At 37.7% G+C, this 144,179-nt stretch overlaps 3 protein-coding genes and 1 long non-coding RNA gene across 12 annotated transcripts; 2 read left to right on the plus strand and 2 right to left on the minus strand.

The window, feature by feature from the left end:
• The first annotated feature begins 1,021 nt into the window (after positions 1-1,021).
• On the plus strand, positions 1,022-10,927 carry LOC129723513 (uncharacterized). Its single transcript, XM_055677779.1, has 2 exons — positions 1,022-1,541; positions 10,567-10,927. Exons 1-2 carry the CDS (start codon positions 1,263-1,265, stop codon positions 10,642-10,644), a joined length of 357 nt encoding a protein of 118 aa, XP_055533754.1. The 5' UTR covers positions 1,022-1,262; the 3' UTR covers positions 10,645-10,927.
• On the minus strand, positions 7,757-8,870 carry LOC129723517 (uncharacterized). Its single transcript, XR_008727770.1, has 3 exons — positions 8,670-8,870; positions 8,496-8,609; positions 7,757-8,431 (listed from the first exon to the last, which is right to left on the minus strand). It is a non-coding gene; the product is annotated as an uncharacterized LOC129723517 (long non-coding RNA).
• Positions 10,928-14,328: 3,401 nt separating the features above from the next.
• LOC129723512 (uncharacterized) lies at positions 14,329-20,094 on the minus strand. 2 transcript variants are annotated; one of them, XM_055677778.1, is made up of 2 exons: positions 19,612-20,094; positions 14,329-15,804 (listed from the first exon to the last, which is right to left on the minus strand). In XM_055677778.1, the coding sequence occupies exons 1-2, from the start codon at positions 19,674-19,676 to the stop codon at positions 15,378-15,380; spliced, it is 492 nt and encodes a 163-aa protein (XP_055533753.1). In that variant the 5' UTR covers positions 19,677-20,094; the 3' UTR covers positions 14,329-15,377. The 2 variants fall into 2 exon arrangements, 1 of the variants encoding a protein (XP_055533753.1); XR_008727769.1 differs by lacking the exon at positions 14,329-15,804 and adding an exon at positions 19,109-19,312.
• On the plus strand, positions 19,870-90,314 carry LOC129723506 (venom dipeptidyl peptidase 4). 8 transcript variants are annotated; one of them, XM_055677764.1, is made up of 7 exons: positions 19,870-20,129; positions 41,716-42,057; positions 87,215-87,697; positions 87,756-88,752; positions 88,814-89,362; positions 89,421-89,626; positions 89,689-90,314. In XM_055677764.1, exons 2-7 carry the CDS (start codon positions 41,842-41,844, stop codon positions 89,785-89,787), a joined length of 2,550 nt encoding a protein of 849 aa, XP_055533739.1. In that variant the 5' UTR covers positions 19,870-20,129; positions 41,716-41,841; the 3' UTR covers positions 89,788-90,314. The 8 variants fall into 8 exon arrangements, with proteins under 8 accessions (XP_055533739.1, XP_055533746.1, XP_055533743.1 ...); XM_055677771.1 differs by lacking the exons at positions 19,870-20,129; positions 41,716-42,057 and adding exons at positions 58,969-59,163; positions 72,544-72,792; XM_055677768.1 differs by lacking the exons at positions 19,870-20,129; positions 41,716-42,057 and adding exons at positions 58,969-59,122; positions 72,466-72,792.
• The last annotated feature ends 53,865 nt before the right edge of the window (positions 90,315-144,179 follow it).

The following is a 144,179-nucleotide window of genomic DNA, read 5'->3' on the forward strand; positions in this document are numbered from 1 at the left end:
TGTTTGTATACCGTCAATTTATTCACGACGGATAATTTCGATTTTCGGTTGAATAGCGGGTACAACTTCTTCATTAGCACTAAACTTTTCGTTACTGTTTGTTCAATGTGGGGGCGATAAAGTAGCTTATGATCATAGGTCAAACCAAGGTAGCGAACATTTGACGACCAGGGAATATCCACATTGTTCAACCGAATCTTTGTTGTCGGCACCAAACGTTGACTATTCCGATGAGGAAAGACTATGGTCTGAGTTTTTGCTGCATTCACACAAATTTTCCATGAGGTGAGGTAATTCACAAAGACGTTAAGCCCAGTTTGCAGCTTTTTAACTATTTGGTTGATCTGTCTGCCCTCGTACATAATGGCGGTATCATCAGCAAACAGCGACAGGATGCCTCCATTGGGTAGTTCAGGAATATCTGATGTAAATAAGTTGTACAGAACGGGACCAAGGATGCTGCCCTGTGGAACACCAGCTCCTACGTCGTATGGGTCAGACAGGCCACCCAGCACACAGACCTGAGATTTGCGCAGCGTAAGATAGTTTTGCACAATTTTCACTAGATTAACGGGATAGTTGTAGCGCTGTAGCTTGTAGATAAGCCCGTCGTGCCACACGTTGTCGAATGCTTTTTCTATGTCCAGGTAGGCCATGGCAGTTGTTTTATGTCGTTTTCGTTTTTGCGGTGTAGCTACCCCGCGGACTACACTTTGTCCTATCACTGTTTTTATTACATTTTCCGGACTATCCCGGACTACCCTTTTTTTCGTCCCGGACAGTCCGCGAAAGAAACAGAGTGCAGTTTTGAAAACACAAACACATTCACATGTTTGTGTCAGAATAAAAAAAAAATGTGTCAAAATCGGTTTGCTTTGATTATCGTTCTTCGCGAGTCAAACATCTGGTTGAATTTTGTTGCGGTAGTTGCACACCCCTTGTCATTAGATGACCCTGTATTGATACCGACACTTTGTTCTAATTTTCATTCGCTATTAGTACGTGCTTCTAGACGGTTCAATAAATGAATTTGGTTTAATTATATCGCGTGTATTACTCAAATAGAACATGGTGTCAGAAGTAAAAAAGTAAAGTTTGTTTGTGAAAATAGTGTTTTCTGCGTCATTGACATCGCGAAAAAAAAAAACAAATAATCGAGACTTTCAAAAAGCGTCACGGGAATAGTGATTGTGGGAAAACGCAAAGTCGCAATTAGTTCGCGACCATTTTGTTTTCAGCAGTTATTACGCATCCTCATTGAAATGGATAATCAGCAGTTCCAACAACTTTTGGATCATCAAACCAGAATGTTTGAAGAGCTTTTCCGTGGAATAACAGCGACAGTGAATCAACAATCAATAGCCGCTACCGTATCGGCTAGTCGCCAGCCATGCACTGCAAGCGTTTCGGTACCTCAGCCATCGCCGCTTGCATTAGAAGGAGATATGGAAGCCAATTTCGAATTTTTTGAAAAGAGTTGGAGAGACTACGAAAAAGCCATTGGAATGGACCGGTGGTCAGCTACAGATGATCCTCAAAAGGTTAGTTTTCTCCTGGCGGTGATCGGAGAGCCAGCAAGAAAAAAAGTAGGAGGGTGGTATTCAAGACACGACCGCATGACGTTGACTACCGTATTCTTTAAAAAAAAATATTCCATTGAAGCAAATAGTAGAGGGAATTGCAACGCTTCTTTTACAAAACTTCTGTAACAAAATTTCGAGGCTCCAAAAGGTACCAGTTTCTGATTATTCTCGTCCAGAATTCCAGCCATTTTAGTATTTTGCAGTAGCCATTTATTACTAACAGCCACCAGCATAACGGGTGAAACCGGCACGAGATGACCGGTACTATTTTGTCTTTCCTCCTTTCAGCTGCTAACACCTAGCGCTGTCGTGAAATTAACATCAACATAAACATGCATTTTTGCAAGGTTTTTTCCGCTAGCAACAGCAGTTGTAAAACATAAAATTCAACTAACCGCTTCTATTATAAAACTGTGAGGCATCAAAAGGTGCCAGTTGCCGATTTCTTGTTTACTGGTTTCCGTCCAGAATTCCAGCCATTTTAGTATTTTGCAGTAGCCACCAGCATCACGGGTCAAACCGGCACGAGATGACCGGTACTATTTTGTTTTTCCTCCTTTTAGCTGCTAACACCGAGCGTCCGTATGTATCCGGTACGGTTTAATAATGAAACTGATGGGGTGAAATGTTCGAACGATACGTTTTATACCAAGGCTTCGTCAGATAAATAGAAAGAGGGATGGGCTACATAGCTGATGGAATGGTAGAGACAAATGTTTCTTGAAAGCTGCGCCGGCCGCTGTCATAATATTAACACCAACACAAACATGCATTTTTGCAAGGTTTTTTCCGCTAGCAGCAGCATTTGGTAAAACAGAAAATTCAATTTGCCGCTTCTGTAACAAAATTTAGAGGCACCAAAAGGTGCCAGTTGCCGATTACATTGTTGTTTTCTGGTTAATCTACTAAGAGCCACCAGCATAACGGGTGAAACCGGCACGAGATGACCAGTACTATTTTGTCTTTCCTCCTTTCAGTTGCTAACACCTAGCGCTGTCGTGAAATTAACATCAACATAAACATGCATTTTTGCAAGGTTTTTTTTCCGCTAGTAACAGCAATTGTAAAACATAAAATTCAACTAACCGCTTCTATTATAAAACTGCGAGGCACCAAAAGGTGCCAGTTGCCGATTTCTCGTTTACTGGTTTCCGTCCAGAATTCCAGCCATTTTAGTACTTTGCAGTAGCCACCAGCATCACGGGTCAAACCGGAACGAGATGACCGGTACTATTTTGTTTTTCCTCCTTTTAGCTGCTAACACCGAGCGTCCGTATGTATCCGGTACGGTTTAATAATGAAACTGATGGGGTGAAATGTTCGAACGATACGTTTTATACCAAGGCTTCGTCAGATAAATAGAAAGTGGGATGGGCTACATAGCTGATGGAATGGTAGAGACAAATGTTTCTTGAAAGCTGCGCCGGCCGCTGTCATAATATTAACACCAACACAAACATGCATTTTTGCAAGGTTTTTTCCGCTAGCAGCAGCATTTGGTAAAACAGAAAATTCAATTTGCCGCTTCTGTAACAAAATTTAGAGGCACCAAAAGGTGCCAGTTGCCGATTATAGTTTCCTGGTTAGTCCGTCCAGAATTCCAGCCATTTAAGTGTTTTGCAGTAGCCATTTACTACTAAAGCCACCAGCATTACGGGTGAAACCGGCACGAGATGACCGGTACTGTTTTGTCTTTCCTCCTTTCAGCTGCTATCACCTAGCGTCCGCATGTCACTGGTGCGGTTTTGGAATCAGAATGATGGGGCGCCGGCCGCTGTCGTAAAATTAACACCAACAAAAAGATGCATATTTGCAAGGTTTTTTCCGCTAGCAGCAGCATTTTGTAATAAAACAGAAAATTCAATTAGCCGCTTCTGTAACAAAATTTCGAGGCACCAAAAGGGGCCAGGTGCCGAATATATCCATGTTTTTGGTCAGTCCGTCCAGAATTCTTTCAAGATAGCGTCCGTATGTAGCCGGTACGGTTTAGTAATGAAACTGATGGGGTGAAATGTTCGAACGGTACGTTTTATACCAAGGCTTCGTCAGATAAATTAAAAGAGGGATGGGCTACGCAAATTATGGAATGGAAGAGACAAATGATTCTTGAAAGCTGCGCCGGCCGCTGTCATAATATTAACACCAACACAAACATGCATTTTTGCAAGGTTTTTTCCGCTAGCAGCATCATTTGGTAAAACAGAAAATTCAATTTGCCGCTTCTGTAACAAAATTTAGAGGCACCAAAAGGTGCCAGTTGCCGATTATAGTTTCCTGGTTAGTCCGTCCAGAATTCCAGCCATTTAAGTGTTTTGCAGTAGCCATTTACTACTAAAGCCACCAGCATTACGGGTGAAACCGGCACGAGATGACCGGTACTATTTTGTATTTCCTCCTTTCAGCTGCTATCACCTAGCGTCCGCATGTCACTGGTGCGGTTTTGGAATCAGAATGATGGGGCGCCGGCCGCTGTCGTAAAATTAACACCAACAAAAAGATGCATATTTGCAAGGTTTTTTCCGCTAGCAGCAGCATTTTGTAATAAAACAGAAAATTCAATTAGCCGCTTCTGTAACAAAATTTCGAGGCACCAAAAGGGGCCAGGTGCCGAATATATCCATGTTTTTGGTCAGTCCGTCCAGAATTCTTTCAAGATAGCGTCCGTATGTAGCCGGTACGGTTTAGTAATGAAACTGATGGGGTGAAATGTTCGAACGGTACGTTTTATACCAAGGCTTCGTCAGATAAATTAAAAGAGGGATGGGCTACGCAAATTATGGAATGGAAGAGACAAATGTTTCTTGAAAGCTGCGCCGGCCGCTGTCATAATATTAACACCAACACAAACATGCATTTTTGCAAGGTTTTTTCCGCTAGCAGCATCATTTGGTAAAACAGAAAATTCAATTTGCCGCTTCTGTAACAAAATTTAGAGGCACCAAAAGGTGCCAGTTGCCGATTATAGTTTCCTGGTTAGTCCGTCCAGAATTCCAGCCATTTAAGTGTTTTGCAGTAGCCATTTACTACTAAAGCCACCAGCATTACGGGTGAAACCGGCACGAGATGACCGGTACTATTTTGTATTTCCTCCTTTCAGCTGCTATCACCTAGCGTCCGCATGTCACTGGTGCGGTTTTGGAATCAGAATGATGGGGCGCCGGCCGCTGTCGTAAAATTAACACCAACAAAAAGATGCATATTTGCAAGGTTTTTTCCGCTAGCAGCAGCATAAACATCGGAAACAGAAAGTGACAACAACAATAACAACAAAGTCAGATCGATTGTATCCGTTAGTGTCGACTGTGCTTGGGAAGAGAGGTAGTGATTGGCTGCGCGGTATGATTTAGACAATCGATATTAATTACCAATTTTTCAATAGTGTATCTCAAACAATAGTTTGTTTTTGTTACATAAATTTAACCGTAAAAGAATTTCTGATCGATTGATGACAAAACCTCGAAAACCTGATTATAGATGACTGCAAAATAAGCGCTCAAAACCTGACCACTTTTCTCTGGTTTTCCCTGGTTGAATTACTAGATTTTTAAATTCAGGGGCCTAACTTCGATATAGACGTTAGTCAACGTCAAAAATATTTTAATTTTGAGCTCACCACGAACGAACAAGCCAACCTTGAAGCAGCCTTGCTTGCTATCAAACAGAAGGTTGTAGCTAAGTGAAACATAATCATAGATCGACTAGATTTCTTCTCGGCTGCACAGCTTTCAAGAGAGACTATTGATGATTTTGTTTCACGTCTCAAGACTTTAGCTAAAATAGCTAAATTGGGTGCATTAGAAACCGAACTAATAACGTTCAAACTAGTCACTGCAAATAAATGGCTCCATCTTCGCACTAAGATGCTCACAATATATGATATTGACTCCTCGAAAGCAGTTGACATGTGTAGAGCAGAAGAGATAGCAGCCAATCGATCTTTAGAGCTAGGAATGCCGAATGCTGATGCGGAGGTTAAAAAGATACAGAAGGCCAAAACAAAGTTACCTCGCTGTAAGTTCTGTGGTGATCAACATGAGTTTGCAAAAGGTGTCTGCCCAGCGTTTGGAAAACGTTGTCATCGGTGCAATGGTAAAAACCATTTCGAAAAGGTATGTAAAATAAATAAAAAGTCTCGCAAACAGAAGCCACGACGAGTTAAAAAAATCAACGAGAAAACAAGCGAGTCAGAGGAAGATTCTTCCGTTGGTGATGAATCGGAGGAGGATTCAGATCACGAATACGAAATCGGAAAATTTTTCGATAGTACATCCAAAGGAGGAGGTGTATCAGCTCAGTTAGACCTCATATTTGCTGGTGCTTGGCAATCAGTAGTATGCGAACTCGACACAGGAGCGAACACGAGCCTGATTAGTCTTGCTTGCTTGTCGAAACTTATTGGGAACGGAAATCCACCACTATTGCCTTCCGAGTTCCGTCTACAAAGCTTCGGGGGAAATCCCATCAAAGTTTTGGGACAAGTTAAGATTCCATGTCGTCGGATGGGAAAAGAATATAGTTTGGTCCTACAAGTAGGCGACGTAGATCATCGTCCCTTACTATCTGCAAAAGTGTGTCGTGTGCTAGGCTAAGTTAAATTCTGCAAAGCAGTTTCTCTGAGCGAACCTAAATCGTCAACATCATATAGCAATTTACTCAACGTTTATCGCATCGAAGCTCAACAAATTGTCGAAGCACACAAAGGACTCTTTGTCGGATATGGAAAACTAGCTGGAAAGGTATCACTAGAATGCGATAAAAGCATTTCTCCACTAATTCAACAGCCACGTCGAGTACCTATCGCTTTGCGAGGTAAGTTAAAACAAGAATTGTTTTCTCTCGAAAAAGATGGAATAATTGTAAAAGAACCACAACATACCGATTGGGTTAGCAATTTGGTTTTGGTTCAGCGTGGAAACGCGCAATCAAAAAGCATCCGAATTTGCCTAGACCCCGTTCCTCTCAACAAGGCAATCAAGAGACCCCATTTGCAGTTCATAACTCTTGACGAAATTCTCCCATAGCTAGGTAAAGCAAAAGTGTTTTCGACAGTGGACACAAAAAAAGGATTTTGGCATGTCGTTCTGGATGAACCTAGCAGCAAGCTAACGACATTTTGGACTCCCTATGGACGGTATAGATGGACACGGCTTCCATTTGGCATTTCTTCCGCTCCTGAGATTTTCCAAATGAAGTTGCTGGAAGTAATCCAAGGACTTGACGGAGTAGAGTGTATCGCAGACGACCTGCTCGTGTATGGGAAAGGGAACACGTATGTAGAAGCATTGATCGATCACAACAAAAACTTGAGAAACCTTATGTCCTGACTTGAGCAACGTAATGTTAGACTAAACCATTCGAAACTAAAATTATGCCAGACTTCAGTACCTTTTTACGGACACGTGCTTACCGACCAAGGTTTAAAGCCTGATGAAAGCAAGATCTCAACTATTCGAAACTTTCCTACTCCTTTAAATCGAAAAGAAGTTCATCGCTTCATCGGTATGATAAATTATTTGAGCCGTTTTATCCCGAATCTTAGCATGCATATTACAAACATGCGGAAACTGATATCTAATTCCGTTAGCTGGCAATGGACTGCAGTTGAGGAAGGAGAATTTAAAAGCGTGAAAGAGTTGGTATCGGATATTGGAACACTACGCTACTACAACATGAACCTGCCGATAACCATCGAATGTGACGCGAGTTGCTTCGGTTTAGGAGCTGCCGTATATCAACAGGATGGAGTTATTGGATACGCTTCCCGAACGTTAACTGCCACAGAGAAATCGTATGCTCAAATAGAGAAAGAACTACTGGCCATTTTGTTTGCTTGCATCCGTTTCGATCAATTGGTTGTGGGAAATCCTAAAGTCACTATTAAGACGGATCATCGGCCACTCATAAACATTTTTCAGAAGCCACTGTTATCAGCCCCGCGTCGACTTCAGCACATGCTGTTGAATCTTCAGCGGTATACATTAACGTTGGAATATGTGACTGGCAAAGATAATGTGGTTGCCGATGCTCTATCGAGGGCCCCGCTTCACGACGATATAACTGTAGACGCATATAAGAAGAGCAACATATACAAGGTCTTCGAGGATTTGGGAAATGTCAAGATGAGCAATTGCCTAAGTATTTCGGATACTCGCTTAAGCGAAATAATGCAAGCAACAGCAAAAGACTCGACGATGCAGCTCATCATCGAATACATCCTGAATGGTTGGCCAACAACGGCTGACCAAGTGCCCGATAGTGTGAAGATTTATATTCGTTACTCGCAAGAGCTGTCCACCCAAGACGGACTTATTTTCCGGAACGATAGAATCCTGGTACCGCAACCTTTGCGCAGGAAGCTCATTGATATTTGTCACGCAAGTCATAACGGAATTGAAGCTACGTTGAAGCTGGCTCGAGCGAATGTCTTTTGGCCAGGAATGAGTGCTCAGATAAAAGAAGCTATCCAGTCGTGTGCAACATGTGCTAAATTTGCTGCATCTCAATCCAATCCGCCTATGATGACTCACGGCATTCCAGTGTACCCTTTTCAATTTGTTTCCATGGATGTGTTTTTCTCTGATTACCAAGGAACTAAGAGAGCATTTCTTGTGACAGTTGACCATTACTCGGATTACTTTGAAGTTAATATCTTGAAAGATTTGAAACCTGAATCAGTTATAGCCGCCTGCAAGGAGAACTTCGCCTGTCACGGAAAGCCACAAATTATACTAACATAACGGTACGAAGAATTCGCCATCGAATGGGATTTTCAGCACACTACATCATCTCCTCATCACCAGCAATCTAACGGGAAAGCGGAGGCAGCCGTGAAGATCGCTAAACGTTTACTGAAAAAGTCAGAAGAGTCGGGAATAGATTTTTGGTATGCTCTTTTGCATTGGCGGAACATACCCAATAAAATAGGTTCCAGTCCAGCGGCCCGTTTTTTTTCGAGATCCACGAAGTGCGGTATACCGACATCGGCGAAAAATCTATTCCCAAAGGTTGTCGAAGGTGTTCCGAATTCTATCGAGGCAAACCGGAAGAAAATTAAAGTTCGCTATGCCAACTCAAGTAAACATCTACCTGATCTTTAAGTTGGATCGCCAGTATATGTGCGTTAAATCCAGAAATTTCAAAAGAATGGTCTCGTGGCACTGTGTCGAATCGCTTAAGTGAACGTTCTTTCCAGGTGGAGGTAAATGGTGCAGGTTATCGCCGTAGCTTGGTCCACATTAAACCCTGCAAAGATCCTACCACAATTCCAAATTATAGTATTTCAACGAAGTCGTCTCAGCAAGAAACTATTTCTGATTCGCCTGTTCCGAATGATACATTTTTCGCGAATGACTGTCATGCGTCGAATCAGTCAGCACCTGCTGCGATTGATGCAGCATCGACCTCGCTCCCCGATATGCCTTCTGCGACACAACGTCGTTCATTTTTCAGTAAATTGGCAAATTTTTCGTACAGTAGCACAAATGCGATAAAAGACAATGGCGATAATGACCAAAACAAAAGTGACACCTACCTCTGGTATTACGCACACCATTGCAACTACTCGGAAAGTGTTTTTTTTTTCAGCTGCAAAGCGTAGTCCGGGACGGGATAGTCCTGCCGTTAAAAACGAATTCGACATTAGATAGCTCCTTGTTCCGATTGATGCGTTTTGTTACTCTCTGCTGTTGATATGTTGTTGAATGGTCTCTGCGAAAACCGAACTGCTCGTCCAGGAATATGTTGTTCACTTCTGCGTGGCACACAATACGGCTGTAGATGCATCGTTCGAATACCTTGCTAAGGGCAGAAAGCAGACTGATGGGACGGTAGCTTTTGGGGCATGTGGGATCCTTTCCTGGTTTCAAAATGGGAATCACTTCCACTTGCTGGAAAGTACGCCAATTCAAGGCTTCGGTTGAACACTTTTTCCACCACAGACAAGGCTGTTGGTCCAAGGTTTTTGAGCACAAGGTTGAACACTCCGTCAAATCCGGGAGCCTTCATGTTCCGAGAGAATTTGATGTTGTTCTGTACCTCGTCCACTGTTATCCGCTGATCAGGTGGCAAGAGATTCGGTGTGTGCGCCAGAATTACTATCGATTCTTTGACAACTGGTTCGATTCGACTCACAATATCACGACCAAGATTGTGGGAAGCGGCAAAATGCTGAGAGATAGCACAAGCCTTTTCGCGGGAAGTTGGCAGAGTTTCACTATTCACTATTAACGGCGGGATGGGTTTTGGTTTGTTCTTTGGCCACACGCCACACTTTGGCCACACGCCAAAATGGTCGTGAGCAGTTGGGCAAATTACGTAATTCGGTTGCAAACTGTCTGTTTTTCACTTTCTCCAGACGTTCTTGAACAATTTTTGTCAGCTGTCTAGCGTAGAATCGGTGCCTAGGGTTGCGGGTACGTTGATATTGCCTTCTGAGCGAGTTTCGCAAGGAAATTATGCGCTTAGTGTTTTCGGCACTCTACTTTCTGGATGACGTCTACATTGAGAACAAGTCTGCGGTCAGAAATACTATACTGCAGGGTTGATTTAAATACCTAACGCCAATTGATTTGTGCAGACTACAGTTGATATTTGTTCTAAAGAGAAAAGTCGTTGATTTTACTATAAGACCCATATCAGAGTTTAGTAGTAATAAATACCATATTTCATAGTACTTTCAGCAATTATACCAGGTGTATTTCAACAATATTTAGCACTTGAATATAGCGCATTTAGCAGTAAAACCAACTGTGTGATATAGCATTTTTAAAAACAAAGAATGATATGGTTGAGCACATCGTGGTAAAATTTACGGTTTTTATTTGTTTTTTTTTTTTTCAATAATAAACGTTCGATTTCAATACATTTTATTTACATGTTCCATTTAGTGTTTATTAAAAGTATTTCTTTAATCGAAAGTAACCTTCTCACCTGTTTGGTTTTGCCTATCACATAGATACGAAAATAAAATATTTTTCTCTTTAAGTTCCAGACGCAAAGGCTCTACTACTCGGAATTCAATCTCTGTTTTGCATGCGTAACACATATCAGTTTGCGCTCGTAGAAACGATGACAGCTCACTTGATGACGTATGAACCGGCTTGACCCCATGGAAAATGGAACAACAGATGAAATCTCGATGCATTGTTTTACCTTTAGCAACAGATGTTTCCTCTAGATGGTTAAACAATTGTCGAGAATAATCTTCCTTCAATCCATTTTGATCTACATATAATAAGAATTGTTGAATAAATCTTTCCCGTGTCGATCTAAGCTCAGAGAAAAATTAATATGGCTCATTAAATATGCTTTTTTCATGAAACAGCTTACCAAAAGGTATACAGTCCAGAGACAGTCTTGATCACACGGCCAGTATATTCATTTTGCCAGCATCTGTGTCTTTTAGGATGGTTTGTATGTGTAGCAAAAACGAGTCGTTTCAAAGATTAAAGAATTTATCAGCCAGTTGTTGATAGTTTCGAAGCCAAATTTTGAAAGAATTCTGCTTTTCGATTCTGAAAGATACAATGTGTATAAGCATAAAGCCAGATAAATTTATCTGATACGACATTTCCTTCGCCAGTTAATCCTAGCGTCTTCTTTTTAACAACTTTCCAATAATTGGTATCAGTTTGTTGAAATTGTCTTAACAACAGAGATTGCTTCTTCCGATTGTGGTAGCGATCGCGTACGAGTCCAGAGGGATGCGTTTTTCCAATCGTGCAGTCTCGAAAAATATAACAGAATTCCTGTAATAAAAAGTAACAATAAAAACAGAACGATTATGTTAAGAATCTTTTTACTGCTAGTTCTAGAAGGAACAGTGATACACTGCCAAAATTTGAGCGTTCGTTAGCAAAGTAATAGTCCACCATTATGTGGGTCAGAAATTTCCTGTGCTGCGAGTCTAATCTGTCCTCAATAATATTTTGGGTAACCGATGTTGACGGTCTTCGAGAATAAAGCGCTTCCAGGCCAATTTTGTAATTTTCACTTGATGGCATACTTCTGACCCACAGAAAAAAACTCTTCCAACTCAGCTTGATCGACATATTTTAGGTTACACCATGTCCCAAATAAAAAATCACAGGAGGGTTGTGTGCAAAGCCACGACCGCAAGGACGAAGTAGAATACTTTTACAAGAAAGAAAACCCGGCTGCTTGCGTGTCAGTCATTTTTTAATTTGTTGTTCAATTCAATACCAGATAAGATAACGATCACATCTTGGCGTTATCACTGACGGTGCGAATAAAGTATTCCTTGTGATAAAATAAACAGTGAAAAGCTGATTTAACACTCAAAACTAGACGGCTTATGTGTTGTCAAAATGAATCAACATTTTTGATTGAATGCATCTACTAGTGCCCGCTATCGCACAGAGACTGCATTTCACTAAAGTGCCTCACTGCATCAGCTGCTATCGATGCTAAACCCGCTGCAACCGCTACGCTATCCGTAGCCATACCAATGTTTTAGCCGCTATACGCTTCTATTGGTATCCGCTGTCCCTGCATCAGGAGATCCGCTGCAACTAGTGCACTATCCATTGCTATGCCACAGATGTGGCCGCTATCCGCCTGGTATCCACTGCACTGCTACTGCTGCTGCTAAGGGAAGACTGCTGTCTAGAACTATTATGAGCGGCTTCGACTGAAACAGGCTCTTATATAGGGATGAAAAACCTATCGACAGTAGTAGGAAATCATCGATAACTATTGATAGCCATTCCAGTCGATAATTCCCATCCTTACTCTTATACAGACAAATAGCAAATTTAAAATGGCAAGGTCTATGATTCTGTCGACCGTGCTTGGGAAGCAATCATATTAACGACTAATCAGATCAGTCGAATTTCGCGCTTCAACAAGAATTGACGATTCTCAATAATATAATTGCTTGTCATGATTTGGACTTGATAATTTTTGAATTTTCATTATGCGAAAAATTAATTTTTATGCTGATAATGAAAGCATTTCGGATGTTGTGCTCATAACTGAAGGAAAAGATAATTTAGTACGTTCTGAGACACGGAGGTGAAGCCAAATATATATCTGTTCCAAATTTCCTGAAAGTGTAAATTGATTTAAGCGAAAATATTAACTCTCAATTAGGTTTTTATTTCATCCTGAAAAGGACAGTTTGTTGTTTAATTCAATGTCTGATAAGATGCCGATCACATCTTTGCGATATCACTGGCAGTGCGAATAAAGTATTCCCTGAGGGAAAATAAACACTGAAAAGCTTACCAGAACGTTCTTTTCATTGGATGCATTTGCTAGTGCGCCTGTTATCGTTCAGAGACAGCATTACACTAAAATGCCACACTGTATCAGCTGGCCCTGCCCATATAGATGTTGAGACCAACGTCAACCGCTGCGCTATCCCCGTTGCCACAGTAGTGGATGCTTCCGTTGCCATTGGTATCCGCTGCCCTGCATCACCTGGTCCTGCTATCGATGCTGAGACGTCCGTTGCCATACCACAGCTTTGGCCGTTATCCGCTGCACTGCTACTGCTGCTTCTAAGGGACTGCTGTTGTTGTAGTCTAGAATTATAATGAGCGGCTTCGGATGAAACAGGCTTTTATATAGGCCAAATAGCACATTTCAAATGGCAAGGTCTATGATTCTGTCGACCGTGCTTGGGAAGCAATCATATAACGACCAATCAGAGGCCGAAGTTTTCGTTTTGACAAGGCTTGACTATTTTCAATAGTACAATAGTTTGAAAAATAAAATTAAAATTATCTGCATTTGGGAAGAATCTTAGAAGATTTTCCAATCTATTTCTGCAAGAACGAAGGAAATCCATCGAATACTAACCGATTTATTAGCATTTGAAATTGGACATATTTTTCACTTTTTTCGGTTTTAGATTTTCATTTCACATCCCTATGTAGCCGAACTTTTTGAGAGAAGTATTCTACTTCAAAAAATGTACACTGTCATAATAAACGTAGCGGAATATATCAGCATATATAGCACTACAAAGCAATCAGAGAAGTACATGAAGAGTAACCAGGAACTTACCGATTACGATTGAATAAACAGAAGGATCTATTCCCGATGCAGTCACTAAAAGATTTCGAAGCTCAGGAATTTCATCATGCTCTGAAAATTGAAAATATGTTTATGCATTTCGGATGAAAATATCATAACTTGAGATTTACTTTGAATCAGTATTATTATTTATATATTATTATTTTGCATTTATTTCCACATGTGCTTATTATTATAAATAAAAAAACAACGCAACTAAACACAAATCGCATCAGTTAACTTGCAATACAAAAATGGCTGTTAGAAAAACTGTGGGCCAAATCGTCATTGATATGCGCTTATTTTTACTATGTAATCTGTCACACTGACAGAAATGTATTAGACCAAAATGCATAACATAATAGATTCCACTTCAGAAAGGTTTTTATTTTCAATGCAAAAAATTGGTAGAAACACTACGACAAAATCGTGGGGGACATAGAAATTTTAATTAAATTCACTGTATGCGTAACAAAATAGTGTTTTATATTGACAATTATTGATAATAGTAATTATGAAAACAGTTTGATGTTTATTGTTACTACTACATTTGTGTTCAAAGTGATGTCCGCATCAACATGGTTTTCAACATACCGCTGCAGCTGGGCCCAATTTGCACGATGGTAATTTCTTCTTCGTTGAACTTGGCGCCGTTCTACGTTAGCACCAATCTCAGCGATGACCGGATGATGATCCGAGGAGAGCTCTGTTATGGTTTTCGGAATCGAAAATCGATCGGTGATTTTGGTCAGAAAAATGTCAAGCTTGGAGCCTACACCAGCAGGGGAGATGTAAGTTGGCAATTCCGGATGAGCGGGATATTAATATCCAGCTTCGGTATCTTCTACAATGATGTTACCATTTGAGTTGCACCTGGAGTCACCCCAAGCGAAGTGGCGAGCGTTGAGATCCCCTGTGATGACGAAATTGCCTCCTCTTCTAGACAGCTTTTGAATTTCGTTCTTCAATTTCACCGTGGTTCCATTTGCCCGTCGAGACTGCTTCGGACAATAGACCGCAATAAAAATCAGTGGTGGTAATTTCGATTCCTACAGCTTCGACAAAGGTTGTGTTGAAACTCGGTGGTGATTTGTATGGTAGTTCTCTCCTTATGGCAATTGCAACCCCGCCCCCAGCTGAGGTTGTGCGATCCAGTCTGACTATCGAGTGCTCCGGCAGGCAGAAGTTTATGTTCGGCTTCAAATGTGTTTCGGTTATTGCAGCGACATCGATGTGGTGTATGTTCAGAAAATGTAGAAGTTCTAACTTCTTGTTGGCCACAGAGCGGGCATTCCAGTTAAGGATTCGAAAGAATGGATGCATGACGGTAGTAAAAAGTCATCATGACCGCAATCTGTCCCTGGTTGGTGCGACAAGCCTTTGTTTGCTGATCGAGTTTAAGAAGAAGCGTAGCTAGCTGTTCCATCGAGTACAAATTACTACTTGCTGGGGGCATGCTGGTAGCCTGTGCATAACTCAAAAATCCGGGGAGGCCCCGGCTAGGAATACCACCAGTTGGAGGAGGTGGTAACGGCAACGTACTTGAAGCCGCTGGCGGGGTTGGTGTAACGCTAGGTTGTACACTTTTTCTATTCGACGGTCGCTGGCGATTGGCAATTTCACTTCGAATTTTGATAAATTCTGGTCGTTTTGGACAGGAACGGCTGTTCGTAGCATGCTCTTTGTCACAGTTAAGACACTTGATTTGTTCGGCTTCCTCAACAAGACAATCCTCTGTTCGATGCGGACCTGCACATTTCATGCAGCGATATGGCAATTCTTTGTGCCATGTCCATAGTTCAAGCAGTTGGAACACTGTGTGACATCGCGATGAATCGGTTTGTATCGCTCCCATTGCACGATGATGTTGAATAGGGCGGTGATTGTTTTCACTGTGCTTAGAGTAGTTGACCCCAGGTGGATCAGGTATAACTGATCACGATACTCGATGGCTTTGTTGTGTCTTATCATTTTGTATACTGCTTCCACTTCTAGGCCGCAAGCGACTAGCTCCGTTTTTAACTCGTCCAGTTCCAATTCCGGTAAACCACGCAGTACAACTTTGAATGGTTTTGTAGCTGCAATATCGTGAGTGAAATACTCCGCTTTTGTTTGCTTTAGGTAAGCCTCTACTGCCTTGTAATGTGGGGTGGATGGAACGACGATTCTTGTAGCCAGCCCTTTGCTGAAAAAAAAAAAAAAAAAACACCAAGCGTGAGACGAAGAATGATGAGCTCTCTGTACCATGCGCACTTCTTTTTATATGCATTCGCATGCAGAGTAGGTTGGGGAAGTTTCACTTCTTCTATCGCGCTGTTAGGTCGACTGAAAAGGGGGTAGAGTTACTCCACCGCGGAAACCTTTACAGGTTACGTTTGCTTGTCAGGGGAATATTGCCAATTCGGAAATAATTCATAATTCAGTTGAATTAGGTAAATTTTATTATTATTCTCTCTACCATGTAACCATGTTCAAGCACAGCCACAGCTCGTTGCGATTCACTGTATCGTACGCAGCCTTAAAGTTTATAAAAAGATGATGTATCTGCAAGTTATGTTCTCGAAACTCATCGAGGATCTGCCTCAAGGTGAACATCTGGTCTGTTGCAGATCATCCCGCTTCGATATTCTACAACAAAGGCTTCCTGCAACAGCCTCAGTCGCTGGAACAGGATACGGGAGAGAATTTGTAGGCGGAGTTGAGAAGGGTTATGCCTCGAGTCTATGTCCCTTTATGTTGATAGGGCATATGAGTCCTTCCAACCAGTCCGTAGGTAGTTGTTCTTCAGACCATACCCTTAGGATAATTTGGTGAATTGCACTACACAGCCGTTTCCATTGCTGAGTGAATACACTGTTGCCACGTGTTGATGTGCTTCGGCAATAAGGAATGAATACGAATGTAACGAAGTGATATTCAGCAGCCCTGCTTGAAATAAGTGCCCACGATCGCATCAACCGCCTGGAATACACGATCTCCAGTTTTTGGCCAAAGCACCTCTTGTATGGCTGTACCTTCACTTTTACCTTCCGTAGCTTTCTGGGCCGCGTGCCGGTTCGAGCAGAGTCCTAACATTCCAAGTGCCAAGTTTCCAATCGTTGTCCTTTTTCGTTTGTCTAGGTCTATACCGATTTTTCCAAGTTCCGCGACGGGGCCGGCTGCTGTCTTGGGTGTAGCTGGCGAGACACCGCATATCATAGTTCAGCCGTCAGCTTAGGCTCAGACGCTCGGGCAAGCTGCTCTTCAAGGAGAACAGCTGAACATATCCAGATTGCACGAACTTTCCTCTTAACACTGCACATGAGGTCTTGTAAAACGTTTGGACCCACTATTTTTTGTGTGGAAATCCATTTTCTCATCATATCCTTCTCCGATTTGACTTCCCTAAGATGTTTCCTAAGTACCTGATTCATGATGGCCCAGTACTTCTGAATTGGCCGCAGTTCGGATTGAGCGGAGGATTGAGATGCCTTGGTACGAAATAGACATTTTAAGTGTCGTTCCACTCCAGAACATCTTCGAGTAATGACACGAGGCGAAATCCGGCCCAAAGGTGGGGGACCATTGTGTGAGCTCAGAAGTGGAAGTAAACGCTTTTGGAGGCATTCCTTCAAGTATACCTGCCCATAGACCGTCCCGGTTGTCAAGAATGGGGTGCTCTGCTTTTTACACGAGCCAATTGCTCGCCAAACCATGTACTGATTGGCAAACTTTGATACCTTCTGCTTTCTAACGTCCTTAGGAACTTCGAATTTATCATGAGCGGTGAAGTACTGAAGCCCTGGAAGCTGCGGATGGCTGCTTTTACTTATGTCTCGTCATCCATAACAAAGCAATGTGATTTCGTCAACATCTGGTTGTAGAGCTTCTGTGGACGTGTTTTCGCCACCGTATTCTACCGTTCATTGCAAAGTGGTGCCTCCTGAACTTTATACGTGCGTAATCTTTCACGTTTTTTTTGCATCAAAGTTTTACTCAAATGCAGTATTTTAGTCACATCTCTAACTGAACTGTTCGGATTTCTCTTAAAAGCTTGAAATACCCGCTTGTGATCCTTTACACAATAGAGGGAGATCCATTTTGGCCACTTTTCTTTTTTCGGTCGATAGTCAAACGCTCATTGTACTGATTTAAAACGCGACTTACCGTAGATTGAACCGTTTCCAGCTTCCTGATAATTGTACGATGAGATAGATTTGGATTTTCGAGGTATGTGGGCAAAATTTCATTACCCCTTTTTTGTTCTTTCGACTCCATCTTCGCAACGATTGCATTAGTAGCTGAGTGCAATGTACACAGTGTCAACAATACACATTGAACAAATTCCACCCAAATGTTCAATAGAAAATACTCAATGAGTAAAAAGTTACAGCCATTTGAAAATGATGCAATTGATTCCGTACACCCTTCGAGGCAAACCCGAGAGTTTAGGACTAAGACATCGTCAACGAATTTAGCTCTAGCCAAGCTACTATTCTAAAAAGCCATACAGTCAGGTTTTTTTTACGCGGTTTCTTTATACGCGGTTTTTTTTACGCGGATTCTTGAATTAACGCGGTTTTTTTACGCGGATTTTTGAATTAACGCGTTTTTTTACGCGGATTTTTGAATTAACGCGGTTTTTTTTTCGCGGATTTTTTAATTAACGCGGTTTTTTTTACGCGATACGCGTTTAAATGTTTATCTAGTAAAAGACTTAGTCCAAAAAATACTCTCCGCCCACCAAAAGATCCGGAATGACCGTCAAAGAGGACAATTAAATACTGTATTATACTGGTTCTAGAGTGTCTCGGTTTTTTTTTCTAAAGCTCTTTTTGCTGGACTACTTTACGCGGATTTTTTAAAAACGTGTTTTTTTACGCGGATTTTTGAGTTAGCGCGGTTTTTTTACGCGGATTTTCGAATTAACGCGGTTTTTTTTTCGCGGTTTTTTTTACGAGGTACGTACTGCCGCTCATGGCAAGTCCGTCCCAATTGCATTTTTATCAATTTTGAGTTTATTTATGGAATCAATTTCTTTTTATATCTACGTTCGATAAAACAAATATTTTTGAATACTTCGTTCTGAGGAACTATGAAAAAAATAGCAAGTCGGTTTGTCCCATAGCAAAAGTGATCGCAAGTCGGTCCCATTGAAAAAATCTTCGCAATTTAACCCCACAGCCAATAATGATTATGAAAAATGTGATATTTACCACAACTTACGGTCTTCAGGATTAGAATAGGATGTACCAAGTGATATTCGATAGGAGGTTTGATTGAATCTTACGCGTTCTACATCGTGTGGCTCTAGCTGATAGTACAATGTTTTCTTCAAGACAAAGTTTCCACCAGTAGCTTCTTTCAGCTGTTGTTTGTTGACAGTGAATTCTTTAGGTGTGTCACTGTATTGTTAGTTCAAGCATTCTTTAGTAAATACTACTTTTTGTATTTTATTTTGAATTTATCAGTAGTATCTAATGTCAAATCTACCTGCAAAAATGTCTCCTTCTATTTATTAAGGCTTACAGAGCTCCGATGAAATTTTGCTTAGATGCTTACCAAATCTACACTTCAACAATCGAAAGGTGCTCTAGTGGGCCAAAATGATTTGGGATGCTGCAAACAAGAACAGATCACCGCTGAGGTTGACCAACAGAGAGTCCAAACTTTGATAGAGAGTATCCGAAGAAAAGTATAAGAATTCATCAGAACTGTAACGGAATAATTTTTGAATATTTTTTTCTGAAAATAACAACAATTATCTGCATTTTGTCATGATAGCAATTTTGTACCTCTGATCAATTTCGAGATGTAACTGGTTTTGTACGTCCAGAAATGCAACCTTTAACCTTTAACCCTCAAACTCAACGCCATCAATCAAACAGTCAATTTGATTAGAAATGTTTTGAATGTTTTTCAAATTATTTAATGGTTTTTCTAGCAATAAGCTATGTTAGAGAAAATGCTTCATCATCTGAAATCCACTTTTATTCCATCCACAATTACATACCTATCCACCAAGCCGAACAAGCCTCTCTCGAGAATACACCAACCGTATGGTCCAGTGTGTTCCATGCTGCTTATCGGATGCACTTATTTCAGCTTCAAGGCTGCATGATTTCACTGCATATTGTGAACTTACTGGCTCCCGAGTGTTACACTATAACCTCCACTGTAAGACATTAGCAGTACGTTTCACTCATTTCGCTGAATCGGCGAGCAGGCACAGGCAGTCAAGCAGCAAGCAAGCATGAATCAAAGCTTAGCCGCTCAGATCGGCAGTATCTCATTGGAGGGCCCGTTGGACGCACCGTCGAAGCGTGGATTCTGCTCGTGGCCCGCCCGGTGTCTTGCTGAAGAACAATAAAAACAGAACGAAGCGATTCCGAGATGGGGCCACGATTCGAAACTAGCAAGTTGTGGAATAACCGGTTTAATGGATGAAAAATTTGGTACCATTTGTGACATAAGCATAAGAAATATGATTACGTGATTTCGGTGGTGTAGCAGCGGAAAAAAACACCACAGGTAACAACTTAGATGGAGGTGAAATTGTGATGCTGTGCTGTGTCTATAGTGAAAAATGTAGAAAGGTTGGAGCGTTTTCACACTTAAGCAAAAGCAAAATTGACACAGCTGTGCGCCGGTTTATAACGCGAGTGTATTGGTGCATCTCGCGGAGTTTTTTTTTGCTACTCGTGACCTGCAAATGCCAGATGATCAGCAACGCGAGCGATTACGCGGTCTTTGTCGGTGTTTAATGTACTCCGGAGTGATCGTGGTCGCGTTTTTTTTTCGCTTTGTGCTTTACTGGTGGATGACGTTCGGGACGTTATAGAATCGGTTGGGGAAATGTGAACGTATCTGATGAAACACTGTCAGGTCAAGAGATGCTTCCTGCTCTGCTGTAACCAATTCCAGGAAATGGGGGTTCTCTTTGCCATCAGACATCTATCAGACCGAGATTAATAGGACCGATAATAGGGCGAAGCAGTGACTAAGTGCCATACGTGAAACAGCTTCGCTTCGCAAGTCTTTACTAATTATTATTTTCTTTGATGTGGCTATACAGTGCAACTTGTCTTAATCTGTAAGTAAAATAAATGAATGACCGTGCACATCATTCGCGACTATATCCGTGATGGAGTTCTTAGACCATGTGTGTTGGCGAGACGTGCGTAATTTTATGGAGAACACAATGTAAACATGGCGGTATTTTTATGAATGTCGTTACACTTTTATATAGCACGCTATATTTGTTAGCTGCATTTGTTTGTAAGACAACAAGCCGGCAGTGAATGAAAAACTCGAATACCTACTGATAAATTTCTTGAACAAGCCATATTGTTTCACTAATTACTAAAAGGAAAAAAGGCTTAAATTTGTTACATGTAGCTTTTTATTTTGTATTTTATATTTGAATAGCTTTGCGCGGAAAATAAGTGTCTCATCGAACTGTTTTGGCCGAAAACTCATTCGTCTTATCTCTGTTAACAACTCTTTGTTTTTGAGAGGATTCACGCTACTCAACTAGCTGTTTGTTTCACTCTCTCAGATTGTACACTTGGAGAGTTTGGTGACATCGCTCAAGAGTGTTTCCATGGCAAGTCACCTATCGTCGAATACCAACCATTTTTGATTTAAATGAAACTTTGTACACGTATTCGACTTAGCCAACTGAGTATTTTCCGTGGGGGATACTAGACTGAAAAGTAATTTTCCTAAAGGGCGTATAGCGTATATATATAGTTTCCAATCTTTTTCAACAACATATACAGTGCCTCCACAGTTATAGGTCAGCTACAATTATGGGTCACTTTCACGCAAATACGTTTATTCTCACGAAACTGAACAGTTTTTATTGGCAGTGGTATTTTTTGTAACTCACTTGTAACCTCATTAATACGATTAAAATACACTAAAAACTATAATTCTGCTCGGTGCAATAAGTGAAGTGACCCATAATTGTAGTAATGGTACATCTTGCGGTACACAATTGTGGGTCAGTCCATATTTTGGCTATTTTTATTACATTTACATGATTATGTGACAAGACTGAATAAAATAACTTATTATCAAGCTTTTATAACAATAAAATAACTTGCGTTATGTATTTTGATGATTTTAAAGTCTAAGTGATTTTGAATGCCAAAAGTGACCCATAATTGTGTCTTTGGCTATGTAAGTGATATTTTACTTCCCAACCGATTTACACGTATCAACTGCAGTGAAACTAATTTTTGATCGAAAGTACACATCAGAACACAGAAATAGATAGTAAAAAAATCGTGTTTGATAATCTTTCCGATTTTATATCCATTTTTGAACATTCAGACAACACGTTGACTGACCCATAATTGTAGAGGGACTGTAATCAAATTTTATATAAAACACTGATAAACACAAATTTGGTCCTAGAGCTCAAACGGAAAAAAAGATTATAGCTTTTTGACCATATCTGTAATTTTTGGTGCCCCTAGAACGAATAACTTTTTCTCGTGAACATAACGTTGAAGCGATGAACCGGGCGAGCAATTACTATGCGACATACTGACGCACCAATTTTGTTATAACTTATTATGTAAACCCAGTCAAATGTTAAGATTTTCTTTGTATATTTGTTTACTTTTAACCTTACACGTCGATTTTTCAATATATATTTTTCTATATTTCTTTGAATTTTTTAAATTTATTTTTATTTTCATTTTTTGGCAATGTTTTTTATAAATATTTATATTATTTTGTTAATTTTTTTTGTCTTGAGTTTTTTTTAAATTTATTTTATTTCATTAATCAATTAGGGAATGCCTATTAATTACGTAGCGCAAAAGTGACTATTTTTGTCACCCTCTCCTTTAGTATAGCTCCTCAAAATTCTCAGCATGAGTTGCAATGAAGCGTTATAGCTATTTAACCATTCCTGTGAATTTTGGTGTCCCTAGCCAGCGAACGTTAACCGTGCGTCTCCTTTCACTGTTGAATCGGTGGAGACGCCGAGTAAATTATTCGACAGCCTTGTAGGGAACGAGCTTAAGGGAAAAATTGGATCTAGAGCTCGATAGTAATAGTCTTGAGAAAAACTTTCTTCTACAATGTTGTTACATAGGGGAACTGCTCCATTATTCATCTCAGCTCATATATTCATCTCATACAATATGAAAACACAATTGAAAACAGGAAAAAATGCATATTTTCTTCTTAAATCAATCTGCTAATCCATGGAATGGATTCTAATTAGTTCACTTTAGATTCCTCATAAACTATTATCCTCCAAAATTCACTTAAGGTGCCGCCACACGGACGCTTATTCCCTTAGTTTCTAAGTCATAGTTGCTTGTAAAAAGCATTTTTTTTCATCATAACGCGGGATTGTACTGTCAAAAGCTATAACATAGAGACCCTGAACTACTCCGTCATGCCCGAATAGGTCGTAGCCTACTATTCAGTGATGAAAAAATTTTTTTAAAAATCAACTAAGACTTAGAAACTAAGGGAATTAGCGTCCGTGTGGCGGCACCTTTAGAAGCACTAAATTTTATATTAAAGTCGGCCATCTGCACTCGAAAACTCATTTGATTCAACCACCTACCTCAGAAAACAAAATCCGCGCATTGTTCTATACGGCTACAACGGGACTCGTTCAGCAGCCAACCAAAGTTTTTTTCATCACTAGCGACCCACTTTGTATTTTAATCACTAAACAAAATCACTCCTTACACTAATAACACTTTAATCTCTGAAATGTTCACCTCAAATTTCCTAAAACAAGCTTGAATTAGCAGAAATATGAGATAAATTTCTACAATTCCTAAATTTCAACTGGATGTATTTTCATCTGTTTTCACTGCGTTAAAGAAAATCAAACGTTGCCAAATCAGTTTCTGTTAAAAGGAAAGAATCATACTAAAAATGTTGAATTATTCCGACATAATTGACATAAATCTACAGCACAGTAGTGGTTACCTAGATTACTAATTTTGCACGTAAACAACTGCAGCGGATATCTAGGTAACCTCCTACGACGGGCTGCGGCTACGTTCATTCATAAAAGTGTGATTCATTCATGATTACCAGTGTGATGAACATGGAAGCGTCGTGAGATGAATAATTGAGCAGAGATTCATGTTTTGAGATGGATATGGAAGCGTTGTGAAAAATGGTTTGTTTTACAAAATTCAGGAAACATCCTGCTAATTTTACTAAATATACAATGCTATACGATTCCATTAGAGCACGTAAGCATATTTAGTTTATTTGTTCAATGATTTCGTGAAAATTTGGTGTTTAATCCGTGCAATCTTCGTGAATATCGGCTTAATGAGATGAATAATGGAGCAGTTCCCTACCCTATGATTTATTTATTTATTAATTTGTTTGTTATTTTCATCTGGCAAAATATTTTAAACATAAATCCAAGCTGTTTGTTGGCTTTAGTATTTATGCTAATCGTTAGAAGATTTCTCGAGCACCATTCTTCGAAAATGTTGATCCATTGTTGGAGCACATGCCAATCATCGATGCACACAGTTACGCATAATTTGACATCATCCGTAAAAATGAGCCAACATCCCAGTGGCAGTAAAATCGACAGCTCATTGACAAATATTGAGAACAGAAGTGGACCGAGGTTGCTTCCTTGTGGTAGGCCTGACATATTGGAGAAACTTTCAGATGATACGGATCCGATCTCAACGTTGCCGTGAGATAGGACCTGAGCCAACTTATAGGGTCATCGGAGATACCAAAAAAAAAACAATATCGCACGCTAGCCTCGATCAACTAGATTAGTTGAGAGAACTCGTTATCGATATTGTTTTTGGCACATCTTGCATGTTGTAGGATAAGTACAACGATACACCGTGCCCCAGTGCTGAGTCGAGAAAATTTCCAGCTCGAAAAGATCCTCGACCTGATCGGGAATCGAAACCGATATCACAACCGTGTGAGAGAGCTAGCCGACCGACATCGCTAACCACAGAACCACGGGGACCAAGTTTACCTAATTTTAGAAGCAATATGCTATTATCAACTCTATCGAAAGCAGCTTGGAGATAAGTATATATTGCGTCAACCTGAGAACCGGCATCAATATTACGTAGGTAGTATGAAGTAAACTGAACCAGATTCGTGGAAACAGATTTTTTGGGGTGAAAACCGTGTTAGTCAGCTGATATATAGTTTTCACAGCTTGAGAACAGTACTTCATTCATAACAATTTCAAACACTTTGGAGCATGCACATAATGACATTATGCCACGATAGTTTGCGATATTTAGCTTTTCTCCTTTATTATGCACAGGGAACATGACAGACAATTTCCAGCTGGTGGGGAAATTATCTTCACGGAGAGATTTGTAACGTCAAAAACTGGATTAATGAGCTCGTTCATCGTTTCAGGACACAGGAAGGTATTCTATCTGAGCTGGGTGACGTAGAAAATTTCATCTTGGTGATAGCGGATTCTATCCGTTGGTAGTTTACTCTAAAATTCCTCAGTGCACATGAGTTGGTAGGGGTATCTCTACATGCATCTGTAGCTTGCTGAGTGGAAGCAGTGGAGTTGTTGAATGCGCTTTGAAAATGGGTGGCGAAAAGTTTGCATTTTTAAGAAGGGAAGCATGCTACGTCGTGATCTAGAAACATATCCACGGGAAGCCCACTATCTAACCGTTCGGAATTGACGAAAGTCCAAAACTGTTTAGGATTTTTTCGGAGATTACTTTGTGTTCTGAAGGATACAGATATCGGTTGTAGAGGCGGTAGTTATTGCTGACACGCAAAAATTGTTGCTTATGAACGGGCAACGGGTTCTACTATAATTACGAAGTGCCCTAGCTCTTATACGCTTTAGACGCCGTAAATGAGCATTTCCGTAGGGTGGTTCAGAAAGAGGTCTACAAGCAGGAACATGTTCAGCCAACGTGTTGTTCACAAACTGCGAGAGAAAGTCAATGGCCTCGTCTATGTTGTCTGCAGTATCTAAAAACGTCCAGTCCATTTGATATAAAAAAGTGGAAGAGGTTGTTTATAAGAAACGACCGCTAGGTTAACGTAGAATTACGACAGCCTGTCTTATGTCAATAATTTTTTGCAATAGCTTTGGAAATACACTCGATTAGGGTTAATCATTTTAATGGTGTGAAGCGATATTTCGTATATTATTTTTGCTTTAATGGAATGGAATGGAATAACTGAAAAAAAGGTGTGATTAAATTATTTCCAGTTATACCATTCTACAACGTTCGAAAAAAAATCACAGGAAGGTTGTATGCAAAGCCACGACCGCAAGGTTGAAGTAGAATACTTTTACAAGAAAGATAACCCGGCTGCTTGCATGTCAGTCATTTTTTCTAGTAAATAAACGTTGACCGTTCATTGGCAGTATTGTAATTTCTTTTTGTTTGATATTTTGTGCAAATGAGAAGTTGAAGTGCTGCCGAGTTGTAATATGCTCATTTAATACGACATCATTAAACAGGAACGCAACAAATGCTACGGTTATGCAGAACGCGAATGACGGCGCGATGCGATTCGCCTTACCGTGGTGAAATGTACAGCTCTTTTTAAGGCGAAGTAGAGCTATACATTTCAACATTTCGTCTTGCCGAATCGCATCGCGCCGTTATTTGCGTTCTGCATGACCGTAGCCAAACACTAAGCGACGCAAAAACGTAATAATAGTCAGAGTATGCATATAGATGAAGATTGGAACTTTGGATTATAGCGCAAAACGAGAAAATATTAACTCTTCAAATATTCATTTGTGTTCTTCAAATTTCAGTTGTTCAGTTTAATATCCGATGAAATGTCTGTTTATTATCTGATGAAGCTCTTATATAGGCCAAATGATGCATTCCCAATTTACTAGGACCATAACTCTGCCGACCGTGCTTGGGAAACCGCGGGATACAACTTTCCCATTAGGCCTCTGCCATGAGGGACGATCCATTAATGATGTCACGCAAAATTTGGAAAAAATTACTCCCCCCCATCCCGTTGTCACAAGCTGTCACAACTTCCTTGACCCCCTCCCCTTAATTACGTCACGTTTTTATACCTCCCTTCGAGAAATTTGTTTAGAATGCATTTTTTCTAAACAAGAACGATTTTACTGAAAGAAAAACTGAAACCAATAAGAAAAGAAGATTATCGAAGATAACTATAAAAGGCGTTTACTTCTGAGTCCAAGAATGCTGCTGATGGAGTCGCATATCGACGACATAGAAAGCCGAGACAGTAACTGCAAATTCAACCATGCGACGAGAAATGATATCGGTTAAATTTATCTTGGAGGCTTCCCCGAAGATACTATTAACAAAAATCACACTTTGAAAATTAACTCCACGCGAAATTATTTCTCATACTTAAGCAAGTCTGCAATAGCAGCATGCTGTAGCAGTGTTGCTGGAAAATTTCAATTGTGAGCCGTCCGTCAGACATTCAATTAGTTTGGGGTTAATAGATGTTTCTACAAGCATCGTAGCGCCTTACGGTCTTCAGAAGAGTTTTTCCCACGGAAATTTCCTACAAATATCATGTATCAATATATTTTTAGGACCTAACTGGGAATTTCTAGAGAATAAGTTATGAAAAAGTGAATTTTCCTATATAAAATTGTATGGAAACTTTTAAAATCGGGCGCAAATCAGGCGTTTCACCGATCGATCAGAAAAGTTACACAGTTGTTATGGGACCCATAAGGAACACGAAAAGTGCATGGGAGCTAAAATTTATTTTTTGTCCCACCCTAATGGGGCATTCCATCTAAAGTGTGCACACTTATGTATGTGACCTTCTCAGATTTGGCTCAAATTTTGTGGAATGGTTGATTTAAAGTCATTATGCAAAAATCCCAATTTTGGTGCCGATCGGTTAACCTCCCTTGAGACCTTCTCCTTTTTTGGAAAAAGTGCCATTTTTCGTTTTCTTCTGTGATAGCTTAAAAAGCATGCATTTGTGAAGAAAAAAAAAGCTTAAAAAGCATGATGTCTAGAAATAAATTGATACATGAATTTTGAAGAAAATTAGTTGGGGATTCCGAAAAAAATCAATTTTGAGCGACAGTGATGCCAGAATGCTGTAACTCGAGTTTTTTTTTTTTTTTCATAAAACCTCTACGTAATAGGTGTTATTAGAGTGTAATTTTCTCAGCAACACGATGCGATTGTCGAATTTGAAACCAAAATATACTTATTGGCCGGAAGATGCAACTAAATTTTTCAACTGTTTAAATAACATATCTGGTAACAATGCCAGGCAAAATAGTTGTTTTTTGGATTTCTTGAATAATTCTCTTCACATTGCATTATTCAGAATGTCCATAATCACGCCAGTTCTGAAGATATTAGCAGAGTAATGATAAGATATGCAATAACTCGAGTTTTGCGCATAATACCTCGGGGTGATAAGTTTTTGCCTTTCTCCTAGAAGGTATAGCAATCACTTGCAAAACCGAAGATATGAAAGTGCTCTAAAGAGCCGAATGGCATATATCACTCGACTCAGCTCGACGAGCTGAGCATTTTCTGTATGTGTGTGTATGTGCAGATTCTTATTCTCACTCACTTTTCTCAGAGATGCCTGGACCGATTTTAATAAAATTAATTGCAAATGAAAGGTCTTATTGTCCTATAAGACCCTATTCAATTTTATTGTCATCGGATTTTTAGTTTAGAGGTTATGTTTAAAAATGTAAAAATCATGAAACATCATTATCTTAAAAACTTCACAACCGATTTGAACAAAATTGATTTCAAATGAACGGGCTACCCAAAATATCCTTAAATTTTGGATTTTATAATAATTGAACTTGTGGTTCAAAAGTTATAACAAGAAACGTGTTTTGAAGACTACTTAATCTCACTCATGTTTCTCAGAGATGGCTGAACCGATTTTCATAAAATCAGTGTCAAATGGAAGGTCTAGTTGCCCTATAAGATCCTATTGATTTGGTTTTCAATCAGACTATTATTTTTCCTGTTATGTTTAAAAATGTGAAATTCAGCTATGAAAAGGAACATATTCCGAAGACTACTTGAACTCACTCACTTTTCTCAGTGATGGCTGACCCGATTTCTACAAAATGAGTGTCAACTAATAAGTCTAGCTGCCTCGTAACACGCTATTGAATTTTACTGTAATCGGACTGTAACTTCGTCTGTAAATGTGAAAATTACGAAACTTCATTATCTCAGAAACTACACAACCGATTTGATCAATATTAATATCAGATGAGCGGGCCAGTTAAGGGTTAGCTGATGAATTATGATTGAACACGTGGTTTCAAAGTTCGGCTGTCCTATATGTTCCCATTTCATTTGATTATAATTGAACTTAAGCCATCGTTATGTATTCAATTGTTAATAAAACAACGAAAGTCTATTATTTCAAAGATTACATGACTAATTTGAACATAACTAGTGTCATACGAACAAGTCATTTCTCAAACATACAAATAACAAACTTCATATCAATTTGATATGTGGCACAAAAGTTATGGAAAAAAAGAAATTCAAAGGCTATTTAAAACTATACCTGCTTTGATTGATATATGTGGTCTCAACCAGTGCTGAGAATATTCACTGTCAGCCGTTTTTATATTGATAATCATACTACCCATGCGACCGTTGATATTCATGATACCAAAAAACCGGTGACAACCGACAAGATAAACTTTAACACTCGTGTTGATATTTTGATCGTCAAAAATAAAAATCATTTCAAAATAGTGAAAATCAAAATTAAGCTTATTCGACCATTTATACTGTACTGGGCAGTGTACAGCTTCTGAACAGATTTGCACTACTTGGATTGATAATCACCGAAGCTTCTTTGAATATCATTACGAGGCCTTTGATATTCATTCCCCTGTTCTGTCATTGAATATGAGAAACGATATTCATGCATTGTCACAATGAACATAGGTTACTGAGTTGCGTCAGAGAATAAATTTGCTGACACTGGGATTAATTCAATTCATCTACTCATGAATAAACATTGATATTCTAAGCAGTGGTCTCAACATACTTTAATATGGTTTTGTACTATTTGAACGTTTCAAATTCATTGATTCCTTGCGATGTGTTTAAAGTCTGCAAATGCACGACGAATCGGCCATAGGATATGATCAAAGTCAAATAAAAAAGCGTTTGAAATGAATGGTTTTATCGAAATGACAAAATCTTCGACTTTTGGCTTCTGAATATTCTGAATATATTCATATTGGGTGGTATTCGGTCATGTTCAGCAGATTTTCTGGCATCAATCTGACACGGGAAATATCCATATTGGGAGGTATTTAGTTATTTTGGTTGTTTTCCAGAAACTAAAAGTGGTCGCCTTTAAATTCAAAAGGGTGTCAAGGGTCAATGTTTGGTTTCTATGCATCATCTCGATTACGAAAATATCCATGTTGAGTATTATTTGGTCATTTTCGACTGTTTCCTATAAGTTGCCATTTAGCGATTCAAAATGGTGCCTGAGGTCAATTGTTAGCTCATTGCATCATTCTGGTTCCAGAGATACTCATATTGGATGGTATTTGGTTATTTTAGGCTGTTTTTCACAAACCGGAAGTCACCATCTTGGATTTAAAAATGGTATTTAAAATAATTTCTGGCCTCTGAGCGTCATTCTGATTGAAGAAACACCGATATTGGGTGTTATTCGATCATTTTCCGCTGTTTCCCAGGAACCGGAAGTCGCCAACCTAGAATCCAAAATGGGGTCTGTGGTCAATTTCAGCAGCTGTGTATCATTTGTTATCACTAAAAACATTTACCTGCCAAATATGGTTCCATTTAGTTGATTAGTTCGCGAGACGTGCAGAAATTTGTGCAGACACATGTGCTTCCATAAGAGGGAGGGGCGTCGAACCATTATGGACATATTTATTACCCTTTAAAACATCCACATGCCAAATTCGGTTTCATTTGCTTGGTTTTTCTTGAGTTGTGCAGAAATGTATGTTTCATTTGTATTAGACCCCTCCTTTCCAGAAGAGGGAGGGGTCTCAAACTATCATAGGAACCTTTATCGGCACCAAAAACCCCTTAATACAAATTTTCACCTCGATGACCGGCTTGACTGTTTATATGTATAGATTACAACATCAATATTTTAGAACCTAAAGAGTGAATTTACATTTATTGGATTGAAGCGTTCATGTAAATTTATTTTTACAAATAAAAGTTTGAATGAGAAAGGCTGGGTCTGACCGCTAGGTGGATTAATTTAGGTTTTTCAACATAATTTCACAAAAAGCAGAATAGATTCATTTCAACTAAGCTTAAATATTTTTCTTCTGGATGCACGATTATATTCTACGTTCGTGTTCGCTGCTGTTTTAGAATGTCGTTGCACTGTTTATTGTAACGCGCTTGAAAACATTAACCATTCTGATGTAAACGCTCGCCGTGTTCTTCAGAATATACTTCCATATTATCTTTGAACTGATCAAGATGAGAGTCCAGAATACGAAGCTTCAAAGACATCCCTTTTTTATAATCTAATGTCTTATGATTGCCGAAAAAATTGTCGCATGCCGACCTAAAACTTTCTCAAGAATGATTTTCCGTTTCGTTTAGTATGTTATAAAAATCTTCATCATTTGGCATTGTACGCACAGACAGTTTTCGTATATGCAGAATGCAGAAAACTCATCCTGGCGCTCTCATTGCAAATTTTAACGTGATCGTTTACTGGTGTTGAACCATTAGAAGCTATGTCAAATAAAATTATTAACAATTTTCAACAAAAATCGTTGCAATCCTCAATTGCTACGATAAGCTCTCTTTATAGCCAATAAGTTAGCATTTAAGTTAGTTGTAAGTATACTTTCCTTTCTTGACAAGTAGGTTTGAATCCCTATGAATGATAAGTCCTAATTGCGAAAGCAAACAAATCCTAACAATTAAAATTACAAATTACTAACAGTGTTGAGAAGTCACCATTTGTGATTGCACACACATACTCATTATTTACTAATATTTATCATAAATACTTAAGCTACTAACAAATCCCCCCTATTCAAAAAAAAAAAAAAACAGCTAACTTAATTGCTAACTTATTGGCTATAAAAAGAGCTTATCGTAGCAATTGAGGATTGCAACGATTTTTGTCGAAAATTGTTAATAATTTTATTTGACATAGCTTCTAATGGTTCAACACCAGTAAGTCTATGTAATTCGAGTGTACCAAACCAAGGAGGACGCTTCAAAATCATTTTCAGAATTTTATTCTGAATCCTTTGGAGCGTTTTCTTCCTTGTTGAACAGCAACTTGACCAGATCGGTACAGCATAAAGCATTGCTGGTCTAAAAATTTGTTTGTAAATCAAAAGTTTGTTCTTTAAACGAAGTTTAGAATTCCTGTTAATGAGAGGATACAAACATCTCGTATATTTGATGCACTTGGCTTGTATACTCTCAATGTGCTCTTTGAAAATAAGTTTTTTATCATAAATTAGTCCCAAGTACTTAACCTTGTCGGACCAACTTAAAATAACCCCATTCATCTTGACAACATGATTATTGTTTGGCTTGAGGAAAGAAGCCCTAGGCTTATGCGGAAAAATTATCATTTGAGTTTTAGAAGCATTGGGAGAGATTTTCCACTTTTGCAAGTAGGAAGAAAAAATATCTAAACTTTTCTGCAATCGACTGCATATGACACGAAGACTTTTTCCTTTTACGGAAATGCTTGTGTCATCGCAGAACAATGACTTTGTGCATCCTGGAGGCAAATCAGAAAGATCTGAAGTGAATATGTTATACAGGACTGGGCCCAAGACAGAACCTTGAGGCACACCTGCTCTGACAGGAAATCTTTCAGATTTTGAAATCTGATAGACAACCTGCAGAGTTCGATCAGTAAGATAATTTTTCAAAATTTGGATTAGGAAAATTGGAAAATTGAAAGTTTGCAATTTCGCAATCAAACCTTTATGCCAAACACTGTCGAATGCTTTTTCTATGTCTAAAAGAGCAGCTCCAGTGGAATAACCTTCAGATTTGTTAGCTCGTATCATATTAGTAACTCTGAGCTATTGATGAGTTGTGGAATGCCCATGGCGAAATCCAAACTGTTCATTTGAAAATTTGAAATTGAATTTTCGTTGATGTGTGACATCATTCTGTTAAGAATAATTCTCTCAAACAGTTTACTTTTTGAAGAAAGCAAACTGATTGGTCGATAACTTGAAACTTCAGCTGGGTTCTTATCCGGTTTTAAAATTGGAGTAATTTTTGCATTTTTCCATAATTTGGGAAAATATGCAATTTTGAAGCAGCAATTGAAAATTTTCACTATAAATTCCATTGTGCACTCAGGGAGATGTTTGATTAGTATATTAAAGATTCCATCGTCACCAGGTGCTTTCATATTTTTGAAATTTTTAATAATTGATTTAATCTCATTCAAGTTAGTTTCAATTATTTCTGCAATTGAAAAATTCTGGGAAAAATTAAATCAAATTGACGTGTGACTTCATTTTCAATTGGACTCACAAAATTCAAATTTGAGTTATGAACACTCTCAAACTGCTGAGCAAGTCTTTGAGCCTTTTGTTCATTGGATACAAGAAAACGTTCACCATCTTTTAAAACTGGAATAGGCTTTGAAGGTTTCTTAAGAATCTTCGACAGCTTCCAAAATGGTTTTGAATATGGTTTCAATTTTTCAACTTTAGTCTCAAAATTTTGATTTCTCAGAAGAGTAAATCTATGTTTAATCTCTTTCTGTAAATCTTTATAAATAGTTTTAAAAACAGGGTCACGAGAACGTTGATATTGACGTCTGCGGACATTTTTCAAACGAACTAGAAGTTGAAGATTTTCGTCAATTATTGGTGAATCAAATTTCACTTCAGCCTTTGGAACAGAATAATCCCTGGCATCAACAATTGCACATTTTAATGCTTCCAAAGCGGAATCAATATTCACTTCGTTTTGCAAATCAAGCTCATTATTAAAATTTCTCTCAATATGAGTTTTGTATCTTTCCCAATTAGCCTTGTTATAATTAAAAACAGAGCTCATAGGGTTTAAAACTGATTCATGTGATAAAGAAAAAGTTATTGGAAGATGGTCAGAATCAAAGTCAGCATGTGTGATCAAATCACTACATACATGACTTTGATCTGTAAGCACCAAATCAATTGTTGAAGGGTTTCTTACAGAAGAAAAGCATGTAGGCCTATTCGGAGACAAAATAGAATAGTATCCTGAAGAACAATCATTGAATAAAATTTTTCCATTGGAATTACTTTGAGAATTATTCCATGAACGATGTTTAGCGTTAAAATCGCCGATTATGAAAAATTTCGAACGATTTCTGGTGAGTTTTTGTAAATCACCTTTAAAATAATTTTTGAGCTCGCGTGTGCATTGAAATGGTAAATATGCTGCGGCAATAAATAAAATCCCAAGTTCAGTTGAACTTCAATTCCCAAAGTTTCAATAACTTTCGTCTCAAGATGAGGAAGAGCACGATGTTTGATTCGGCGATGAATAACAATTGCAACTCCACCGCCGGAACCCTGAATCCTATCATATCTATGAACCACGTAATTGGGATCATATTTTAATTTTATGTTAGGTTTCAAAAATGTTTCAGTAATAATTGCAATATGCACATTATTTACTGTTAAAAAATTAAAAAGCTCATTCTCATTGGCCTTCAATGAGCGAGCATTCCAATTTAATATTTTAATTGTTTTATTTAAAATCATTGCTAAATTTTAAATTAGAAACAATTTTAATAGTAAAATTTGTGCCTATTCGAATGGATTCAAACATTGATTTTGCCTGCAACATGGCGTTCATAAGATCGAACATTGCCTGTTGCAAAAAAGAAAGTTTACCTGCCGTAATAGGCCCCAGGCAGTTGACATTAGAAAAAAATATTCTCGGCAGCAATATTAGCTGGAGTAATAGGTGTACAATTATTTTCTAGCGTGTTTTGCTTACCCATATTAACGGTCATTTTCGAACTACCAACACTAGGCGGTATAATGTTCGAACTACCTGTAACCTGTGCATAAGTTAATCGGGTATGCAAAGGAGTAGGTAAACTATGCGTCACTGGTACGCTTGGAGAATTTTGTTTTGAAGTTGGTTTTAATTGAGAAATTGAATTTTGTTTACCTTGCCTTGCCTTAACAATTGCTAAACGGACTGGGCATTGATAAAAATTTGACATATGGTTGCCATTACAATTCGCACAGCGAAAATTTTTACTCTCTTTCACAGGACATGTGTCCTTTTTGTGAGAAGAGTCTCCACAATTAAAACATTTTTGGTCCATATTGCAGAATTTGGAACCATGGCCATAACGTTGGCAAGTACGGCATTGGGTGATATGCTTTTCACCTCCGCCATACTTCCTATAAATTTCCCACTTTACACGCACATTATACAAAGCATGAGCTTTTTCAAAAAAATTTAAGTTGTTAACCTCATTGCGGTTAAAATGAATTAAATAATTAACAAGGGAAATTCCAGTACTCTGACTGTTATCGCCTCGTGATTTTTGTTTCATTAGAATTACTTGGATAGGGGCTATGCCAAGTAATTCTGTTTAAGTAAGTTTGATCTCATCAACGGTTTGATCGTTGGTGAGACCTTTCAAGACAACCTTGAACGGCTTGGCGTTCTTCGTGTCATATGTAAACAATTTATACATCTTTTCAGTTAAATACTGAATAAGACGATTACGACCCTGTATAGAGTCGGCTAATAAGCGGCATTCGCCTCTACGACCAATTTGATAGGTAACTTTAACGTCAGAAACAAACGTTGAAAGTTCCTTTTTGAAAATATTGAATTCAGAAGAAATAGCTACCACAATAGGTGGAACTTTTTCCTTTTTAAAGAATTGACATTTTGTATAGTTTCATTACTCATAACTTCCATTTCACCAGCTTCTTGCTCAGGCAAAATATCAAAAGGATTGTCACTACAGACACTCGAAGTGTCAGAAAGAGATGCCTCTCTTTTCCTCCCCGCAGCGATGCGTGGTTTCTTTTCTCGTCCTGCCATTTCAGGTGATACGAAAAAAGTTAAAACAAATGTTAAATTCAAAAGTAGGTAGTCTTGAGAAAGACTGATGGGAAATAACTTTCAGGTAGTCTTTAAAAGACACACTGACAAAACACAAACTTTGAAGCTATAGGCAGTCAAAGACCAGTCCACAAGAAACCGAAAAAACGTCTGATCTGTAGGACAGTTCAAGACGCACTGATTAATGAATGATGATTTGTGAATTTATGAAACAGATAACTTGCAATACTATCAAAATTAGTGAGAACACTTTTCAACATAACTCTACTCGTTCATTCATGAATTGTCAAGTATCAAAGTTTAACTAGCTTAAAGTACAAGATCTAAGCTTTAAAAAAAGTAGTTGATGATGTGCACCGGTTTGCCTCTTTCTCCCCTATGTGCATTTGAATCTGGGAAATAATTTATTGTAAAAACGCTCTAATTTAGCATAGAACGATTGTAGCAACATGCTGTCTTCGAAAGAAACCTGTGTTTTTATGTTGGTCATATTTGTCTAGAACATTATGTTCTTGAAAAAACAATATTCAAAAAGTTATGCCAGTAAAACTAAATTTGAGGGGGTTGACAGCGAAAATGCTTTGTATTTCAATAAATAGATGTCGTAGAAATTTAATATCTTCCGCAAAGTTTCATATTTTGAAAAGTTCTACAACTTTGCTAAAGAAACTATCCATGTATCTTCGCTGTATCAAAAGTTAGATTTTTTTATTTTTATGATAGTAGGCCATGATAAAAAAATTTTCTTGTCAAAATTTCCGTTATATTTTTGTGAACAATTCTTTTGAAATTTGTCTTTGGCTACCATAAACCGTTTAAGCACAAAAGCATTAAGTTCGTCAAATTGCCTTTTCCGACCACTGTGCGTCGTTATGGAGCGCTCGATGACTGCAAGTTTGTATGAACACTTGGTCGGAATCCCTGAGGAAGTTTAACCCAAGGGGCTCGTGTGGCTGTCAAACTCCATACATTATCCATCTACCATTCATTGATTCTGGTACTAGCGTTTTTGGTACCCACTTTTTGGTTGGTTTGCCCCAAAACAAATGGAATAGAGTTAACGTCCCATAATTGTCGGTAGACTTATTCTCGAATAAATATCGTTTTATATGGAAAAACAAGAACGAAACGTTTTCTTTCAGTACAATGTGCACTTCTAATGAAAAATGTAGGTTTTGTAAATATTTGAAATGAAATATTGACGCCGTGATGAATTTATGATTGGTAGGCAAAATGTTGACGTTTATAGTCCCCTGGGTTAACCAGACATGAAAAGCAATCATCTTCGTGGTTCGCTGTTTTTCTTTCAAGCTCGAGGAGTTTTCAAACTTAAAAACCTTGGTCATTTTAGCTAAGCCAAGTTATTATTTCATAAAACCATTTCCACGTGGCTTGAAGAGATACTTATGTCACTAGTTTCGGCTGGGCATGAGTATCCCCGTTAGTGCAGGTCCCCCAAACGTGGTCGGCTGGGCTTTCGGATGATTGTTTGGCTGACCATATGAAGGCTAGAATGATGGGGTGTGTCTAGTCAGCCGCCGTCTCCTGATGTTTCGGCTTAGGAAGTCGGTGGCCGGGCGTAAGCCAGCAGTAACAGTAATGTTACGGCGTAATCCTCTCCTAGCAATAGGAGAAGTTTTTCCAACACTACCTGAGAATTCTAGGAGGCAATCCGCATATACCCCATACTATGACTTTCGCATATGCGACCAAGACACCCTCTTACACAGGCTAACCTATTTGGTTAGTGGCCAAAATCGTCAAGTCCACCTAGAGGGACCAGGGCGTGCTAAGTTCACCGCTGCTTAGTGGTGATAAATGCCGAACGAATGTAACGGCCGTAACTGTGTAGGGACTCATTCTGTCCAGCTAGTCTGCCAAACTAGATGGGCGCTCGGGTGCATAATACTTTAGGAAGGCATTGACTCAACGAGTTTTTATAACGAGCGATTTACCAGGTGATTATCTAACCAAGTGACATTTGAGTGATTAAAAGCTGAACCAACCGTCTTTTTCAAGACGATCTTTTAAACGTATCTTCGTATCAAATTTATATTTTTAATAAAACCATTTCCACGTGGCTTGAAGAATGATCTGAATTCTGCATTGTCAAGCGATATTCAACACAGATACTTGAAGTAAGCGTAGGTTAATTCGTTGCGAATGAAGTGCCGGTTAGTAAAAAATGGCGCTGAAAATATATCAGCACACGGCTTACATTGGTGTACACATGAGCCTCCTACACTGTTTACTTCTACGATACGGATGGCGTCATTGTGTTTTTTGTTCACACTCTAAAGAACTAGCCTGTTTTTTGTAGACGTTCGAACACGATGAGCTTGAAGCAGTGGTTCCTAACCTTTTTGGCTTCGCGACCCCTTCTGCTAAGCACAAAGAGCTCCGCGACCCCTTTACGAACCATAAAGAGCTTCGCGCCCTCTCAATAAATTACAGATACAAATTTTGAATCCCGAGGCTGTATTTGTCAGTTTCATGTCGTCCTACACTTTTAATTTGTGTCATGTTTTGGTCTTGATTTGCAAAAAGGTTGAAAATCCGCTCTCACAGCGGTATATTGAGAGAAAAATTATTCACCTGTCAAGTTTTTCTCTAGGATATAACTATCGAGCTCTAGATCCAAATTTCCCCCCAAGCACGCTCTCTACAACGTTGTACTTGAGGTCTCCATCGTTTCAACAGTGGAAGGCACGATTACCGTTCGAGTTGGAGTGGGTAGGAGCTTTTGTCACGTAACTAGGGGCATCAAAATTCACAGACATGAATAAATAGCTATAATCTCTCGTTTTTTTCCAGTTTTAGCTTTGAGGCCGCACCTGTAGTTTTCTTGTTGTGAAGTAGTTAAATAGCTCTATTCCGATTAATTCGAAAGATAATAAAGAAATAAAGATAAAATTGCATGCAGTCACTGTGACATGGTTTACATTGGACAAACTAAACGTAACCTAGGGATACGTTTCAAAGAACATTTCGCAGAAGTGACAAAAGCAAGTAAAGTTTCAAAAAATGCCCCACCACACCTTTTCAAATCAAAAGTGGCTGAACATATTTTAAACAAGGAACATCCACTAACTTCGGATAACATTCACCTCCTCCGCCCCGTTAATAATTTATGGAAATTAGACGTAGCTGAAAGTTTAGAAATTTATAAACAACACTCATGCACGCTTCTCAATAAAGACGCAGGTAATCACCCCTCATGGCTATTCAATCTGCTTCCCAAAAACCCCAGACATGGTACGGTAAACAATCGACCGCATAATTCCCTACCTAACTTCAATTAAGGGTGCTAAATTTTCATTTTTACCTACTACAAATAAAAAAAAAACAGGATTTACGCTTTGCTCTTTACCAGTCCACATAAGCACTGAGGAAGACTGTACGTCACAGTCGAAATATATATTTGCGGACTGAATTTCAATATTTATTTCCAAAAAATTTAGTAGAGTATAACGGAAACCGATAACTATTTCTTTTATTGATCTCAATCGCTCTGCTAAGACGCTCGTTATAGATTTTCTAGATTTGAAAGATAATAAAGAACTTTGTTCTCAAGTTACGCAAAATTGATGTGGCTACATCATTGTAGAACATCGTCTAACTCTATCTGCAAAGATAAGAAAGTTAGATTGTGGATTTCATCGAAAGTTTGGGTAAATGTGCGCTCTATCATATGTAACAACTTTGTAAAAGAATTTTTTTTTCTGAAATGTTACTATCGAGCTCTAGATCCAAGTTTCCCCCTAAGCTCGTTTCAAGAAGGCTGTCATATAATCAACTCCACCGGTACAACAGTGAAAGAAGGCGCATGGTTAACGTTCGCGTTAGAGTTGGTGGGTGCTTATGTCGCGTAACTGAAATGGCTAGGGGCAAAAAAAAAATCACAGGAATGGTTAGTTAGCTATAATCTTTAATTTTTTCCAGTTTGAGCTCTAGGGCGAAGCCTGTGTTGACCATTGTTGTCTTCCAAAGATCATCTGTTTTTATGATATTTCAAAAGTTGTTTTTTCTCAAAACTAGATAAATAATCTTTCATTTGATTTAGTAACATCAAAATTCTATTGAGTGGTTCAAAAGTTATGAATTTAAAAAAAATCAAAATTAGCCGTTATTTTTGGTTACTTTATTTCAGAACTCGTCACAATGATCAAACAAAAACATACGTGTTCGATTATTTTTGGATGAAGATCAATCCCTGCAATTTTGAGCCCAATCTGAGCACTTCTGGCGACCAACTTCAAAATAAAGTGACCAGAAGAGAAGACTTTTTTTCGATATATTTATTTTTTAAAATTCATAACTTTTTAAACACTTGATCGATTTTTGGTGTTTTTGAATCAAACAAACATTTAGTAATTACATTTTTGAGAGAAAAAGTGGAATCAAATATGTGTACTATTGAATACGAAAATCATGAAATTTCAAATTAAATTTACTTAAATACAAAAAAATAACATTAAAAAAATCCCATATGTGGAGTCTAATGTGTCCTTAAAAATGACGCCAGAGAAATTTTCTATTTTTGCTCCAAAAGAAAAAACGACAAAAAAATGGAAAGGGTGTATTTTTAGATGAAAAACATTAAAAACCTTGAATGGGATTGAGATATTTACGATTTGAGCACTGTAAAATATTTGTTATAAAAGCTCTGGAAGATGTCTGGAGACAGTTTTGATGTGGACATTTAAATAAAAAAGTTAGAGCGCAAATGGCTTTTTTTTTCAATTTTGATTTAGTGAAACAAATTTAGTAAATAGTTTAATCAAAAGCCCCAGTATCGACAGTCGGTAAATGATGTTACATGAAAAACGTCTTCTTGTAAGCTTATGTCAGTTTTCGTCTGGCTTTTTTTTTTGATTGTTGTATGAAAAAGTCTAAATTCAACATAAATAAGCGGCTTTTGAGCATAACTTTGATTGTCGTTTTTAATTTAAAGAAATCTGCAGCCGAGGCACTTCGAATGACAGAACCGATCCTGAATTTGTCGCAAATGGTTTTTACCTTACAAAAATGGTAATTTCGCAAGAAGTGTTCTGAAGCTATGAAAAGACCGTAGAGGCAGAATTGGAATTGAAAGCACCACATGAACTCTCTACTGAAAACAAATGTTGCACTCGAGCCAAGCATTGAATGAAAACGGCCACAGTACAAGAGAAGAAAATAAAATTCTCCTGGCATTGGTTTATCCTAATACCACCTATTTTGAGTTTGGATGCGTCTGAACCGAGCAGTTCTTTTACTGTTAAAAAGATAAGAAACTGTTGTGTCTAGCGATGGACAATATTTTCATAAATAAGAATGTAACTAATTTTGCACAATAAATCGTCGAATCATGAAAACCGGTGATTTTTAATTTGCACACCTGATTGAAAAAACCTTTTTTTTTGTAAAGTTACCTCAAATTAACAAAACTACAACATTGTAAAACAATCTTTGTTTATATTTACAAATAATGAGTAAAAAACTGGGAGAAACATTTTTTCTCTTGGATATTGCTTTCGGGCTCTAGATTCAGATTTCCCCTAGATTCGTTCCCTGGACTGTGCGATGTATGTTTTATTTACTGCCACTAATCTGACAGATGAATTCGCGTGAAAACCCTCTTTTGGCAGAATATGTGACATACATTGAAAGGTTACCCTACTGTGATAAAAATTAAATTTCGGCATCTCTTCGGGGTTGCAAGTTGCAACGTGGGTCAAGTTTTAATGCTTCCGCCCGGGAGTTTTCTGGCGCAATTCTGGTATGACCTATTTGCACGCTCGGAACCATAATTGTATTAATGCTTTCCGTTTTAATGTACAGCTCCGCTGTGCTTTACGTTGCACAAGCATAGGCATATCAGCATAACACACACGTTAGGATGATACCCATGACGATACTGAAGGGTCATTGACGCTGCCGGACGGTATTGTTTCAGGTCACCGACTTGGAGCGTTGTACTTGGCCAGCATCCGAGCTGGGTTTCTATGTTCACTTCTCTTCAACTGATTGAGCTGTAAGCTAATCCACGTTCGTGTGTACTTACTGTTTGTCAGGTGTGTATCGTTTTCGGTTCAAATGGCGAACAGACATAAAAACATGCCGAAATATGAGCTCAGCTAGATGAAGCACCAGTTTAGCTCTGGTGGCACTTTTTATTGAGTGGAAAGTGTGCGCGAAAAATGAGCAGCAGTGTGACCGTCGAGTATCGAAAGCTTTCTCAACGGGACGATCCGGAGTACAATAGTGGAGAGGACAGTTCGGGATTATCAAGTGATATCGAAGAGTGGAGTATCAGTGGAAACGACCGTGCCAGAGAACGGATGGTGCTGAAGAAACCCGACCCTGATGAGAATAAGTTTTCGCGATCCGCCAAAATGACGATTCAAATGTATGAGGTAAGATTTTAATACAATATAGAGGTTGTAGAATTACAACCCGCGTACAATTCCTTTATCTGTTCGTATCAAAGATTATATCTGTTTGGAAGTGGTTTCAGCCAAATTTATATTTAAAACATACTTAACAGCAAGACATGTGTTAAAATCTAAAATCCATGATTTTTTTTCTAAAAAAAATTGAACAATGTATGGTTGAAAATTAAAAAACATGAAAAATAATGTGTGCGTTATTGAGCCATCAAAAAACTCCTTAGCAACTTGCGTTGACATTCATGCCTCGGTATTCAGTAGGCAAGTCTACATCAACGTGTTCTTGCTCACATATTAACATACCAGTTGGCATTTTCAATTCCTTTTTCATTGAAATGGTTTGGTTGAGCTTGCTGAGAATTTTCCCCCATGCTTTCAGCAGATTGTCTTTTGCCCAACTACCAGTTTGATAAACAATGTATGTCAATTACTCAGGTACACGCTGATGTGACCTTGGCTAGAAAAGGAAAAAATAGTTCCAGTGAGATACAAAAAAGTGACCATGACCGCATGTGCATTCATGTGCATTCATGTTCTTTTTTGTTGTTGTTTTGTTTCTAGAGTTGCACTAGGCACCTTTTGTGTAAGGCGCTGCGAAGCACTTGCATTGCTCATGTAGCGTTGAATCACTGTTAAATGCCTATTGTTGTTTGTTTCTCGCCGCGCATTGCATTTTGGGTGGCATTAGCTGCCGGTAGTGATATCAAGTGCAAAACGGTTTAATTGGGTGCTGTTACTGTTTTTATGATAAGGCACCTTTTTCGCTCGAAATAATGTTGCAGTGAATTAATGACCGGGCACAGTTCCAGCAGTAAAACGGCTACACTAATTAAAAGCTGGCATGAAATGATTAGGGGGTGAAGAGTAGGCAACCCTCTGAATGGACCCGCATTTCGGTGTAGTGCGATTGTTATCATAGGTCGACTCTTTTAACTTTTTTCTTAGTCAGAAAGCTCTGGAACAAGGTTTCCCAGATCTTTTGCTCGGCGGAGCACTTTTTAAGTCAAAATATTTGGCGGAGCACCTGCATTTTATAATCATGCGTTAATTTAAAAAGTTTTCTAAATTGATTCGAAATGCGGTTTTCCACCAATTAGTTCGATTTGTAAAAGTTTTCTGGTGAGCAGATTTGGAAAACTGACAAAAAATTGTTTTTGACGTTCGTTTCTGTTTTTACCGAAAACACCGCGTAACACTTGCAAAAGCTTCGCGGAGCACATTTTGGGAAGTTTTACATTTGATGGCTATGGAAAAGCCGTTGAAAAAAAAAAACCGCTGCCGAAACGGTCCGATATTCTATATCATAGGGTAACCGCTCCTATATTTATCTCAGTACCTATATTCATCTCATCACCCTTTTTTTATCAATTTATCGTCAAATTTTATCATATTTTCAACGTTAAACTTTCAGCCACAAGAGAAAATCGAGAAGCAAATAGGTTTACTTTCAAAAATTTGTAGAAGTTTGACGGTAATTGGACAAATGAGAGTAATAAGATGGATATAGGTGCACCACGCTGTTGAGATGAATAATGGAGCGATTACTCTATCTGGTTCATTATTCTCAGGATATTGTAGAGAAGCGAATATTCCAGTTCAATCCCTTTCATTTTCATTTGAACAGAGAAGAAATTTCTGAGAAAAAGTTTTGCGATATAGAATGACTTTGAATGTCAATCTTTATTTTTTTGCAACTGAAATTTATGTAACTTTCAATTTGGCAAATCATAACCAACTTGACAATGTACCTGAAGATGAATGGAATCATAACCATCTAATTGACATAATTAGTTCAAATGGTATATCGACCTTCGAAGGAAAATGAAATTTCGAAAATTATTAGTTTTTATTTTTCACAACACCCTGAATGATTTTTTCTGTTTTTTTTTACTATCGAACATTATCGAAAGTAGTATACTGCCCATAATCGCATAATTGTAACATTCGACATTTTATAGATTTCGTGTTTTTTATTGGGAAATGCTTAAAATAGTATGTACTTTTTACATCTGGAAAAACATGCTTATGTTTGTTTGAAAAAAGTCGTGAAAAATACTAAGTTGTTTTGTCACATAGCGTAAATAACCACATAATTGTCACACTACTTAACTTTTTCAACTTTTTTGACGTAGAGCTACGTCTAACCGCACTATATTGAGATACATTCTGCGGAAACTAAAACCAAGGTGTAACGTCGGAATGAAAGATTTCAAACGGTTATACTGATGGAACCACATGATGGATCACAATAATCAATATGTCGTTGGATTGATAAAATGACGGACAATTTTGTGATTCTTCAGTTATCATTATCATTTCATTGTTAAACAGTGAAAATTTCATAAAAGTTTCAAGGTCGAATTTTCACGAACAGTATACCAATCACATGCGAGCACGCCAGGCACAGACTTCATGAGTAGACACCAACTGCCTGCTGTGATATCCTGTATAGAAGTGGCAAAAAAAAAATTGACAGAACCTCCCCGTCCCAATAGGTCAACTAACGTTTGCTTCTATGAGCCTAGATTATTTTGATGTCTTGAAGGTGAAGCTTTTTCGGAAAGTTTGTAACCACCTCCGCTATCAGACAGTTTCACGTTCTGCTGTTAGAATGTTATCAAAACTGATGTCTCGAAAGAAAACATGCTGGCACAGACTACAGTACTGCACCGAGCAATGTATTAATAAAGCGCTGGTCATTAGTCGTCTATCTGTGCAGTAGAACTCGATATTCATTTGTGTGCAGCCAAGTCAAGTGAAGATTTCATTGTCGCTATCGACGCACAGTGGGGCGTGTTGGGTTAACGCATAAGTACCTATCGTGTTGCGACCGCTGGAACACAATCGAATTGCCTAAACGGCAGTTGTCTTCTTTTTCTTCTTCTTGTTTCGTATAGTAGCAGTAATATCATTCAATATGATTATTCGGGTTTTAGGGACAGTACGGGACGTCTCGAAATTTTCCGTTGTTGCAGATTCATTGGGGGGAACCGTGGGGTTCCCTTCCAGAGACACAGGCTAGATTGAAGACGGTAGCGGAACATTGCTTGCGACATATCAAACTTTAAGTTTTTGTAAACAATTCTCCGATTCCGGTCATCCGCATCAGCAACAAAACGAACCAAAATACCTTTTTTTTGAGCCTTAATTGGTTAAAAAAAAATAAAAAAAAACCTAAAAATATGATTGAACATAATAGCTCCTTTTTGGTTATGTGTGTCGCAATCTAACCGTGCCAAAAGTAAAACGGGCTCAAATCAATCAGAGCCTCAAAAAAAAATATAAAACTATTGTAGTCCTACGTCAACTTTGCGGTCGTGTCTTGGATACCACCCTCCTACTTTTTGTCAAAAAAGATTCCATCCAAATCCACATTTGCATCCTTTGAAACTCGGAAGTTATTCTGATCCGGTAACCAACTAACGGTGATCCGTTTCTGATGTTCAGCTTAAATATGCTCGTTGAATACAATGAAAATTTCATTTCCACTGTGATATATTCCAAAAGTAGCTTGAAAGAGACGGCATAAAAGTATTATTGCAAAAATTTCAATGTTCAATGTATACGTAGTTTAAAGTAGTGCTTTCTTCATGATACTAAGTTTGGTGAAACTGTCTATTTGCAAGAATATATTGGGAACAAAGCATTTAAGGTCAAAATATAAAAGTGTCATTTGCTCGAACAACTAATTTTGCAAATGTTAAAATTATGCGATTATGGGCAGTATATCGTTGTGGAATATTCTGAGCATTTCCGAAGAAATATATTGTTTAAAGACTTGAGCAGAAAAAGTATTTCCAGAATAATAGTTAAAAGATTATTTACGCCTTTTTTTTATTCATACTTCAAAAATAATGTAGTGGTAAAATTTTCGAGATGGCCTTTTTTGGTTTTTGTGTAAGGTTACATATAGTAGTCACAGGTGTCTCCCACTTTTCCAACTTTCTTCTTATTTTCAGTTTACACTTAGGTGGAGATGTTTTTGACGTAGTATAGCATCTTTTTCCACTTCACTGGGTACATTCTTTAGAAGCTAAAATGAGCATGAAACGCTGTGCTCGTAAAATTGTACGGAATATTACAGCCAATGTACTGTTTTATGGTTGAAGTTGAATGTGATAAGATTATTTTTATCACCATTTTCTTACTACGTGGTGAACATTATGGAAAAATGTCAAGGTCGAATATCAACGTACATTTTTCATACAATTGTCTCATCACCTTCAATGCAGAAAATTTTATATGAGACTCATTTGTTACCCTACACCAAACCTACGTTAGTACACTTGAGCACAGACCTTCCTATTTTTTGTCGTGAAACTACCGGCTTTAGTAGGCTGGCATTCTATGGAAAATGTAAAGAAAATTTAAGATGGCATTAAAATGCATACTATGTTACTAAAACTGAATGAATTTGAAACGCCAATACATTGATCGAAAGATGTTGATTGCCCATAACTTGTGGTATAAAAATCGACATATCTATTTGTTCCAGTTTCCAGTCTCATTTTGTGTTGAAATCGTGTTACCAGGAATGCAACTGTTGCGTGTTGCGTATTGCCGATGTGCGACTGGGGGGAAATTCTTTCCATGCTGACGTTAACTGGTGGCAGACATGAGTTTGCAGTTATTCTGATGTGATGTCAAACTTTTACCATCTTTTTAAGACGTACATCTTTTTAAATGAAGTGTTGTAAGTTTTCTAAAACGAATTCAGCATTGTAAGCAGAAAAGGCTAAAATTTTCTGTTTGAAATCGGATTAGTTTCGTATATACCGCTAGTTATGCACAGATCCATCGAATGGTGGTGAACATTACACTACTGCGCATCTGCAGCGGCTTCTAATCACAGTTGCAGTTTGACGATATCCGCAATATATTGGTTTTTCCGCAAAATTTTGGTTTTATCAATGTTTTATAGCGCTTAATACAGCCAAAACAGTGCTTTCATAAAACCAGTTTTGTTACTTGGGTAATTATATAACTAAAGAATATGATGAACAATAATTTACGTGGTCCCACGTCTGCTGTGCGGTCGTGTCTTGTATACCACCCTTCTACTATTTGTTCTGCCTCGTTTTGATGACTTTTTGAACGATTTTCATATTTTTGCATTGTACCCCTTTTATTACTCACCGAAAAGAAGAGCTTCTTCCAAAAAAAATACATTTTTGGGAAAGTGGTTATGATCTTTGATTTCTAGCATATTAGATGTCCGGCAACATATTTCACTTTTAAAGAAACACAATGAATTTGAAAACAAAAAGCGGCATACAATAACGACAAATGATTATGAAAGATAAATCTAACTACACTAATAGCAAATGTTGAATCAATATCCCAGTTATTTTGTTTATAAGTAATAACTAAGAAATCTGAGCAACTCCATAAAAAAACTGAGATAAAACGATGTCTCAATTGTGTAGTCACAATTGAATCACATTATGCGAGTACACTGGATTGATGCGTCCGCGTAAAAAAATCGCGTAATTTTGAACAAATCGTGTAAAAAAAAAACGCGTCGTTTTGTCAAAATCTTTCGCTATGTGGTATGTACCTGTGTATGTGTATGTGTGTATGTATGCGTGTACGTGTGTATGTATGTGTGTACGTGTATATGTATGCGTGTAAGTGTGTATGTATGCGTGTATGTTTTATGTGTGTGTATGTGTTCGAGGTACGATGCTGACCTAACAAGTCTAACAAGGCTCGAGTCTCGGCTTGGGTGAGACTGTTAGTGTCAGTAAGATCGTAACACTATTTTTTGTACATTAAACAGTCTGCTGCGAAGTCTGTGTATAGCAGAAGGCTGAGTTCCGATTCGGAACGTAGCACCAAGGCTGTTGGTATACTTTAGTTACACACTAAACCTTTTTTTCGTATTTTACTGAATGCTACACCAGTTCTTAAACATTTTTCGGGGTTTTCGGTCTTTTGTTTCCTCATTAATGGATAAGTAAGGTGCTCCGTAGGGCTAAATTTTTTCGAACTAAATTTTTTATTTTTAACAACGGCTCTTACCCGTTAACATTCAAGTTCATTAAGCAGACAATGTATGCAGCAGAGGAAGCGAAAAATAAGCGAACTGATATGATAAAGATTTTGGAAAAATATACCGCATCCCGACGGGACTTGAACTCGCAATCTGCCTGTCTCCGGCATAGTGTTTTGATCAATTAAACTACGGGAGACGGGGAAATTTAGCCCTACGGAGCACCTTCCGTTGTTGTGTCGCACGACTCAGACTGACTTTGGTCTCGACCACACAGGTCTATAAGAGTTATCAGCATCAGCTGACTCTTCTGTGTGTGATGAGACATTCCTTTCACTCGTATAAATAACGCTTGCACAGCAGTGTGTGTAGTTAGAGATGAGCAATAGAATAAGTCGGCAGTGGAATGTGATACGCATATAAACTGTGGAACAGTACCACCGTCCCCCGTAGTTCAATTGGTCAAAACACCATGCTGGAGACAGGGAGATTGCGGGTTCAAGTCCCATCGGGATGCGGTATATTTTTTCCAAAAACTGTGTCATATTTCCAGTTCGCTTATTTTTCGCTTCCCCTGCTGCATACATTGTCTGCTTAATGAACTTGAATGTTAAAGGGTAAAAGCCGTTGTTAAAAATAGAAATTTAGTTCGAAAAAAAAATGAATACAAATCTATATTGAACTTGAAACAGTGAATTTCCGATTAAATCGAAATAAAACTGAAAGAGAGAAAATCTTACATGGCTTTAATTTTAGTTTTAGCTGTTATTATTATGTAGTATGTATTAGGTACGCAACTAGGTTCTCGTTGTTTGTCGATAGAAGGCGCAAGAGTAGTTGGGTAAAAATGTCTGATTCTATACTAAATAATTGCATTTCGCGGAAAATGTTGCTTTTTTAACCTAATCGAAGGAAATTGGGGGTTGAAGCGCATCGAGAGTTAAAAAAATTGAGGAAATGTTGCTCTGAGTGGAACAACGTGCCGTGATTGATTCCGGTATTTACGATGTTGAGTCTGTCCACGTGAAGGAAGACAATTTTCAAAGATGCTGAGTTGGAGAAATTGTTCAATGAAGGTCCATGGCAAATGCAAAAGCAGCTTACTTCGGTATCGGGAGTTACCCGTTAAGTCATTTCCAAGCGACTGCTAGCTTTGGGAATGATTCAAGAACAAAGAACAGAGGTGTCTTATGATTTGAAGCCAAGGGTCGTTGAGCGTCGATTTCTCGCCTGTGAACAAATGCTGCAGCGGTAAAAAGGAAGGGTTTTCTTTATCGCATCGTGACAGGGGATGGAAATGGATTCATTACAGCAACCAAGAGAAAAAAACGTCATGGGGACTGCTTGGCCATGCTTCTACTTCGTCGGCTCAGCTGAATATATACGCTGTAAAGGGTAAGCTGTGTATTTGGTGAGACTAGCTTGGTGTTATTTATTATGACTTGCTGAAACCGAATAAAACTTAACGCGATACCTGGGTAACGATATCGACTTCAATTATTGTGATTAGGCATTGCATAAAAAACGGCCACTATACGAGCAGAAACACGAAAAAGTGATATTACTGCACGACAACGCTCGGCCTTATATTGTCGAAATCGTTCAAACTTAGACACAAACTCTCAAATCGATAATTACTTGTTCGGTCCGATGGCACATTGTTTGGCTGTTCTGAAGATTGGCTCATATAAAGACATCGAAAAATAGCATCTGAGGTTTGTCAGAAAGATTGTTCCAGGCTGTAGCTACCGATGGGCACTACTTAAAATAGTTTATAGGTACAGTGCTGTTTCGTTTTGCTCACGGTCAAATAAATTCTTTCCGGTCAATCTGGCAAGACTGTGGATTCAAGGAAATGATGGAAATTAGTATCTTTTGTTGAATAGTATTGAAATGTAACAAAAAATATTGTTTTTTTTCTATCATTTAACCACGTCCACAGTTTCATTGGATTCGCGGGAAGATGTTTCTAGACCGTGATAAAATCGAAACAGTCTTGTGATATTTTATCCGAAACAAAGTTGCACTTATATTTAAAGAAAAAAATCACAGGAGGGTTGTGTGCAAAGCCACGACCGCAAGGACGAAGTAGAATACTTTTACAAGAAAGAAAACCCGGCTGCTTGCGTGTCAGTCATTTTTTAATTTGTTGTTCAATTCAATACCAGATAAGATAACGATCACATCTTGGCGTTATCACTGACAGTGCGAATAAAGTATTCCTTGTGATAAAATAAACAGTGAAAAGCTGATTTAACACTCAAAACTAGACGGTTTATGTGTTGTCAAAATGAATCAACATTTTTAATTGAATGCATTCACTAGTGCCCGCTATCGCACAGAGACTGCATTTCACTAAAGTGCCTCACTGCATCAGCTGCTATCGACGCTAAACCCGCTGTAACCGCTACGCTATCCGTAGCCATGCCAATGTTTTAGCCGCTATACGCTTCTATTGGTATCCGCTGTCCCTGCATCAGGAGATCCGCTGCAACTAGTGCACTATACATTGCTATGCCACAGCTGTGGCCGCTATCCGCCTGGTATCCACTGCACTGCTACTGCTGCTGCTAAGGGAAGACTGCTGTTGTCGCTGTCTAGAACTATTATGAGCGGCTTCGACTGAAACAGGCTCTTATATAGGGATGAAAAACCTATCGACAGTAGTAGGAAATCATCGATAACTATTGATAGCCATTCCAGTCGATAATTCCCATCCTTACTCTTATACAGACAGATAGCAAATTTAAAATGGCAAGGTCTATGATTCTGTCGACTGTGCTTGGGAAGCAATCATATTAACGACTAATCAAATCAGTCGAATTTCGCGCTTCAACAAGGATTGACGATTCTCAATCATATAATTGCTTGTCATGGTTTGGACTTGATAATTTTTGAATTTTGATTATGCGAAAAATTAATTTTTATGCTGATAATGAAAGCTTTTCGGATGTTGTGCTCATAACTGAAGGAAAAGATAATTTAGTACGTTCTGAGACACGGAGGTGAAGCCAAATATATATCTGTTCCAAATTTCCTGAAGGTGTAAATTGATTTAAGAGAAAATATTAACTCTTCAATTAGGTTTTTATTTCATCCTGAAAAGGACAATTTGTTGTTTAATTCAATGTCTGATAAGATGCCGATCACATCTTTGCGATATCACTGGCAGTGCGAATAAAGTATTCCCTGAGGGAAAATAAACACTGAAAAGCTTACCAGAACGTTCTTTTCATTGGATGCATTTGCTAGTGCGCCTGTTATCGTTCAGAGACAGCATTACACTAAAATGCCACACTGTATCAGCTGGCCCTGCCCATATAGATGTTGAGACCAACGTCAACCGCTGCGCTATCCCCGTTGCCACAGTAGTGGACGCTTCCGTTGCCATTGGTATCCGCTGCCCTGCATCACCTGGTCCTGCTATCGATGCTGAGACGTCCGTTGCCATACCACAGCTTTGGCCGTTATCCGCTGCACTGCTACTGCTACTTCTAAGGGACTGCTGTTGTTGCAATCTAGAATTATAATGAGCGGCTTCGGATGAAACAGGCTTTTATATAGGCCAAATAACACATTTCAAATGGCAAGGTCTATGATTCTGCCGACCGTGCTTGGGAAGCAATCATATAACGACCAATCAGAGGCCGAAGTTTTCGTTTTGACAGGGCTTGACTATTTTCAATAGTACAATAGTTTGAAAAATAAAATTAAAATTATCTGCATTTGGGAAGAATCTTAGAAGATTTTCGAATCTATTGCTGCAAGAACGAAGGAAATCCATCGAATACTAACCGATTTATTAGCATTTGTAATTGGACATATTTTTCACTTTTTTCGGTTTTAGATTTTCATTTCACATCCCTATGTAGCCGAACTTCCTGAGAGAAGTATTCTACTTCAAAAAAATCACAAGAAGGTTGTATGCAAAGCCACGACCGCAAGGTTGAAGTAGAATACTTTTACAAGAAAGTTAACCTGGCTGCTTGCGTGTCAGTCATTTTTTCTAGTAAATAAACGTTGACCGTTCATTGGCAGTATTGTTTTTTTTTCTGTCTGATATTTTGAATGAAGTTCATTGAATATTTTTAAATTTTGTGCAAATGAGAAGTTGAAGTGCTGCCGAATTGTAATATGCACATTTAATACGACATCATTAAACGGGAACGGAACAAAGGCTACGGTTATGCAGAACGCGAATGCCGGCGCGATGTGATTCGCTTTACCGTGGTGAAATGTACAGCTCTTTTTAAGGCGAAGTAGAGCTATACATTTCAACAGATTTCGTCTTGCCGAATCGCATCGCGCCGTTATTTGCGTTCTGCATGACCGTAGCCAAACACTAAGCGACGCAAACATGTAATAATAGTCAGAGTATGCATGTAGATGAAGATAATTAACTTTGGATTATAGCGCAAAACGAGAAAATATTAACTCTTCAAATAATCATTTGTGTTCTTCAAATTTCAGTTGTTCAATTTAATATCCGATGAAATGTTTGTTTATTATCTGATGAAGCTCTTATATAGGCCAAATGATGCATTCCCAATTTACTAGGTCCATAACTCTGCTGACCGTGCTTGGGAAAGCGCGGTATAACGACCAATCAGAGGTCGAATTTTGTGTTTTGACAAGGCTTAAGAGTTTTCAATAAAACAATAGTTCGAATGATAAAATTGCAATTTCATGCATTTGGTAGGAATCTTAGAAGATTTTCTAATCGATTGCTGCAAAAACGAAGGAAATCCATCGAAAACTAACCGATTTATTAGCATTTGAAATTTTTCTCACTTTTTTCAGTTTTGGATTTTCATTTTACATCCCTATGTAGCCGAACTTCCCGAGAGAAGTATTCTAATTCAAAATTAAATCTTCATTAATTCATTTGTTGTCTTTATAAGGACAATTGTTCAATTTATCATAGGATGTAGTGTTTATCTTACATCTCTGTGTTACCTTGATAGTGAGGACTAAGGCGCACGGTCAACACAATGAGAAAGGTGTTTTCACATTGAAAACTAGACACGGCTTTACTGGAGGAAGTGTTGGCAAATGCATCTACCGCTAATACCACCGCTATCATACGAGAGCGCGTCGTTTCATGTGGGGAATATCAACAACGAAAAATAACGCGCGTCTAAGCATAACCCGAACTGTTTCGCCGTGCTGCTCCCATTTACCTTTACATCGGCCTCAGGGAAGTACCGGCTGCATCTGCATCCACCGCTGAGGTTGTCACTATACTGCTGTTGGTACCAAAAGCTATTAACTCTTCAAATAAGTGTGTTATTTGTTCTAAAAGAACAATTGTTCAATTCAAAATCGGATTTACGCAATCGCATCTCTGTAATATTACCGACAATAATATTCTTCTGAACAAACTGATACAACTTTCCCATTAGGCCTCTGCCATAATAGACGCGAAAAGCGACGCGTACCGATTCACTCAGCTGTAGGTTAATGTACAGCCATCAGTAGAGCTGTACATCAACCTACGGCCGAGTGAATCGGTTCGCGCCGCTTTTCGCGTCTACTATGGCAGAGGCCTTAGAGAAAGTTGCTGGCTGATGTATTCACTTCATGCAAGCCTGCTGCTGATGCTTCCCGCTACCACACTGAAACAGCATTTTAGTGAAGGGAGTGTCGTTGCATCAGCTGACCCTGCTACTATCGATGCTGATATACCCGCTGCAACAGCTACGCTATGCATAGCCACGCCACAGTTGTGGCCGCTATACGCTGGCCCAACTGCTGAGCAACTGCAACGCTATCCGTAGCCATGCCACAGTTGTGGCCGCCATTGGTATCCGCTGTACCTGCATCTGCTGGCCCTGATGCTATCGATGGTGAGATCCGCTGAAACTGCTACGCTTATTCGCAGCCATGCCACAGTTGTGGCCGCTATCCGCTATCGATGGTACCCACTGCTCGCTCCCGCTGCTGCTAAGGGAGGACTGCTGTCGTCGCTGTTCAGAACTACTATGAGCGGCTTCGACTAAAACAGGCTCTTATATAGGGATGAAAATAGGAATGAATTATTTTACGTACGTGGTGGAATGATATAACTCGAAAAATATGTGTGACTTCATTCTGGTTTAGAGCGATCATTTGATAAGCTCCACCTCTTTTTTCAGTTTCTAAAGTTTTTCCTCAGTTTCGTAGCACGGATGCACAAAAATGATTTCTTGTCGAGCCGGACCGATAGCACTCTCATTGAAGCAACAAAATAACATGTTTTGTGTCGTGTTGAGCAGCTTGGTTGAAGGAAATGTTCCCGTCCCCATGTCGCATGTAAGCAGATTATTGCGTTCAGTAGACAGTAGATAGTGTATCCAGCGAATAAACACCGATGGTGCTCTCACACACGCAACGGTTTTAACCCGTATCTTATTGCGGTTTGTAACATCAAGCGATTTCGTTTGCTCGCTGTTGCGTGTTGCATCATGTTGCAACTTGGCAGCTGGGAGACGACGAAATTCTGTTTACGCTGATTGATTGAATCGTCTTCATATTAGCTCTGCATAGTCGAACTAACTGCTTTTGTGAAAGCGTTCTAACAGGGCAGTTTAATTTTCAATGTCGGTTATGCTTATCGCAGCTTTTGCGCTGCCCCTACAGTGGGGAGTTTACTAAATAAAGTAAAAATTAGACAACTACAACAGAATTTGATTCCCCTCCGTCTACACCCAACAAAACGACAAGAACACGTTTGAACCTTAAGCACAAAACCAGCAACCAGACCCCGCACAACAGAACCAGGACCCAAGGACTACGAGCCTCTGTCCCAACTCACGACATCGTGGCTCAGCAGAACGAATCCATACATGCCATTCGACGATTATCAGACGACCATTGAACAACAAAACACTGATTGGAAATCCCATGCTAGTTTTAAGTTAGACTTAATTTCAGCTCGTAGTCGGCAGCGAGGATAAAAAATTTGCTTTAGTTTTTAAGTCATCAGATATAATTGGCGCCGTTAAACATTAAATTGTATTTGTGCCGTGTCAAATAAATGTTATGTGAAGAAAAAAAAACAGAATTTGATTGCATCCCGCACAGAATGTCTGCTTGTGTTGATGCCAGAAAATTATTAACCTTCAATAATTTTTTTATTTGCCTTCAAAAAAGCATTTTGCTGTTCAAAATCGGTTGCTAATTACAACCTTTGAGCTGCCCTAACATTGGGGGAATTAAGATACACGGACAACATGCACTGTGGAAGCTATTTCACATTCAGTAAATTAGACGGGTGCGACAAATTTAAATTGCTAGGATGCAACACAGAATACTTGCTTGCGTTGACAAAAATTATTAACTTTCAATGACTTGTTTATTTGCCTTCGAAAAGGCATTTTGATTTCCAAAATTGGATTTCCTGATGGCAATCTTCATGCTGCCCCAACACGGGGGGAATAATGGCTGTCTGGCGACACACGCTGAGAAAAACCGCGCTGCTCCTGAGACGTGGTGACCAACCACAGGGCTAGTGCTGCTGCTAAGGAAGGACGACTGCTGTTGTCGCTGTCTAGAACTATTAAGAGCGGCTCCGGCTGAAACAGGCTCTTATATAGGCCAAATAGCATGTTTTCAATTGCAAGGTATATGATCCTGTCGACCGTGCTTGGGAAGCAAGCATATAACGACCAATCAGAGGTCGAATTTTTCGTTTTGACAAGGCTTGACTATTTTCAATAGTACAATAGTGTGAATAATAAAATTACAATTATCTTATTTTGGGAAGAATCTTAGAAGATTTTCCAATCTATTGCTGCAAGAACGAAGGAAATCCGTCGAATACTAACCGATTTATTAGCATTTGAAATTGGACATATTTTTCACTTTTTTCGGTTTTAGATTTTCATTTCACATCCCTATGTAGCCGAACTTCCTGAGAGAAGTATTCTACTTCAAAAGCGAGAACCTAACCGCGCACGGCGCACCTAATGTTTTTAGTTTTCAAAAGGTTTTTTGCAGTTGTTAATCTAAATAAGTTATCCTGATTTGCTCGGACATCATCTATTTGAAAAACTCATTATTCATAAACCGCACAGCGTAGATTAAAAGTTAGTGAATGGATTTGCTGTAAAATATCTGACAAAAATATTTCTGGAAGAAAATATTATGGAGGAAAATTGAAACTTTAATTCAGAAAAACTATTTCCCAAATGATGAAAAGTTTCAATAAACATTGTTTTCATTCTTACATTCAAAAAAATTTAGAAGCAAAATTTTCAGAACTAACTTTCGATGTAGGACTACGTCTTTGTTTTTTGTACTCGGGCACATTATGAGAGTTAGACTACAGTTAGGTCGCTTTTTACGCGGTTTTTTTTACGCGGGTTGCTTTCCTCCATTACTCAAAAACGGTACAAGATATCGACCTCATTTCAATCGCGTTTTCCGTTTTAGGCCACGAGTGATCATATATCAGTTTTCAAAAAAATTCACAATTTTTGGTGTAAATACCCAAAATTTAAAATATTGAATTTTGGTCTTTAAGTTTAAGGACGAATTTCTTTGTTATATTTGCAACTCAAAAAAGTCGTTTTTTACGCGGGCCCATACACATTTGGAACGCATCCCCCGCGTAAAAAACGACCTTAGTGTATCGTGTTTATTATATCAGATTTTAAACGTTAGTGACTATTTTACTCAACTATCTATATGACCAGAAATACATAAAATATAGAACATTTTTTTATATGATGGATGACAATATTACTTCATTGCTGAGCAGTGAAAGTGCCAAACTTGCTTATTATTATTTTTCCGAATTGTTGAAATTATTTCACAGTAAATTTAAATACGAACTATAATTGCACGATACACAGTTTATGAGTTAAGCAGATCAAATAATTCAAGTTTTAGCCGCGGTCGCAGATTGATTCGATCTCGCATCTGTGTGCTACCCCAACAGAGGAGATTAAGGCATTTTTCTGATAATACGGTTGAAAGCTGTTTTTATACTTAAAATTTGACGGCTCATTTATACTCATATAGGTACCTAAATTTGATGATTAACAACGACTCCACCTGTTTTTTTTTATTTAAAATATTCATGACTTTAGGTCGTTCGGGTGAGTTGTCGCGGAATAGTATCGTTTTTTTTTAAAGAAAAGATTCGTCGAATATAATATACGAGAGACGTCCTTATTCGATCTGTTAGGTAGAAAGTAATTCGATAGTTTCCATGTGATCGTATTATCTTCAGATAGATAAATAACGTGCAATAGATTTTAGTATGAGGAAGATCACAGAAACGTAGATGTACAACTATTTGAGTTTGCCTTAATTTAGCCATAGGCCCGATATTGTCGCGTGCGCTATATTGTTGCGATAATAAATCATCAAACAGGATGAGTTTGAATCACGTAAAGGCTTTCGCGGCGGATATAATGAACTCGTGAGCGCAATATTTGTCAATATGACCTGACATCCGAAATCAGTAACCGTTTACCAAAACGAATCCTGCTGCATACCTCGCCGTTTCTCCAACATCCCAGTGATTTCTCGTGGAAGTGCAGAGGTGTTCTCGGCTTCCAATAAAGCGAGTATCACGTCAACATATTCCTATACACACTCCTTTTTTGACCTGCATTCGGATGCGGCCGGCGCTGGTATTGCCTAATATAAAGATTAAGGTCACCAGTTTTTACACATTGAGGATGAATGTTAGTCCCAAGCATCATCTGTTGGTTCTCTGTGTAATTACAGCTGATCTGGCAATAACGGAGTAGCAACCGCGGGCGGTCAATCATGCTCATGGTCATGCTCAAAAAATTTCATGTTTTAGCTTCATACATACACAAAATGCGTTGCCATAATTTTGAATATATTTGAGAGAAATAAATTCGAAGCAGTTTTGTTTTATTGGTTCTGTTGCAAAAAATAAAAATTTTGGTGCAGTAAAATAACTATAGCAAATTTAGCCTTATGTCATACATTAAAACTAATATACAACCGATAAGTTGATATGAGGTGGTTGTGTGGCGATAGTGATTAAAATAATGTTCCGGTGAAATTCAGGCGTATATGTTAAAACTTTTTGTCTGACTTTTGTTAAAACTTTTGAACTGACTATTAAATTTCAAAGTAAATAGTAATTCATTTGTACGCAGATACGACGAATTTGTTACTTCTAATCATCCTTAGTGCATGCAAAAACACGGTGCTTCTGTTTTATCGAACCGAATCTTAAAAATAATATTGTTGGAGGTGTTCATTCCTAAAGGAAATCCAAGATCAACGTGTAAAGCTACACTTCGTATGTCGGCCGGATTGGTTTGTTTTCATTGTAATTTATAATCTGACACCGCTCATCGTGTGGCCTAGGATCTCCTGTACGTAGAAAACCCACACCCGCGAACTTTCAAACAAAAGAGAGAGAGAGAGAGAGAGAGAAAGTAGCAGCGCTCGGTCCGACAGTCAACAGGTTGATTTCATTAAAGCTCGTATTACAGTACAGTGTACACATGTTACGCGATTTTTCCGTCGATGCATTGTTTACAATATTGTACTTCACCGCCCCGGTGGTACGGAGAGAAGTGCTTGACCGTTAAACGATTTGTTCTCGCCAGTTTCTTAACAGGTTTCTACACGGGCACTTTTCAAAACATAGCTTAGTTTCGAAGAGTAGGTACAAGCAGCGAGCAGTGTACTCTCTGGGGCTCTCTTCTTTCTCTGGGACAATGGACGGCACTGGTCATCTGGTTGAGCATTTAAAAATGTAAATATATTTACTAGTTTGTATTAGTAGTTGAGCTTCGCCAAGCTAGACTCAAAATAGAGCCAACCCCCCTAAAGCATGGTCCAGCTCTCGCGGCTGCTGATTGCGGTAGGCTCTCGCTGGTTCGCATCCAACTTCACCCGTAGTCTTGCTTTAAGTTCGGTCACGAGAGGTTGTGTTCTCAGTGGAGCCGTGGTCAATCTTCGTCCAGCGTTGTGTTTTGCGGTGGTTTCGTGGCGCAGAGTGCAATTTGTATGCTTCCCGTGTGCTGCTGTCATAAACGCGCACCAATCGTGCTTTCGGTGTTGATGGTATCTTATTGTGAATGTTTATATAACAACACTCTGTGCAGGTGACAGTCGAAACAGGACGGTTGAAAGCGAATTGAGAATCACCTCGTGCCATACCTGACTGATGCCGATACTGCTTGCTACTGGGAGCCCTTCGTCTGCGAAAGTTCGCCAAGTGTTTATTTGTGATTTGCGAGTATACAGCTGTATAAAGGAACTGAACAAACAAAAGCTTTGAAATGTTGTCGATATTTCTATCGAAAGCACGGGTTCTGGAATGCAATACCTGGTCGTTATCCGTGAAACGGTTGGAAATTACGTTTCAGTTAAAATGCCACTCAACGGTGGAATTAACAGAATCCACATAGTTTCAAGTACCTAATCATGGCTGAAGTGCAGAATGTTGGATTGAATGCTTCAATATTTTACACGAGTCGCGTTAACTATAAAACAATAAAACAACACACACTTCAAAGAGATTAATATTACCAGGTGATGATTAGCGTCCCCCAACCGCCGACCTTTCCATCGAAATGAGTCTAGTTGGTTGTTTTGCATACAGTTCCCCGTCAGTGTGTGTCCGTTGGGTGGCTATCGTTGTCCAGAGGTGTGTGATGATCGTCATGTTTGGGTAACCGACGAAAAAAAAAAAAAATTTACATATAGCTACAACGGGTGTTAGTAGGGTAGTAAAATGGATCCATACACTCGCTGTTGCAATCGGTTCCCGTGTCCATCGTGGTAACGATGGAATGGTCATTTGTCAAATGTGATTGAGCGATGTGTTTTATGGGCTTCAAAACGACCGTACATTGATGGTACTGCAGATGGATTGGAGCGGTGCTGGTGTGAACAATGTAGTCCAATAAATTCATGACTGTTTGAAAGCACTCCAAAGTAATTACACATAATTCGGATTGAATGTTGTTCCGTATTCATGTGGACTCAATGTTTAATGCCCCTCAACGTCATAAATTGATTTTTTTTACGACATACTTCTTCTGTTCGGGAGAAATGTCATTTAATGTCCATCAGCTATCGATGATTAAAACAAATTAAATTCAATAAGCACCTTGATAGACTTAAATTAAATTTTATAGTGAAGCGTTAATATATTGGAAAAATTATTTTATTTCTGTGAACTCTATACAGCTCTTTCGAAAGGAAAAATACAGTTTTAACGACATTCTTTTAAATTTTATAGCCAATTAACTACAAGTGTTTTGTTAAATAATTACCTTCCAGTAAGAAACTTCGATTAAGACTTTAGTTATGGAAGAATTTCGAGCCAAATCAATCTGGGGGCTGGCAACACCCTCTCAGAATCCAATAAAACTTTGGGGGTGTGTAGGTCTTATTAAGCTAAACAATTTTGCATACTTCTTTTCCCAAAAAAATAATCTAGAATAACATTTGAATTTTCATTCAAATATCTATATTGAAAATATATATAAATAAAAAAAAATAAAAATAATTTTGAGATTCTACAGTGAAAAAAAAAAAAATATTTGAATAAAAGTAATTTGAAAAACAGTCCTCTCGGATTTCTTTCAAATTATGTGTTTTAGATAGACAATTTAATCGCCTAACACTCTTCGAAACAACTTTCAAATGGGCTTTTTTATCGAAACAAGTCTACCAGAAAGCTTATAAAATATTTGAAACATGAAACAAAAATTTTTTTTTGATAGACAAAGATTTCCTTGTTGAGAGAGCTCATTTTGAAAATCTCCGAAATTTTTAGGTAATTGAATCTATTTAAAAAAATTAAGTCTGAAGATGACCGGTTTTTTAAATCAAATGTTTTCAAAATTATTGTTTTCAGTGCAAGATCAAATTCAGTTTTTTCCTAGAGGTGTGCAAACACTATCGTAAGCACCGTTGGGCCGTTTGGTAAGGTTTCATATAAGCTCGCAGCCGCAAGATTAAAGAGTCAGTTTGGACAAGCGGGTTTTCGTGGGTTTGAATCTTAGTAGAATTAGGCCATTTGGTTGTAAGTGGACTTTTTTTTTGTTCACACAACATTTATTTGACAATACAAATTAACACTTTACGGAGCCAATTAAATCTAATGCCTTATGGTCTAAAATATCTTATAAGCTAGAGGCAAATTTTTTTATCCTCGCTGCCGACTACGAGCTGAAACTAAATTTAATACTAAAACTAACATGTTTTTTTTTATCCGAGATTCGTTTCTCTGTTAATTGGGCACCTTGATGCTCTTCAAATAGCTATAAACATGTAGCATGTATGGCAAGTAAGCGGACTTTATCGTGGGTTATTGTATCTTCACACTGAATTCTATTTACAGTATCATTCGTGATTATAATTAAATAAATCGCACTTACAGTAAATCTGCCAGAGACTCGTATAATAGTTTCCACAAGGAATTGTAATTATGGCACAATATTGACAGAAAGAACGAGGCTCTGATATGACCTTTTTCTTTTGTCAAATAAGTTCATCTTATAGTAAAACGGACCAGACGAACGTTTGTGAAGTCTCTGCAGGAAATTGTACAAGCACGGATATTAAATGATAAACCTGTCATTTAATCTCCAAAATGACATTGCCAACAACATGAAGGCACTGTCACAATAGATCAAATGTTTCTGGTCGCTGTGTTGTGATCGGTACTATAGATTTTATGTTATGAGACAACATGCCAAAAATATTCTTTTAAACCGATGTCAACTTTTCCGTTCTTGTTGATTAAGTCATTTTCGTCATATCTTCATTTATTTTCAGTTTTGCTGTGTGATTCAAATCGATCAATTTTTAATTTATGTCTCTTTCATCATTTTTGTTATTTTGTCATTTATGACTTTTTTTTTATATTTTATGTCATTCTGTCATGTCTTTCAGTTTGGTCATATGTGCCGTTTCTTATCATTTTAAGCTATTTGGTTTCAATTGATCTATTTTTATTTCTCAGTTTCATGCAAGTTTTTTAAATTTTCATCACTTTTATCATTTTAGTTATTTTTGTCATTTTTGTTGAAATTCAGTTTCGCCGTTTCTGTATCTTGTGTTAAATTTGGTAATTTTGTCAGTTATGCCTTTTTGGTTTTTTTTCATGTTTTCGTCTATTTTTCTTGTTTTGTCATATACGCTGCCATTTACGGTATTTTAAGTCATTTTTGTCCATTTTGAAATTGACGTGTTTTTTTTCATTTCAGTTGATTTTGCCATATGAGTTATTTTTTGTCATTTTTTCATTTATGACTTTTTTGTCTTTAAGGTTATTCTTGTTTTTCTTGTTATGAAAGCAATTTGTCAATGTGAATAACATTTTTATCGTCTTCATCGGTTTTACCATTATCTGACATATTTATCTTCCATGTCATTTTTATTATTTATATTTTTTATCATTTATGTCATTTTTTGTCGATTTTCTGATTCATTTTATTTCTGTGATTTTATTTAGTTTAGTCGTTGATGTTATTTATATCGCGTTTGTCGGTAATATAATACTGGTTATTATTGTTAATGTTGTTATTTGGATAATTTTTGTCATTTTTTCACCTACGTTTTATCAATTTCTTCGTTTTTCTCATATTCGCCGTTTTCGTCATTTGCTAATTTTGAGAAACCGAAAGAGAGAGATAAAGAAAGAAAGAAAGTGAGAGAGGCAGTCGAAAAAGAAAGGGAGCGAAATTAGTAGCGTAATCGGAAGGAGTGGATAAAAGGAAGTAGAAGAAAAAAGAGAGAGAGAAAGAAAGAGAAAAAGAGAAAAGAGAGAGAGAGAGAGAGAGAGAGAGAAAAGAGATAGAGAAAAGAAAGAGAGAGCAGAGAGAGAGAGGAAAGAGAGAGAGAGGAAAGAGAGAGAGAGAAAGAGAGAGAGAGAAAGATAGAGAGAAAGAGAGAGAGAACGAGAGAGAGAGAGAGAGAGAGAGAGAGAGAGAGAGAGAGAGTAAGAGAGAAACAGAGAGGAAGAAAAATAAAGAAACAGAGAGAAAGAGAAATAGAGAGAGAGAGAAACAGGAAGAGAGAGGAGAGAGAGAGAGCAAGAGAGAGAGAGAGAGAGAGAGAGAGAGAGAGAGGAAATAAAGAGAGAGCAGAGAGAGAAAAAGGAAGAAGTTATGTTCATTTCATTTTAAAAAATTAATCTCGTCTCCAAATACGCCCTCTTAACGAAGAAAAATATATTCAATTAATGGTAGCAAACCTATCAGCAAAACTTCATTCCAAACATAAATAGTCGAAACAAACCGGTCAACGTTATCGCGGCTTTGAGAAGTTGCTAGAGTCGATAAGATGGTTCATGTTGGAGTAATTTTGCAGTTATTTACTCTAAAGAAGAGAATAAAACACCTTGGTAGTGATCAACAATAGGCAACATATGAGAAAATTTTTATTCAAACGAAGAATTTTTTCTCAAATGCAAATTTCGGTTCATATTATTCACCGATTCGACAAGTTCAAACTCTTCATACAGTTCAAACAGACAATGCAAATTAACTTAGAAAAAAAATTAATATTCCGGGTGCGTAATCCATGAAAAGCGACTAATAAATCAAATTATCCACGAAGTTCCTACAAGCAAACGAACCATAAAACATGAACATACACTTGAACTGCAACATCTCTTTCGTAGCATGGCTACGCACAATTTAGCGGATGTAAAATAGCAAAACCATGAGTTATATGTGTGGATAGATTCGTTACTTTGTCATCGCCGCATATCATATCATAACCAGGCCGGGATTGAGTGAACAACACGATCATCATTACATCATTCGTTCACTGTACTACGCTACAATTTTACTACCATGCTACCTGACCCACGGTGGAATCCGTGTGCGGCTATCAGGTACTTCAACGAATTACTAAAGCATGCTAAAGTGTTAATCATGTTAATGAAATGATAAACAGTCACGCTAGCCGACGCTCTTGCTGGCTCTTGGCTTGGGCGGTTTGACAACCGAGTCGCGCGCTGTGTAGAAAAATCAATCCCGATGTGCAACCATAGAAGAACCATTTAACTGCACCTTTATGGTTTGTCGGTACACCGACGGGTTGGGTGCGTGTTGTGGCTGTTTAGTTGAGCGAACATTAATGCTTTATGAGTACTTTACCCAGGCTAAGTTTAGGAGACAATTTCGGTGCGAGCTACAATTTATGATGAGAATTTTAATAAAATTCAAACTATTCATAGCAAATAACACTGAAGCACAAACATGCCCTGTCCGCTGTTACGAAAAATCTACCAAAACAAACAGTACAGGAAACCGGTTTCTCAATATTGCATTCATTATATCATACGTTGTATGCGTGGACAACATTTCGGCCCATTCCTTCAACATTGTATATCGGCACGAATATGGTGGAATCGAATTCGTGGAATCGGCATCAGACTTTAATTATCATTGGCTGTGCTTCATTACAGCTGACGTCCGTCCAACGAATCGATGATTTTTGAATCATTACAAATAATTGAATAATTTGGGTTAGTCGGCTGAGCCTATTGTTTTGCCGCCTGCACTGATTACAAGACAGCGCTTCACCCTCGAGTGTTGAGCACAGCGGGAGGAAAATTATGAATAACGGAACTGCCAAACGCACCATTCCAGTGCAAGAGTGCATAAGTCTGAAAGTTTCTTACAAACAAGCACTTGCGAAACAGCCATAAAGAGCGAAAATTTCCATGCATTTTAAAACGTATCAACAAACTCTATGAAACGAGCCGGTAATTGGCATGAGAAGTCTATGCGGAACAACCAAGTGGAGGAGCACTTGCCGAGGCATACAAAATTGCACACGTAGTTCATGATGCCTCTGGTGGTCACCAGCTATGCAGCTGCACCACAGGCAGGGCAGACACGTTTGCAGTACGCTGTGGCTATACATATTTAAATCACCGCTCAGGCTTCGTTGATAGGATACTGATTCATAAGAAGAAAATTCTGCCCACGGTTAAAGTCGTGATTTTATTGGAGTTTTTTTTTGTCAAACGCACGGGCGAAGTTATAATAGAAAGGTCGCTACAGACCTTGGTGTTATAGACCGATTCGGGTAGGTAAAACGTGTTATATTATAACAATTTTCCGACGCGTACTGCTCCCTTCGTGCTCGTCTGCGAAGTTCTTCGCGTTGGGAGAGACGGGTGGCAGCACGAAGCGGATCCGTGCCGAGTTTGCTTAATCAACGCTTATAGAAATTTAAATACTCATTCTTCTCCCCAGGGGAAGGGCGAGGGAAACCGGTTTGGTGGGATTTTGCCTGATGAGAAGGCTCTAAGAATTCTTCTGTCATTAGTGACCGAAAGCACGACCAGTAAGCGCCTTACGCTTCGCGTTCTCCCAATGCCCAAGAGGGAGTTGAATTGTTGGCTTCAAGTGAATTGTAATAATCTGGATTTCAATTTTTTTTTCAATTTCAGTAGAAATTAAAACCTTCATTTTTATGGACTTGCTGAAGTGTCTAGTCGTAGCTGAAAATGTGTGCATAAAACTGCTGTATCTTTAAACAGCATGTTTTTAAACCAGCAGTTCTGGAGCATGCATTTGAGTTTCAATATATTGAATTAACACTTCATGATTCAATGCCTGGTTCGTTAGTTAGATAATTGTTTACTGTAGGTAACGCTTAGTTTTGTTTTTATTTACTTCTATTATTCACTCTTTAGGAATTTTCCCAAGACTGATCGGATTTCTTGTCCAGATCTACTGACAAAACCTAATTAGTCATTCTTCTTATGGCAGAAAACTATAACATATCAAGAAATACCGATTCGCGAGGGAATTCGTTTACCACACGATTTTCACGCTGATCTTCCATAGAATGTTTTTTATGCAATCTATTTTTACACAAAAGGTTTTTTTTCAATTACTCTATTCCGACAAATTTGAAAAATCGAATTCCCGTTGAATGACCGTTTTTTTCGGGTGTTTTAGCTCTAAATTTCATCTTGTTTTGCCGGTGGAATGTTTGAACTTTGCCCTTAAATCTTTCTGAAAAGTGTTTCGAGTTGGGAAATCTTTTAACATATACAAAATTATCAGGTATGTGAATCAAAACATTACAGTAAAATAAAAACGACACTAAATAATCAATATGCCAAAATATTTCAATATGCGCCAGAGAAATAAACTGAATAAATTTGTTTGAACTGCATTCGAACTTATTAATCTTTATTCAACATTCGCTTTGAAAGTCAATTCATAAAACAGTTCAAAGTGAGATTTCAGACCGATGCAGAACAGTTCAGCATAACCGGGTTTTTTTTTATTTTTGACGTAGGACTACGTCTTTGTTTTCTATACTAGATTACATTTTGTGAAATTGAAAATGAAACTGGCAAATTTTGCGTCAGAATTCAAACGATCATAGCAAGCGAACGATTTAATGCATCTTAGTCATTTATATGTCGGTGGATAGATGAAATGTGTAACAATTGTTTGATATAATGTTCAACATTGTTGCTTTACTGCTTAATGGTGGAAAAGGTGAAAAGTTCCAAGGTCAAGCTTTCTCATACATTTTCCTCGTTATTGGCTTGCTTCCCGAGCACAGATAACATTAACATGGACGAAATAAATTCCACTCCCTACATATTTTGACTCAACAAAGTGTTTTGGTTTGTTTGTCTTTCTCTAAGCTGCGTTGCCACGCCCTAATGGCAAAAATCTATTCTGAACTCGATACAAAAGACTGCGTGTAGAAAATTCAGCTTCAGTTTAGTTTGTTACACAATAGAGTGCAGTGCAGCTGTTAAAGGTACGCGACATTGAGAAACGAGAGCTGCACACGAGTCAACTTCCAGGCACCTCGGAACATGTTACCTTTATTTTGCATACGGAAGCATCAGTTACCATCGTACGCTGCAGAGTATTTAGCTGGCACAGATACTGGAGGGCACAGCGTAGAGCAAACTTTATTATGCGCGGTCAAGCAAAATATTCGATGCTACCGATGCGATGGTGCGATTATCAGCGTTCTGTAGCACGAATTTCTAAATGAAGATTATGGAATCGGTTCTTTTCAGAACTATAGATGCTTGAAGATAAGAGTTATGAGAATTTTCGCAACTACTACTAGTGTAAAATTTTCATGTATTCATGCATCGTTAGTTTTACAATAACGACCATCAAAAATAAACGGTAGTGTTGCCTATGAACAGTTTAGCGCAGCATATAATATATACATTTAGTCCTACGTCACCATTTCATACAATCCCTAGGGCTGTATACCTTGTAGTATTTTCTATCGAAGAAACATTTTTCGATTCCTAGCTCACAATAGAAAAAAATATCAAAAAACAATATAGCTACAGCAGATCCACTAATAAGGAAATTGCAAAACACAGCACATTTTCTTGCAAGAAAAAATACTCTTGAAGAACAAAAAAACTCAGACACAATTAATTCTCAAAAATTAATTTACATTTGTAATGATATTTTTTCAAATAAAAATGTGGTAGTTTTTTTAAATAAATGGTGCAAAGCTATTAAGAATGTTTTGAAGAACGATAAATTAGTTTGGAAGAAATTTTCGTATTTAACGACTTCAAAATTCCATTTCTTTCATTTTTTTTCTCTTTTTTCTTTTCTCTTTTTCTTCTCTCAGTACTTCTCTTTTTCTTTTCCTCTCTCTCTTCTCTATCTCTATCTTTCTTCATTCTTTCTTTTTTCTTCTCTCTCTTTCTTTCTCTCTCTCTCTCTCTCTCTCTTTCTCTCTTTTTCTCTCTCTCATATATCTTCCTTTATCTCTCTTTTTCTTCTCTCTCTTCTTTCTTGTCATCATCTCTCTCTCTCTGACTTTTTTCTCTTTTTTTCTTTCTCTCTGCTTCAAATATTTCTCTTTCTCTCTCTCTCTTTTTCACACTTTTTTCTATCTCTCTCTGTCTCTCATTTTCATATCTCTTTTTTTTTCTATCTCTTATATATCTCTCTCTTTCTCTTTTCTTGTTTCATCTCTATCTTTCATCTGTTTCTCTTTTCTTGTTTTATCTCTATCTTTCATCTCTTTCTATTTTATTCATCTCTCTCTGTCCATCTTGTCTCTCTCTCTTTCTTCTATTTTTTTTTTCTTCTCTCTCTCCATTGTCTCTCTTTCTTCTTTCTCTTTACTCTTTCTTTTTCTTCTCTCTCTTTCTTCTCTCTCTTTATACTTTCTCTTTCTTTTCTCGCTTTTCTCTCTCTTTCTTCTCTCTATCTTTCTTTCTTCTCTCTCTTTTCTTTCATATCTCTTTCTTTTTTATTATCCTCTCTCTTTTTCATTTCTATTTTCTCTCTCTCTCTTTTCTCTATCTTTTTCTTTATTGAATAGCTCTCTCCATTTCTCACTTTTTTCTCTCTCTCTGTTTTTCTTATCTCTTTTTTTTATTTTATACTTCTCTCTCCTCTCTTCCACTTTCTTCTCTCCCTTCCTCTCTCGATTTCACAATTTCGTTTTCTCTCTCTTTCGATTTCTTTCTCTTGAGGAATTCTCTTCCTCTCTTCCGTCTTCTCCTTTTCACTGTTTGATTTCCCTCTCCTTGTGTTTTAAAATTTCATTCAAATTGTTTTGAAAGAAAATGACAAAAAAAAATTAAAATATCATAAATGGCACAAATGATGAAAACGACTGATATGAGAACTATCAAAATAACAACACTAACAAAAAATAGTATCATATTACCCACAAAAGTAAAATAAATAACATAAACGACCAAAATGGCTGAACAAAAAAATTATCAAAATAACAACACTAACGAAAAAAATAGTTACCCATAAAAATAAAATAAATAACATAAACGACCAAAATGGCAGAACAAAAAATTATAAAACAAAAGATAAAATTGATAAAAAATAACATAAATGATAAAAAAGATAAATGCATGAATATGAACAACAAATAAGGCAGACAATGAAAAAACGACGAAGATATTAAAAATGTGAATTGACAACATAAATTTAAATGAGAAAAAATGGCTCTTATAACAGGAAAGACGAAAATAACATTTATAATGCAAGGGTCATAAATGACATATTGACAAAAAAGACTCAAAAAACAAATTTGAAATGATTGACTCAACCTATAAAATCGTCAAAAATTTCTAAATTGACATGACAAAATGTTCTTTTTCATAAATGACAAAAATAGCGGATATGAAAAAAGGTGAAAAAAATACTACTAAAATGGCAAAACTGACAAAAATAACTAAAATGCCAATATTGACGAGTGTAATACAAAAAAAAAAAAAAACGGTAAAAAAGAATAATGTTACAAAAATGACGAAAAAAAACCGAAATTGATAAATATAATAAAAATAGCTAAGCTAAGAAATAAAAATCGACCAGTAAAAACAAATTTGCTTAAAACGATGAAAATAGCACAATAATAAATTTGAAAGGTATGACAAAATGGCATAAAAAGACAAAAAAGTCATCAATGACAAAATGACAAAAATGTTAAAAATAATAAACAAAAAACTTCCACAAAGTATTAAACTCAGAATTTAAATTTTTAATTTTTATGGACTCGTCACTGATGGACTTAGTTAACAAGAGAAAGAAGTTATATCGGGCTCTCGTTTCTTCTGCCAATACTGTGCCACAGTTATATGTGTCTCTGGCAGTTTTACTATAAAAGTGATTTTTTTAATCAAGAAGAAAATCATTAAATGATGCTGTAGGATTCAACGTCAAGTTTGACAATAACCCACGATAAAGTCTTCTTACAACCAAATGGTGTGATTCTACTAAGATTCAAAACCTCGACAACCCGCTTCTGAAATTAGACTCTGTAACTTTGCGGTTAAAGTTCCCCTAAACTAAATCTTGCGGAACGTCCCACGGCACTTACAATACACCTCTGGGAAAAAAATTAAATTTGAAAAATATTACACCGGAACTTAAATTTTCTTTTTTGATGGAATTCAATTTTTCTGTTGTAGGTACTACTGCTCACAATTTCAAAATATAAAAGTTATCAATCATATTTAACAAATTTTCTAAATTTTCATTCAAAAATATTTAAAAAATAAATTTTAGATTTTACACTGTAGAAATGATTTTTAAAACAAACAGAAAATTTAAAAACAACGGTAATTTGATTTTTTTTTTCAATTTCGTTTTTTTTTGTTAATCAATTTATAGTTGCCTAAAACTCTTTTAAACAAATCAAAATCGGCACTCTTTAGGAAAAAACAAAAAGGTCAAATATTTCAAACGTTTTTTGATTTTGAACACTCATCAACTCAAAGCTGTAAATTGTCTGACGTTCCATCGAATAAATATTGAAAAAATCTGATTTTGATTCTACACTGGAACATACTGCTTTTTAAAGTATTTATTTTTCACAGTTTTTTAGAATCCAGTTGCCGTCTTGAATTTTTAAATGGCTTTGGATTCCAGTATTTAATGTAGGATGTAATCAAGATTGTTGAAATATCAATATTAACGACATTTCAAACTTTTGTTTAGTTTTACATCACGCTTTCTGGAAACCGGAAGCCATCATCTTGGATTTAAAAATGGCGCCGGAAACACCTATATTATATAGGTGGTTGGCCTAGTTCAGGTAATACCATCATTGAGAGGTTTGCGAACGTTTTACACAGTTTCATAATACTCCCAGAAACCGGAAGTCGCCATTTTTTATTTGAAAAAGTTGGCGAACATTACGTTCTGCTAGCTAGACACCAACTTCCATCTTCCAGACAAAACCGAGGGCCTGATCATCGAATTCAATAAGAACATTTTCATACTGCACGAAAACACCGTGTAAAAAAAATAATTCGCGTAAATTCCTGAATCCGCGTGAAAAACCGCGTAAATTCCATAATTCGCTAAAAAAACCGCGTAAATTCCGGAATTCGCGTAAAAAACCGCGTAAATTCCGGAATTGTCGTAAAAATAGCCGAATGAAAAAAACGCGTAAAAAGCGACCTTAGTGTACCTCTATGACCATCTCCTCTAGAAGAAATTCGTATGCCAAGTTAGGTGAAAATCAACTCAGGCACTCAAGAGTTATGAAACATACATACAAAACACGTCTTCTTAAAAAATAGATCGATGGATGACATTCTTGTCATATTGAATTTTGATTAAAAACTCTAAAATGGTTATCGACGTTAATTTGATATCTATACAGTACATTAATCAGAACTAAGTATGAAACCAATTTTACACGCTACCACAAAGGTAATTTGAAACGCCTCAAAGCGAGCACTCATTATCTAAATGAACTGATTGGAAACCTATCGCCTCATTAAAAATTTTACAACCTTTTGTTACTTGCAAAGTTAAGGTAATATACTCATAATAGGGCTCTGATGTTTGCAAAGGACGTTTAACGAACAGGTGGATGGGAGAAATTAGTTGCTAAGACCAAGACGGACAAGGGCAAATTGGAAAAAACAGCAATTAACATTGCGTGGAAGAGTATATCTGTGAACATATTTTTACAATATCTACTTCCGCTGATCAAACACCAACGGGTGACAGTGTAAAATTTTCTGATAAGCTCGTCTCGAGTATCGTCAATGAATTAAGTGTCTACTGAAAGATTCACCACGCACAGGGTGGGGGAATGGAGGTGAGCAAGGAGTTGATTACTATCTACTAGAGCTGTGCGGTACTCGAAGCTAATCCTCGTAATGGAGCTCCAACGGAGACATTTGCCTTGAGCAGGGAAGTGCATCTAACGCTCTGATGGTTTGTGTTATGCGATTCTGTGACCTAGAATCGATGATGTTTCAGTGAGAGGCGGATGGCGATGGAGAGCTCTCGTGCATTTCTCATTAGGTCATCGTTGAATGCCAACAAGTTGATTCTTGTTTAATCATTTTTTTATACATAGGAGTTAAATCTTGCGTGAAGTTTTGATAATCAAAGCGTCTTTTGATGTTTGAAGCTCTTGTAATATTTTCTGTTGTGACGTTTTTTGTAAGTAGGTATATAGAATCTTATCAACCTCACAGTGGCACAGGTCAGCAGGGTCTTGAGTGCTCCCACATCCCACACATATTTGTTGGCGGAAAAATCAACTCACCCACCGGATATAAATAATCGTCATCATTTACGCGAATGGGCGGCTTGTTTTAAGTGAGCAATTCGTCAAGCAGCGAGATTCAAGATAGATGGCTGTCGTTTCGTCTCATGTTTCTTTTGAAAGTTGAAAAACAAAAAAAAAACAGTATGAATGAATGAAATGCAAAAGAAATGTTTCAAAATCGACATCGTTCTTGCGTGTTTACACGCTTAGTAGGTATGAAAGCATTACGTATCTTAGTCTGTTTTTGGAGGGGAAAGGAAAGGCGATGTCACTTTGTGTGTACAGTTGCTCTTAGCACGGACAGGTATTGTGGGCTCCAGTAGTAAGTACGGTGAATGTCAGTAGCTGGCACCATGGCAAGTACAAGTTCTGTTCGACGGTAGCATTTGGTGCATCGAATACAGTGTTTGTTCATTAAAAAGCTGTAGTGACATCTGATAATAGAAATGGACGTGTTTTAGCGCAACGGCTGCAGTAAGAGCGTGATAGTATAACGTGTGAAGTACTTATTTTGTGAGCTGGTATTTCGTGGAGATGTAAAGGATTGAAAAAAGCGAAGCACACGGAACAGAACAAGAGTTGTAGAAGTCTGAAGTAGTCGCGAGTGGGAGAAGTACTATTATTAGGTGTGTGAATTTTATTGCCAGAAGGTATTCAGTGCTGCCATGGCTGCTTCCGGAAGTTCGATAGAAATCGGACAATCTGAACAGGTAAAAGTGGTTTGATCTATTAACCCTTCGTTTGTTTTATATTTTGATCAGTTGTGTATATTGTTCATTTCTCTCCTTGTGTATTTGAATGTTTTCAAAAATGATTTTGAATTTGGCTCGTTCCTAAAGGTAATAGAAATATAAATAGTCAATCCTGAGCCTAAAAATGCCAAAAATGCCAAAGAGAGGAGAGGCGAAAAAAAATCCAAAGTGCTTTTTGAGGACTTAATAAGATAGAAATAGCGAGCAAATCGCTGATCAGAATAAGCACAATAAACACATTTGAAGAAAATGGCAAGAATATGCTTTTAGACAAAAAGAAAAATTAGAAGGATTTCGAATTCAACCCAAAATCACTGAAAGTCGTTGTTGAAAAATCAAAAACAAGCTTTGTCTATCGAAAAGCAAACAATTAATTTATCTCCTTTTAAAAAAGCGATTATTTCCTATCGAAATACTCGACGTAAAAATAAATTGCACATTGCAGAGCAATCCGATTTTAGCCTGTTCCATTGCCTTACCATTCGTTTACAAGCGCACGAAAAACCTCCAGCGTTGTTCGACTTGACTTATCTCACCACCCCGCGGGCGAACACCACGTGCATGCCTGCGAGCAGCACCGTCAGCGCAACGCACATGATGCAGGTATAAAAGAGCATAGGGAAAGAGAAAGGAAAAAAAATCCAGTTTGGCCAACTGAACTTAAGCGTGGTACGTACGAGTGTTCATTTCCTGTCAAATAACAGTCAATTCGCAAATCAACACACCTTGCTAACTAACTGAGATTGCTGACCACGGCAATTGGTTGCGTAATGTTACGCGTTCCAGCTTCCGGATTTGGATAAGTAGAATAGCAACTTGATGTACAGCCCTCGGGCATGGAAGCGCCACACGCATATATGGCACAATTGTGTAACGAAAACTGGAAGTAATAAACGGTAAACAATATTTGTGATCGTCTACTAATATAAACGTTAGCCCGAGCACAAACTAAACTTACCGAACAGTTGAAAAATGTTCCAACCTTGGAACCGAACGTCGAGAAGAGCAGTTACATAAAAACATCGAAAAAGCTGATTAAGTTTAGCTGGCAATGCACCGCAACCGGCGAAATAAGCTTCGTGACCGGCCTAGCGAATTAACTCACGCGGTTTTACTTCAACTTTAAGGGGAACCGCAAAAAAAAAAAAAAAAACGAACCAATTAGAGTGAAAGTGATACGGCTGCCGCGTGTGGCTACCCGTTTTGCGCTTCTTGGTGCCATTGTGAAGATTGGGAAAGTTTATTCTATTGTTGGCTGTTTTCCCAATTTTATGGAATCTTATAGATTAGTGACGGCAGCAGCTAATGAAAACTAACCCCCGTTATCGCAACCAGCCAGTTATTTTTTTTCCTCTCGCGATAGTAAATCGCGGTTATGCGAACATTTTTCGGTTTAAATTTTAATCGTCAATTTATTCTGGGTCTAGTTGTGTTACGTTTTTAAGTGCTTTGGTGCTTTGGACAGCTTTGTAGGGGGGGGGGGGGGAAGGGGGGCGGTTGGCTAATGTCCACGGTCCATACAATTTTTTTAGAATTTATATGGACAGTTGTCCACGGAGGGGGAGGGGGGGGGGTGTCAAAATCGTTAAAAATCTGTCCACGTGGTATGTGGATGGCCCCTAAGCTGTTGCAAATTAATTTTCAAGATAGAAAGAGTACGATTTTTCGATCTTTAGCCACAAGTTTTTAGTTTGATGAGCCTAATTGAGATGATTTTGTAAAAGCTTGATAAATAGTTTTCTTATTTTTATTAAGTAAAAGCAAAGCTTGGGGCTACATTCCAATTCGGAACTTGGACCTTCTGTTTATTTTTACACAGACTTTGCAGCCGACTGTTTAGTGTACAGGACAATTGCGGGGCTAGCGCTACGATCCCAAGCCGAGATTCGAGCCTGCGACGACTGGCTTGTTAGGCCAGCATCGTACCTCGAGACCATCTGGGAGATAATTTTTTTTAGTATTATCATTTTTTTTTACTTTTGTATTATCATGCACAAGTAAAAGAACAGCCAAAATATGAACGGACCCACAAATGTGCACCGCAAATGTAACATTATTACAATTGAATGACGTAGCATTTTTTCCATGATTCTTAAACCTCTCCCCTCGTAGCATTTGGTCGCAAAACCTCAACCCCCCTGAAAAATACGTAGGAGAATACGTTCGATTATCCCCCCCTCCTCGGTGCTGAAACGTACAAAAGAACAAGTGGTAACATGGATGCCTGATTAGAATGCCACAGATAAAATGATTTCGACTTTTGTGCAATGTTTTAGTGTACTTTTAGTATAAATTTTGCCTGCAAAAAACGGTCTTTCAAAATAAATGCTACAGGGGGTAGACAAAATGATTGAGACAGGCAAAATTTGAAAATTTTTCAATAGCCAGAACTTCACGAAAAATGAATCAATTCTGATGAAACCGGTTTCATTTTACTGTAAAACTCTTCTAGTTTCCAAAAATTACTAAGAAATTTGACGGGACCAACGGAAACCGGGAATAATCCAGATTCTAGGAGTGTGTGTCGAAATGTCCATTCTTGCAACGCTAATAACTTTTTCTGACATCTTGTTTCTTTTAGGTTTATATGTTTACAATAAACTAGAGTTCATTCCGAGTTCATTGGTATTCAAGAGTTGAAAATCCGTCGAGAAACCATGATTTCCAGCACCTTAGCAGAACTCAATGAAACTTTATGGATGTGTAGGCTTCAGTGAACGAAGCAACTTTGCAAACATTTTTTTGAAAATTTATCTGGACTAACATTTGAAAAGGTTTGAAGTATTTAAACCTCTTTACTATAAATCAACGTATCTAAATAATGACGGGAGATAGAGAATGATTGTCAATGGATAACTTCTAGTAAATTATCTGAACTTTATTTAAAAATATTAAAAAATTAGATTTCAGATCATACACTGAAAAAATATAAATTTCTAAAAACAACGTGATTTTAAAAATATTGATTATTTGAGATTTTTTTAAAATGAAAGTTTTAGATGGAAAATTTAGTTGCCTAAAACTCTTCAGAACAAACAACAGTGCGAACTCTTGAAGAATAAAAGTTTTTCTAACAAAAACTTTTTCGTGTACTATGTACCCAACAACAGGAAAACTACTAAAAACATATTTAATTAATGCATATCTCGATGGTTTCTCGACGGATTTTCAACTCTTGGATAACAATGAACTTGGAATGAATTCTAGTTTATTGTAAACATATAAACCTAAAAGAAACAAGATGTCAGAAAAAGTTATAAGCATTGCAAGAATGGACATTTCGACACACACTCTTAGAAGCTGGATTATTCCCGGTGTCTGCTGGTCCCGTCAAATTTCTTAGTAATTTTGGTAAACTAGAAGAGTTTTACAGTAAACTGAAACCGGTTTCATCAGAATTGATTCATTTTTCGTTAAGTTCTGGCTATTTAAAAATTTACAAAATTTTGCCTGTCTCAATCATGTTGTCTACCCCCTGTACGTCGATTTTAATACAACACCTTCCCCCCGTTGTCTCAGTTTATCGTAGCATTTGGTCTCAAAACCTAAACCCCCCCTGAAAAAAAAACGTAGCATTCGATTATCCCCCCCCTACGCTTCTGAAAAAACGTACAGAAATATAAGTTTTTATGCGGTTTTTTATACGCGGATTTTTTTACGAGGTTTTTTACGCGGATTTTTAAATTAACGCGGTTTTTTTACGCGAAACCGCGCTAATTCAAAAACTTTTTCGCGAATTTTCGAATTAACGTGGGTTTGGAACCAGAAACGTTAAGGTGTTTATCTAGTAGAAGACTTCGTCCAGAAAATACCCAACGCCCTCCGAAAGATCCGGAATGACCGTCAAAGAGGACAATTTCAATTACCGGTTTTAGAGCGTCTCGGGTTTTTTCAAAGCCCTTCTTGCCGGTTCACTTAAAGCGGATTTTTGAATTATCGTGGTTTTTTTATGCGGATTTTTGAATTAGTGCCTTGTTTTTACGCGGATTTTCGAATTAATGCGGTTTTTCACGAGGTAGTACGAGGTAGTGTAATAAAAACCTGACTGTGGTAACATACATATAAAAAAATACTTGAAAAAAAACCGTGTCTAATTCAATTTATTTACAACTTATAGACTCGTGACTGCATCTTCTGCTTCGAAGGGCTTGTGTTTTTTGTACAAGGAGTAAAGGTGTTTGAACAACTTAGTATGATCCATGTCTGCAGAAAACACAGAAGCTATTCCGGAAATGACACGAGTATCTTGTAATTTTCACTATTAAAAGCCACAAAAAAGGAACGATTTTTGTATTCAAAACAGATTGTGTGTTTGGAAATCCAAGTGATTGTTTATGTAGCAGAGCTTTTAGAAGATCTCAAAATGCCACAGAAAAAAACATTTCGACAGATCTCGCTGCAATACTTTGTGCAATGTTTTAGTGTATTTTTAGTATACATTTTTCCTGCAAAAAAAAAAATAGTCTTTAAAAAAAATGCTACGTCGATTTTACTAGATTTTACTTGTCGCAGCTTGTCACAAAATGATGATATCCCCCCTCCCCCCATAAATGCTACGTCATTTTAGTATGGTCCCTAAACGCATCGTCTCTAAAATATGGTCCCTTATGGACATTTGTAAATTTAAATCATTTCAATTGTATAAATAAGGTTACTAATATGGTAAAAAAAAATACGGTGACTAATGGAGATTGCTCAGTTTCGTGAGGATAGACGTATATACCTATAATTGTAGCTGACCCATAGTTGTTAAGGGACTGTATAATATATTTGCTTGCCCGAAAATTTTATGATCTTTTTGATAGAAGCATAATTAATCTATCATCATTAATTCCAAGCCTAATTTGAATCATTTTTTGATTTGATTTTTCAAATCGGTTCAAGATGATTTCGAGCCCATTCCAGTATGCTTTTATATATTCATTTTTCATCTTTAAAAAAATCTAGGATGAATTGAAGACCCGTTATTTATTTTGACCTTTGAAGGGAATGTTATAACTACGAAAATCAAAGTTCGAATCAGAATGCAACACATGGCTATCATTTGCCTTTGAATAAATTTGAAAGCCCACACATACAGATTTCAGTAATTTTAGAGAATCTTTTTCTTAGTTTTGCTCTGGTCTTTGACGGCATAGAAAAGCTTATTTTAGCAATAGTCTGCATCATTTTCAATCAATATGCATTTTAATTTTTTCTAATACATATCTAACAGCAATTTTTGGTGATTTTCGCTCTACCCTGAAAAAAAAAAAGCTGTTTTAGAGGGTCGCTTACTGATCTTAGGTCTTATTTAGATCTGATTTTTCTACACCCATAACAAATGGAGAGAATTTTGCTGCTTTTGAAAATGCTTCTATAGACCTATTTACGTACGAATGTCTTAGTGCCACTCATTGAGGAAAATATTTACAAATCGCTGTTTTGTTTGCAATGCTATGTTTTTAGCAGCTAGACAAATAATTAGTTGAACACCTATTATAAGTTCTAAACTCGTTTCTAAAAAAAAAATTTCATTCGTGATCATGAATCGGAAGAAGCTGCTAAACATAACCGACCAAAAATGGAAAAAGTGATAAAAAGTCGAAGCAACGAGATGCGATATTTACAGTTTGGAGGAAACAAAAACAACTCTACACGGGTTTACACGTTCACTAGTGTGCGTAGGTGAAAAGCCACTTATCTCAATTGCTTTTTGTGTCCCATGACCGCGCAGCAACAAACGCAATGTTACAGTACAGTATACACGACTGCATTTTTATTGGTGCAACGCACAGTCGTAGGTTTCTGAACAGATTTCGGAAAAATCCTAAAAATTTTCTAAAATTAAAAAGGACATATAATGCCAATTTTGGGGTGCTTAACTTATTTATGATGTTATTCACCTGAAACGCTGTAAACCCTTCCTGAATAACAGATTTCTTTTTTGTTCATCGCAACATCGGTAAACTTGTGCTTTATCGAAAAACGTTAAACCTGCATTTTTTTGTTTGGTCCTCCGAGTGACCCTAGGGTTGTCCAAAAATGGACAATCTTTTTTCCAGAAATATGTAACTTTTGAGTGGTTACTTGAAGGTAATTGATAGGCCTTTCAGGAAAAAATAAGAAATCGTACGGCAAAGTACGTGCGTTTCGGAACCATGTGCAAATAACGATGTGCAAATTGGGACTGGAAAATTCGAAAAGTACGGTAAGTTTTCCATAGACTGTTGATCATCCAATCATTCCGAACTGTTTCACAAGTCTGTATGGTACCCATGAGGTCTGAAAAACATGTTTTTCCGGCAATATTTTTTGAAATTGATTTAAAAACTGGTGCTAGCCGTTGGAAAATAACAAAATCTAAATATATGAAAATGCAGTTCTGTCTGCCTGTATGATCCATATAGGCTTGGAAACTACTGAACCGATCGGCGTGAAATTTTGTATAGAGGGGTTTTAGGGGCCGAGAAAGGTGACTAAGATAGTTCGAGACCCCTCCCTCTTCTGGAAGAAAGGGGTACCATACAAATTAAACACACATTTCTTCACATCTCGAAAACTAACCGAGTAAATGGAGCCAAATTTGGCATGTGGATGATTTTAGGGGTAACAAATATGTCCATATTGGTTTGACACCCCTCCACCTTATATAAGGGAGGGGTCTCATACAAATGAAACACAAACTTCGCACAGCTCGAGAACCAATCAAGCAAATACAGCCAAATTTGGCATGTGAATGTTTTTAAGGATAACAAATATGCCCATAATAGTTTTACACCCCTCTCTCTTTTGGAAGGGAAGTGTTTCTTATAAATGAAATACAAATTTCTGCACATCACGAGAAATATTCAAGTAATTGGAACCAAATTTGATATGTTGAGGTTTTTGAGAGCAAGAGCTCTCTTCTGGAAGAGTGGGCTAATACAAATGACACCAAATTTCTTCACAACTCAAGAACTAAGTAACCCTGGATACCATTTTGAATTCAAAGATGACCACCTCCAGTTTCTGGAAAACAACCAAAATAACTGAATACCACTCAATATGGGTATTTCCGGTGTTAGATTGATGCCAGAAAAACAGCTGAAAACGGCCGAATACTACCCAACATGGATAATTCAGAATAGAAGTGATGTACAGAAGCCAAAAGTCGAGGTTGTTGTCACTACGATAAAACCAATCATTTCAAATGATTTGTCTTTTGATTTTGAACATATCTTATGGCCGATTCGTCTTAGCCTCAAATGTCGAAATGTGTAATCCCACTGTTTCGTCCGCTAGCTCACATCAGTTTTCACGCTTGGAAATGAGAAGGTTTAAAAATGCGATCCGAGTTGCCGGAGATGATAGTACAGTCTCTTCACAAATCTGGATCACATGAGAAGATGTATAAATTCAAAAAAATCATTTCTGGCCAATTTTATTGTTTATAGGTAATCTTCAAATGGTTTCAGTCAAGAAATATGTGATCTTTCACTTGATAGAGTTATCCCATGTTTCGTGAATATTTCTCAGAAAATATATTCAATTTTTTATAACTTACCAAATACACAATTATGGATCACTTCTGGTCCTATAGATTGTTCCGAAAATTATAAATACATCTTCTTTCTTGAATAAAACAAAAAATTCAGGATTTTTCGGGTCATATTATTCTGAAATATAGATAATAAGTGTTTTCTTTCTAGTTTCAATTAAAGTTGGGATTATTTTTCGTAGGATACGCGAGTTCTCTAACTTTTCTCTCAACACTACTCATAAGCTTTTGCACAGTGTGTTCTCCATTACAGGCGAAATTATAGTTCTCCATCACAGACGAAATTATAGACAAAAAAAAAAGATTTTAAGGAGGGGTGTTCCACAAAAAACTCTATTTTGTCGTGTTCAACGTACAGATAGGATATCGCAGTATTCAGCAATTGTTTTTCTTTTAAAATTTTGCATTACTTTGCTGGAGGAAGTAATTCGGTATATTGAAAATTAGAAAAAAATATTTTCTTTTATCTAACTGTTAGGTGGATTGATCGAAAAACCAAAAACGTCAAAAGTAAGGCCTTGTTCTATGAAATAATTTTGCTGAAGACATTGAGTACATTAAATCAATTTTTCATAGTCAAATCTAGAACGATCACGATTTTCCGAAATTAGACCACTGTGCACTGTGGGATTTTCAAATAAATCTTTCCACCAATTGTAAATGTCTTGAAATATAATACTTGGAATGTGTAAAAACTATTTTGGAAGTTGTTTCATAAAATTGTGGCTGAAAAACGTGCTTGACATTGAGTATTTCGTCGTTTAAATATCAATTTTTTAAATTTACGGCCTTCAAAAGGGCATTACTCAAAAATGTACCGTACGATGATTTTGAAATTTTGACCTGAGATTCTGGACGTCATAAAGAATCGAATGGTGTACTCAGATTCTTTGGTGCATTTTTTTTATAATAACGGTCTGTGGGAGCACCGTGGTATTCCTTAACTTTTTTGTCCATTGTGGGATCAACAGGCCCGGGTTTTCTACCACGTCTTGGGGCATCAGTAAATTTGCACTCTTCACAATACTTGCGCAATGCGGTTTGAACTGCTCCGACACTTATACCTTCTTCTCTGGCTAATTTTCTTATAGAAAGACCACTCACGGTGCCCCATTTGTGCACAATTCGCTTTCTTTGCTCGGGAGAAAGGCCACGCATTTGACAGCATCTGTTTCTTTTGGATGTAAACAACAGGACGTAGCCAACGTTTGGTTGGATACTGCACGTTATTTGAAATGACGGTTGATCGTAAGTGTATTTTTAATTATCGGAACGGTCTATGATTATGAAACAATTTGCATCATATTATGGATTAACATAATAAAAATAATTTTTGGCAATGGATTCATTCAAATCATGTAAAAAGAACAAATAACATGTTTCAAATCGTATTTAAGACTTTGCAGGGCCTGACCACATTTTATGTTGCTTTTGAGGTCGCAATAAGATCGAGAGACCAGGTCTGTCTCCTAAAGGTAGCGATGAACCGTTGCCCATGGAACATCATAGTGTTTCGCCGCTCTACGGGGCTTCCCTGTTCTGTGAGCTTCGGAAACAGTATTTTCCAAAGACTTAATGTACCAAACGAAGTCTTAACGTATTGCTCATTTTTATAGAAAATCCGCTATTAACTATCAACATTCTGATAGGTAGTGGGGAACTTGTCTTGATCTTGATGTACGAACCATTTTTTACACGCGAATTAACGAACGAAAAAAAAAAACAAATCTAGAGAAAAAAAATACCTGCGGAACTTCAAATCTGCTTGATTTCTTCATGAAGGGAATAGTCTATGTCAGTGGTTCCCAACCTTTTTGGCTCCGCGACCCCTTTTGCTAAACACAAGAGCTCCGCGGCCCTTTCGGCTGTTTTCCAGACACCAGAAGTCGCCATCTTAGAATTCAAAATGGCAGTTAAAGTCCATTTCTGGAGGGGTGTCCGTGAATCAAAGAAACTATTTCTGCTCCCAAAAAAAATCCACATGCCAAATTTGGTTCCACTTGATTGATTAGTTCTCGAATTATGCAGAAATTTGTGTTTCATTCATATGAGAGCCCTCCCTTCCAGGATGAAGGGGTGTCAAACTATCACAAACATATTTTGTGCTCCTCAAGACTACATGCCAAATATTGTTCTATACGCTGGATAAATTCTCGAGTTATGCAGGAATATGTGATTCATTTTTATGGAATCCCTCTTTCCTCTGGAAAGTCTCCTCCTCTGGAAGCCATCATAAGAACCTTTCCCGGCCCCAAAAACCACCACATACAATTTTTAGGCAAATCATTTTTTTTGTCAACACTGCCAGTGTACCGGCGTCAGTCATATTTCCATCAGAAGTGACCTCTGAAACACGTTGTAGATTCTATCTACGCCTAGAATATTGACCTATATTTGTTTACTTGGTCCAGCTGAGTATATAAACTCGTTACGATAGGTTACTTCTGATGGGAATCCTACTGACGCCGGTACATTGCTAATGTTGGCAGAAAAGAAGATTTTCTGCATTTAAATCGACATACTCAACTTTGAACAGCTATAGCTCTTCTTAGGGACATCCTAGCTCTTTAGTGTCTTCTACAAAGTTGTTAGGCATCTAAAATACTATACTTTAACATAATGTAGCGCATTATGAGAGCATTATTGAGCTAAGGTTAATGCAAAAAAGTAGGTTTTCCCTTATGAATTTTCATACAAATTTGAAATGCATTGCGCCAAGCGGAGACTAGACCAATCGACTTCAGGTAAGTTTAGGGTTGTTTGGGATCCCAAAAGGAACCAAAAAAACTTGGTTCTGGAAAATCGATCATTTTTCCGCACCCTAATGGTCATCTCAATTTTTTTTTTCAAATAGGGTTTTTCAATTAACAATTAAGTTGCTTAAAACTCGAACGATCAAATCAACACGGACGCTTTTAAAAAGAAACAATCAGACAAGAACTTTTTTATATCCGGGTTTTTCCACATTTTTCGCTTTTGAACGCCCGTGACGTACAGTAAAGACGAAAGTCTGTATATACCGTTTTACTTTAAAGTATGAAGCATTTTGCGCCAACTCCAGTGAGAGGTTGGCAGCATTCTCTCTGAATTCAAAGAAACTTTGTGGGTATATGAGCCTTACCACACTAAGGCCGTAACCGACCAGAACCCAAATTTAATTTTCGCTTGAAGCCCGAATTCGACCCGAATCCGTAATTATTTTTCGATCAAACCCGAACCCAACTTAAAAGCCGAACCCGAAATTGTGAAACCCGAACCCGAGATTTTTTTGGGGTTGATTTTGTATACCAATTCGAGCCTGCCCCTAAGCTTTAAACCTCGATTGGTATTAAAATGTTCGTGTGTATTAGTTAATTATTTTAAACAATTACTTGCCTAAAACTCTTTCGAACAAACTAAAGTAGGCACTCTTAGAAAAAAAATTCTAAAAAAAAGATTCATGCGGTTCCTGAACAATCATGTAAATATGTATCCAGTTGTAGAAGTGTTTTTTAGGAAAGCTTTTTTTCTTCAAGAGTGCCCACTCTGATTTGTTCCGAAGAATTTTAGGTAGCTAAACTGTCTATTTAAAAAATATAAGGTGACCTATTTTTGTTAATGTAATTTTTTGTTTTTGAAAAAAAAAATCAGTGTAAGATATCAAATTACATTTTTACAATATTTATGCATGTTAATTCATGCAATTTTCAAAAAACATCCTTCAAGATCTTCTCTAAAGTGACCACTTTAGTTTGCTCAGAAGATTTGTAGGCAACTAAATTGTCCATCTAAAATACTTATCAAAGAAATTAAGTTGACAAATATTTTTAAAATCACTTTTTGTTGTTAAAATTGAAATTTTTTTCAGTTAAGATCTCGAATTCAATTTTGTCAATATGTTTAAATAAATGTTCAGACATTTTTTATAAAATTCATTCCTCATAATTTTTTTCTATCTCTTGTAATCTCTCTTGTAAAGATACATCGATTTATTAAAAAAAATTCAGCCCTTTTCAAATGCTAGTAAGGCCTACACCAATTTTCATCGAAATCGAAAAATGTGCTGCCTCATCTAGTCGAGTTTTTTCAGTGTAGGTTCTTATTTTTTCTTAATTAAGGTGTCATTGGCTTCTTCACACCATACGGAAGCCACCACGTGGTTGAATACGAATTTTCATTTGCACAAGACACGGAAATAGTTAATGGGTTACTTATGAAAACACTGTCTTATGTTTCCATCGCCATATGAAATATGAGGATATGTTTTCACATGTTACGCATCAACTATTACCAAGTGGTATGGCGTTGAAAATTCGAAGTTGACCACGTGGTGGCTCGAAGTCGGCCATTTGTGGCTTCAACACACTTCCACCTTAAAATAATTGAGTAATGAAAATGCGTCTTTCTTTTGTCATTGTTCATATTTATTGATTTATAAAAAGGGTTTCAAATTTTCAGTTCTTGTCAAATGTTAGTCTAGAAATTTTTTGAAAAATGAAATATTTTGCATAGTTTAGTGCCCTCGCAAAAAAATACCTCGAGAAGTGTTGCAAATTTTGTCCACATTTGTCTTTGAGTCGTTTTGATTTGATTGAAAGTTTTGAACTCACACTAAAATCGCACTAATGGATATGGCAAAAAATAAACGCTTTTATACATGAACTTTCTACAAAAGTTGATTTTTACGTGGCAAATCTTTAATGATCCTACTGTTTTTAATCGTTCACTCAAGGTGTTAGTTGAGTTTCCAAAATAAAATATTCCCTAATTTTATCAGATCTGTTTATTTTGTGTCAGTTTTTCATCGCAGGAAGAATGAAACCTGCTATTCAATATTTGTCAAAAGTATTTGGCGGACGTCATTTTCCTTTTTAATCGATCATTAAATGCAGAATATAACCTATTCCAAAGTGACCAAAGTTTGCAGTTTTTCAATGAACGTTACAAAACAGTATTCATCATGACAAAATCTAACATCAGATTACAGCACTACAAGACTACTTATCGATGGAAAACGACATTTTAGATAAATATGATGAATCAAAACTTTCCTCAAAAAGGCTACCAAAAAACGGCCGAAACGTCGGATACTCGCTTCAAAAAAGGTGCTTTTCTTATTTTTTTAATGAAATAAAACTATGTTAACAAAAAGCAATTCCCTGACTTATCCACAATGTCGCATGCCGCAAATGCTAAAGGAAAAAGAAATGAGAAAAACCTACCAACGCACAAAGGTTCGCCCATAACTATTGATTTAATGGATCTGTTATGAACCTGAGAATGAAGGATAGCTGTTTTTGTTGGCCTATTTTATGAACAGTTTATTGTTGAACATGAGATAAGTGAAGGTGTTCGACACTTGCAAAATCAGTTTAAGCATACGTGTTTTTTTTTTTACATTGTGTACATATCCGCTGTAGAACAAATTCAATTGCTTCATTTGCTTATTTTCTTCATAAGCCTTCAGAAAACAGGTATGTTTGGCTATTGCGGTGTTGTTTGGAACGGTATGTGCTAAACTGAAATCATAATTAGTCGTAAGAGGGAACGTAGTAATAAAGTCAGAGAGCTCCATTCATACTTAAATTCATGTAAACTTTTAAATGTGTTCCGCGCGAGACACTGTCACCAAATTACCACCAAACGAAAGATTTAGGACTTAAAAAAGGTTTGCTAAAGGTTCCAGCTGCATATATTTGCATCTTAGTCGATGACAAGCGGTTAAAGATGGTTACTTTTTCGTTTTTATTTCATACTTTTTACATAGTTTCTTAGAAGGGTTGTGGTACATTCAGCTCAAATTAACAATTTTGTTCATAAACACTTGTCTTCATTCGAGTTTTGATATTTGAGGTTGAAACACGGGTGTTTCCTGAGAAAATATCAATTTCGTTTGAAGTTATTCAAGGAAAATAACGTAAAAGAAGAAAAATCAAACGTTGATTGCTTTGAGGGTTTACTTAACGAAACCAGATTGTGATTAAATTTTGCATAAGGACTTTTTTCGAGGAGGCAAAAGCTGCCGTATTTAGAAATTCAACGGTCAAACTTTTCCCTATATTCGATTGGCACTCTATTATGCATGCATAATAAAGGCAATGCCAGAAAATAGAAACAAGTTGGATGATGGCTGTCCCAGAAATGTTTGTTATAGTCAAAAAACACCTAATTCTATCGATTTCAGTAGTTTTCATGACCAATACTGTACAAAAATGATTTATGACCGCCCTTGCCATACAATTCGAACCAGTGTGCAACGGCTAATGGGGGACCCTTTTCAATAAATTGTAGCGATTTTTTTTTTCGAAATATTGAAAAACTAAAGGATAAACACGACCTATATAACTATTTTCTGTCGTTAATATAACAATATTATTGAAAACATTTTACAAATTACGTTTTTTAAATCGATTTCGAAGCAACTTTAGTCTAATTAAGTAATGCGAACTCGAGAATGATTATAAATGAAAATTATTTATTTAAAATCGGATTACAGGATGGATCACAATGCATTACCAAATGTGATATCAAACATCATTGGTTCCAGCAATCATTTCCAATTAGCAATAGCGACAATGATCACTTGTAGGCGGTTCTGGAACGAGCAATACTAAAGATAAGAGCAGTTAAGATTGACATTATGATGGATTGTCCTCCAGTACAATCCATCGACCTAATGTGAAATAAAAGAGCAACAGAAAACTGATAGCAAGGCGTCAAATCTATTGAATGGGTAATCTTACCCACCAATTCACGTCAAGTAGATAAAATCCCAAGTTCATGAGGTTTTTTTCAATGACCGCCCACACTGATAACTCTATCTTCAGTATTCTCATTTTTTTAACTTAGTCTTTTTTTCTCTCCTACTTCGTACCACTTTAGGAACTGGTGGAATCCAAGAAGCGCAACACCAAGAAGTACCTGCTGATAGGCGGAGGGGTAGCGATCGTACTTGTCGTTGTCATAACCTTGATCGTCGTATTCACCGGTGATGATTCAACCGATAATGGCGACAGCAGCCCGCTCGTGATAGGTGACCCTATCACATTGGAGGATTTCCTTACGGGCAAGTTGGCGGCACGGGACTTTAGCGGAGCTTGGTCTCTCAGTGGGAAAATTATCTCTCGAGACGAACTAGGACAGCTGTTGGCGTACGATCCGGTTACGAATGTGACCAGCGTGTTACTCGATACAAGTAACGATCAGTTGCTGGAAGGATTCAAGTTCGATTTGTCAGCGGATGAGCGGTACTTGCTGGTGGCTCGAGGTTACAGTAAGATCTTCCGGCACAGTTTCCTAGCTCTTTATGACATTGTGGATCTGCAGGATAAAAAAGTCATACCGGTGAACGTAAATAACGAAAGGGTGAGTTGAGTGGTGTTCGTTCCTATAGTTGACTTTACTGATTTTGATTATATTTTAGAGAGCTCTCAATCTAGTGGAATGGAGTCCTGTTGGAAATTCCTTCATATTCGTATATCAGAACAACATTTACTACAAAGCATCACCGGATGCAATCGAGGTACAAATCACCGATGATGGAGCTCCCGGCATTTATAACGGTATACCAGATTGGGTTTACGAGGAGGAAGTCTTCTCGACAAACGTTGCTACGTGGTTCTCGCCGGATGGCAAAAGAATTGCATTCATAAAATTCAGCGACGTTAACACCCGAGTGATGAAGATTCCTATCTACGGTCCGGCTGGAAACCCAGAGTTCCAGTATCCTCACGAATTGTCTCTTCACTACCCCAAATCAGGTACCCCGAATCCGGAGGTTTTCCTCTATCAAGTTGATTTGACGAATCCAACCGTTAAAACGGAAATCGTTCCTCCGCCTTCGTTGGTTACTACGGAAAAAGATCATATCATAACCTCTGTCGGGTGGGCGACGAACGATCGAGTGATCTCAATCTGGAAGAATCGTGTCCAAAACCACGCCATCATTAAATCATGCGATGCAAGTAATACCTGCGTTGAAGTTCACGAGATAAACGTGAGCGGTGGATGGTTGGAGTTATTCAGCGCACCGATTTTCAATAAGGATGGCTCCCACTTTGTGCTGATTTCATCGGTGAATGGCTATCGGCATGTGACGATGATACCGACGGCAGTGAAAGGTAGCGAAGCTATTACCAGTGGGAAATTTGTTGTTCAAGATATTCTGAAGTGGGATGCCGAGAGTAATTTGATTTTTTACACTGCCAACACCGCGGAAGATTCACATGTGCTGCACATTTACGCTGTCCTTGGCGAGAAAGGCGCTACGGCACAGTGTTTGAGCTGTCTGGCAGAATCTAGCCCACTACAGTCTTATTTCAACGCACAAATGAGCAAGAAGGGTAACTATCTAGTGCTGGAGGCGAAAGGACCCAATGTACCTTGGAGTGAACTTTACCATTGGAGCTACGACAATAAATGTAGGTTTACGAGAAATACGAATTCCATGAATACAATACAAAGAGAGAAATTTTATTTCAGTACTCATTTTGAAATCGGTAAAATCGTTGGAAACTAACAAAGCCCTACGTGAACGTTTGGAGGGCAAAGCTATCCCAACAGTGCAGTATCACGAATTCAATCTGGGAAATAATTTCACCTCCAAGGTGATGCTGCTTGTGCCTCCGGGAGCCGACCTTAGCGGTAAAGTGAAGTATCCGATGTTAATCGATGTTTATGGAGGTCCAAACTCGAACTCCGTGACCGGTTCCTGGTCTATAGGCTGGGGCCACCATATGAGCTCAAACCGATCGGTGGTATACGCGAAGATCGATGGACGTGGTTCGGGACTACGCGGAGATAATCTGCTGTTTCAAATCTGGCACAAGTTGGGCACGGTGGAGGTTGACGATCAAATTACGACCGCAAAGAAACTGGCCGAAGAACTGAACTTTATTGATCCGACACGGGTAGCGATCTGGGGATGGAGCTACGGTGGGTATGCTTCCGCCATGGCCCTTGCAAAGGATACCGAGAATGTGTTCAAATGTGCAACTTCGGTAGCTCCGGTAACGGATTGGACATTTTACGGTGAGTGGAATCGTTGAAAAACTACGACAGATTTTAACTGAAATCTATTTTATTCCAGATTCAATCTACACGGAAAGATACATGGGACTACCGAAAGACAACGCCATAGGGTATCAAGAATCTCGCTTGACTTCGTTGTACGCCAAATTTCGCAATCGAACGTATATGTTAGTTCATGGAACGTACGACGACAATGTCCACTTCCAACAGGCGATGCAACTGTCGCGAATGCTGGAGACCCATGATATTATGTTCAAACAAGTGGTAATTATTCTCGTTCTATTCGGGACCAGCTAGTTCTCTTGATTACGCGATTTTTTTTTCAGAGTTACCCCGATGAGGACCACAGTCTGGCTGGCGTTCGTCCCCATCTCTACCACACCCTGGGACGGTTCTTCAGTGAGTGCTTTAACCTGCGCGATTAGCACGGCCTCCTCGTGGAGGACAGCGAGCACGAAACGTACTTCCTACCGGCGAACGATTCCTCCACCGTGAAAGACTTATCTAGCATTCTGTGTAGTTTTCAGTCGAACCAGCTTAGCGATTGTGAGTGAAGGGATTTTTTCCTTGTCTCCTGTAAATAATGTATGTAAATGAGAGTGTGTACATATGGCATCTCCTGTTGTTATCATTCGATTTTTGCGTGGAACCTTGGAGCCACGGACGTGTTTAATAGAAAGCTGTAAAGTCACAATCGATGTTTTGGGTCGGTCTAATTACCGAGGCTTTTGCCTGTATTTTTAGCGGAACCAAATGCCAAGTGTTACGATGTGTAACTTACTAGTCAGTATTCAGAAATTTGCCAGCAGAAAACATATATTTCCTATGTTTGAAGACCGTGTTGTAAAGAATGTTTAGAATCCTGCGCAATGTTTAATCTATACCTTTTCATTAGACACAGATAGGTCGAATGTTACCGGATGTTAGATGTTGAAAATAAATCTTTTTAAGGATATAATGAATTGCTGAACTGTGAAATGTCCTTTGTTCGTTTGGGTTCGTATTCTGAAATAATGTTTCGCTTATAGTTTAATTGTTCGCCTCAACGCTCCTCGACTTTATGAACGCTCTAGCTATCCTTAGGCCAACATATGATGTTTGCAACAGAACTATTTGAATGGATAAGAGAATTTGTGTTTAATTGACAGTTTGGTAGATTTTACTTGACCCATAGTGTCGAATATAACATTTTGAATTTTTATTTGGCCTCTGTTTTGTTTCAAGATAATTTGAACATCTCTACAATGGCTTAAACGTCTGAATCTAACGAAATGGTTTGTGTCTAGGGATTGAATGAAACATACCTTTAGGCTATTATCAACAGACGCGTCTCGTAAAATAAATATATTTGCACAGTGTTTTGTAAAAATGAAAGTGATTCAGTAACATCACGGCGTCAAATGTTTGTTGTTTGCTGTTGATCACGGTTTCACATCATTATTTGACAAACAAAGTTGTGCACATAGGAAACATATTACGCTACTTAAACTATTCAAAAAGCTCTTGGAGTGCGCAAACATAGTAGTTTCCATCTAGAAATCAATAAACTGTTTAAATTACTCGCGCCAGCACTGCTAGAAAGGTACGGTCCTGATTATTTTCATCACAAACAGTTTTCTCGTAAGAGCAGCGCCAATCATTGGTTTTTATATCTTCCAGATTATGGTATCAAACTGTTATTTCGTTTCTAGAGTCCGTAACAAATGATTGTGGTAGGGAAATTTTCATGTGATTGTGAAAAATTCCCCATCTTCTTCAACTGTTTCAACTAAGCAAAATCTCAAGTAGAATAAAGGACTCTGGAAAAATGACGACATCACCGCCCACGGCTATACCTAAAAGCAAAATAAATCAAACCAATGCCTACGTTTCAATTTACTAAACTTAAACATTTGGAATTGATATTTCATTTGAAATCGAATCGTTGATCGACAATTAAAATACATCGTTCGCAATTTACAACTGTGTTTTAAAAAAAATATTAAGTTTTTAACACTTGCGTATCCGACTCCTCCGGAGCCGAAAAAATTAAAATTCTTTTACCTGCCATTCCGCAAGATCTGAACCGATTTTGATCGAACCTTTTTCAAAAGATCACAAATTTATCATAGTTTTTGGGATAGTAGGGAACATTTCGAAATTTTGCGTTGTTCCAGATTTATCGAGGGGAACCGTGAGGTAAGTACCCCTCCAGAGACACAGGATAAATCAAAAACGGTAGTGAAACCTAGCTTGCGACTTATCAAACTTTAAGTTTTTGCAAAAGAACACAATTAACGATATTATTGGCTGTAGACTGTAGAGTACCTACCTTTCGTACAGATAAAAATCAGACAATATCAGTAAGAGAAAAACTTTACTAATAGTGAATAATATTTTTTCTTACTGATAACTATCAGTAGTTACTGATAGTTTTCCCATCCCTATTGACAAATTACAAGGCTTCATTATACGTTTCAGCGTCATACGGAAGCAGATAACAGAAGATGCCGCATTCAGTTACGCATCATTTCAGGACGCTGCTATTAGGTGTTGCATATTACTGAAGGAAAGGAAAATTCAATTCGTGTTGAGACATGGAGATGAACTTGAATTTACAATCGTCTTTGTCAAGGCGTTCCAACATTTTGAATGGAGCGTAATGAATGAACAAGAAATCCTTAACTCTTCAATTTAGTATCTAATTTGTCCTCAAAGGAACAATTTGTTGTTTTATTTCATATCGGAAATGATGCTGGCCGCATCTCTGTGCTCTGTCCGACAGTGGGAATTCTCCTGATAACAGTGTAAAACTGTTTTCACACTGAAAATTTGACGGCCGACAGAATATGATTCCCAGCATCCCGCATCATTGTCAGAGTACGGCAGCTTAATACTGGAGGAAGTGCCCGATGTACCTACCACTGATGCTGCCGCTGCACCTACCGCAGACGCTGCCACTACCGCTACAGTTACCCGCTGGTATACGCTGCCGCTACCCGCCAAAGATTGCAAAAATCACTTACTCGGAGAATCACTTGCGATTTTTTATCGTATAGAATACTTTTGTTAGTTCTCATTTATCAACCATGATACGGCTGCTTGGTTACAAATATGAAAAATAATTGTCAATGATAATTCCAGGAGAACCTCTGTCAAAAATTTTCGTTCACCGATTTTTATTTCAATTCAATAATTTTCTGCAGTAATTTTCGCAATGATAATAAAAATTAAATAGACGATCTGATATGATGCACATTATTATAGATTTGTCTGACTATGCTATAATATTGGACTCATAATAATGATAATGATTTTGCAATCTTCTTAAAATATACACTTGTTTTGTAAATCATACGTTTCTTCAACCACTAGGAAGTATCAAACTTGTTTCTCGATGATTTTTCAATGTATGCCTTGGTTGAAGGCTCCAAAGTACAGTGAACTTTTTTACGGGGGGATACATACCTCGTAAAACAAAACCGCGTTATTTCGAAAAGTGGCGTAAAAAAGGGTTTATTCGAAAATACGTATGAAAAAACCGCGTTAACTCAAAAATTCGCGTAAAAACGCGCTCGAACAAAAAAAAAATCCGCGTGAAGTAAACCACCAAGAAAGGCTCTAGAAAAAACTCAAGACGCTCTACGACCAGTATTTGAATTTGTTCTCTTTGACATTCTGAATCCTTCATAGGGGAAGGTTTTCCTTGACTTAATCTTTTACTCAATAAATGCTTAGACGTTTTTGGTTTGCAACCCGCGTTAATAAAAAATTCACGTAAAAACGCGTTATTTCAAAAATCTACGTTAAAAACCGCGTAAGAATCTCCGTTTCTCTTGTACACGATATTACAGGAAAGATTTTTAGAAATTAATGCTTTCTGGAACTTGTGTAATGTGCCCTGGCTGCAAGGCCTATATCTAGATTTTATACCTAAAATACAATACCTCGTAGTATATTCAGCTTTCATTCTAGCTTTATCATTTGTAGAGAAGAAAATTAACCTCTCAGTTTGCGCGTGTACATATAGCGAAGCAAAGTCTTGGTGCTACATTACGATTCGGAACTCGACAGGACAGGAAAATTGCGGGACTAGTGCTACGATCCTACTGACACCTACTGACACCTACAGTCGACCTTACGACAACTTGCTTGTTAGGTCAGCATCGTACCTCAAGACCAGCTGGAAGGGTTGTGCGTTTACAGATACACGTGTGAAAAAATCGAAAGAGCGAAACGTAACAAACAAATCCAAATAATCGCAAATAAAAAGTTTTCACCACATGTTCTTTAGAAACTATTAAAAGCTTTAGGAAATAAGTTTGGACTACTCAATTGATTATCACTCACTACTCGCTGCCACTGATGCTATCCGCTGCCGCTCTTTCTGCTACCCGTTGCTTCATAGAACCGTCCTAGTCGCCATCCAGTAGTAAAATGATTGGTTTAAGCAGAAGCAGAAGTCATATAACACAAATACAGTAAAACCTCCTCCCCATTTTTTGTCATTTTAAACTCAAGATATTATTCAATTTTAGTAGCAACAGGTGTCTAGAGTCAATACATGTTGCTTCGCGAATTGATCCGGACCGATTGTTTCCGATATAGCTGCGAATTTGTTTGATATTGATAGAAATTTTATTCTATGATATTGATTGATCATTTAAAATCACAATTCTGAATAAATAATTTAAAAATGTCAATGTGTAAAATATAACATTGTACCGCAGGATTGGAGGCAGGTGAAGGTGATTGCCATCCAAAAACCGGGAAAACCAGCTTCTGATCACAACTCTTATAGGCCGATTGCAATGCTATCCTGTATCCGGAAATTGATGGAAAAATGATACTCCGTCGTTTAGACCATTGGGTCGAATCAAATGGCCTACTATCGGATACTCAATTTGGCTTCCGCCGTGCCAAAGGGACGAATGATTGTCTTGCGCTGCTTTCAACAGATATTCAAACAAATGGCGTCTGCGTTCTTGGACATTAAGGGGGCTTTTGATTCCGTTTCTATTGACATTCTTTCGGGCAAACTTCACCGACAAGGATTTTCTCCAATTTTAAACAATTTTTTGCACAATTTGTTGTCCGAAAAGCACATGCATTTTACGCACGGCGATTTGGCAACTTTTCGCATTAGCTACATGGGTCTTCCCCAGGGCTCATGTTTAAGCCCCCTTCTTTACAATTTTTATGTAAATGACATCGACGAATGTCTGGCAAATTCATGCACGATAAGACAACTTGCAGACGACAGTGTAATCTCTGTTACAGGGGCCAAAGCTGCCGATTTGCAAGGACCATTGCAAGATACCTTGGACAATTTGTCTGCTTGGGCTTTACAGCTAGGTATCGAATTCTCTCCGGAGAAGACTGAGATAGTAGTTTTTTCTAGGAAACATAAACCTGCTCAGCTCCAAACACAATTAATGTGTAAAACGATTTCTCAGGTTTTGGTACACAAATATCTTGGTATTTGGTTCGACTCTAAAGGCACCTGGGGTTGTCACGTGAGGTATCTGATGAGAAAATGTCAACAAAGAGTGAATTTTCTTCAAACAATAACCGGACAATGGTGGGGAGCCCATCCAGGGGACCTCATAAGGCTTGTGTTTCTGCTTCCGCTCCGCAGCAAACACACATTTGATCAAACTGGAGCGAATACAATATCGTTGTTTGCGTATCACCTTGGGTTGCATGCAATCGACCCATACGATGAGTTTGAAGGTCTTAGCTGGAGTACTACCATTGAAAAACCGCTTTTGGAGCCTGTCTTCTCGTATTCTTATCAAATGTGAGGTTTTGAACCGTGCTGTGATTGAAAATTTTGAAAGGTTAATCGAACTTAATTCTCAAACCCGTTTTATGACATTGTATTTCAATCACATGTCCCAAAATATTAACCCTTCTTCGAATATTCCAAATCGTGTCAACTTATCAAATACTTCTGATTCTACTGTTTTTTTTCGATACATCCATGATAGAAGAAACTCGTGGAATCCCGGATCATTTACGCGTGCAGCAGATCCCCAAAATTTTTTCTAATAAATATCGAAATATCAACTGCGACAATATGTTCTTCACTGACGGATCACTTCTCGATGGGTCCACTGGCTTCGGTATCTTCAATAACAATTTAACCGTCTCCCATAAGCTCGATAATCCTGCTTCTGTTTACGTCGCAGAATTAGCTGCTATTCAGTACACCCTAGGGATTATCGAAAAAATGCCCACGGACCATTATTTCATCTTTACGGACAGTCTCAGTTCTATTGAGGCTCTTCGATCGATGAAAGATGTTAAGCACTCTCCGTATTTCCTGGGGAAAATACGGGAACATCTGAGTGCTTTATCCGAAAAATCGTTTCAGATTACCTTAGCGTGGGTCCCTTCTCACTGCTCGATACCGGGTAATGAGAAAGCGGACTCTTTGGCTAAGGTGGGCGCAACAAACGGTGAAATTTATGAAAGACCAATTGCTTTTAATGAGTTTTTCGCACTTGTACGTCAGAATACGATCATCAGTTGGCAAAATTCTTGGACTAGAGGGGAACTGGGAAGGTGGTTACATTCCATTATCCCCAAGGTATCGACGAGCCCGTGGTTCAAGGGGTTGGATGTAGGTCGAGATTTCATTTGCGTGATGTCGCGGCTCATGTCCAATCACTATAGATTTGATACGCATCTCCGTCGTATTGGGCTCGGGGAAGGTGGTATCTGTGCCTGTGGTGAGGGTTATCACGACATAGAGCACGTTGTTTGGTCATGCCCTGTACACCGTGACGCCAGGTCTAAATTAATAATTTTCCTCCGGGCCGAGGGTAGAGGACCAGCTGTTCCTGTTCGTGATGTCTTGGCGAGTCGTGACCTACCCTACATGTCCCTTATATACATTTTCCTGAAATTCATCCACGCCCCAGTCTAGTCCCATTCCTTTCCATCCACATTCAACAAAACGGCAAGAACACGTCATAGACCTCGATTTTGGAATCATCAACTGAGCCCCACACGAATCCGCCAGGACCTGAGAACCCGAGGCCTTTCGTGATATCTTGGCTTGAACAACAGCGAACAACAACAACGAACCATAACCAGCAACTGAACCCCGCACAATACTTCCAGAACCCGAGGATTACAAGCCCCTGTCCCAGCTCATAACATCGTGGCTTAGCAGAACAAATCCATACATGCTGCATATTCATGGCCATTCGACGCTCATTAGACGACCATTCAACTACGAAACAATAATTGAAAAATATATGCTAGTTTTAAGATAGACTTAATTTCAGCTCGTAGTCGGCAGCGAGGATAAAAAATTTGCTTAAAGATTTTAAGTCATCAGATATAATTGGCGCCGTTAAACATTAAATTGTATATGTGCCCTGTCAAATAAACAATAGGTGAAAAAAATGTGTAAAATATAATATACTAAAAAATGACATGTTTTATAGAAATACTGTAATCGACAATGTTATAGAGAATTAAATTGCAGAAAAAATATCCCATGTTCCTTGGATAGCAAAAGTTAAAAACAAGTATAAGAAGTGAGAGCATTTTTATATGTCCGTTGATTTTTTATACTATAAATCTAACATTTTTTGATGGCAAGTGTCAAAACTTGCAAATATTAAAATGAAAAAAAAAAAAGAGTTGTGAACATCTGATAATATTGTTTCATTTAAGAGACTTTTAGGTGATTTGCCTCTGCTATTAAATGTATTCTTGCTGGAGCATAAATTCAGTTAGATAATTTTTTTTTCCTCATCTATACAGTTAGATAATGTTGAAGCATAATTTTTTGCTAACTGTAGAGCTTCCAGTATTATTGCCCTAGAGATTGTTGTTTCGTCTAGTTTCGCTAGCAAAAATCATCAAAATCCGATCTAGTCTATCACATTTTAACAACAGCCAGCACATTACTCCTTCATTTCTTAGTTCTTTTCATCTTCTGCGGGAATTGAGATTCCATTCACTCTTTCACGTCAGAAGAACTTGGAATTTGAAAACAACATCGGCTCATAGAAACCAAACAACTAGCATAGTTACCATACGGGATCAACGAGCGAAGGAGACATCGAGTAATAGAAATATCGACTACTGGGAGTGAGTTTGTATGGGAAATCGAAGGGACTGAAAATATCATCGAGTAAAGGAAAATATCGACTCCTAGAACATCGACTCATGGAAGTTTGACTGTAGTACATTTCTCGCTTAAGAGGTATATAATTCCGACGACCATGCTAAGGAAAACAAGCACTAAGCAACCAGTCAGTGGTCAAAATTTGCGTATCCACATGGATTGACCATTTTCAATATTACAATAGGTCGAATAATCAAGTTACAATTTTCTGCATTTGCGCGAATGCATAGATGAATTACCAATCGATGGCTGCCAGAACGAAAAAAAAAATCATTGAAAACTAACCGACTTATTAGTATTAGAAATTATTTTTCCCCTTTTCCGTTTTTAGATTTTCATTTCACACCAGTATGTAGCCGAATTTCCTGTGAGACGTAGTTCTACGAGAAAGTTGTAAACAATAGTTTTGTCCTTCCAGAAGAATGTACATCATTAGAAAAAAACATATACATATATTAGGGTGGCAATGCTTGTATGAAAAAAACTTCATCATCGAATTTCAAAAATCGACCATGCACATTTTGTTCATTGGTCCAAAAATATTTTGGCTCAATTGGACATGATTTAGGGGTGCCTCAAAGCGCTCAAAGTTGTGATTTTTCGATCATCAAAAAACTACCAAGGGGCGAGTACACGAAATTGAGAAAAATCGAAATATTTTTTTCAATACCAAATGCTTTACAAATGCATAAAACGTCGAGATCTGGTGTTATCTCAAAAAAAAAATTTTTGACCGAAAATCGCCCTTTTGGGACTTAGCCGTTTTCTAAGCAACCGAAAGCTTAATATGGAATATTTTAAATCGGGCTTCTAAAGTGTCTCACAGCTCGCTTCAAACAGAGGTAAATTATTTTAATGTTTATTTGATATCTCAAACTTGATTTTCAGCAGGGTGGTTCAGTTATTTTTTTACTAGAGTGGTTCCAAAAACAATTTAAATATAATTTGAACGGATTTTGTAGGAGAAACGCTCATATTTATTCGGATTTTTTCGGACCAAGTGAAGGAGTGTTGGTGATGAGAAGCCTGAGAGAATAAACCCGTGCCTAACTATACTAAGTCCTCTTTATAATCAAAAATGGCCTACTTCTATCTAAACAATATTTGAACTCACGTCCATCTGCTTATCAAAGCGGACTCTGTGACCAAGTGGCTACCTGCTCCTTTTATACGGAATCAAAAATAGCAAAACACATTCAAGTTTTTACTAGTTGTTATCCACGTTCATACGAAAATACATTCTTTAATTGTACAAATTATGCGTAATGTTGCAATTTTATTCGATATTTTGCAATACAAATGTTCTATACAACCAACGAAAGTGCTGAGCAAACTCATTTCAAATCGTCTGGAAATACGCGAAAATTTAATCGGCCATTTTTGGTTTGAATGAAACTTTGCACACGTATTTGGCTTGGCAAACTGAGCATTTTTCACAGGTGGAGAGATTTTTTACACCCATGAGTTACATTCTAAAAGGGCGTATGCCTTTTGGCATAGGTTTCATTCGAAGCCATGTAGCCCAGAAACCGTTGGTTGTATAGAAAAACTGTCTGGGAATGAGTTGTAGCGAATCAAAAATGTATCATAAAAAAATATCCACTGTACAAAAAAAAATTTTCTGACCAAAATAAATTTAAAATAAACATTGAATTTCAATTTAAAAAAAAAAGAGTTGAATTTTTATTTATTTTTGTTTTTATAAAAAATTTGACGCTAATACGCAACTTTTGAAAAAAAGTCCAGGATGGAGAAATGAAAAATAATTTTTGTATGGTAGATTAATTTATTTATGAAATTTCTAATTCAAGCATTTTTCAAAATATTTGTATTCTGATGATTTTAAAAGATGCAGAGAGTCATTTTGAATCAAAAAGCTCTTGGTAGTAAACATTCTAAAGGCATCGGTTTTCGAGTTATTTTGAATTTAAGCTCGAAAAATTATTAATATTTAGGAAAATACACGTTTTTCTTAATTTATCCATGGTTCTCCAGCAAAAACCTTACATTCATTGGAATGCTTGATCAAAAATATACAATTCATTCTTTGACAACAAAACGATTGGGCAAACGGTTCTCAAGAAAAGAGTTAACTGTTCTAAGTGATGTAAATTTATATAAGAATCAAATATTTATTTTCGAGTTTTATTATTTTAAGAACATCATTTTTCATGACATAGATACTTTACAGAACTAGTTTCACCTTATATTTTATATACATCATAAGTAAATGATTCGTCATCTTTTGAAAACAGCTTCGTTTGTATCTTATTTTCTGAAATCGAAACAAAAGAGTAATAGTTTTGTGTGGCAGCTATTATTATAATTTTTTTTAAAAATATTGCTCCATTCTGTTACTCCTTGTTCATATTCTTCATATGATACCCAACTAAATGACATTTTCGATGAATTTTTACTATTTTTCTGATTAGACCAATCATACAATTCTTTTGCGCTTGTAATGGGATGTTCATGTTCTTTAGCTAAACTTGCATTTCTTGCCATTCGTTTTAATATGCCACCAATTGCAACGCATGGGCCTTTACCATGAGAAGTCGCAAAAAAATGCCACTCTGCATCGACGTTATATTTTGTTTTGAACTTAATATAGCTTTTTTCAACTGTATTGTTGTTTTCAAAAAACTCATTGATTTGGTAATGAACACCTGAACCGCAACAATATCATGATGGAGTACTTTCGATATTATGATGAAGCTGATATTCTTAAGTGTTCCAGATTCTGAATAGTAAACAACGAAAGGATGAATGGTGGCTTGACTATTATTCCAATAACTACACGAATCACAAATTGATAGAGACGTATTAAAATGAGCTTGTCTGTTCAATATTTTTAATTTTGCAATAACGTTTTCGTTTAATACGCGTAAGCTTGATGGGCACCGATGATCAGGAAAGGGTTTACAGCATTTGGGCTTGGTGTATTCCATTTTCACTTTATTCGTCTTCACAAAATGCAAACTGTTACTAACACATCTGGAGTAGTGCATTCGTATTTATATACGAAAACAGATATTATAGGTAACCCAGTAGTTATTGGTTGCGTACTTTACAAACAGTTATTATAAGTAAACAAGTAGGTAGTATTGCACGACAAACATATTATTTTATAAAAAATTCGGCAATGGGGGAACGTGTAGGTAGCATAAGATTTAGCGCTTGAGTTATTTATCCAATCGTTTTGTTGTCAAAGAATGAATTGTATATTTTCGATCAAGCATTCCAATGAACGTAAGGTTTTTGCTGGAGAACCATGGACAAATTAAGAAAAACGTGTATTTTCCGAAATATTAATAATTTTTCGAGCTTAAATTTGAAATAACTCGAAAACCAAAATCAAAATGACTCTCTGCATCTTTTTAAATCATTGGAATACACATATTTTGAAAAATTTTTAAATAAGAGTTTTTATAAAAAAATAAATCTACCATAAAAAATTATTTTTCATTTCTCCATCCTGGATTTTTTTCAAAAAGTTGCGTATTAACGTCAAGTTTCTTTGAAAAAAAAAAATAATAAAAAAATTTAACTCTTTTTTTCTTTAAATTGAAATTTAATATTTATTTTTAACTTTTTTTGGTCAAAAAAATTTTTTTTGTACAGTGGATATTTTTTTATGGTGCATTTTTAATTCCCTACAACTCATTATCAGACAGTTTTTCTATACAACCAACGGTTTCTGGGCTACAATGCTTCGAATAAAACCTATGCCAAAAGGCATACGTCCTTTTAGAATGTAACTCATGGGTGTAAAAAATCTCTCCCTCTGTAAAAAATGCTCAGTTTGCTAAGCCAAATACGTGTGCAAAGTTTCATTCAAATCAAAAATGGTCGATATTCGACCATAGGTCATTTGGCGCGAATGTGCAATGAGTAGGAATAACAAAAAAATATTTTTTAAACATCGAAAAATGGCTTGATTCGTGGATATCCTCAAAGGACGAACATTTTTATCGTAACGGTATTCGAGATCCGCCAGAAAGATGAGACAAAGTTGTAGTTAGCGATGGGCAATACCTACAATATTTTTTTTTTCAAAATAAAAGCAATTTTACGAAAATGTAGGTAACCCTAATAATCGACTTTTGTTATTTTGGTAGAAACTTCGCATAGATTACGGGTTTAAGTCGTTATTTTGTGCTACCAGTGATTTATTTTGAATCACAACTAATTTTTGAAAAGGGTTTAAGTGAAATTGGTATTGACAATTACAAATATCCGATGAAAATTTATTTATTAAAGTAAAACAAATGATGCAATAAAATTATAAACAACATCCATGCCGGGTTCAGATAAGATTTAATTTTTTTCTTATTGGCAATTTGCTTTAGACTTGCAAACATTTGGGAGGTTATCATCGGAGAGTTGCTATCAACCGGTTCATCGGCGTTTGATTACTTTTCAGTTTACTTTGAATCAATATTTATTTATGTTTAATCCTACTATGTTCAGAACAACTTTCCAAGAAGCAATTGAAATAAAGAAAAAAATGTATGAAATCGAATACATTATTTATAACTTGTCTGTCCTAAGACCATCATTTGTTGCAGTATTTTATTATCATGCTCTTTAAACTACAAAACCGGTCACCGATTCTGCTAGTTAACACTATCAATTCCAGGTCGTAACATAAGCGAACAATTATTAGCCGGGTTTCTTTCCAACTCGTCCTTTCTAGCGCTTTGGCTCAAGAACTGATGACATCATGATCTTTTATGTACCGTTTGCTTTCTACATTTTATCACCGGTTGCATAAATAAATCTGCCGCGAAATATAAACCCTGTTACTGATCCGCAACGACTGTCGCCCTTCTCCAAAGTGAGTGCACGTGTACGAATGAACGAATTTCTCCGACTGCAGTGCAGTGAAGAACGCTCCGAGGAACGCTTCGGAACGAAAATACTAAAACTAGTAATGGAATGCAATAAAATGTGACCTAGTCCGATCCACTTCAGCCCCGTTTGCTCCGTTGGCAAGAGGAAATAATCTGCTATCGATCGATCGTAAAGGTAATGCTTTTCGGTCATCGGCGCATGCCAGGCACCTTGCCGGCTTGCCCTTTGGTGGATTGCAGCGCGCTCATCCGTTGGTGCTTATAAAGAATAAAGCGCTTGAAGCTTGATTTATTAAGACAGTTTACAACCATTAGACTCACATTAACAAGTCGCTGCAATTGCAGAACGCTTTGCAACAGGACCTCACAAAAACATCCACCCGATTGAGCCATAAATTATGACCTGAGCCTGCGTCTCTCTCTGTTCGAAATCGAAGTAGAATACCCATCGGAACCCAGATCTGGTGCAGCAGAACTGAGCAGCCTAACGCCAAGTTTGCACAGAAAAACTTCAAAACGGACTCATCACCCGTGGAAATACACTTCAGCCTCTATGAGGTAAACCAGTTTCCCGGACACTTGAAAGTTGGTGATCTTCACCTATAATTGATTCATTAATTTTCACCACTGCGAAGCGATTTTTCACTTTAATGACTGTTTTCAAACATTGAATGCTCTGCAATCAGTGCAGAATCGGTCTAGGCCGTCCGGTCGAATCGAAGTTTATCGACTGTTGTATCAAGATTTGGCCACTGCTGTCGAGCCGATCGCGGTAGTGGTCGCAGGCAATAATTGAACCATAGACTTTCCGCAGTATTAGTCAAACTGAATAAGCGATCTGTCGGGATTTGCGCTGAACATATCTATATAAGTAACTGTTACATGACTTCACATCATCATTCGCAACGGCTGGCAAACACAGAACTCAAAATCTAGTGCTGACCAGCTGAACCAAATATCGTTTGCTCGTGTTTCTGGGAGATTTATGGAATAGTACGAACAGGTAATCGTTCCGTGCGATCTCTTGTGCCAAGCAGGTTTCTCGCTTTGCTGGGCGGCGGCGATGGCGGTGGTAGGGTTCATCGGTATAACGACAGGTCATCGGACGCCTCGGGGGGAAGCGAACTAGCCAATCGGTGGTACCACTTCTTGGATCGGATCGAAGCCGCGATACGATGCGGCAAATCTTTTATCGCCCTGCCGAGATCGCTCTCGTGATCAATAATCCGGCGGTGATGAGATCTGCTCTCGGGATTATAACACGGAAAACTTTCGCTGCCGAAAGCTGCCGTATCAACTCCCCTATTCGGGTTCCCTTGTGTCGTGACCGAGGCTTCAGACTGATTGATTTGTATTGAGCTGCCGCTGACCCCGGGCACGATTTGGCGCAATGCAGATCGCGGTTGATCCGCGGGCTAATTACCCGACCTGATGCCAGCTGTGCGGCGGCGGCGGCGGTGGTGTGCCGACATTTAACGGTGGAGCCTCTATCGCAGAGTTTATCGGTATGTCGCCAATCGATCGGAACAGAGAAATTTGAAACACGGCCGTTAACTTTGGCTCACCTGGGTATAGTATTCCATTTCAGCTACATTGTATGAGAAGTTCAGGGGTTGTCAGCAGCGCTCTGGAGCAGCAAGTTGCTTGAGGGAAAATTTTGTTACTGTTTGATGCAAATACTTTTGATTTGCCGGTATAGTATACATAGACAAGTTATTCGCGTAATGAGACTATTGCAAATCTTTCCGTTTTTCAAAAGGTTCATATCCCTACTATTGGCGCGACTCTACATTGACGATTATACGCTGTGGGTAGTTTATTTATACTGTACAAAATGGTACGGTAAGTTTTTGAAATTTATATATTTTTCTCATATACTGAAGATTTTCAATGAAAATAAACTTTTTTTTAGTTTTTTGTTCATACAAAATAATAAATTTCAAGAGATGAATAAAAAATTGTAAAACTGAATGTTCTTGATGTTCTTTTTCATGATAAAACAAGTAACTTCTTTAGTCACTCTGCTGGCCAGAGAAACGTAAAGAAGAAAAAAATTACTGTAGATCTTATAGCTTAAATTAAAAGGTGTTCCCATAAATGAAACAATTTTGTGAAAATAACTTTTGAAGCACTTGGTTGAAAAAAATAATTAAAAATAATGTATCAGTTATCAAGTTATGACTTCATTGGATACCGGTACGATCTTTACCATAATATTTGTTTATATAACGACTGAAACGGTTAATTTAACGGGTTAATCGGCTTAATCTGTCCGTGTAGCGGAATAAGAAACTAAACACTGTAATTAGGGGATTTTTTGTTACAAAATATACATAGTCTGCCGACAGAACCAATGTGTTTGCTCAGTGAATCACGTATTTTTATTTTCAGCCTCCCCTGAAAATAAATTTTTGAAATAAATTCAACAACACTCGAAAGAATATCGTTTATATCTAACGATATTATGTCTGTAGTATTTTTTTGTTCAAACAACATGTATTTGACAAGGCACAAATATATCGTGCTTGTTGAAGAAGCACCAAGAATTTCTCGAAATGCGTAAAAGTCAGAATTAACTCTATATCCTCAAAAATCAAATCCAATAATACTTACGTTATCATAAAGAATGGTTTTGTCTTATTTAACTCTGATTAAATCAAATCTATAATATGGACCTTACCCTCAAAATAATATGGAAGCCCCTACAAAGGTTCATCAATTGGCAAATATAAGAAGATATTTCAAACAAAATTATTAACAAGTTCCAGCAAAAAATCGTAGCAATCCACAATTACATTTTTGTTTTTGGCTTGACAATTTTTTTCATTTGCCTACAACCGCATTCGCTGTATTACGCAGACAGCTAATCTACGTTTATTATGGTACAGCTAAGAATAATAATCACCCAACGCAAACGGGGAACTTTTTATTACTTTATGGCAATTTTTTATTACTTATTGTGTCTTATGACTGCGCATTATACACAAAGAGTATCAAACAAATAGTAATAAAAATTATGACGGCCACACGCTTGTATGTGTTTCTGCAGGAGAACATACAGCCAAGCACCGCAATGCATGTGTTAGCAAGACTTCACTCGCTGCATTTGTATTGATGCAACGATCAGGTTCATTTTTGTCCCCTTCATCCACACATAATCAGAATCTCAACCGTCAACCTCAAATGTCTAATAAGAAACACTTTCGTTTCGTCCCCCAGTGTTTACTTGAAATGGAACTATGTAATACTATCTGACCAGAGTTGCCGCAGTTGCGAATATTGTCTGGTTAGGCACGAGTATTGTATTTTCAAACAGGTGCAAATGAGTTTCCATGAACCAATGAGTATGTGTTTTAGATATCTTGCAGGAAAGCGAATGTTTTTGTTTTTCTCTAACGCAGTTTACAGATCGTGATGTCAGTTTGAGGCGCATTTCAAGTCTTTGATATCATTCCGAGTTGTGCTCTCGTCGTGCTCGGTCGCAATTTCATTTCGATCTCGATAGTGCCGACCAGTTAATCGCCTTCAAGGTCACCGTGCATTGTATTGCGTGTGCACTGCTGCTCGTTGCCGTCGTCTATTGAAGACAAAGGAACGCATCATCGCCTATTGCTACCGTACGCCACAGTTTGTACGTTGTGTCGCTACTGCGAGAGATCCAGTACCCGGCGTACTGCTGTGTGGCTGGAGCGGCTGCAGCTTTTGCTAGCGGACTCTTGTGTGAAGGACTGGAGATTGGCATCGCCCGTGCGCTGATTGCGGTGGAGAGCGGCTGCAGAAGATAAGTAGTTTTTTTCTCTTGGTTTTTTTCTAAAATATTATTTGTTGATTGGCATTTTGCGTGTGTGGCTTACGCGTTCAACATGGACGACGAACGCGGGGATGAAAACCCGCTCGTTCTACCGCCTAGCCCTCCCGGATACAAAGTTCCAAGGGTCAAGAATGGAACCCCGCAGGAAGCTACCCATCGGCTTAAGCAGTATCGGGAGGGCAAAGCTGGTATTGGGGCTGTATTTTTCCGGCCGAAAGTGAAATCATTGAACACAATGCAAATATGTAAAGATCTGGCACGGTTTACAGCCGTGACTGAAATTACCAAAGTACGCCCGAATAAACTGCGTGAGCTCTTCACGCGGGAGTACCACGTGTACATTCCAGCTCGCGTAGTTGAGATTGACGGTGTGGTCAGCGAATCGAGTCTGACTGTCGAGGACCTGTTGAAGGCTGGAAAAGGCCTTTTCAAGGATTCTAGCCTTGACCCTGCCAAGATACTTGAATGTAAGCAATTACATTCAGTATCGCTCGACAAGGGTGTAAAAACTTACACCACATCAGACTCTTTTCGCGTGACTTTCGCCGGGTCTGCTCTGCCGAGATAAGTGCTCGTGGATAAGGTGCGTCTACCCGTGCGCTTGTTTGTACCGCGGGTAATGAGTTGCCTCAAGTGCAAACAGCTGAGCCATACGGCCTCCCACTGTGGCAATAAAGCACGTTGTGGCAAGTGCGGAGAGCAACATGCGGATGAAGCCTGTAATAAGGGTGCTGAAAAGTGCCTTTATTATGGGCAGACTCCGCATGAGTTGTCTGCATGTCCCGCGTACAAACAGCGCCAAGAAAAGATCAAGCGGTCTCTGAAAGAGCGCTCTAAGCGCACTTTCGCAGAAATGCTCAAAGAGGCCGCTGCCCCCAAACTGGTTTCCCCAAATCTTTTTGAGGTCTTGTCATCCGATGAGTCTGATTCTGACTGTTCAGTTGGGGAGCCTTCTTTTGTTGAACCCGGAAAGTCTAGGAAGAGGAAAAACCTTTCTTCCCCTAGACTTCCTAGGAAAGGACAGAGAAGGTCTCCATCTGAAGTGACTGATACTAAGAAACAAAAAAGTGCTGTAGAAAATCCGAAGCAAACTCCTCCGGGATTGGCAAAACTGAATTCAAGTAAGGAGTTTCCGGCACTTTCAGGAACATCAAAAAACCCAACTGTTCCTTCTTTTTCGTCCAAGGTTCAGCCAGAATCTGGACTGCTGAAGTTTTCAGATATTGTGGACTGGATTTTTGAAAATTTCAACATAACCGATCCTCTTAAAAGTCTTCTGCTGGCATTTCTACCAACAGTTAAAACGTTTTTGAAGCAGTTGACTGCTAAATGGCCCCTCCTTGCAGCGATCGTATCCTTCGATGGCTAATTCATCGGCTGAGATGAAGGATTCTATCTCTATTTTACAGTGGAATTGTAGAAGTATCATCCCCAAAATTGATTCATTTAAAGTTTTGATTAATAAGCATAAATGCGATGCATTTTCCCTCTGTGAAACTTGGCTCACTTCAAATGTAGATCTTAGGTTCCATGATTTTAATATAATTCGCCTCGACCGAGACACCCCTTACGGAGGAGTACTTCTAGGGATTAAGAAGTGCTATTCCTTCTATCGTATTAACCTCCCCACGGTCCCAGGCGTCGAAGCTGTCGCATGTCAAATGACAATACAAGGTAAAGAGCTTTGTATTGCCTCAATATATATTCCTCCCAGAGCACAGGTTGGGCAACGGCTGCTCTTTGATTTAATAGAACTTCTTCCCTCGCCACGTTTGATTTTGGGAGATTTTAACTCTCACGGCGTGGCTTCGGGTTCCCCTTCTAATGATAACCGTTCCTTTTTGATCTATAACCTCTGCGACGACTTCGACATGACAATATTAAACAACGGGGATATGACACGCGTTCCGAAACCTCCAGCGCGCCCCAGTGCTTTAGATTTATCTTTATGTTCATCATCGCTACGGTTGGATTGCATGTGGAAGGTAGTCCTCGATCCCCACGGTAGCGATCATTTGCCTATTCAAATTTCAATTGATAATGGTTCAACTCGCACGCGATCAGTTGATATTCCGTGTGACCTCACACGGAATATCGATTGGAAATTATACGAGGAAATGATATCAGAAGCTGTCGAGTCGATTCAACATCACCCACCACTTGAAGAATACAACCTCCTCGCGGGCTTGATTCTCGACGCCGCATTGCAAGCCCAAACGAAGAAATATCCCGGCGTGACGATCAAAGAACGGCCTCCCACTCCGTGGTGGGACAAAGAGTGCTCCGATGTCTACACGGAAAAGTCCGACGCGTTTAAGGCCTTCTTTTGGGTGAAAGGTCAACCCGACGACTTTAAGCGGTATTTGGAGCTTGAGACCAAGTTCAAAAGCTTGGTCCGAGCAAAGAAACGTGGATATTGGCGCCGGTTCGTAAACGAAACGTCGAGGGAGACATCGATGAGCACTCTTTGGAACACAGCCCGAAGAATGCGAAATCGTATAACGGTCAACGAAAGCGAGGAGTCTTCAAGTCGGTGGATATTTGGTTTTGCCAGGAAAGTATGTCCGGACTCTGTTCCTGCGCAAAACTTTGTTCGCGATACGTCTCCGGGCCACGATGCGATAGAATCACCTTTTACGATGGCAGAATTTTCAGTTGCCCTCCTGTCCTGTAACAATAACGCGCCTGGGTTAGATAGAATCAAATTCAACTTGTTGAAGAATCTACCAGGCAATGCCAAGAGGCGCTTGTTGAACTTGTTCAATAAGTTCCTGGAGCAAAACATTGTACCGCAGGTTTGGAGGCAAGTGAAAGTGATCGCCATCCAAAAACCGGGAAAACCAGCTTCTGATCACAACTCTTATAGGCCGATTGCAATGCTATCCTGTATCCGGAAATTGATGGAGAAAATGATACTCCGTCGTTTAGACCATTGGGTCGAATCAAACGGTCTACTATCAGATACTCAATTTGGCTTCCGCCGTGCCAAAGGAACGAATGACTGTCTTGCGTTGCTTTCTGCAGATATTAAGCTAGCCTATGCTCGCAAAGAACAAATGGCATCTGTGTTCTTGGACATTAAGGGGGCTTTTGATTCCGTTTCTATTGACATTCTTTCGGGCAAACTTCACCGACAAGGGTTTTCACCAATTTTGATCAATTTTTTGCATAATTTGTTGTCCGAAAAGCATATGCATTTTACGCATGGCGATTTGGCAACTTTTCGTATTAGCTACCTCGGTCTTCCCCAGGGCTCATGTTTAAGCCCCCTTCTTTACAATTTTTATGTGAATGACATTGACGCATGTCTTGCAAATTTATGCACGATAAGACAACTTGCAGACGACAGCGTAGTCTCTGTTACAGGAGCCAAAGCTGCCGATTTGCAAGGACCATTGCAAGATACCTTGGACAATTTGTCTGCTTGGGCTTTACAGCTAGGTATCGAATTCTCTCCGGAGAAGACTGAGACAGTAGTTTTTTCTAGGAAGCGTGAGCCTGCTCAGCTCCACTTACAGTTAATGGGTGAAACGATTTCTCAGGTTTTGGTATCTAAATATCTTGGTGTCTGGTTCGATTCGAAAGGCACCTGGGGATGTCACGTTCGGTATTTGATGAAAAAATGTCAACAAAGAGTGAATTTTCTCCGGACAATTACTGGATCATGGTGGGGCGCCCACCCAGGAGACCTCATAAGGCTTTACCAAACAACGATATTGTCGGTGCTTGAGTACGGATGTTTCTGCTTCCGCTCCGCTGCAAACACCCATTTAATCAAGCTGGAACGATTGCAGTATCGTTGTTTGCGTATTGCCTTAGGTTGCATGCATTCGACCCATACGATGAGTTTGGAAGTTTTGGCGGGCGTTCCCCCATTAAAAGACCGCTTTTGGGATCTGACTACTCGTATTCTCATCAAATGTGAGGTTTTGAACCCCTTGGTAATTGAAAATTTCGATAGGCTAGTTGAACTTAATTCTCAAACCCGTTTCATGACTGTGTATTTCAATCACATGTCTCAAAGTATAAATCCTTCCTCATACACCTCCAATCGTGTCAACTTATTAGATACTTCTGTTTCTACTGTGTTTTTCGATACATCCATGATGGAAGAAACTCGTGGAATCCCGGATCATTTACGCGTGCAGCAGATCCCTAAAATATTTTATAACAAATATAAAAACATCAACTGCGACAATGCGTTTTATACTGATGGATCACTTCTCAACGGGTCCACTGGCTTCGGTATCTCCAACAATAATTTTACCGCCTCCTACAAGCTCGATAATCCTGCTTCTGTTTACGTCGCAGAATTGGCTGCAATTCAGTATACCTTAGGGATTATTGAAACAATGCCCACGGACCATTACTTCATCTTTACGGACAGTCTCAGTTCTATTGAGGCTCTCCGATCGATGAAGGATGTAAGGCACTCTCCGTACTTCCTGGGGAAAATACGAGAACATCTGAGTGCTTTATCCGAAAAAATCTTCTCAGATTACCTTAGTGTGGGTCCCTTCTCATTGTTCCATCCGGGCAATGAGAAAGCGGACACGTCGGCTAAGGTGGGCGCAACAAACGGTGATATTTATAACAGACCAATTGCCTACAATGATTTTTTTAAATTTTCACGTCAGAGTACACTTGTCAACTGGCAGGCCTCGTGGGATAAGGGAGAACTGGGGAGGTGGCTACACAGCATCATCCCCAAGGTTTCCACCAAACCTTGGTTTCGGGGGTTGGATGTAGGACGAGATTTCAGTCGCATGATGTCTCGGATTATGTCCAACCACTACGGGCTAGATGCACATCTCTTGCGTATTGGGCTGGCGAGCAGTAATCATTGCGTTTGTGGATTGGGGTATCAAGACATTGAACACGTGGTTTGGGTGTGTGCTGAATTCTGCGGCGCCAGATCTTTACTTTTGGATACCCTCAGGGCCCGAGGAATACAGCCCTATGTGCCAGTTCGTGATATTCTCGCTCAGCGAAACTTGCCTTACATGCTACATGTTTATAGCTACTTGAAGAGCATCAAGGTGCCAATTTAACAGCGAAACAAAAAAAAACCATGTTAGTTTTAGTATTAGATTTAGTTTCAGCTCGTAGTCGGCAGCGAGGGTAAAGAATTTGCTTTTAGCTTATAAGATATTTTAATTGGCTCCGTAAAACATTAATTTGTATTGTGCCGTGTCAAATAAATGTTGTGTGAACAAAAAAAAATTGCATACTCTATGACGGGGAAAATGCTGCTTGGCAGCTCTTGCCATATTTTTTCTCTACTACGTATGCGAACTAACACGCAACACGCACACCGGATGAATTGGAGATTGAAGAAACTTGTAACATGTGCAACATATGCGACGGTGTGTGATTTCTTTTTTGCTTGAGATGGAAAGGGAGCTGTTTTCGACAGAAAAAATCATGCATGTGGTTGGAACGACCATTATTAGATAGTCGTACTCCCGTAGCACGTGCTAAATATATGGCGGTATGTGTTGTTACTTGACTGGGGAAGAATTTTATTGCATTTAAAGTAATAGGTTTGTTACTTAAAAGGCAATTTTGCGCTATTGCTTCTAAAGTAATAAGGAAAAGTTTTGCGTGTATCAGCTAACAATTTTGAAATGTAAACAGAGATTCTGAACGAATCTTAGTAAATAAACAAAAAATTCACAAGCATTCGCAGGCTCTTACTCTTCTAAAGGGTGATTTTTTTGCTATTTGGTTTTTCGTGTATTCAGATTTGACAGTTCACGCGGGAATTCTGACAGCTGTGAAAGTCTAATGTACTCAGTTTGGTTTGCCATTTCACCATGAACAGACTTACGCCTGAATAACGCTTACAAATAATCGAATTTTATTACCAAGATTCGTCCTCTGTGAAAAATTTTTTTCGCGCAAAATTGTGTTCAGTGACGAAGCTCATTTCTGGTTAAATGGGTATGTTAATAAACAAAATTGCCGCATTTGGATCGAAGAGCAACAAGAGGCAATACAAGAATCGCCAATGCACCCAGAAAAATGCACGGTTTGGTGCGGTTCACCCGCTGGAGGCATCATTGGTCCGTACTTCTTCAAAGATGATCAAAATCGCAGCGTTATGGTCAATGGCGCTCGCTATCGCGCGATGATTTCTGATTTTTTTTTGCCGGAAATGGAAGAGCTGGGTCTTGTTGACATGTGGTTTTAGCAAGACGGAGCAATGTGCCACACATCGCGCGAATCAATGGACATATTGCGGAATTAGCTCGGTGAGCAATTCATCTCATGAAATGGACCGGTGAATTGGCCGCCTAGATCATGCGCTTTAACACCGCTAGATTATTTTTTGTGGGGCTACGTTAAGTCTCTTGTCTATGCGGATAAGCCAACAACAATTCCAGCCTTGGAAGACAACATTACACGCGTTATTCGCGAAATACCAGCCGAAATGCTCGAAAAAGTGACCCAAAATTGGACTTTTCGTATAGACCATTTAAAACGTAGCCGTGGCCAACATTTGAATGAAATTATCTTCAAAAAGTAAACGGCATAAACCAATTTATCGGCTCAAATAAATATTTCATACAGTTTTGTAATTTTTATGCGTTTTTAAAAAAAGAAAAACCAAATTTCTAAAAAATCACCCTTTATAAATGTATATTTTTAGGAGTTTACTCTTTCGATACTATCCGGTCACGTGAATATTGACGAGACGAGAGACCTGCGGTTCTTTACTCCACTGAAACTGTTGCTTTTACCGGCATGTTTCCTTTCAAGACATCAGTTTTTATTAGGTTCTGAAAGCTGGTTTGAAAATTGTACAAGAATGGGGATTGTTTCAAACTTTTTGGAAAACTTTTACCTTCGAGACATCATATTAGTCTAAGCTCATGGAAGCAAAACAAATTGACCTATTGGGACGGGGAGACTCTGACAATTTTTATTTTGATATTGATACAGAGAATATTACAAGGAACGGATGGTGTCCATTTACGTTGTCTGTGCTAGGAATGCTCGCATGTAATTGGTTCATTATTCGCGTAAATTTTTTATTGAAACTTTTTATCAATTTTACCGCTTAGCAATGAAATTAGAGTGATAACTATCATATTACAAAATTGTTATACATTTTATCTATCCAACAACATACTAGTTATTGTTATCCATCATGTGGTTATGCTGTTAGCAAAGCAAAGCCTTGGTGCTACATTCCGTATCGGAACTCGACCTTCTGTTTATTATACACAGACTCCGCAGCCGACTGTTGAGTGTACAGGACAATTGCGGGGCTAGCTCTACGATCCTACTGACACTAACAGTCTCTCCCGAGCCGAGACTCGAACCTACGACGACTGGCTTGTTAGGCCAGCATCGTACCTCGAGACCAGCTGAGAGAATTAGAAGATTCTCTTCTTCTTAGATACTCTTCCATAAAATTGTTCTAATTTTCAATGTATACCTCTTAGAGCAATTCTATAGATTTCATTTGAAAATACTCATGATTTGAAAGCTGAGAATTTTTTTCCTAGAAGAAGCTTTTACATGTCTAAATGCATGTGAAAAATAATATTCTATAAGCAGAAATGTTCAAAAGTAGTACAGTTTTTAAAGTATGTTGATATTTTCTTACAAAAAACATGGTTAACATTGTTGTTTTTTCAGTTGGCATTGAACGTTTAAAAAAGTGAAAACTATCAATACAAGTTAAAATACGGCCAAATTGAAGATAACCTTGCGTCTCCTTTACAAAACAATTGTGGATGACCATGCGTTTTCATTTAAACCGGGTCAATTGGACTGAATTGATGCTTTGAAACTTTCATGTATGTGGTGATTTTTACGATAAATTTTTTAAAGATGGCAGCACTGATGCGTAATGGCGGCCATGCGTCATCTGTCAAAGTCAAAATTGTTTAGAATACAGGTTTTTTACACGTTTTTTATACGCAGATTTTTATTTAACGCGGTATTTTAACGCGATACCGCGCTTATTAAAAAATTTTTTTGTAAATTTTCGAATTACCGCGGGTTCGGAACCAAGAACGTCGAAGTGTTTATTCAGTAAAAGGCTTAGTCCCCGTGGTTCTGTGCTTAGCGATGTCGATCGGCTAGCTCTCCCACACGGTTGTGATATCGGGTTCGATTCCCGTTCGAGTCAAGGATCTGGAAATTTTCTCGACTCAGCACTGGGGCACGGTGTATCGTTGTACTTATCCTATACATGCAAGATGTGCCAAAAAAAAAAATCGATAAGGAATTCTCTCAACTAATCTAGTTGATCGAGACCGCTATTAGCCCCAAGGCTAAGCGTGCGATACTGTTTCAGTCAAAAAAAAAAAAAACCCTCCGCCCTCCGAAAGATCTGGAATGAGCGTCAAAGAGGACAATTTTAAATACTGGTCCTACGCGGATTTTTGATTCAAGGTGGTTTTTACGCGAATTTTTGAATTAACGCGGTTTTTCAAGCGGATTTTATAATTAACGCGGTCTTTTTTAAGCGGAGATTTGAATTAACGCTGTTTTTCTTACGAGGTAGATATCCCCCGCGTAAAAAAACCTGACTGTAATATGCCATATTATCATGCACGATGAAGTTGGCGGGGCGAAACCACACCAATCTTATACGAGATTTTACGCACCTTTGATTAAATTTGAAACCAGTACAACGAATGTGTGAATCTCGCAGCTGACCCTCTAGCGTATTTCGAATGAATTTGGCAGCTCCAAAGTATTAAACTTATAGCGAATTTCTTTATTCCACCAGCTCACCTCGTTTTGACCTGGAAGCGCACTAACTGCTGTCAAAACCCTTCTTTATTCGCTCGATTTTGACCCAGTTTTGACCTGCCGTGCTGCCCGAAGCGCACTGTAAAATTTGTCAGCTTCAACCCACTACTGCACGTGCTAAGTTCGTAAACAATTATCTGGCATCTCTTCCTTACTTGCGTCTTAAATGGCGATGACGTTTTATTATCCCTCGGCAGTTTTGCCCGCACACAGTGGAATAAAGAAATTCGCTATTAATGTCGTTTTCGTTTTCGCGGTGTACTACACTTTTTCCGTGCTATACTTTGCAGCTTCAAAAAAAAAAAATTTTCAGTGTCATTGCATTGGTATGCGTAATAATGGGATAGCTGTCAATTCGTTTTGTTTTGGTCATAATCGCATTCGTCATTTTGTCTCGTTTCCATTTCATATGTCCATCTCGCAAATGTGCTGAGAAAAATTTACCACGTGGAACGAAAACCAAAACAAACCAGTTTTGACACATAAGTGTGAATGTGTTGGTAAATTCCTACAGCACACTCTGCTTTTTCGGGTGTCATCAGTGGCAGAAAAAGTGTAGGGAGAGACAGAAAAAGGGTAACACAAAAAAAAAAACATTTTCGGTGTCAAAAGTGTCATTTGAGTGTAGTACACCGCGAAAACGAAAACGACATAAAGTTTCAACCAGTGTTGGTATCGTCATGATAATTTGTATTGGTGTTGGTACTGGTACTTCAATTCATGATAAATTCGGTTTTTAATTTTTTTTGATTTAATCATCATGTTCTGTTGAATATTCGGCCGTCCGTTCAGCCGAATATTCAACGAAACATGATGATAGGGTGTGAAAAAATAAAAACTAAATTATTCTTGACTTAATGTGACTTACTCTAGAAAAGTTCAAGTTAAAACCATTATTTTGTAAACTGAAAATTCGGTACTTTTCACAAAAAAAAATTCCTCAGCCCTATTATTCGGTGCAACGCTAGTTAAAACCGTTAAACCAGCAATATATATTGATGATTTATTGAAAATTAATTAAAAGACATTGGGTTTGCTCAAAACATTTTGCATATAACGATGACTCTGGTTCTATTCATATGTCTTCGGTTCCGTGTTACTAGCACCAGCGTCAATAATTTCTGTGATAACAATGCTCGCTATTGGCTGTTTGGGTTTCTAACGGTTTTAGGAAGCACGAGCTGTTGATATGCACTGGCTCGCAAAGGTAAACAGCGCTTTATTGAGGGTCCCCAAAACTGATCGTTCACCCGAAACCAAAGTTTACTGGAACATGACCATCGCCAACACGCGTTGCTTCGTGACAAGACGACGGCGAAGGACATGTAGAAGGTGCTGAAGGAGAAAGGTGAACCTTCTCCAGAACCCGCATGGAACCAGCGGATTTATACGGTTTTGAAGCACATGGGGTTCCATCCATCATCGGCGGATCCGTGCCTCTAACATGCGGATTACTGGTGGCTTGGACACGTACGTATTGATCTACGTGGACGACATTTTTTCCCTTGTTCCCCACTGCTACCATTAGGATGTAGAAACCCCACAGAATGGCTCCGGTCCGACGAATGTAGTTGAAGAACCAATTCTTGCTAAGAGTTCGGCTTTTTCATTTCCTTTTATACCACAGTGACCTGGAACCCAGTATAGATTTACATCGTTTGCTACAGTCAGTTTTCATAGAGATAAAATACAATCCCAAACTATCTACGACTGGCCACATGCCTTTGAGTGCATTAAGAGCTGCTTGAGCGAAGCCTTGGTGCCACATTCTGATTTGGAATGCAACCTTCTATTCATTATACGACTTCGCGGCCAACTGTTAGTGTACAGAACAATTGTGGGGCTGATGCTACGATCGTTCTGACGTTCCCCACAACCGGAATTCGAACATTCGACGACTGGATTATTAGGCCAGCATCGTAGTTGCTTCGAGAGCAGCTGGTAGGACTAAAGCAACTATCAATATGTAGTTAATATTGTGTAGTTTTCATAAGAAAAATGTTTCTTTAATATTTAATTTATAATATAGATTTTGTATAAACATCAGCTGCAAGAACATAGACAAAGTTCACTGGTTGAAGACGATAGCCCCCAGCATCAGGGAGGAAATGCAAGCCTTGTAGCGGTTGATGCAAAGGATATCCCCCAGCCTGATATTTTGATAGGGTTCTTTCCGCATAGCTCAGAGGATAGCACTGAGGAAATCGCTGCTCTAGTTGAAAGCCAAAATGATAGCCTAGAAGTTGATACGTGGAGAATCCTGAAAAGACAAACGGTAAAAGAAAACTCGGAACTGAACCCATAAGAAAGCGACTTTCCAGAGAGGTCCAAAACGGAACTTATGAAAATAAAAATTAAAAGAGCAGAGAAACAGCCGGGATGAGCACTTGTAAGTCCGCTGTTGGTCCAAAGAGAACCTAGTCGGCTGTTGATGAGGCTGTGACTAACCTTGGTCGATTGGAGCGACACGACACAAACGACTGCAGTACAAAGACCTGCTCTAACTTGGAAAAAGTCTGCAAAGCTTGTGATAGTGATGTAATCGACAATGGTGATGATGGTCTGATGAACTCAGGTCGTTATACAATAGATAGCGAAAAAGCTTCAGAGCTCGTCGACTGTCTCCCTGAATGCTCAGAATGGACCGTTTGCTCCTAGCCAATATTTGAACAAATAAAGTTACTTCCGGTGTGGCGATTCAATACTTCTAAAAAACGAATCTCTTCTAAATGGCTATGAATATTAAAATCAAACAAAATAATCTTCACCATGTAATATTAACAATATCATATATTTTACGTAATATTTTTCTAAAATCAAACTGGATGTAGTCCCAGGAGCCATGAGCACACAAAAATAAGATATTTGGATTGCCTTCACAACAGTGTTAGTTAGTTTAGGACAGCAGTAGGCGCTCGTTAAGAGCTTTGTTGCAATAATGCTAGTAGTACCTACCACGATATTTGCAGTCGGGCAAACTCTCGAACTTTCATTAACTCAATAAGGGAGGAAGTTCTTGATCTCATATTGTGCACTCCTGCAATTTCTGAAAATATTCAAAATAGCATGCCTGAGAAATTTTTTTTCTACCTGATCACAGCCATATTTTATTTGATTACGAAGCAAGTGGTTAACTGAATGAAACTTACAGGATGCTCGGAGACGGCTTGTTACCGTTTACACATTTTACCCCATATACCACATACAAGCAACCAATGAGAAATAGGGCATACTTTGGAGTTCAGTAGGATAGGCTTCTTAGTACTAAAATTTAATGTCGTTATCAATGTCTAAATTCCCGTCATATGTGTCTAACGATTATTAGATAAGGTATGTTAGGAGATAGTCATAAAAACAGGCATGATTATTATTTATGTACAGTCTATATTAGTTCAAGGAAAAATAAAATGTTTGTTAACACACTAGTCACAAAAACACTCCTGAGTCCTTGCTGGATTGGTGAACCAGAAACGCTTGTTGGGTATAAAGAAAGAAGAAGAAAGGTACGGGGCGAAAGAGGGAGAAGAGGAAAACTAAGGAGAGTATGGAAGCTACATTGGAAAGTTATTCATTAATAGACCGTTTGACAAGAAAGATCCAATTGAAGAAAAAGTTATTTGTGCAAATCTAAGTGGAGAAAGAGACTAAAATAGCTACATTGGCATAACTGATGAATCAGGTACGAGCAAATAACGCAGCATAAAATCCACCTCCTTCTCCACCAACCTTCAGGTCCCATTATTCGAGGATTTTTGCCAACTAAGTTCCCGGGGTAGTGTGGCTATGAGAATTCACTCCCAGCTGTACGACGAGGTAGCGCCGAAACCTAACGAAGACCGACTTAGAGACATCACGACGCACAGTGCGTCGAATGTATGGGAACGCGGGACAAAAATCAAAACAGCCATTCTAGTTTTTTTTTTCAATTGGTGTCACACGATAAATGTTTAGTACCGATAAGAGCTGCTATTTTCATAATTGGCGAATGTCAAATAGGTAATCGCAAATATGTCTCAAACGCCAGTTTTTTGAACAGAAGCATAAAATGATAATTTTCCCAGAATATTACCATTTCGAGATAGCAAGCTTGAAAAGCATATTCAGATAATTTCTAGGCGACAAAAAAGTGACCTAAACGCCATCACAATAAGTTTTTATTATTATTATTCTATTTAACTCTTTTTTAATTGTGTTTATATACGGTTTACTGTCGCGAAACATTTATACATCATTAAGCCAGGAATCTTTTATATGTTTTACACAAAAATTACGTGTTATACATAATAATAAGGGACAGATGTACGTTAAATTGCTGCGCGAATTCCAGATGAAAGAGCAAACTTGAGCAATGGCAATCACTTCCAAAGTTTGAAGGATACTCCAAATAAGTAGAAAAAGTGTAATTCAGAGAGGTGTTTTGGGGTACTTTTTTTGACGATCGATTTTAAATTGAAAGTATGTTTTTTCTCTAAACATAAAGGAGCATGTCCAAGAAGCCTTCAACTTCCAAATGCGCTACGTTATGTCTCAACAGTAACATTTAAAATGTAGTAGTTACATGCCTCTACCGATGCCATTTTGGTTTTAACTTAAAAAGATATAGAGTATATTAAAAAATTAATTTGAAAACTAAGATTTTTTAGAAAAATAACGTGTAACTTGAATCGTTGAAATCACTTCACAGTAGATGCGTTTCATAATCGTACAAGTGAACTTACGTGATTAATATTTTCATTACAGCATGTCTCAAACATGTACAAAACCTATCAGCATATAGAATTGGTTCAATAAGAAATTCACTTTTTTGTTTTTTGTCTATGGAACGTTGCACTGTGCGACGTAGTTTCCCCAGCACAACCAGATTCACACCATACACTCACGCATCCGTAAGTCAGAATAAAACCATAACGATAAACGACCGTCTTTGGCTTCCGATTGTTGTAACATGTCTCAAAGCCGACCGTGAGCCTTCGAAACTCCCGGGTTAGCCATCAAAAGAGGCCTCTGGAGCCCAGCCCAGGATAGTCCTTAGAGGCACGACCAGCGACTGGAGTGATTTGAACTGGTCCCCCCGACCTGAGCGAGAGATAACAAGCTCGACCTTTGAGGGTGAAAGAGATATAATTCCGAATTTTATAAATTGTCGTCATTAGCTTCTGTGGCATCTGAGAACATAATAGGCAAAATGGAACAGGATTACCACTCTAATTGTCCGGAAAAAAGCGTTTCATACATAAAGAAGTTTCTTGGTGGAACAAACGATTGGAACACTATCGAAGGGAAGCTAGGCAAGTGTTCAGTCGGGCTAAAACAACATCGAACTGATCTCATTATAGAGCGGTCTTTACCTTCTAGTGCCCAAGCCCGCCCTTAAAAGCCTGTCTACAGGTAAGCTGAGTAAGAGATAAGAAGATCCAAACGGAAAGACTTGAGGTTCAATTGTTCTCACCAAAACTCACTCCAATGGCCTTGGATCCCTCGAGAAAAGTGATGAGTCTTTTACTAAAGGGACAGAAGAAACGTTGTATGTGATCGTTCGACTGTAAGGCTGTGCGAAATTTCGAGAGTTCCGAAACTGAACGAAATTTTTCTTGAAATATTTCAAAAAATTACTAAAATTTATTATTTTGAGAAAATCTTTTTATTGATTCATATTTAAACAGAAGGCTTAAATATATTTTGAGTTTATTTAAGTGGAAAATTTTCAAGAAAATTCCGGATATTAGGAAAATTATAGTAAACTCTAGATTTTTAAAACTTTATACGGTCAAAGCTTTGCGGCATTTCCGGACCTCAATTAAAGTTTGAAAAAGGAAAAAAATTGGTTCCGAAATCATAGTTCGTATCTATTTATTTAAAAAATGTGTTCACAATTTCACAATTTAATTTCGTGAAACTCGAAATTTCGCACACCCTTACATGCGAGGTCACTTTTCTAGTTCTCTTCCTATTTCTAATACAATAACAAACACTTTAATATAGGGCTGCAATTCTAGTATTGGAAATGATGAAGTTAGACTAAATGCCACACTTAATGGTCTAAAATTATCCGAAAATAAGGCTGAAAGTTTAGGCCACAAGATTTCGACAGTTTGTAGAGTAGAATGGGCTATTAACTCATTTGCTCCATTCAAGTCTGTAGGAGTTGACGAAATTTAGTCACACAAATGCAAAGGTAGATTATTACCTGCTGCACGGATTAAACACCAAATTTTCACGAAATCATTGAGCAAATAAACTAAATATGCTTGCGTACTCTTATGGAATTGTTCAGCATTGTATATTCGTCACATCACACTGTTAATCATGAATGAACGTAGCCGCAGTCCGTCGTAGTAGGTTACCTAGATATCCGCCGTAGTTGTTTACGTGCAAAATTGATAACCTAGGTAACAACTGCAGTGCTGTCGATTTATGTCAATTATGTCGGAATAATTCAACATTTTCGGATGATTTCGCATGATTTTTTCGGATTCACAGAAACTGATTTGGCAGCTTTTGATTTTCTTCAACGCAGTGAAAACAGATGAAAATACATACAGTTGAAATTTAGGAACTGTAGAAAATCATTTAATATATTTTTGTTAATTCAAGCTTGTTTTTCGGAAATTTGAGGTGAACATTTCAAAGATTAAAGTATTTATAGCGTAGTGAGTGATTTTGTTTAGTGATTATAATAAAAAGTGGTCCGCTAGTGATGAAAAAAAAACTTTGGTTGGTTGCTGAACGAGTCCCGTTGTAGCCGTATAGAACAATGCGCGGATTTTGTTTTCTGAGGTAGGTGATTGAATGAAATAAGTTTTTGAGTGCAGATGCCTGACTATAATATCAAACTTAGAGCTTTTAAGTGAGTTTTTGAAGATAACACTTCATGAGGAATCTAAAGTGAACTAAGGAGAATGCATTCCATGGATTAGTAGATTGGTTTAAGAAGAAAATATGCGTTTTATTCACGTTTTCAATTGTGTTTTCATGTTATATGAGATAAATATATGGGCTGAGATGAATAATGGACCAGTTCCCCTTTTTGTAAAGCTTGGCGGCAAACCAGAGTGGGGTTAATTTCCAAGACAAACAAAAAAAATGAATCATCACCAAAATCCATCAGACCTTTATTTTTCTAAAAATAATTTAAAAACTTATTGACGAACACATCAAGCAATAATTTGCAGAAACCGGTTGAGTAAAATGCAATCTGCGTTTAAAAGTGGAAAATAAACAGTGAATGCTTTTCACTCAGTTGTAACAAAAATGGAAAAATTTTTCGAAGCTAAGGAAGTGTTTTTTTTTTCTCAATTTTTTATACTGACGGCTCGAAAATAGGTTTTTCAGTAGCGATGGGAAAATGTCCCAAGGCTTTCCAAACATGGAAGGTACTTCGATCTGCTTAAAATGAAATATCGAAATGCTAACATATACATTTTTCTGACTTTATTGCTTACAAATCTGGTATTTGAAAGCAAACTAGTTTGGAAATGTGTGTTTGTTGCTTCAGCAACTAGCTACATGAAACAAGGTTAACCGAAGAAAAAAAAAGCAGATGAACTAGCAAGAGCTGGATCAGCCATGACACTTATCGGTTCTAAACCGTTCTGTGGGGTTTCCTCTAGTGCACTAAAAATGGAGCTATCAGAATGGGAAAAAGGTCAGGTGTTGCTGAACTAGGATAGCATTACAATAGCTCGTCATGCAAAACGATACATCAAGCCTAACACTTCAAACGCAAAAGGCTTAAATGATTCAAAGATTCACTGTATAATAACGCAATGAAACAATGCCTGCAATTGCGAAAGGAAAAAAATCAATAACTTCCACTCTGCATAGATCGATAACGCGCCGACTACGTCCTTACGGTCGATTACGGGAGTAAGAGAAGAAGTTTTACAATCGTTGTTGCCAGAGACCGAGGTTACCTCTGCATCTCTGACGACTGTTATGGAAGGGAAGGTTTTTTGTCATCGTGGTAAGTAACGGATAGTTACATTTTTTATCCAGATTTTCTTGTAAATTGAGTGATTTTTTTTCTAATTTATGATTTTTTTGTTTGTTCAGTTCGGTTCTATCGGTGTTGTCACTTGAAGTAGTGAAATGTGAATTGATATACATATTTTAATTAAGAAATATTAAATTTTGCTTGGTTTCAAATCAAACTTGGTATTCATGTACGTACGTAGCCCTGTTGAAAACTAATGGAAATATGTAAATTTTACCGCGATACCAGTACCACGATTTTTTCATTGCATCGCTATCGAAATCAAAAATACATTAGCTATGTTTACTCGGTATAGAATAATTTCGCTTGGATTTTTTCTTCTTTATTTCATAATTTTAAATCACGAAGAGCTGAGTTTTATTCAAAAAGGTGATATAACTGAAATTACGCAGTGAAAATTCACCATTTACCTTTCCATTTACAGTTTTGAGCCTTAAACTGAACAATAATCATTAGGACAAAGGGGTTCAAAATTTTCAGATAAATACACAACAGAGATCTATAGACATTACTATTCGTTTCTAGACTTTTTCACATTAACTTCCTGTCCACTTTTGTGACCCGAATGCTGAATAATATTTCACCACTCTTTTCGGTTGCACAGTAACAGTACCTAACACGCGGAAGCGTGCATAATCATCAATAAAAAGTCATTAGTTTCACCTTTTCGCGCGAACGGTGTACGACTCGTTTGATATATCACCCATTACCAGCTCAAGTGAATCGGTGAATTGTTGCAGTAGCTTCCAGAGCACCCTCTCAGCCCCATTACCTCATCTGAAATGATTACTCTTTTCGTAATTTATGTACCATCTATTCCTACTCACACTCGTAGATGGTGGTCCCCCCAGAGCCACGGGAAGTGTTGCATGCAGTTGGTTGTACTGGGCTCCATTCCGGGGCCTGAAATAGTTTAATGTATGACCACGCGAATGCCATCGTAAAGTGCGAATACCAGCATCCAGCATGACCACTTTCTTCCATTGTGCAATCAGCACGATCAAAGGGGCTATATTTATCTCGGTTTACACCTCGAAGCAAAAATTTTAATTTGTTCTGGTGTCGCGCTCAATAAAACTGCTTAGAGGCTGTGTGTTTAGCAGAGAACTATTATGATAAATGGCTCCACATACGAGCAGCGCCGTTTCAAGCCGAGCGAGGAATCAAATTTATGTGACCTGCAATTAGCAAACGCTTTGTGATAAAATCACGCAATTTCTACAAGATCTCCAATCATTTGTTGATCTGCTGGAGTTGCATGATCAAAGCAATTCAATAAATATGAAACCATATGTAACGGATTCAAACGGGCCACGAGCGGAACAAACATGTACCCACTCAATAATCCATAATTCGTGTTCACGAATTGCTGAGAGTCTGTATGGAAACAAAAAAAAAAAAAAAACATCAGAATCAGAGCATTACTATTAGTCATGAAATAAAACTTTATTGTTCGTTAAATAAATCATTGTAAAGCTTACTTACAAATGAGATAACCGCCTGGCATTCCACTCTGCCCCACTAACCGCGGTAGTTCTACCAGACCACACAAGTGGATGCTTTCCACGGGACATGCCTGGTCACCGCGGAGCCAGCACTGAGCCAGCAACTATTCAGTGCGCATCGTTTGAAGTTCGCGATAGAAGCTTCTTCGTTGCTGCATAGGCAAATTGAAAGAAGAGCCGTCAGTGTCGGTGCCCTATTGATACGAGATTCGATCGACCTGCAGGTCGAGAATTCTGATTGGATCAGATGAAAATGATTTTCCTGAATGCTTTGTTTGAAAAATCTCCTTCCTTGGATTAATACTTTCTCAAACATCAACAGCAACATCACTAAGCCAAAGATCCTGCAGTGCCTACATAGAAAAATAGTGCAGCGAACTGCGAGCCTGCCTAATCCGGCATGATTAATGTCCCCCGGCGATGTTTAATAAAGCTAGGTACGCAGTAAAGTATCGAGATAATTGAAACAGCTAAACAGGTCCAGTGTGACCCAAAAAGCCACAAAAGCGAGCGCTATGCAGTAACGCAAGAACGGCAGGGAATATTGATTAATGCAATCGAAACTGTCGCACTCCAATCGAACCGCTATTCGTTAATCTCGGAAACCACCAGACCCGCATAGTGCTGGTGCGGGTCGCTGAGCGTTGACCGCGTAACGAGAGATTTAAATTTGCTACCTGCCGTTTCGGCAAATTATCGAATCGATAACTCAATTCCACACATGTGCACACCCGAGAGCGCCTGGTAGGTGTATCGGAGGACATTGTCCCGGCTTTGCTGGCTGGCTGGCCAATCGATCGATGATTGTTGACAGTTCTTATGAAAACATTACTTACTCCCGTGTCGCGGACGCGTCGTCTCAGGCTGCCGTGGAAAGCGACTCGTTTTTAAATTATTTCATACCAGCTCTCATAATGGTAGCCTATAATGATTGCGATCAGAGGCGGATTACAGCGAAATAAAAATGAGCAAAACGATATCCCTGCTTGTGCTTACCGACTGTTGTTTGTTGGAAGAAGAACGACAAGTTGTTATGCTCTTGCAGAAAGAAATATGAACCTCGAATCAGCGCGGTGTGCAAGAATTTATCGAAATCGTAAGCAAGATTAATATGGACGATTTTAAAAATAACATCAACAACGATTGATGAAGCCGACATATTTTGTAACAAAGATAAAAATAAAATAAGAGCAAGAGGAAAGTTAACAAAAACAGTAAGAAAGTCAAAGTAGTCATTTAAGGTAGAATGTTAAAAAGTCAACACGAACAGGAAAAATGATTGAATTAAAATATTCATTTTAAATGTGGACCCAAGTTCTTTGCCATATCTGGTATGCAGAATCATTCTCGAATATAGGAGAGGCGAAGAATTTGATCGAAAATTAAGTACAAAAAATGAGTTTAAATCCAAATTAGGCTCTGAATCGATAAAAAATTCTCGAGTGAGAGCTTAATTTGAGATCAAATTCATTTTTCTGAGCTTAATTTTCGTTAATTTGAGTTTAATTTGGGATCGAATTCCTTGTTCTTGTATGGTCTAAAAAGAGCATTTCAGTGATTCTGAGTTTGAGAAGGAATTTCTTTTTCAACCGTTTCTGGTCTTAAAAAGATTTTCGATTCTCAGCTGAACATGGGATGGAATTCTGTTCTCGCCTTCTAGGAGTATTTTTCGGCGATTCTAAGTATAATTTCGGATCAGTTTTTTATTGTCTTTTCTGGTCGTCAAAAACCGTTTTCAGCGATTCTGAGCTGTATTCATAATAACATTATTTTTTGGCATTAAAAAGCGTTTTTGTGATTTCAGGCTTAATTCAGAACTAAAAAAATGTTTTTATTTCCATAATCTTCAGAAATTTAATTTGAAAACAAATAATTTTTTCACTCTGTCTCACTCTAAGAACTTTTTCTTTAACTTTTTCTGGGCTCCGGAGAGGATCTCAACGATGTTGAACTTGTTTAGCAGTGGAATTTTTTTCTACCTTTTTTGACTGGAGAAGCATTTTTTCACGATTCTAAGCTTGATTAGCTTTTAATTGCTTTTCTTACTTTTTAGACCTCTGCACATTGTTTTCGAAGCTAATAAACGTGATCAAAATCATTTTGATTCAAAAAAAAAGAGCCGAAACTTCGGCAAAGTTATTCATTTAATTATTCTTCATTTAATAAAATTATCAGTTTTGTGTTAAATCCACCTGAAAGTAAGTGACGAATATATTTTTTTTACATTTTTGCATAGAAAAATTTACTTTATCCGACAAAGTTGTTGAACACTTCATGAGAAACAACTTTGTGGAAGACATTATACTTTTGTCTGCCGATTTAATAGAATTTTCGTGGAGATTTCTTTTGAACACCCCTCAAATAATTTCTTTAATATATTTTTTTTCCACAATTCATCAATGTTTTACAATGTTATTTGTTATAATAAAACATACAAATCCACTGAAAAAAATTAATTATTCATCGTCTATATTTCTTAAGTTATTGAAAATGTTGATGAAAATAATGCACTATCTACAAACTTCGCAAATATCAACAGACGAAATCATTTCCATATTCAAGTAAAAGTATAAGGCAATTTATGATATCAGTTCTTCATGTAGACTCACGACTGCTGTTTGAAAAATGTGACTGATGAATGAAATATTTTATATCTGAAAAACGGATTTTTCGATTGAATGATTGAAATTATGTCTTCAGCAAAGTTGTAAGTAGTGATATTGTGACTCTAAAAAATATGAACAATGTTAAAGTTTTTTTCCTGAGCCAAATTTTCTGTCTTAACTGTCACATAACATTATATATCTCAAAAAGAGGTTGAGCTTAATTTGGAATCAAATGTTATTTTTGCCATTTTTGGCCTTAGGAGATATGTGCAGCGATCCTTAGCTTGATTTGAAAGCTAATTATTATTTCACTTTTTCCGACCTCTGAAAGCGTTTTTCAGCTGAGTTTATTTTGGATCAAACTCTGATTTTACCTCTTTTGGCTTCTCAACTTCAAATTTTACCTTTTTTTACCTTTACCTAAGTTACCTAAATTACCTTTTCTGGTATTTAAGAACTATGAAATTAAATGCCATAAAACCGAATTTAATACACTGATATTTATCTGAAAATGCTTTGTTCAGCTAGCCCAAGAGAATAACCAGCTGAACATGATGATTAAATAGCCTGTTAAGCCATTGAACAATTCTAAAATGGCCCGAAAAATGAAATGCTCATTAAATATCCTTTAAGTTTATTGGTTTTCATGAAAATAATTTTATTGATTAAAAAAAAATTGTGAACATTATTATCCATGCAAAGATTGTTTCTCTAAATATTTTTCTCTGAGAACGATTAGAAACCTTTAAATACAATAGGATGCTTCCATACGCAGATAGTATCGATAAATTAGGTGCATTTTTACATTTTTAAAGACATTGGCCTGCTAGTTAAAGAACAATGGTCGAAAACAGCATTTCCAACCAATTAACTACTGTAGAAAATTCAAAATAATTGATGCTCAAATGCTCTTAAAAACCTGATTTTCATAATAATTTTATCGATTTTTTGAAATTTTTCAAAAATCTTACTAGGAATGCACAGCTTTGGTTTTTATAATTTTATTGATTTAATTTAAGTTTTCAAAAATATAACTAAAGAAATAGCTTCGATTTTTTATACAAAAAATTCTCTCAGAGCGATCAGATACCTACATATTGATACAATTAGATGCTGAGCATTTCCATAAAAAAAGTCAATCATTTTAATCGACGCACCGTTTTTGAGAAATGTAGATAGGGCATATAGTCGCTGCAACTGGCCCTGCTACAATCGAACTGACAGCGAAGGCTTCAGTACGAAAACAGAAAAAAGAAGAAGAAGAGAAATGTAGATTAGGTATTGATGATTACCAAGATTTTAAGTGCCAAAACGGTTTGTTTGATTGGTGTGACGTCGCCGGCAAAATTGTAGAAAATATTTCTGCGTGTCTAAAAAGAAAAAAAATATCAAAAATATAAATATTGAGAGAAACAGTACACAAAGTCCGTGTCATTTTTGCTTTCGAGGCGAATAGACGTTGTTTACTTAGTCAGCTACGACTCGCACTTACCAACAATAAACCACTCGAGATACTGCACGGTGCTTTTTTCGGTTCGTTTAGTGCTGTGGTGACAATAGCCTGCAGGTTAGCAGCAGTTCAACTTCTCCGGGCAGCGGCGGGTGCTGGATACCTCGCTACCAGCACAGAGAAGCAGCTACTGACACCGATAGCAGTAGTGGCAAATCCCCTTCTCACACCGCCGAGATCTGGATACCTCGCTAGCAGTACGGACAAGTTCGTCCTCTGACAACCAAAAGGTTGGGTGTAGGACACGGTGGCTAAAATATAAAACTGATCTTAATATCCGGTGAAGTATTCTGTAACTGTTATTTGTATTTATTCATTCTTTGCTCATTTCTATAAATATCAAGAATCAAAATAAAAATTGAAATAAAAAATAAAGTAATAATTGACTTTTTAAAATTTTGTTTCATCTTTTTCAGACAAATTGTCACTTCAACTTGATACTCCATTTATACACGGTTGTTTCCCGTTAGTTTGCGATAGAGCAAATTGCTGCCGTAAACATGAATGATATGGACAAGCGACGTTGAAACAAATGGAGATGCAATTAATATATCACCCAGCAGCTCCCCGCTTCCATCCTTACTGCCACCCTCTTTACCTAGTCCACCAGATCCGATTGCTATATCTAACGTTCGGATAAAAGCTTACCCGGATGAATTTAAGGGCCCATACGTTGTCTACTTTCGGCTCATAAAGAAACACCGGAAATATTTTTTCGTTATTCCTACTCATGCACATTTCGTAAACATGGAATTCGTAGATTGTACAGCACTTTTTTTGATTGTAAAGAACATTCGTATTGCAAAATATCAAATAGAATTGCAACATTACGCATAATTTGTACAAATAACGAATGTACTTTCGTATGAACGTGGATAACAACGAGTAATTACTGGAATGTGTTATGTTATTTTTGATTTCGTATAAAGGAGCTGGTAGCCACTTGGTTACAGAGTCCGCTTTGATAAGCATATGGTCGTGAGTTCAAATCTTGTTTTAGATAGAAGCAGGCCATTTTTGATTATAAAAAGGACTTAGTATAGTTAGCCACGGGTTTATTCTCTCAGGCTCCTTATCACCACTACTGCTTCACTTGGTCCTTATCCGTTTGCTTTCTGGAACATTCCTACGCTTCTAGAACAACATCGCTTTCGCATCGATAGAACCGCCGCGATACATATACCTTTCGCTCAGATTTCGTAATGAAATAATTATTGACATTACACAGCGTTCTTTGTACGAATTATTTGTGTTTGATTACTAATTGTTTGCACTATTTACATTATGCAGCGTTCTTTGTACGAACTATTTGAGTAAGCTTACTAATTTTTCGTACTATTTACATTATGCAGCGTTCTTTGTACGAATTATTTGCGTTCATTTTTAAAACCAAACATTATGTACTGCCGTTCCAAGCAAAGTTGTCCCAGCGTGCATAAGGTTTGTGTAGAACATGGGACTACTATGATTGGAACGGCAGTGTATACGAATAGAGATCAGTAACAATTTGGACAGTTTTGACGAAAGTACCTTCATATTTATTACGCATTGGTTTCATTGCAGAAAACAACTAAAGGTTTTGTATATAAAACAAACGTTTTCGTGGAATAAACTAAAATATATTTTCAGTGAACCATTGCATATTTTGCATATTGGCAAGCACCTGACAGAACGGTTTTCAAGCGTAACCGAAATTACCAAGGTGAGGCCGAACACACTGCAAATTGTCGTGAATGGCCTGAAGCAAGCAAACGCAATTGCTGGCTGCGAGCTCTACACGAGAGAGTTCCGCGTGTACATCTCTGCCAGGAATGTAGAGATCGACAGTGTGGTGACCAAAGGGAATCTCTCTGTCAATGACACTTTGTCATGAGGTTGGCTGTTTTAAGAACCATATAATGCAAGATGTAAAGATACTGGATTGCAAGTATTGCATTCAGTATCCATCGATGAAGGGAAGAAGAAATTCTTACCTTCGGATTCCTTCCGGGTAACTGGAAGGTGCCTCTATTTCGGCATGACTTTCTCGCGCGCCCCTCCTACAAACTGCGCGAGGAAAAAATCAAAGCGGACTTTTGCAGAGAGAGTTGAGCCACTCTCAACAGGAAACATGTCTTCCAAAAAATATCAAATCAGGAATATCCGCCGCTTTCAAGGGCACCTAAAACCCCTCGTGTACCCACTTTTTGAAAAGATAATACAAAAGTTTAAGGGTTCTTAAAATTCTTTAATATTGTGGACTGGATATTTGAAATTTTCGACATTCCAGATCTCCTCCAAAATTTTCTTCTTGCCCTTATTCTAGAGATGGTCGGGTTTCGGGTTTTAAAACCTGAAACCCGAACCCGACCCGTACCCGTCGGGTTTGTAAATTTTTGAAAGTGTCGGGTTCGGGTTTGAAAATTTTTGAAGATGTCGGGTACGGGTCGGGTTCGGGTTTGGCGGGAAAAAATTTTCGGGTTCAGGTCGGGTTCGGGTTCAAAAACGATCGGGTTTGGGTCTGAAAACCCGAAACCCGACTATATCAAATAAGCATTTTTGTAAGATAATGATGTCTAATTTCATGCAACTGCAAAATCACTAACATTTCAATACCATTCGAGACTCGAAGCTTCAGGGCAACCTCAAATTGGTACAAAAAATCTACCCCTTAAAAAAAAAATCTCGGGTTCGGGTTCCACAGTTTCGGGTTCGGGTCGGGTTCGGGTTTCACAAAAATAATGACCGAAAAAAAAGTTTTGGGTTAAGGTCGGGTTCGTGTCCGGGTTCCAACCGAAAAAAAATTCGAACGGATTTCAAACCTCTGGCTACCAATGAACTCGGAATGAATTCTAATTTATTGGTAACATAGAGATCTACAAGAAACTAGCTGTCAGAAAAAGTTCTAAGCGTTGCACAAATGAACATTTTAACACACACTCCTAAAATCCGGAACATTTCCGGTGTCCATTGGCCGCATCAAGCCCTCACATAACATTTGGAAAGTAGGATAGTTTTCTAGTAAAATGAGATCAATTTCAACAAAATTGATTCATTTTTCGTGAAGTTCTGACCGTTTGAATTTTGACAAAATTCTGCCTGTCTCAATCATTTTGTCTACCCCCTGTACATGCGAGATTACAAAACATTAATTTACAAAACGAGTATATATTTCAAGAATATTGCAAAATCAATATCTCTATTATGAGCATAATTGTATAGCATTGTCAGACAAATCTTTATAATGTGTATCATATAATATCGTCGATTCAGTGTTGAATTTCATTGCAAAAAATGCAGCATAAAATAATAAAGCTGAAAAAATCGGAGAGAGAATTGTTATTTTTAGAAAACGAAAATTTCCGGAAGTGATTCTCCTGTAATTATCATTGACAATTATTTTTCTTTGTATCATTGTTGATAAATGAAAACTCACGAAAGTATTCTATGCGATAAAAAATCAGAAGTGATTCTTCAAGTGAGTAATTTTTTTCATTCTTGATGCTTACCCAAATATTTAAACTCAAAACTGCTCCAAATCAAAATATGATTGCTCTGCAAGTTGAAAAACAAAGGGATTTAATTATTCCAAAATAGTTTAAAGTCATTGTATCTCCCCTCCTCTTGCCTTGAATCCTCACCAGCTCATAGTCGGCCACGAGGAGTAAATAACGTGCCTCCCTCTTTTTCTTGCTAACCTAGAATTAGCACGAGCTGTGTTTGGCTCAGTAAATCATGAAATGTATCGTATCGTGCCAAAACAACATTTAACCTTTCAAACTGATTGAATATCTGACGTACGGTTTAATATTAAATTTTTCTGTTGCAACATGCTGCTGTTACAAACTCACTCGCATGATGAGAAAAAAGTTTGCACATAATTTAGCTAGAAAGCGTAATGTTTTGCTCATAGTACCTTCAAGACTTAAAGTTGAAGAAAGTGGCGCGGTCTTGAGTTACTGTATGGCAAATTCACATTATTTCAAGAGAAGATATTCGAAGCATCTTTTTTTCGCAACATTACAGTTCTGATATAAGTACGATTCTGGACACGCTTTTCTTTTCCGCTAATCGGCATGTAGAAATTTATCATTTATCTTTGAGAAAAAAGGTAAACAAGTTAATGAAGATGACTCCAGTGTGGGTTTGGTTTATGTATAGGGATCTAAGGGGTAGCTTTTCAATAAGTAGATAATGTCTACTTGCATCCTGTGCTCCTAATTTTCAGTACAATGCGATGTAAATTAATGCCAGTAATTCTTTGTCGATCTACTAAGATAAAACCTGGGTTTGACTCACAAAGTAAAACGTTTCCGACCAGAATCTCAAACAAATTTGATTTAGCGGATAGACAAGTTATTTCTCGACATTCGAAAAAACAGATGATATAAAAACAAATGCCAATAACTGACAACGTTAACTTGAGGCTTGTTTCTTTGACACTACTTTAGCGATGAAACTACTGTTTAGCGATTGAGTAAAGTTCAAATTCAAATGTCATAAGTGGGACACGGTTATATGGAAAAATAGCGATGGTGTTATTTTTTCGCTCCCATGCACTTTTCGTGTTATTCATGGGTCCAATAACAACTGTGTAACTTTTCAGACCGATCGGTGAAACGCTCGATTTGCGCCTGATTTTTAAAGTTTCCATACGATTTTATATGGGAAAATCCACTTTTTCAAAACTTGTTCTCTAGAAATTCCCAGTTGGCCCCTAAAAATATATCGACACATGATATTTGTAGGAAATTTTACTGGGAAAAACTCTTCTCAAGACCGCAAGGCGCTACCTTGCTTGTAAAAAAAGATATTCACTCCAGACTGATTGAATATCTGACGAACTGCTGTAGCAGTGTTGCTGGAAAATTTCAATGCTGAGCCGTCCGTCGGACATTCAATCAGTTTGCGGTGAATAGCTGTTTCTACAAGCGTCGTAGCACCTTACGGTCTTCAGAAGAGTTTTTTCCAGGAAAATTTCCTACAAATATCATGTGTTGATACATTTTTAGGAACCAACTGGGAATTTCTAGAGAACAAGTTTTGGAAATGTGAATTTCCCATATAAAATCGTATGGAAACTTAAAAAATCGGGCGCAAATCGGGCGTTTCGCCAATCGATCTGAGAAGTTACACAGTTGTTATGGAACCCATAAGGAACGCGAAAAGTGCATGGGAGCTAACATTTATTTTTTGTCCCACCCTAGTGAGGATGTAGCCGATTTTAACGTTTACCTATACAATGCGTACAGTGAAAGTAGAATCATCAAAATTAAAAGTGACATTTAAATGCATAAAACATTTTATACTCTTTCCGTAACATTTGCTGCCTGCTGCTGTTAACAAATGTTTGCCATGCTCTGTGAGGTAGTCTGTGGGAATCACATCGTAATAACAGCACGCAATGACAGTTCAGTACATACTGAGGCTGCATTTTAACACCGTGAATCAGACTGGTACACAAGCCTGCTTCCTTCCGAGGATGCATTATGCGTCGGAACGTGCCCAGCATCCGTGAGTAAAATGCGAATTTATATGCTGCAGTGGTACGACCTGCTAGCGTTCGTCATTTTCCATAAACGGTGGTTTTATGTTTACGTGACAACCATTAACGTTTATTAATATGATGGTAAAGTAGCATTTGTTAATCGTCGTTCTAATTACTTAATTACACAACTCAACTGCTGGAGCTACCAGTCACGTCCGCGCAGCGGAATGTGATTCGCAGCAAAAGTAATAACCTGGGAACACTTTTGCTTAAGTAGGGCAGCGGTGTAGGTTTGCTGGAGGTGGGTCCGATGATACCCAATACTAGACTGTCCACCGAACTACCAAAGGCACCTGATGATTATCGTGTTCTGATTAATTGTGGCAAATACGAAACCTGATTTCAATCGGCGCTCTTCTCGCATCTCCTGTGTGTGTATGTAGATTCAAGTTTCAAACCGTTTGATATCTGTTGGCGTAAGCCGAAGATCAGTGGAAGTCGGTTTCGTCGTTTCCCATGACCAAGTCACACAGCTCCCAGCCTAGAGATGGTTCGTGCTAAATAAGACGGTCCTGATAGTGAGCATAATATGAAAGCTCAGGACATCCATACTGTTTATACCGGTAGCACCAGTCCTCCAGCCTGTTTAACTCCGCCAGCAGTGATTATAAATCTTAAAAGGCTTTCCGCGGTGCGGTCAGATTACCACCGCGCGGTCAAAATCCTAGCGTAAATATTTACTCCCGAGATCTAACGCTCGGGGACAGCCGTTTTGACTGACACTAACTAATTATTCGTCCATGCTTGAAAGTTCCGTTGTGCTGAGGCAAATGAAATCAGTTCGCAGCCGCAGCTTCTGTAAGATCTCAGCCGTGTGGTTCGTATACACAGAAACTTAAACAACTTGATTTTCAAACGTGGCCAGTGCCAACCGGCGGCCTGCCCGTTGGTGTTCGTTCGGTTCAGAACGCAACAATCAATCATAATCACGCTGCTAGCTTTTCAACTGGGAACTAGCGAGCGAAGAAAGTGTGCAACTTGAACCCGCAGAATTATACCCATCTCCTGCGGAAATATGTTCAATCGGCAGTACAGTGGAAAGCGGTTGTGACGCTAATAGGAGTAATTACTCACACATAATGCCACCATCCACGGTTAATGGTTGCTGCATAACATAATAAAGATAGCTTTGAGATATTTCAAAAAACGAGCGTTACTTGCTACACCCAAAGGGATATTGGCTAAATAATCTCCTAAACTTTGGATTATTATTGGCATCAAATTTGGCATTTATCACCAACAGAAATTTTACTGTTGGTATTTTTTCGATTTAATTCAAATTTTATATACCATAAATTTGTGATACTACAAATGCAACAGCTACCAATATTTTTGAAAACATGTTGCAAATTTGTGAGTGTTGGAGCTCCTTCAGTTCTTAATTATTTTGATTATTTTTGGCACTTCCCTAGAAAAAAGTTTAAAAATATTTAAAAAAAAAGAACCAATAACAATGCTATTAACGTTCTGACAAATCTCACCAAAACCTTCTCAATCTGTGGTATAATATTATCAAGATAAACCCGTGATTTTTAGAAGAATCACTCCTAAAACTAAGCGCTCAGCTTATTTTAAATTTTTTGACATAATTTTCCATGCACTGATCAAATTACCCTTCGTTTGATGCAGAAGTCGCTTTTATGAAATTTCACATTAGTCGCCAGCTGTTGCATCGTCCTACTCTAGGGCCACGAAACGATCGTCAGTTCACAATAACGCGCAACTAGCGTCACCTTCCAAGCGTCCTTCCGTCGCGTCGCCGACCGACCGTGGGCCGACAGAGTGATCAAATTGATTGGCGAACCAGCGGAGCATCATGTCTGTCAGAGAGCAAGAACATTTATTGACATTAAGCTCTCAACAGCTGCTCGGTCGACAAGCTGGACTCCGAATGCGGTCGCGCTTCCACATAATGTAGTACAATTCCGTTTCACGCTGTCTGACAATCTGGTCTGGAGCCCCGGTCCCGGTCATAGCACGGCGAAGCTTTCCCTTCGCTCTGCATCCATTTATTCAAATAATAATATCCGCTTACATTGTGCGAGCGCCAACGATTTGTATTGATTCGTCATGGGATGGGGTCTGGTCCTGCTGGTCGCGGGTACTCTGTGCTGCTTTGGCGAGACCAAGTCCCATCAGAGATCCCGGCAAACGGTAATGGTTGCTCTTTTGCGCTAATGATATGGCAGACCCATTTTCAGATCATCCATTGGCAATGATCATACGTCAATTGATTTGCAATATTAGCGCGCAATTTCAATCAATTGAGACTCCCTGCGTGCAACGAACGTCATTAGATTTTCCTCTACTGGGTGCGAGCTTCACGAATACACGTAGAAAATGTAACAAAAAGTATCCGTCGCTATGTAAACGTTCGTCGCAGGAAAGCTTTAAAATCGATTATTTTCATTTGTTGGTCTAGCTTGAAAAGTACACAACAACAATTTGTTACGTGAATCGTAATGTTCCACAATAATATGAAATTTAATAGAAAAAATCAAACACAAAAGTAAACATCATTTTTCGCAAATTTAACTGACGCCTCAATAAAATGAAGCGTTTTATGTTACGATTACTAAATCAAAATCAAACGAAATTTTATGTTTGCTGTACCAATCAAGTTGTGTTTTCCATCATCTCTCTTCTCACTCAGTTTAATGATTTATTGTTAGAATTTATTCACAGGTTGAACTCGATTATATATAGTCTCCGATTTCTCTACACTATATATAATCGAATTTTATATATGATCGAATCAGAGAAAAAATGTTTTTTATTTATTTTACATAAATGTTTTTTTTTTGTTTTCGAATGAATAAGAGGAATTTCATTTTTGACTCATTCCCCTAAAAGTCAGAAAACACATTTTTTACGAAACATAAATGTATCTTGTAGTTATTTCATATGTAACTGCAGCCAAATGTTATGAAAAATTTTGATCTGTGTTTGTCAACTTGTTTGTATTCAATTTCTCAAATTTTAAAAAAAATTAATTTATTTTTGATTTTTCTCTTTAATTATTTTTATTTTCAATTTTGAAATTGTTTTTATTTAGGTATTTATTTTTAGATATTTTCATTTAGGTATTTTTTTCAATTTTTTTTTATTTTTTTCCCTTCCCGTCAAGCGATACGTATTTCATGGATGTTTTTTTTACGGCAAATAAGCTCTAGATAAGCCATGTTTGAAATTCAAAAAAAAAAAAAATTCTGCTACATATATATAGTCGAGTCTAAAATTATAGATAATCGAATCATATATAATCGAGTCGGTATATAATCGAGTCTCTATATAATCGGGTTCGACATGTAGGGGAAAGTAGGTGAAGACGGACACTGCGGGTAAGATGGACACTTTTAATATTTCACAAACTAGAATGTATTATGATAGTTGAGTGATGCGAATACCTTCTTTATAGTGTGTTAATGCTTTTGAGTTGCATTATCGGTTTTCAGCAAGCAATCTGTCAAATTTGTAAGTAAAACAAAGAATATTTTCATGAACGCGCTATTTGATGTAATTTTTATTCCACGGAAAATAGTGAAAACCTCGTGAAACTCACGTGTTTTCATTTGTTCACGATAGTAAAGTGATTAATTAGTCTTTCCTCGTCTTTCTAGTGAAAATGCAGCAGATTTTCGATGTTCCGATGAAGAGCTACGATCGTTTGAAAAATTTACAACCAGGTCGGGCAAGACGGACACACTAAGGTAGGGAAAGATGGACACATGGATTTTCCAAGATTTTTTACATGTACACGCAAAAGTTGGATGGTGCGAAACCAGTAAAAAATTGTGCGTTTTCAGCGCAATTGTTGATGTAATTCGGAACCAGTACAATGATTGCGTGTTGGGCATAACGCAATTAATGCTCTAGCGTTTCTCCAGTGTATTTGGCAGCTCCAAACTACTACACCTAAAAAGTTTCAACTGGTATCAAGCAGCATTGCAAAGCGAGCGAGAAGCAAAACCATTCTCCTCCTTTCTGCTTGAGGACGAGACATATCCCTAGTAACAATATTGGTTTTATCACAGTTTTATAGCGCTTAATACAGCCAAAACAGCGCTATAAAACCTTTTTAAAAACAGTTTTGTTACTTGGGATGCTACGCTTTTCAAGTCTTTTGCACACACGCTTTCGAGATACTTTTTCTTCTTCATGCATTCCTCTGAATAACAGCAAGCACGCACCGACAGTATGAGTGAGACTAACAACAATGGTATCAAGTATGTATAGCACAGGTGTCTCGCTCATTTCGTAAAGCGACGAGACATCGTCTTGCGCGTCGACACCCGAACCGAAAAAGAAGCGAAAGAGCAACCAGCAAATTATATGTGACGTGTCTAGTCTCGTCGCACGTGCATGGAAAATCTACGAGCAAGAGAGAAAGAGCAGTCACTAATACACTCGATGTGAGGAATAAAGTGTCGGTATATGATACATATTCTGATTTCAATCTAGGTCAATGTGTTCGCAGTACAACTGTTGCGTTATGCGTTCCACACATTTATTGTGCGATTTCTGTGCAACATTTGTGCGAATCGGGAAGACACAATGATTGTACAAGACTTCAACTTTTGCGTGTAGCATCTGTTGTTTACTACAGATGTTCACAAAGTACACCCGCGAGAGAAACCGGCAGATAATAATCACTTAGCAGTTGGAACAGGCCATATAGGCGAAGCATTCTCGCGTAGAGTAATGTATGGCCATCACTTAACACATAAATCAAAAGAATACTCATCGTACTACATCTTTTTTGTAAGTATCCACCTTTACCTTCGTAGTGTCCATCTTACCCACCCCAAGTGTCCGTCTTCCCCAACCATGTCAAAAAACAGCAATTTGTAGTCTTATTTTTGAAGACCCAAAACACATAAAACTTAGGGTGTCCGTCTTTACCTACTTTCCCCTACCTAAAACTAATGCCTGGATACAAAACAAACTTTCAAAATAATTTTTAAAAATTTTACGTTCAACTTCTTTAATTTTTTACTTATAACTTCTTTTAAGTTTTTGTTTTTACTTTAAACTTTCAGCTTTCTGCTTTTTACTTTTTACCTTTTACCTTTTACCTTTTACCTTTTACCTTTTACCTTTTACCTTTTACCTTTTACCTTTTACCTTTTACCTTTAACCTTTTACCTTTTATCTTTCACCTTTAACCTTTTACCTTTTACCTTTTACCTTTTACCTTTTACCTTTTACCTTTTACCTTTTACCTTTTACCTTTTACCTTTTACCTATTACCTTTTACCTTTTACCTTTTACCTTTTACCTTTTACCTTTTACCTTTTACCTTTTACCTTTTACCTTTTACCTTTTACCTTTTACCTTTTACCTTTTACCTTTTACCTTTTACCTTTTACCTTTTACCTTTTACCTTTTACCTTTTACCTTTTACCTTTTACCTTTTACCTTTTACCTTTTACCTTTTACCTTTTACCTTTTACCTTTTACCTTTTACCTTTTATCTTTTACCTTTTACCTTTTACCTTTTACCTTTTACCTTTTACCTTTTACCTTTTACCTTTTACCTTTTACCTTTTACCTTTTACCTTTTACCTTTTACCTTTTACCTTTTACCTTTTACCTTTTACCTTTTACCTTTTACCTTTTACCTTTTACCTTTTACCTTTTACCTTTTACCTTTTACCTTTTACCTTTTACCTTTTACCTTTTACCTTTTACCTTTTACCTTTTACCTTTTACCTTTTACCTTTTACCTTTTACCTTTTACCTTTTACCTTTTACCTTTTACCTTTTACCTTTTACCTTTTGACTTTTGTCTTTTGACTTTTGACTTTCGACTTTTTGCTTTTGACTTTTTCTTTTTTCTTTTAAGCTGTAAGCTTTAAGTTTTAAGTTTTAAGTTTTAAGTTTTAAGTTTTAACTTTTTACATTTTACTTTTTACTTTTTACTTTTTACTTTTACTTTTACTTTTTACTATTTACTTTTTACTTTTTACTCTTTACTTTTTACTTTTTACTTTTTACTTTTTACTTTTTACTTTTTACTCTTTACTTTTTACTTTTTACTTTTTACTTTTTACTTTTTACTTTTTATTTTTTACTTTTTACTCTTTACTTTTTACTTTTTACTTTTTACTTTTTACTTTTTACTTTTTACTTTTTACTTTTTACTTTTTCCTTTTTACTTTTTATTTTTTACTTTTTACTTTTTACTTTTTACTTTTTCCTTTTTACTTTTTACTTTTTACTTTTTACTTTTTACTTTTTACTTTTTACTTTTTACTTTTTACTTATTACTATTTACTTTTTACTTTTTACTTTTTACTTTTTACTTTTTACTTTTTACTTTTTACTTTTTACTTTTTACTTTTTACTTTTTACTTTTTACTTTTTACTTTTTACTTTTTACTTTTTACTTTTTACTTTTTACTTTTTACTCTTTACTTTTTACTTTTTACTTTTTACTTTTTACTTTTTACTTTTTACTTTTTACTTTTTACTTTTTACTTTTTACTTTTTACTTTTTACTTTTTACTTTTTACTTTTTACTTTTTACTTTTTACTTTTTACTTTTTACTTTTTACTCTTTACTTTTTACTTTTTACTTTTTACTTTTTACTTTTTACTTTTTATTTTTTACTTTTTACTCTTTACTTTTTACTTTTTACTTTTTACTTTTTACTTTTTACTTTTTACTTTTTCCTTTTTACTTTTTATTTTTTACTTTTTACTTTTTACTTTTTACTTTTTCCTTTTTACTTTTTACTTTTTACTTTTTACTTTTTACTTTTTACTTTTTACTTTTTACTTTTTACTTTTTACTTTTTACTTTTTACTTATTACTATTTACTTTTTACTTTTTACTTTTTACTTTTTACTTTTTACTTTTTACTTTTTACTTTTTACTTTTTACTTTTTACTTTTTACTTTTTACTTTTTTCTTTTTACTTTTTACTTTTTACTTTTTACTTTTTACCTTTTTACTTTTTACTTTTTACTTTTTACTTTTTACTTTTTACTCTTTACTTTTTACTTTTTACTTTTTACTTTTTTCTTTTTACTTTTTACTTTTTACTTTTTACTTTTTACGTTTTACTTTTTACTTTTTACTTTTTACTTTTTACTTTTTACTTTTTACTTTTTACTTTTTACTTTTTACTTTTTACTTTTCACTTTTTACTTTTTACTTTTTACTTTTTACTTTTTACTTTTTACTTTTTACTTTTTACTTTTTACTTTTTACTTTTTACTTTTTACTTTTTACTTTTTACTTTTTACTTTTTACTTTTTACTTTTTACTTTTTACTTTTTACTTTTTACTTTTTGGTTTTTTCTTTTCACTTTTTTCTTGTGGCATAAGGTATTCATTCTACAATAACAAAATTATAGATATGTCTTGGTTTAGTATCTAAAAGCTTCTGCTTTCGGTGATCTGAAACCTGATTTGAGGTTATTTCACGTTTGAAAATATTGATATTATAACTTTTCAATTAGCCTCTGAGCCGAGAGACGTACGACGCACTGTGGGGCAGAACCCAGAAAAGTCGCGACAAAACTAAAAAAAAACTAAATTCAGTTTTCATGCCTCATTTTATTTTCTACTTGCAGTAGACATGTTATCGACTGGAAATCATGGTAATTTACTTTGAAAAATAATTCAGAAAATGGGCCATATTATTGTAAAAGGTAGGATTTACAAGGCTTGTAAAATGGAAGAAAAAAATTTCACAGATATTTTCCAGTAGGGCATGCAAATACTTAGAAATTAATTAGCTAACTCATATGGTCCTCATAAAATAGAGTATAAACTAGAAGGTAATGTGATATTAAGACAGTTTTGTTGAAAATAGGTTCGAAGGAGGCATAGTATTTAAAACAAGTTTTTTTGTAATTTTTCCTCGATTTCGGCAATATGAAAAACATAGAGTTCTACGTTGTTCTGCTATGACACTATTATTGTACTAAAATACAAGGTATTGGCTAGTACTAAACCAAAAATCAGCTGCTACTAGTTGCGACTTACCGAGCAATTCGAGTTTTCGCAATGATTGTTTTCATGTCAATTTATGTAAAAAATCGTTAATCAACAGGGTCCGTATCGATGTTTTTCCTACAATAGGCTTTGCTGAATGCCGATGTATGCAACGCGACCATAATTGTGTTCGGGGGTCTTTCAAAACTGACGTTCAGTAGTATGAAGACCCCTCAGAAATAATTATTAGTACTAGGAAACAGTTTGTTATTGGTTGAACAGTGTCTTAAACAAAAGTATGCGCTTAGTATCCATGCCAAATGGAATAAAATATAACAAAGCTCCTCCTCCTTAGAAAGGAAACATGACCAACTAATTTTTAATTGAACTATGTTCTTATTTGAAATATTTTGTCACAAACAATAACATTAAAATTATATTTTATATTCTTTCTCAAGCATGATGACACATCATAGGTTGGCAAAAAATTATACAAAGGCAACTACAAACTTCCAATAATTCATTTCATGATGACTCGGAAATTCGAATATATCTCGGTTCGTCCTACAGTTGTAATATGTTTGACAACTTTATGTCAATTGATGATATAAACAACTTTCCCGAAGAAACAAAATGGCTAGCACCATTTCTTCAGAAGATAGATGTCAGCGCCATTTGTAGAAAAAAAAAATTAAAGCTGATGGAATACATTTTTCAGAAAGATGTTTTTATGGTGAACAACATTGCTGAAGACATGAACACTGTGGAATCAACTGTTAAGGAGTTATGAGGTTTTGTCGCGCCTACGGACCAATTTGCCCCACTGTGCGACGGCAGAACGGCTGCAATTTGTTGACAAGCACCCAATCATACAGATGATGTCGAAGCAGCTTTGATAGCTGCTAGTCATGTTTGGAGAGCGCATTTTTCGCTCGCCTGAAAATCGTTTCTGCGGGGCCCATCCAGAAGCGCTCAAAACAGAATGAAAAAGTTAGGTATAATTTGATATCCGAAGCACGCAAACCACCGGGATAGAAGGCCGAACATGATGAATTAAATCAATTTTCATCTGGCCTCTAACTGTGCTGCGCCTGTGTGCTCCTGCTCTTGAAGACGGAATCGCTCACTGGGGCCGCAAGGCGAATGCAACCGAATCCAACAACAGCCTGCCCTAGCCTTAGCCGAGTGTAGCCTTAGAGCGATCGCAAACGGTTTCGGTCGTTAAATTTCACGGCAGTTTTGTTGCTGCAGTCTATGGCAACACATTCCGTTAAATTGAGATGAATTGATTTGGCTCATGTAATAGTGCGCAGCTGGACGCACAATACGGGGCAAAGGGTGCCTGTTTCAGCGTTGATCCGAACGTTTGCACAATAGTGGCAACATTGAATCATTTTTCCAACGGTATTTGACCATGTTTTAATCGAATTTGCTGTTCAATAACTTATTGACATGTGAGATTAACATTGTAATGCAAACTCATTTCTGATTTATGGTAGTGTGGGACCGATCGAGATTGTTTTCCGAACTGCTGATGTAAGCTACTAAATTAGAACTACATTGTAGGCCCGCATGCACACCACGCTGCAGCCGGTGGTTCGATCTTAAGCTATCAGCAGCAATTAAGACTAATAATCATTAATTATGCAGATATTGTTGTCTGTCTTGCGGTTGAAAGTTAATTACACTTGCAAATTTATAGCTTCCGAATGGGGGCAGGTATCGATAGTTTTTCACAGTTAATCGACAACAAGGGTCGTAAAATTATGTCCAGAACACTTTACGATCCCGCCGTTTGATTGACTGCACGAACATAATATTTTATTTTATCGGAATTAAACCCCCATTATTTTCTACGTTGTTCGTTCCAGTTTCGATGCAAAAAAATGAATGATAAGTTCAAATCACAGATTGTTTTACGGAGATTTTTTTTCGGGTGAAGTAGAACCTGTATGCACTTAATAGAAAAACGAGATTCATAAAGTAGTGCGAGTCTCTGTTACCTTAGATGGTTATGAGCGAGAAAGCAAAATCGCCAATTTTTGCACGATACGAGATCCACGTGCAACCAATAATGCTTTGGCATTTAAGTAACGAAAAACTCTACAGCCGGTACAACACCGCTCTATAGCTTCTAAGCGCGTGCCTCGACTAGACCAAGCCTTCCCCG

This window comes from Wyeomyia smithii, chromosome 2 (assembly GCF_029784165.1).
Source record: "Wyeomyia smithii strain HCP4-BCI-WySm-NY-G18 chromosome 2, ASM2978416v1, whole genome shotgun sequence".
Taxonomy (NCBI): domain Eukaryota; kingdom Metazoa; phylum Arthropoda; class Insecta; order Diptera; family Culicidae; genus Wyeomyia; species Wyeomyia smithii.

What these genes read in the sequence shown, in the direction of transcription:
- LOC129723513 (XM_055677779.1), top strand. Translation starts at nt 1,263, where the DNA reads ATGGATAATCAGCAGTTCCAACAACTTTTGGATCATCAAACCAGAATG. An exon ending in CTACAGATGATCCTCAAAAG is followed by an intron (nt 1,542 to 10,566) that starts GTTAGTTTTCTC and finishes TTTCTCTTTAAG; the next exon opens with TTCCAGACGCAAAGGCTCTA.
- LOC129723512 (XM_055677778.1), bottom strand. Translation starts at nt 19,676, where the DNA reads ATGGAACACACTGGACCATACGGTTGGTGTATTCTCGAGAGAGGCTTG. An exon ending in TTGTTCGGCTTGGTGGATAG is followed by an intron (nt 15,805 to 19,611) that starts GTATGTAATTGT and finishes TTTTTTTTTCAG; the next exon opens with CAAAGGGCTGGCTACAAGAA.
- LOC129723506 (XM_055677764.1), top strand. Translation starts at nt 41,842, where the DNA reads ATGAGCAGCAGTGTGACCGTCGAGTATCGAAAGCTTTCTCAACGGGAC. An exon ending in TTGGAGCTACGACAATAAAT is followed by an intron (nt 88,753 to 88,813) that starts GTAGGTTTACGA and finishes ATTTTATTTCAG; the next exon opens with TACTCATTTTGAAATCGGTA. An exon ending in ATATTATGTTCAAACAAGTG is followed by an intron (nt 89,627 to 89,688) that starts GTAATTATTCTC and finishes TTTTTTTTTCAG; the next exon opens with AGTTACCCCGATGAGGACCA.